This window comes from Zalophus californianus, chromosome 13 (genome assembly GCF_009762305.2).
Source record: "Zalophus californianus isolate mZalCal1 chromosome 13, mZalCal1.pri.v2, whole genome shotgun sequence".
Classification (NCBI taxonomy): domain Eukaryota; kingdom Metazoa; phylum Chordata; class Mammalia; order Carnivora; family Otariidae; genus Zalophus; species Zalophus californianus.
In genome coordinates, this window is record NC_045607.1 from 54,947,713 (window position 1) to 55,091,891 (window position 144,179).

Here is a 144,179-nt window from a genome sequence, read left to right on the forward strand (position 1 = left end):
CTATGGACGAGCCCATGGGATGGTGAGGGTATATGCCAGTGACCAAAAGATGAGCAATGCACCAGTAGGAGGTGCATTTGAAACTCTGAAGGCAAGGAATGACCATAGGAGATGCTGCTACAGGATTCCCTGAGAGCAACGCAGACAGTAAAATCCCAAAAATGGTAGAGACTAGGTAGCAGTGCAATACAGGTGCTGATACAATGACAAAATGGTCACTAGGGAAATGTCAAGTGCCAGAGCTGTATAAAACTATGGAGATGTTTAATAGAACCGACGGGGAAGATAGGTGGGTACTGCCAAGGATATCACTCAATATCTGTGCAAACAATATATCAGAGGCTGTGGGCAACCCCCCAGTGGAAAATGATTATCCCTTGCCCCGCCTCCCGAATCAAGTTAGCTTTCAAACTCAGAACGCACATACTGGAGGAGATGCCAGGTTTCCAAGAAGAAGGACCTTACAACTCCACAAAGTATGTAAAAATTCCCTACTTCTTCCCCCAGAAGGGTCTAAGACACAGGCTTGGAGAATCCATACACTAGGAAAAAGGGAATGCCTAGATATTTCAAGTACTGTGGACACAGGGTCTAAGTTGAAAGTGCCCCTCTCCTCCAGCAAATACAGGAAATAACAAATAGTATTGCCTCCTGGTGGAATGGCAGAAAGCAGTATACCCATAGAAAACTAAAGTATGCAAAATGGTGGTCTACATCACATCCCTGCTTAATTCATCAGTCCTGTCACTGAAAAATTCCTATGTATCCTGGAGAATGACTATGGCATACTGAACACTCGATCAGGTAGGAACCCCAGTTGTAGCTCTCCGTCAGATGAGGTATCTTTGCAAGCACAGAATAACACAGACTTAGGACATGGTCTGTAGCCTCTGAGCAGATGAATACATTTGTTTTGAACCCCATCAGGAAGGAGGGTGAGCAGCAGTGTGCCTTCACATGGAACAGGCAAAAGGATGCATATGCGGTCTTGCCCTAGGGCTGTGTTAATCTCTCCTCACCTTCCATCATAATGAGCCCAAAGGGACATGGACTGCCTGGACATTCTGCAGAACATCACACTGGCCCACTATATCAAAGGCCTAATATTAATTGAATCAGATGAGCAAAAATCAGCAAGTATGATCAACATTTCGGTAAGCCACATTTGCTCCAGGGGTAAGAGACAAACCCTATAAAGATTCTGGAACCAGCCATATCAGTAAAGTTTTAGGCATCAGAGTAGCATGTAGGAGCATTCCCCTGAAAATAAAAGAGGAATTGTTGCCTCTTGCATCTTTCACCGCTTAGAAGGAGACAGTGTCTGGTAAGCCTCTTTGGTTTGGGGAAGCAGTGTATTCCAGGGAAAACTGTTCCAAACCATTTAACAAATGGCATGGGAGGCTGACAGCTTTTAGCCGGAAGCTCTGTCCCAGGTCCAGGACAATGCAGGAAACCCCGTTGCTTGGTCCGTAAGACCTGGCAGATTCGATGGCACTGTATAGAGTATATGGTATAACAATAGGGATATTGTGGTGGAAGCAGATGCTTTATGAAATTTATGGCAAGCCACTGTAGGAGAACCACAGTGGAGACCCATATGTTTCTGGAACAAAGATATACCATCTGCACCAGAAAATTATAGACCATTTGAAACATAGCTCCTGGCATGCTCCTGCTCTGGATATGAAGTGATCTTGTGAGCAGAACTTCCCATCATGGTTTGGGTTCTGTCTGATGTGCCAAATTATAAGGTCAGACACACCAGATAGCAGTCTCCTGTAAGATGGAGGCGGTGTACCTGGGATTGGGCCGGAGTCATCAGGCAATGCGGTACTTGTGCTTTTGGTTCGTGTACAGCACAGACTTAACTAATGCTATAGGCTCTGACTTACTAAAGCTGGTGTAGCTACTGCTGCTGCTGAATATCCAATCTGTTCGTGAAAGAGACCAACACTGAGTCCCCAGTGTGGCAACATCCCTAAGGAGATCACCCAGCCAGTACGTGGCAAGTTGATTCCGCTGGACTCTTTCAACCTTAGAAGAAGGAGCAATTTACCTTGACTCGGATCAACACACGGCGAGCATGATATGATTTTCCTGCTCCACATCTGAGGGGCATTTGAACAACCAACACAGAATCGTGTACAATACAGGATCCTGTATGGACCAAGGGACAGATCACCGTGACCATGGATTTGCTAATCATAACCCTTCCCGCACCATCCAGAAGCTGCTGGCCTGGTAGATCAGAGGAATTGCATTCCCAAAGAGCAGCTGAGGTTCCAGCTTGGAGAGGCTTCGGCAAAGACACTGCTCCATCGTCTAGGATCCAAGAAACACTCTAAATCATGACCCTTATATGCTATTATGTCCCAGTAGACAGAATACCTGGCTCAGGAACTTAAGGTAGTATTAGAATGGGCCTGGATTGTTCCCACGGATCCACTTAGAGATTTTAAGCTTTCTGGCTCTGCAATTGTGAGTGTTGCAGGTCTAGAAGTCTTGAACCCCAGAGAGAGAATGTTTCCACCGCAGGGCACAGCAAAGGTATCATTAAACTTTGTTGTGAGGGCCACCTGCTTACTTTGTCCTCCCTGGATGTGGGCTGTCCCCTAAATGGGGTGCGTCCACCACTGAGGGCAATGCTTGAGAGAAGACTCAGCTCTAGGACTCTAGCCATTACTCCCAGCATCTGAGGGAGTGAGTGACTCCATCCTGAAGAGGGGCCTGAATGACAAATCAGCAGCAGCCCATTCCTTGCACCTCTTGGGTACGTATAGAAATTTTACCCCATCTGGGAACGGCCGCCCTCTGAATTTTGGTTCGTTGGCTGCTTTTCCTGAGAAAAATTATAGGAAATTCATGAAATAATCTATAGTTCCCATCGCATCTGGTCTTAAGCTACAACTGATACTCATCATCTCATTCCTTGTTGCAACCACACTACAGTTCAACAACTCTACCGGGTCCTGCGCCCTACATCTCCTTACAGGTCTCGTTTCTGAGACCAAGCCCCAGTATCCATACACCTCTTTATCACAACGCCTTGTTCCCAGGGAATCTGCTCTTCAACATTTCCATCTCTCCTTTCCTCAGAAGGATGTTAAAGAAGGCGTGGTAGGGACACCTGGGTGGCTTAGTCGGTTGAGCATCTGCCTTTGGATCAGGTCATGATTCCAGAGTCCTGAAATTGAGCCCCGCATGGGGCTCCCTGCTCGACGGGGAGCCTGCTTCCCCCTCTCCCTCTGCCCTTCCCACCCTCCTCGTGCTCTCTCTCTCTCAAATAAATAAATAAAATCTTTAAAAATAAATAAAGAAGGTGCGGTAAATGCAGGGCTTGGGGATAAACCTACAAAAAGTTTATTGGCCTGAAAAAATGTAATATGGTTTCTTCCTCATTCCTGCCATTCATTTCAACTTTTAAGGCAGGTGTCTTTGTCTAAAACTTCCCTGGAAAAATGGCAAAGAGAGTTATACTTTTGAATTTTAATGTTGAGGAGAATTCATATGCAAAATTCATATGCAAAAAAAAAAAAGCAATTGCTGAATTTATTTGTTTACTATGGCTGTCATAACAGAGCACCACAACCTGAATGGCTTAGACAATAGAAATTTCTTGTCTCACCTTCAGGAGGCCAGAAGTCCAAGATCAAGATGTTGGAAGGGTTGGTTCCTTCCAAGGGCTGAGAGAGAGAATCTGCTCCAGGCTCTCCCCTTAGTGTCTGGTGGCTTGCTGACAGTCTTTCGTATTCCTTGGCTTGTGGAGCATCACCTTGATCTCTGCCTTCATCCTCACATGAAGTTCTCCCTGTGTGAGTGTCTCTATGTCCAAAGTTCCCTTTCTTTTTTTTTTATTTTTTATTTTTATTTATTTCTTAAATTTTATTTTATTATGTTATGTTAGTCACCATACAATACATCACTAGTTTTTGATGTGGTGGTCCACACTTCATTGTTTTCGTATAATACCCAGTGCTCCATGAAATACATGCCCTCCTTAATACCCCTCACCAGGCTAACCCATCCACCCACCCCCCTCCCCTCTAAAACCCTCAGTTTGTTTTTCAGAGTTCGTAGTCTCTCATGGTTCAAAGTTCCCCTTTCTATAAGGACATCAAGGCCTATTGGCTTAGGGGCTTCTACTCCGGTGTGACCTCAATTTAAAAACCCTGTTTCCAAATAAAGTCACATGCTGAGTATGGGGGGTTAGGACTTCACCATATGAATCTTGGGTGGACACAACTCAATCCCTAATATTGAACTTTAGGGGGAGGGTTGTATTTCTTGGGGAAGGTAAGTGGTAGAAAATACAAAGTTTAACGTAGTAGGTTAGCTGGGATTTCTTTCTTTCTTCTTTCTTTCTTTCTTTCTTTCTTTCTTTCTTTCTTTTCTTTCTTTCTTTCTTTCTTTCTTTCTTTCTTTCTTTCTTCTTTCTTTCCTTTCCTTTCTTCTTTCTTTCTCTCCTTCCTTTTCCTTCCTTTTCTTTTCTTTCTTCTTTCTTCCTTTTCTCTCTTCTTTCTTTCTTTTCTTTCTTTTTTCTTTCTTTCTTTTCTTTCTTCTCTTTCTTTCTTTCTTTTTCTTTTTCTTCCTTTCTTCTTCTTCTTCTTTCTTTCTTCTTCTTCTTTCTTCTTCCTTCTTCTCTTCTTTCTTTCTTTCTTTCTTTCTTTCTCTTTCTTTCTTTCTTTCTTCTTTCTTTCTTTCTTTTCTTTCTTTCTTCTTTCTTTCTTCTTTCTTTTCTTTCTTTTTCTTTCTTCTTCTTTCTTTCTTTCTTTCTTCCTTTCTTCTTCTTTCTTCTTTTCTTCTTTCTTTCTTCTTTCTTTCTTTCTCCTTTCTTTTTTTCTTTTCTTTCTCTTCTTTTCTTTTTCTTTCTTCCTTTTCTTCTCTTCTTCTTTTTCCTTTTCTTTCTTCTTTTCTCTTTCTTTCTTCTTTCTTTTCTTCTTTCTTCTTTTTCTTTCTTTTTCTTTCCTTTCTTCTTTCTTTCTTCTTCTTTCTTTCTTCTTTCTTTTTTTCTTCTTTCTTTCTTTTCTTTCTTCTTTTCTTCTTTCTTCTTTCTTTCTTTCTTTTTTCTTTTCTTTCTTTTTCTTTCTTTCTTTCTTTTCTCTTTCTTTCTTTTTCTTTCTTTCTTCTCTTCCTCTTCCTTCCTTTCTTCTTTCTTCCTTCCTTTCTTCTTTCTTCCTTCTTTTCTTCCTTCTTCTTTTCTTCTTTCTTTTCTTTCTTCTTTCTTTCTTTTTCTTTCTTTCTTTCTCTCTCTCCTCTCTTTCTTTCTTTCTTTCCTTTTTCTTTCTTTCAAGTGGAGAAACTTAAATCAGTGTCCTTAAGAAAAATGGCTTTCTTTCCACTTGCTGGTTGGGGGATCACCCCAGCAGTCGCATTTCCAATGAATTAGCAAAAAGCACTGGATTCTGTTTGTGTCCTGACATGTACCTGTCTATTAGCTCCATCTCAAAATTGTATGGCCCCAAAAGGAAGAAAAAGAATAATGTGCCCTCTCTGCAGGAGCCCATAGTAACTGGTTACAGCTAATCTTCCAAAGAAAGAAAATTCAATCTAGCAATTAGAATTTATGGGCATAAGTTCTGGAGGATGAAAACCCTCATCATCCTACTTGGTTCACTGACTCTGAAAGACCCGTGTGCCATGTCACATTGCCAAATTGCACATCTGCATTTTGGTTGGTACATGCCTTTGGTGTTGGCATTGGCCCTATGACCACAGATCTTACTATTGTAGCTATTTTAGTGGCTTGGCTCTTTTTTATTCCCTTAGGTCTTATGGTGGAGCAAGAGGACACCCACAGTGGAAGCCAAAAGAGTCATCTTAATGAATGGCATGTTATGAGCCTTGTGATTGTGATTCGCATTGTTTCATAGCATGGCTGGCTAAATTCCTGTTCCTGAAGGATGGAGTTAAATCAGGCAGAAAAGTGATGTGGAATCTTTTTTTGCAGGAAGCTCTTCACAAAAACACTCTTGTCCCCACCAACACTCCCTCTTGTATGAACTGTGAAAGGACAGTGAAATCTAGTGTATGAACACAGAGCACACATACTGTGTCCTGGGCCTCCAGAACTACCGTCAGAGACTTCGGAGGTCAAGGGCCCGTCCACACCTTGACCTGCACCATGTGGTAGGTCTGCGTGTGGGACCCCCGAATAAAAACCCCAGGTTTGGTGCTTCTAGTTGGGGGCTCCGTTCCGGCAACTGTCTCCTTAAACGCAGGATTCAGGAACCTGGTGGAACTCTGCCCCAACTGCAGGAAAACATATTTCAGGCCCAAAGTGTCAGAGTGAAGGGGGGGTTGGGCAGGGAAGGGAACCAAATGCTGAAGCAAATAAAAACATCTTTTAAATCGTCGCCTGCTTGCTGCCAAATGTGGGCTCAGAGGGAGTGCCACCGGGAGCAAGTTCCACATGGCGGGGGCCTTCCGTGGAGAAGCCTGGCTGGCAGGCCAGGAGGATTCAGTAATTAACACTGTCAAAGACTTGCGAGGCCCCATTTCAGCAGCTCGATCTGGAAGTGTTTGCCCATGTCCTGTCACCCCCAGCGGCACAGCTGTGGTGTGGGGTTTGTCAGCGGTTGGCGCATGTGTGGGCCCAAAGTCTTTGTCATGCAGGATAAGCCAGCTTGGGGCTTCCTTTGGGGGACTTAACCCTGTGGGCATTAAGGCTAAGAGTATCTGATTTAAAAAAAAAAAATCAATTAAATGAGGGACTCGAAGAATGCCTAGTAACCAGTTCCTAGAAGTTATAGCATCCAGATAACAAAGTTAGAGGACCATGCACGGTCACCTTGGCCTGGCCTATGGAACAGGCTGTTGTGGGCTGGGAAGGGGGCGATGGAGGCCCTGGGAAAAATGGGTGCTATTATAAGTTATTAAATAAAGACTCTAAAACAGTGTGGTGAGGAAGAACTGCTCTCTGGAGAAGAAGAGAAAATCAATGGGCAGGTAAGCTGTGCTATAGTGGGAAAAAAGCACAAACAGGGCATGAGTTTCTGGGTTCAGTTCCCAAGATTCCCACTTACTAAATCTTTATATAAAATGAGCGTTGTGATATCTCAGGTGAAATGTTTTATTATGAATATATGTAGACGTATATTATTGAGTAAACAAACTATAGATACATACATACACACACACACATTTATCTGTGCACCTGTCATTTAGTGAGAACTGCTATGCAATCAACAAACTTTTATCAGTTCCCTCTTATGAGTGGGCACGTCTTAATACATGGTATCAAACATGACAAGTCAAGTGTCTCTTCTCTTGGAGCTTCTATTCTAGTGAGTTCTAGGAGTTTTTTATTTGGGGGTTCCACATGTGGACCCACTACATGACATTTTCAGGTTGTGGGAAGACGTATGATTAAAAAGGGTGCTTTCATGGGGGAACTGAAAAAGGCCTTTTAGGTAGAATGGTCCCAGAATATTTACAGACTTTTTCTCATACAGTTTTTCTGACACTCCTGCGGTAGGCACTACTGCTTCCGTTTACTGACCGGGAGACCGAAGTCCCATGGGTTAGCTCTGATGGGGCAGGCTGAAAAGTATGGGTATTCAATCAGAATTGTGTGAACCTCGCTGACACTCATCTTCTTCAGTAAGGGGATGTCTGAAATCGAGGGATGTTTCCAGCTCGCTTTGTCCCTCTTTCCTTCACTTTTCTTCTTTAGGTAAAATATTATTTGCTGGATCCTATATGTATTATGGTTTACGAATTGAGACATGTGGTAGTAAACTACACTCACTTACAATTTTGCACTTACATCATGTGATCGCAGAACACTGAGGCGGATACAGATGGACCCATGATAGCCACGGTGCTATGTGACAATTGCACCCCGTGCCATCTGCAGACATTGCTAGCATCTTAGTTGGGCCATCCGCTTCACAAGAAAGCAAGTCTCATTTAAGAGGTTCAGACGGTTGAGGGCAACTACCTCAGACAAACATCTTTGAATTGGGAAACAAGATTGTCTATTCAGATTTGTTATTTTCCTGTTTCTTGTTAATGCCTTTATTACTTGTCCTGTGTCCATGGTTTAAGTCAAGGGGAGAAATTAAACTTGTATTGTGGGAAGAAATATTGCAGAAGGGGGAGAAGGAAATTAAATCATATAAATCTTCGTCAGAATGTATTTGGTTTGAGATAGATTTGAAGCATCTCGGTGTCTCCCTTACATATGGCTGGCTTGAAAATTATGTGAAACATCCTTGGGCCCCGAGGAAAGACACAGCTAAGATGGGGTTAAAATGGTGTGAAAGAGAAATCTAAAATCCTTCAGGTGAAGCCACGGTGCATGCTCACTCTCCAGTTGTTCTTTGGAGTTTACTGCTTTTTTTTTTTTTTAAGATTTTATTTATCTGACAGAGAGATAGAGAGCACAAGTAGGCAGAGTGGCAGGCAGAGAGAGAGAGAGGGAGAAGCAGACTCCCCGCCGAGCAGGGAGCCTGACAACGGGCTTGATCCCAGGACCCCAGGATCATGACCTGAGCCAAAGGCAGCAGCTTAACCGACTGAGACACCCAGGCGCCCTTTTAACCGCCCTGCTTTTTGCATGAAGAATTATGTAGATTGCCAAGCACCGTGTGAGGGCAGCAATGGATGCTTGGTGTCCGAGCCTCGCCAGGGAGATGAGTGCAGGATAGGATGATGGGACAGGTGTCCTCCATGCCTGCTTCTCCGGCACCCTCACGCTGTCACCCTCTCTCCTTCTTACTTTCCCATGAAGCGCCTCTGCTCCTGGCACTTTATTGTTTTCCACCCCTGCCTTATTTTTGTGAGCTTTGACTGTCTGCTCTTTTCCCCATGTTACTTCCTCCAGCTGGAACTCCTTTCTCATCCAGCTCCCCGCCCATCCCGTGGTTGTTAATTTCTGCAGCGGGCCCTTCCCAAAGCTCCACCTCTCAGAGCCCCCACCACCTCGGCAAATAGTCTTGTCGAAGATTTAACCCACGGAGTCCTCAGCGTTGTATTTTCACCACATACTGTTTTACTTAACCTTCGAGAGACCCCTCGATATATGGCATGGTTCCCATTTTACACTGGAGGAAGCCGAAGCCCAGAACATCTCATGACCTCCCCAAGTTTACCCAGCTGGTAAGCGGTGGGGTTCGAGGGGAACCTGCATCCTCGGGCCTGAGCTTGCTAGCTAGCAGCATGATGCTGGGCCATCGCATGTAGCAGGAGGACAAAAATTGCAATAAAATTTCCTTCTGAATCAGCCCCTGCTGGACCAAGTCGTCCAGGACTAGGGAGTGGTAACTGAGTTTGGGAAATGGCATTTTGGGAGAACCTTTCACGGTGACTTTTGTCACTTTTATGCTACTGTGGCACGATCTGCTCTGTCGAGCGGCTAATTAATCCTCTTGAGGCCATTACGCGGCCACCAGCAATGGTCGGAGGCAGAGCCGCGCCTGCGCTAGGGCACACAGCCTGCGCTAAAAAAGCAGCCAGAGAAGCCTGACGTGGCAGGTCTGCAACCACAGGTTCCTGAGGTCAGCACTCCCAGCGTTTGCACGTTCTGGGCCCCGCAGCACAGCATCACACACAGGTGGGTGTTCTGTAAGTGCTTTTTAATGATGGTGGTGGTGACGATGTACGGGGGTCTGTTTATACTTGCAGAGAGGGTTGTGTATTTTAACAAGAAGGACTTTTGATTGGCATTTCAAAGAGGCGAGTGTTGTTGGAAAATGTCAGCGCCCTGCATAGGAGGGCACTTCACAAGTGTTAAGGGATTGGGTCTGCTAAGGGGATTAGGATAATTGTTTTGGAGTGAATGCACAGGCTCAGTGGAGGTGACCTGAAGTCATTTTAATGGCCTAGTGGAGCTCATGGTGACAACTCATGCTAGTGGATTAAGATGCTCTGATGGAAATTCCCAATCATTACTTAGCATTGGTTCCATTGGGATACTGACTACCCTATTATACCACTAGGCCTGGTAGGCTGACTCAATTTCTGGGCTCAAACAAAGAAATGCTGATCAAAGAAACTGCCACCCCCCACCATGTGGCACACAGTTCCTTTGCCTCCAGAGATGAAAGGTGCCTATTTTCATGGCACTTCTCATTTTGGGAGAGGCTTTTAATTCGTGCCAGTTCAAGATCAATCAGGGATGAAGTCAAACACTGTCAGAATAGAAGGTCCTGTGGGTGAAAGTAAAGGAGGGAACTTCTTTCTCCTGAGTAAACACCAGGTTGGGTTGCTGAAAGTTAAAATCACATCAAGTCTGCAAGCTTTAGGAATGAAAGACAAAGTCTGGAATGAACGCATATATAGATCCAAAGATTAGAAAGAATAGAATTTATATTATGTACCAGTTAGTTCTTGTCTATCTGCAACCTTTTCTCACCTGATACAAATGCATATTGGGCGGAAACCTTGAATTTCAAGTATTGGTTGACCCCAGGCCCAAATGACTGAATCAGGCAGCTCTGTTGGCCAAAGGTGGAAATGCTACGTTGCCCAATGGGTTTGGATGCTCTTTGTTTAGCCAGTTTGAATTTCTTTGTGCATGAAGCCATTCAACTGCCTTACACGTCACTCCTACCCTCGAGAACTGAAAGAGGGTGTTCTAGAAGCAAAAAGCTGGCTTTTGCTACAAATTTCTTACATCGTATTTGAGGATATTTAACTTCTAATCCATAATTTTAGGACTTTGCAAGGTTGTCAGGGAGTCTGGGAACTTCAGGTAATACTTTAACGGGTTACCGTTTATCCAAACCAGAAGCTCTTCAGGAAAGTGGCTGGAGTGGAAAAGAGGGTGGTATGGGGCAGGCAGAGCCACATATCGGCTTGGGTGCCATGGAATGGACAAGTTTTGCAGCAATGTGAGACCTGCAGCAAACAAAACTTTAGTTTTCTCTAGAATGCAAATTGAGGAAATGTGCACACACATGGCTCTCAGCCTAGAAATTCCATGCCTTCCCACATTGGTTTTGTAAGCAGAGTCTTCACACCCACATTACATATCTGGCCGAGGCGGCCTATAATCATTTCCAGTTCCTTTGGTGAGTGGACAGTAACTGTTTCAGAGGTTGGAATCTTTTGTTTTGAGTTTGATGTTTAAGTGTGTTTTATTTATGGAGCATCACTGATCCAAGATAGCTTGCCTTTAAATTTAAAAAATCCGCAATAAAATTTATTGTTTCTCTAGGAGCACTTTCTTTCTGTAGACACATTCATCTCTGAAAACTCCTCACTCTGGATTCTCAAAAGGGCCAAGGAGAGTAGTGGAGATTTTGATGAAATAGCCTTCAACTCTGAAATACTCTTTCTCTAGAACAGTGTCAGAGTCGCTATGGGTGGTTGTTAAAAATCGAGATTCCTGGAATTCAGCCAAGGTCTACTGAATCAAAAATCCCTAGTGCTAGTTCTGGACTCTTCAGTACACAACGAGTCTGATAAGTACTTTTTGTAGCCCTCTGCCAGATGCCACCAGCTTGTTTTTAGGACCAAATGGTTGACCTCTTTCAGAGTCTTGGGTTTGTATCATACTTATACAGAAAATTCACCTAATATTTGGCTGCTTACCTTTTGTCTGATTTTAGAGAGATGGGTTATTGTCTAAATGATTCACCAAAAACAGAAAGGAGGATTTTTTTGTTCCCTTTCTGATCCCCTCTTCCTCTTCCCCATGCTCCCCAACTTTTCTCTCTTAAAACTTTCCTGGCCTTAGTTAGAAACTATGTGACATACTGAGACAGATATGGGGGAAAATGCCAGACAACAATAAAATGTCAAGGTGAGCCAACCTCATTTTTGGTATTCACATAGAAAGTCTGAGAGGGAGAAGTTAATTTACAGGTGGGTTCTCCAGGGGAAGGATGGCATACTGCAAGGCTCTTGGGGAGAGCGTCAGAGAGGCGGAAAGCTGAATGTTGAAGAAGGAAACAAGGATTTAATTTGTGAGGGAGGGCGACTGGTAGTGAATTCAAGATGTCTGAGTATGCTAATTCTACACAAAATGCGACCCACTGTAACTACATGGAAGACTGTTGTGCGAGGAAGATGAGTTGAAAGAAATTTCTTTGACTTCTAGCTGAGCCAAAGAAGAGATTATTCACCTGCTTCGATCCAGAAATACGGCATCACAGGAGGCTTTAGCCCATATACCTGCATTCTGACTACCTCCAAATCCTAAAAGTAAAATTCTAAAAGTAGCAGCAAACACACCTGGGAAACGGTCTCTTTCTCACAAAGATCCTTAACATAGTACAGGTCAAAATTAAATGCACTTCCCATAAGTCATTTAAACATGACTCCATGTGCCTGTAAGGCTCCAAATGTTTTACCTGAATTTGCCTTAAGTAGCAGCAAAGCATCACATGATTTGGGGGTGCCATAAACCTCTCCCTGTCTTCTATTATTCCTCTCCAGCCTGCAGGTCTTCTGTTGACTTTCATCAAGACAACAGTTCCTTTGGATTGGGCATTATGCATAAGAGCCCCAAATCAGAGCACAAAAAGCCATTTTACAACAAGCAACTTAATGAAAGCCAGTAACTATCAACCAGAAAACGCCATGGTCCAGGGAGTTTGGACTGGAGAGGAGTGGAGAGGTGTGGGGTATGAGCAGTTGTCTGGGGAGGGCAGGCGCTGACGCCAGGGTCACCCAGTGGGGGTGTGGGGACATCATGAGGTCATAAAAGAAGCTGAAAGGCAGCACTGGGGAAGGAAACACCAAAGACAACATTTTCTTGCTTCATGCTAACCCCCTGGGTGGGACCTGATTATGGGCTTAGTGGAATGAATAAGGTAGGAGCCGAAGCTGAGGCAGGGGGACCCTGGGTACGTTTTCATGTAATGCATGGACATAGTCATCAACAGGAGTCACAGCATACGTCAGCTGGCTGTCTAGCCTTTAGCCAACTGTTATTTTCTCTGCGTTAAACTAACACTGATGGACTACTTTAGAGAAAGGATGGACCAACTTCTCTAATCTGTCTAAGGGCTACAGGAAAAAATAATTGACCTCATTCTCCTAACTGTGAATGGGAGAGAACGATTCATGCGCTCCCTCCGCCCACCCCCCGGCAGGATGAATTCTAATGATTCATGTCCATGGCAATTGAATTTCCTGGAGGAAAATCATCCTGAAAGTTGAAGTTATAGTCCCAGCTTTTAAAACTCTGATCATAAAACCTTTCTCTGAGTGGAAAATAGGCTAAATCACGTTTTCTTGTCTTTTTCGTCTCACCTGTTCTGCTCCTTGAGCTTCTGATTCATGACTGTGCACCAAGGACATTGCGGATGTGGGAGTGACATGACTCTAAAATATTTAGCTCTGTGGAGAGGCAGACTTGGCTCCTGAGATTCTGCTAATTGGGTGGGTGCCTGCCTCTTCTCTCACCGATCCATCCCCACATCCCCAAAGTTTCACCATACATGGAAACATATTCAGGGATTGATTCTAGGGTTATGTAACCAATGTTCACAGACTCATATGAAAATGAGCCTCATTATTTTAAGACTGGGATTGGGTCTTGTCAATGTGGTTGGGTGTGAGATTTAGGGAGTCAGGGGCCTCTGGCAAACATGAGAGAGCATAGCATGTCCATATGGGATAAAATTTATATTAAAAAAAAACACAAGCCTTGTGCAGGCTAACAGACTAAAACAGTAACAACTAGATCCCAAATAGAAATTTACTTGTCAGATTCAACTGCAGGGACTCCATTTTTACGACTCCTGCTTTAAAATCACCTTTCATATTTATAAATGCCACTCCGAACTCAAACTGCAAGGTAGTTTGGGATAATGGGATATTTGGGGTCATCTACCTTTTTGCTATAGTCTATCATGAAAATCATAATTGAAAGATAACCAGGGGCTATGCATTCCTTTTACTTCTGAAATGGCATAAAGATAATGCCCAAATATTGAGATTTATCTAAGTATGTGTGCAATTTTATTGATCTGATTTATATGCTGGTAAGATGTCACTCAATATAACATTCTGAAGTGACACTAGCAAAGAAAAAAGACTTTCAAAATTATTGAGTAGAACAGGAGAGAAAGCAGAGTGATCCCGCACCATTTTGGGGGCAAGTTCTGGGAGACCTAATTATTGTTGTCACTGTTACTATTGTTTCCTCATCCATAGCAGCATTCCTGGTACACGCTGAAGGCTCAAATCATGGTTGTTGAATTAAAAAAAATTTTTCAAAGTTATTCTATTTTGCTCCACCTTCTGCAGTGCTTTGTATTTCAAATGAAGTTCGGGGTAGAAATGTCAGTGTAATCGATAACCCGATCTGCCAGAATAACAGTGTGACAAATATCTGGGTTTTAAATCAAGAGATAAAGGAAAATAATGCTATTCCTGAAGTCCCATATTTAGAAACATCTCGATGATTTTGTCACTTGTTTACGTCTCATTGGAAAAAAAAAAATGCATCTTAGAACTGAAGCATCTACAAAGAGGACAAATGTGCAGTGAATCTGAACCAGTTAAACCTTAATAGTGTAAATGAAACCTTTAAATTGTGTGAACCACTAGCAGTCTTGCAACTCTTACATGTGCAAAGATTGAATGAAGACATATGGTCACCATCAACTTGGTTATTTAATTCCGAGATGACACACGTATTAATCTAACTGAAAGGGGAAGCTACTATATGGCTGGTTGTATTAGCCAACCACAAATTTCTATAACCACTTCAGTCTAAACCAAAAAGCCAAAATGGCATTTCATGATTACATCATCCCACCCAGATTTGCATTTCTTGATGAATTCCAAGGTTAGGATACGAGCCATACCGTAAAACCCACCCTCAATTACACCTTTTTTAGAGGGGAAGATTAGTGGCAGGTGGTGCCTGCTATAAAAGCCTCATTAAAACACCTTCTGGTGGAGTTTCACAAAAGGAAGCCACCAGATGGAGACCCATCTCCACATGGTAGTCTTACCTCAAATGAGAGTTTCACCTGACACTTTGGGGACAGACAATTTTTTTCTCACCTAACAAGCCACTGAGGTTCAAAAGATGATCTATTAGGATTAATCGTACTTGATCACTAATCCATTGTAATGCCATATGCTGAAAGCGTTGTTCACTGTGAAGCCTGGAGCCAGGTTAGAGCCCCTCCGGTAATGTAAACCCTCCCATTTTCCTGCAGCTAATCTAAATTCACCTCCTCCGAAGACCTCAGATGCCAGGAGCAATGCTTAGCTCTTCCTACACTGTCTCTGATGGATTTCTGAGTGGTAGCAAATCTGATCTCAAAGGTAACGATGCTGAAACCTACTGCCTAATTGGAAAATGATTTTTCCTGGTGTTGCTTAGTTAGTGGGGTGAATGGGTGGAAGGTATTTCTTCATTTGCACAGATTTAAAGCCCTAGTCCCAAGCTTCTGATCAGCACAGCTTGGTATTACTCATCTCCTCGTCCCTAAACCGTGTTTGTCAAATCTGCAATTTACTGGATTGGAACAATTGGCCAGCTGGGCAGAGAAAGTGAAGTTTACGTTTCATAGAGGAGATTTTGTCACCTTATTATGCAGTCCTTGCAATGGCAGGATTTTTTCCCCCCCTGTGTTGGACTTTGGATGGATCCAAACTATCAAGTGCCAAACAGAGTCTCTCGTATTTGGTGTGTGTGTGTGTGTGTGTGTGTGTGTGTGTGTGTGTGTGTAGCTCTCTCGTATATTTTGTGTTAAAGTACTTATGAAGCACCACCCACTAAGTTGCTTTCTGTAAGAAAGATGGCCTTTCTTGCTCAAGACCCCATGTCTACAAGTTACACACAGGAAGGTAATCATACTCGTATGGCCACATGAGCCCCACACATTTTGCTCTAGGCCCGGGGTCCCATATGAGGAGTTGATGGGAATAACTTCCAAATTGCTACAATATTTTGCGTCACTTGGTTCCAACTATAGATAGACTGCTAGATGGGGTGGAGTAAATAATCCACCTCTAATAGGTACTAGACGGTATTGTCAAGATAACAGTAGTTTTCCTCAAGTAATATGCGATGCGTTCAGCAAATGGGGCCCGGCTTCCTGATGCATCCAAAGTGTGGGGCTCCACACTTTCCTAACAAACTGCTCCCCAAAATGCGATAGTATTAGAGAGGTTACCATAATTGTAAGACCTAATCAGTGTTTCAAAAATATAACCCTTATATTGCATAGTCACGGAGGGGCCGTTCTTATTAAAATGCAGATTCTTAGGACCTAAACGCAAACTGACAGACTCAGTCTTGAGTTGAAATGTGAGCATTTACTTTTTTTTTTTAACAAGGTTTGTTTTTTTTACAAATTTTTCAGATGATTCCGAGCACACTAAAATGTAAGGTCCAAGTAAGAGAACACAGCTGTGAAACCCCACCAGGGCCCCAGAACCCCTACTCCCTTCTTTCCTCATACCGAAGGAAGAGTGAAACTGTGGTCAGGGGGACGTATGTGACCCCAAGTTGTTTTCTTGAAGGGGGTGGGAAAATACCCCCCCCCCCCAGTTGCTCCCTGGATCAAATTTGTAACTAGGCAAGGTTGCTATGAGTGTTTTTTGTTACCCAAATGATATATCTCATGTGCCCCATACTGTACATGTATACGAATACTTAAAAAATCTTAAATTTCTAATGACACATATAAATCACTCTAGCTTTGTTTTTATAATTTATGTAGTCACCAGACACCACAGATAAAAAATCTAGCCTCCGCATTCTGCAGCTGGAGGACTTTATTTTGTCATGCATAAGAACTGCTAGATTTGGCCAGGCAAAATTACCCTAAGGTTTTTTTTTTTTTTTTTTTACAAAAGATAAAAATTAAAAAGAAAAAGGCAAGAACACTCATTAGCCAATCCATCAGACTGAAGCAGAGCGTCCAGGTTTTCTCTATAATTACACAGAAGGGATATGGTTTCTCTATTCGATGCAATTGCATTTACAGAAAAGCCTGGGCAATACCTAGTTTCATTAGCCTAACCTTCTCACAAGGAAGATTTTTACTTCCATATATATGAAGTCATCCAACGTGCAAATATTTTCTTATAAGTTTTGGCAATCAGACTCCAGAGAGGCAAGTTTCAGTCCATCCTCTGATGTTGGAGACCTGCCTTGCCTCCCTCAACCCCACTCCTATCCCAGCACGTCTATAGGAATGAGGGCTTTGCTAAATCTTTTTTTTTTTTAAGATTTTATTTATTTATTTGAGAGAGAATGAGATAAGAAAGAGCATGAGACGGGGTGGGGGGGGGGGGGTCAGACTCCCTGCTGATCAGGAAACCCGACACGGGCCTCGATCCTGGAACTCCAGGATCATGATCTGAGCGAAGGCATCGCTTAACCAACTGAGCCACCCAGGCGCCCCGGGCTTTGCTAAATCTTAAAGGAAACCCAGACAAGCAAAGAAGAGATCAGCTAGTTCTTGCTCTCCCACTTTGACCTTGGACCTCAATCTGCTCACTAAGGAGAGTAAGATCCTCTCTCTCTGTGTGCAGGACCGGGTGTGCTCCAGTCTGGTGAAGAGTGCAGGGGGCCAGTATGTGGGGAGGATCAGGAAGCAGCTGATTGGCCAGGGCAGCCGTCTGTCTGCATCGTGGTCACCCTGCTCAGTGGGGCGCTGTGGGGCCTGCAGGGGGGTGGGGCATCATCCGCACGTGTGTGGCTCTCCAGAGCCCTCGGAGCCTCCAGTACCCGCCAGGGTAGTGTCCCTCTTTTGAGTATCTGTAGGTCAGGACCTAGAAGTGGGGTCTGAGGTTCTGCACTGACCAATGCAGGCAACAACCTGAACACTGGTGTTGAGTCCTTAGAACCTCGGGAGATCTTGAGATTTAGGTTAATCTTAAAAAAGATAAAACTATCGAAATTTGACCCTTGTTTTTTTCTGGGTGTGTGTGTGTGTGTGTGTTTCTTCTCTTCACCTTTTCCTTTCCTTTCCTTTTCTCCTTCCTTCCTTCCTTCTTGCCTTTCTTTTCTTTTATTTTTGGTGACCTACTCTTTGCCCTTCCTGGCCATCTCTTCTTTTCTCTCTTGTTGGCCTGCCATTAGGAGAGAAAATGAACTCCTGCCATGATGTCCTTTGAGGAATAGAATTCTCAGTGACCCTCAGGAAGTAGTGGTGACGTGGAAGGGGTGCCCAGAATCGAATCTGTGCCGTAACAAATGTAAATAATCCTGAATTTCCTTTTCTTTTACTTTTCATTTGTATCGCTTCTTTGATAGTAATATTAATTGCTGCAAAATACATACTGCCTACAAACATTGGGGCACAGTTCAAAGACAGAAGTATCTCATGTCTCTTTTAGTATAAAATAGAGTATTCAGCTTTGATAAGAAAAGAATTAAATTCTTACAAGACAGCATTTGTGTTTGTTCTTCACTTTATCTAGTATTTATGTAATTTTGAGTCAACTCTCCATTTTCCCTTGCCACATTTCCCTCAAATATTCTTCTTCTTTTCCTTGGTTATTATTTCTTTGTTTTCTTTCGTATCTATTCCTTCCCAGATTCTCCCTGGTTATATCTGGACGGTGCGGGGTATTCTTCTACTCACGACTGAAGGTGTCTGTTTTGTGTCTGAGTGTAGGTCATGCCTTTCCCCAGAAGTATTCATTCTTCCTCCTGACATTCTTCTCCCATTTTTCCCCATCCCCTAATATTTTTCACCATAACATTAAAGTCAGGATTTCCATGTTTTCAAAGAATACAAAATATCTATTTTTATTCACTTGTAGCTGTTTTTTGTGGCATATTCCTGTGGATTAGGGAAAAGGAGTGGCATGTATTTCTCGGCCCTCAGCTTTGCTGGCGCTAATATGTGGAAAAGCTCTTGGTTCAAGAATGAAGAGAAGTGGTCATGTTATTGAAACAGCTATGCCCATTTTTTCCCATACTCCTTAGTCATTTGTTATCAAAATAAAACAATTTTTTTTCTTCTGTAAAGCATTTACTCACAGGGCTTTTATCTTCTCTGGTTACCTCAGCTGGCCCCCAAAGAAGAAACGTGAGCCCCAGTTAGAAGCATAAGGGGTGGGAGGAGCAGAGTTAGGTGCCTGGATCCCAGTGGCTGCTCTCACGAACCAGACAAGATTCTCTCAGCCCACCTAATTCTTCTCATTTAACTAATACAAGGCTGGGAGTGACCTTTGCAGGCCAGCGGGCCGGGAGCTGAGAAGCACTTCCCCCAAATGAGCAAGGATGTATATCTGTTTACTACACAGCATGCTGGCCTGGAGCTAATGACATTAATCCCCCTATTGCATTTCATTAGATGGACAGACAGAGAGCCACACTTTGGAGGAATCAAACTGCTTCTCCCCATCAGCCAGCTGCGGAGAGGAGTCGCTCCAGGATCAGCACCGCTCCCCTCATTTGCTTTTCTTCCTCTATTATCCCTGACATGTTCACTGAACTACAGACTGCATATGTTTAAAAATAATTAAACGCACTCCAAGACAAATAGGCAATGTTTCCACGATCCCTGCAATGAACGTTCTGCGTGTTTTGACAGATTTTTCTGCTCGTTGGATGCATCAAGCAGCCTGGCTTTTTGCTGTCACTCCTGACAACCCCGTAGATAAACCCCCAGGGCAGGCTGGCCTCAGCTCCTTCCCCCTGCTCTGACCTTGAGGCCCAGAGAACTTCCAGGCTGAGGGTCCAGAGACCATTGCGGGGGGATCCACGTCTGGCCTTCCCGGGTGCACCATGGTTCCTATATGGCAGCATTAGATGAAAGACAAAAGAAGGGCAAAATGAATTTGGGGTTTTATTTTGAAGGGCCCTGCTGTATTATACTGAGAAAATAGACACGAAGGTGATTCAGTGAGAAAGCAGAAAGACTGCTCTAAGACAGTAAGACCATCCTCACCCCAATTCCCTGTCAAATCTGGACTTTCATTCCACTGCCTACAAGCCCCATTTTTTAATTTTTTAAAAATTAAAATGCCTCTGTTAAAGGATTGAAGAGGAAAGAGGAGGAAGAGAACGATAAGATACAGCTTATAAATCTCCATAAAATACGGCGTGATCAAACAAATTAAAATGTGTATAAAGAAATTTAACCACAGAGACAATAAAGAGTAAGGGGGTGAGAAAGAGACCTGTGCAAGTTTAGGGCACAAAAGCGTGCTAAAAATAAAAGAAACCTCATTGTTTGCCTTTCTGATACAAAGGTTCTCCTCATACAGAGGATATATTATGACATCAGCAACAACGTCCTCAACAATATTAATTAACAGATTGGATAGATGAGTGGGAGTTTCTTGGTCTCTAATATAGGCTTATGGAATCTTGCAAAGGCATAACTAGTCTGGAGGAATTCTGTGGAATAAGGAGTATGTGGATGTGTACATGAGTTGTCAGAAATGATCAATCCATGTTGGTCCCAAAGAGTTCTAATGGTCTGGCTTAAACTAAGAATAACTTTGAGAGAAAACATACCAATGGATACTCCCTAAATCCTTTAGATAACATGTTCAGCTATGATTTGACTCAATATTGGTAGCAATTAAGTGTGTAGTAACATTAACTTACCATCGGCTGTTCTAATAGTCAGTGATGCCCAAGGTCATCTTCATATCATGTGGAACCTAACTAGGAAGACCCTGAAGGAAAGTACAAGTTTCTCCTCAAGGAAGAATTTCCTAATGGACTGCAAAATGGGTTATCAAGTACTAAATTCTACACCAGAAACTGGGAACCTATTGCCCGTGGATCAGATTCAACCTATTGCCTGTTTTTTATATGGCCTATACAAACTATGGTTTTTGACATTTTTTAATATGGCTGAAAAAAATGTTAAAAACCCAATATTTTGTGACATGTGACAATTATGGAGAATATTCAATTTCAGTATCCACCAGTAAGGTTGTATTGAACCCCAGCCATGTTCACTCATTTACGTATTGTGTATGGCTGCTTTTGTTACCACAAAGACAGAGTTGCAAGACACTGCATGATTCACAAAGTCTAAAATATTTATCATCTGGCCCTTTACCAGAAAGTTTGCCAACCCTTGTCCTGTACCATTAACAATAAAGCATGACTATGACACCATTAACATTTTTTCCGGTTGCCAAAGTAAAACAGAGTCAAAATTGGTCATGTGTTCTATAGGGCAATGTGATAATACATATCAAATAACATAAAGCATACTTGCCTTGTGACTCATAAAGTCCTCTTCTAAAGGATTTATCCAATAGTGGAGGGTGGGAAAAAACATAGATAACATAGAGTGGGAGATTAACATAGATTTAATGGCAGAAAATGATGAGATGAATTATGGTACAGTTAGGCAGCTAAACCCCCATAGCCATTAAAAAGATGATTAGATATATTGGGAGGACACAAATAAATCAATGGACATGTTTTCAGCCTGCCTGCATGCTTGCCCCCTTCTTAGGAAGAAGGATCCTCTGGGGGGAAATTGCCAGGCTTGGGCTTTCGTTGTGCTGCTGGGAAAAGCTATGGGAAGTTCGAGAAGGCAAGAAAGGCTAAACTAATTTACATTTTATGGGCATGGAGCTACCGCTCTGGGAAAGGAGCTGTGAAGCTGGGGAGAGGCAGACTGTGTGCCAGTTTCCTAGGGTTTCTGCACCAACGCACCACAAACTGGGTGGCTTAGAGCAAGAGAAGTCTGTGGTGTCACAGTCGCAAGACCAGAAGTCCCGAAGTCAAGATGTTCACAAGGCTATGCTCCCTCTAAAGGTGAAAGAGAAGGATTTGTTCCAGGTCTCTTCCCTTGGCTTGTGGATGGCTGTTTCCTCCCTGTTTTTCCACATCATCTTCCCTCCACGTCTCTGTGTCCGAATTTCTCCCCATATAAGGACACCCGTCATATAGGAGTAGGGTCCACACCAATGACCTCATTTTAACTCGATAACCTCTGTAAAGCCCCTATTCCCAAATAAGGTCACATTCCATGGATACTGAGGATTGGAAATCAAAAATATCTTTTTGCAGGGGTGCGGGTGTATGATTCAAGCCACAACAAGCAGAGGTAGTGAAAAAATCAAAGCAGGCTAGGGTTTTGGAAGAGCTGAGATTTTCGGGGCGCTACAAAGAGAACCTTAGTGAGAGATTGTGTGCGGTTGTTTTGCTGTGTGCCACACAAAGAATTGTCTCTTTGTATTTATGTTGTGCCTCCCTCTTTTAAATTTCACCTTCCTTTCCTTTCTTTTTCTTTCTTTTGTTCATTAAGAGGGAATGCATGGTTTTGGTATAAAATTCAAAGGCCCAAAAAGTAACCTAATGAAAAGGAAGTATTTCTCCTCCAGAATTCCTAAGCTGCTCACTTTCCCTCTAGAGACGACTACTTGTTACTAGTTTCTTTTGTAACCTTCAAGATATATATATATATATATATATTTAAGATTTATTTATTTGAGGGAGAGAGAGAGCGCAAGTACACATAGGGGAAGGGCAGAGGGAGAGAGAGAATCTCAAGTAGACTGCCTGCTGAGCGCAGAGCCCAACTCGGGGACCTTGATCTCACGATGCTGAGAGTCATGACCTGAGCTGAAATCAAGACTCAGATGCTTAAGTGACTGACTGCACCACCCAGGTGCCTTTCCTTCAAGAGATATTCCGTGCATATACAGGTGTATATTGCATATCTTCTGCATTAGCTACTGCACATACTGTGTGACTTGGCTTTTTCACTTAAAGATACCTGTCTGGAGCATTTCCACATCTTCATTTGACCTGCCTTATTCATTTAAATAATTGCATTGTATGCATGAATGCATTTTGCCAGATCTTTATTGATTAACATATCGGCTATTTCCATTCTTTTTCTATTGTGATGCCGCAGTGGCTATTTTTGTATATGTAATTAATTACTCACAAGATTCTTTACCTGTACTCTATAACTCCTGTATCAGAAAACATATGGATTTAAATTTTCGTAAGTATTGCTGAATGTCCTCCGTCAACTTTGCACTAAGTTGCATTGCAACATATCGTAGTGCCTGATTCCTCATACCTCCTTCAACCCAGTATGTTATGAAACATTTTAATTTTCACCAATCTTAAAGATGAAAATTATTTTATTATAGATTTAACTTGCATTTAAATTATGAATAGGCTTGGTGTATTTTTCCTGTTTAAGAACTATTTGTATATTCTTTTCTGTGTCTGTGTCCTTTGTTTTTCTTTTGGATTGTTGGTCTTTTTCTTATTTATTTGCAGTAGTTTTTATATTTTAAGAAAATTAGCCTTTACTATGATAGGATTGGAAAAATATTCAAAAATATTTGACTTTTATCTCATTTTTGTGGGTTATTTTTTCCATAGAGAAATGTTTTAAATTCCATGTAGTCAGATATCATTCTTTCATGACTTAATGGAAGGTGTATTTCTAAAGAACTTCCCTATTCTGAAATTTGCAATTATATTTATTTAACATTTCTTCAGGTACTTTGTGTTTTCATGATCACAGATAGTATTATCTTATAATATGCATGGATATTTTGGGTGTAAGTTAAGTTGCTAGTTAATGCTTTCAAAAACATATTGGGCTGGACATGTTCCCACACTAAGCTGACTGAGGCCATGCTGCTTACATGTATATTTTTCCACAGGGAAATATGCTCATAATGAGATGGGTAGCAGATATGAATATGCCACTCTATGTATTGAGGCACGTAACATATATAATTTTATTTTTTTATGAACTCACACCCATTGTGAGCCTGATGCCACAGCCCAACTTGGGTAAAGTTGGTCATTTGGGGGTAAATACAGTCAATTCAGGACCTCCTTTTTCTGCTTCTTTCCCTCTATTCAATTTAGGCTGCTTAGGTTCCATGTGGCTTCACGACATGTCTTGGTAGCCATACAGTGAGGTTTAGGCTTGCTCCCTATCCATGGTCCTCCTCATTCCATGAGGTGGGGCACAGTTCTGGATGCTCCTGGAGGATGGTGATGCCAATGGGATGGCATCTTCTAGGACTACTCTGTTCCCCTCTGGTCACAGGGCTGCAAGAGTCAAACAACTCTTTACCATGATGTCTCCTCATTACAGCTGTAATTCCCTTCCAGGTCTGTGACTCCTGGTGTCACATCCACCTGGTACCAGACACCTGCAAAAACATTTGTCTCTTTCCTATTTGATGTCAGGGCCCCTACACTCACTAGGACAGCTTTAGACCTAGGCACACCTTTCAGTCATTTCATCATGACTCTTGTCCCATAGTAGCTTGGGGACCTAGCTTTACTGCTTGTCATCTTCTAGAGCACTCATAAGGACTCTATTCTCAGATCAACCACTACTTGGGGTTTGTGTCACTCTTAATTTGGAACTAATTCTGTGGGGTGATGGGGAGGAGTGGGCTTTTCTTTTCATTTCTCTCCTTTATAACACTTCTTGGTCTACTAACTCAATAATTTTATCTACAAGGGTGGATGGGGTGAAAACATAAGGACAACTAGCTTAGCAAGCCTTTTCTTGAAATTTCAGTGTTAAACCTAGAGGACAGCTTGTTGAGACTTGAAAGTCAAAAATTTGATGTCTCCATGAAAAAGTGCTCAACATCGCTCAGCATCAGGGAAATCCAAATCAAAACCTCAATGAGATACCCCCTCACACCAGTCCAGAATGGCTAAAATTAACAAGTCACGAAACAACAGATGTTGGCGGGGATGCGGAGAAAGGGGAACCCTCCTACACTATTGGTAGGAATGCAAGCTGGTGCAGGCCACTCTGGAAAACAGTATGGAGGTTCCTCAAAAAGTTGAAAATAGAGCTGCCCTACGATCCAGCAATTGCACTACTGGGTATTTACCACAAAGATACAAATGTAGGGATCCAAAGGGTACGTGCACCCCGATGTCTATAGCAGCAATGTCCCACAATAGCCAAACTGTGGAAAGAGCCAAGATGTCCATCGACAGATGAATGGATAAAGAAGATGGTGTGTATATATATATATATATATATATATATATATACACACACAATGGAATATCATGCAACCATCAAAAGGAATGAGATCTTGCCATTTACAACGACGTGGATGGAACTGGAGGGTGTTATGCTGCGCGAAATAAGTCAATCAGAGAAAGACATGTATCATGTGACCTCACTGATATGAGGAATTCTTAATCTCAGGAAACAAACTGAGGGTTGCGGGAGTGGTGGGGGGGGGGGGGGGGATGGGGTTGGCTGGGTGATGGACATTGGGGAGGGTATGTACTATGGTGAGCGCTGTGAATTGTGTAAGACTGTTGAATCACAGACCTGTACCTCTAAAACAAATAATACAATATATGTTAAAAAAAAAAAAAAAGTTAGCAGGAGGGGAAGAATGAAGCAGGGGAATTGGAGGGGGAGATGAACCATGAGAGACAATGAACTCTGAAAAACAAACTGAGGGTTTCTAGAGGGGAGGGGGGTGGGAGGATGGGTTGGCCTGGTGATGGGGTATTAAAGAGGGCACGTTCTGTGTGGAGCACTGGGTGTTATGCACAAACAATGAATCATGGAACACTACATCAAAAACTATATGATGTAATGTATGGTGATTAACATAACAATAAAAAATTAAAAAAAATTGATGTCTCTTTTCTGGGTCTCATTGTTATAAATTACTTTTGAAGCTATAGGGACCATGTGTTTATCTGTCTAGGTTTAGGGGAAGGATTACTGGTTATCTAAAGAAATTGAGTGAAGCATGGATGGCAAAAAAGAATTTGGTTAACATCTCCCGGTTATAAACATAAAAAGTCAAGGAACAAACCGTTTTATACACTAGGTATCATTTTATAAAAAAATGGATAATCCAAAATATAAAACAACAAAATTTTACGAATAATGTGATTATTCAGGGTGAAAAACTTATAGATGAATTTGATTTATTTATTTAATTTATGTATTTTGTAAAGTACTACATTTTTATGCATTTTATAAAATGGAAAAGTGATATATCAATACATAATCGTTTTAAAATTTTTTGAAAATACACAAAAGCACAACACAGTAAATGAGATTATGCAAAACTCCAGACATGAGGTATCGTCCTCTGTCAATGTTTTGGTGTAAGTTTTTATTTTTATATAGATAACATATGTTTTGTGGCACCTGGGGTGGCTCAGTCGGTTAGGTGTCTGCCTTCGGCTCGGGTCATGATCCCAGGGTCCTGGGTTGGAGCCCCGTGTCAGGCTCCCTGCTCAGAGGGGAGCCTGCTTCTCCCTCTCCCTGTGTTGCTCCTCCTGCTTTTGCTCTCTTTCTCTCTCTCAAATAAGTAAATCTTAAACAAAAAACATATGTTTTATACAATTAGGATTATTTTGTATCCCATCCTTCCATAATCTTTTCAGTACTAACAAGCATATTATGAATATTTTCTCATGTCACTACTCTTTACAACATGAGTTTTTGCAGTATTCTATGATACAGATATACTGTAAAAATTTTTAAACAGTCTTTTGTGGTACCTTTAGGTTTTTTTTTAAATTTTTAAATATTATGCAAATAATTCTATAATGAAAACATTATAGCTAAACCTTTATGTCCTTGATCTCCCCCCTTTTATTCCCTCGAAGTGAAGCTGATGTGTTTACAGTGTAAATATATTACACTAATCTGGAAAAACATCTAATCAGTTATAATTAAATGTCCACCTTGGCCATTAAAAAAACTCTCAGTAAGCCACCTAAAGAATGTCTAGTTGCAGCCCATGTGAATTTTCTAGTGTGCCATCTCAAGAACCTAATTTAAAATCACTCCTATACACCTGGATGTGGTAATATGTTGCATAAGAATATTAGCTACAGAATAGTTAAATCTAAGAATTTCTACCAATACGCTTGTTGTATTTTAGAAAAGTTGATATGGAATTTTCTTACTCATAGTAGCCTAGTTCATAAAAATAAAAAGTTAAAAAATACCACAATATACATGAGTGTGGTGGTTTTAAAACATGGCTGCCAACTCTTTAATTTTCCTTCTATTGACAAGAGCAGTCTATCTTTTCTACCCTTCTCCCTGGTAGACATGTCACTGCTTTCACCAATAGCATATGGTCAAAGGGGACACTAGACAACCTCTAAGGGAAAACTAAACAAATACCACCCAGTTTGTATCTTCTCCCTTCTTTGCTGGACACTGGGATGCCATGGAGGAAGTGTTCCCTGAGCCACCGTGCTGGAGAAGGTACCTGTAGGCCCTGGAACCTGCAGTTCTGGCTGAGCTCTGCCATGCGGCTACACTCACTGACATGCCAGACCAGGAGGGTGAAGGAGCCATCTTGGAAGTGAATCCTCTAGCCCCAGTTCTAACAGTCTCTAGGTGTTTAGACTGCCCCCAGCTGAGGCTGAGATGTGGATCAGAGACAAACCATCTCTGCAGTGCCCTGCATTACTGATATGCAGAATTGATTATTGAGATGATTGGTTTTTATGCCACTAAGATTTGGAGGAGATTTTTTATGCAGCCTTAGATGATAGCAACACTGAGGATTTTTTTTTTTTTTTTTTTTGCATTCTTTACATAGATTATGCATTCAACTCATTCAAAATGACTTCAGATAGTTTAGGTACAACTTGAAAAGATATGAAAGCAGAGTATACCCATGTTTATCCCAGCAAGAAATAATGTGCTCCAGTGAGAGACAGTTAGCATGAAGTCATATTTTCATGCCAGTGTTAAAATAGATGCCGTGCAAAGGAATAGAATACATAGCCAAGAATGTAATCCACGTCTCTGCAATCTAGTTCAAATTAATTCCTGTTTGTGGATTCACAGGGCAGGGAAAAGGTCAATAAAACCTGCAAAGAATCTTCATTATTGCTAATAAGTGAACCAGAAGAACACAAAATGCACAATGGTCATCATGAGTAAAACTGTTTCCTGGTTACATGGTCCTTGTGTAAACTATCACCTTGCAACTTTAATACAGGAAAGAATCAAAATGTTTTAGATCTAATTCATCTATGATTTGGGCAGATAAAATATTGCTCCAAACTAGCTCCCAAATCTGCACCAGCAGATTCTATTTATATATAAATTTGTTGAGACCGTTTTTGTTTTTGTTTGTTACTACGGCAGGGTGCAAATAATAATCTATGAGGAAGAAATTGGCCCACTGTTCAGGGTCTAAGTGATGTCCCATCCATCAGATTGGTCTCCAATCTTCTTACTGAGATCCCTGCCGATTTTGAGTGGAAGGAAGCTGTAATAACAGTAACATCAGGACAAGAAATGGAAATCAGGACTTTTGTAGCAAACCAGGGACATTCCCTTTCCAAAATGACTGATTCCAGTGACATACATTTAGAATCAATGAAAATTAAGTTTGTAAGTTAAGAAATAACTTAAAACCTGTAAGTGTTTAAGACATAATTATGTTCACCTTGTCAAAGAGCCAGATTAGAACCAGAAGAAAAGGGCCGGTCCTATTAGTTTGGGAAGTTCACAACAGCCCCTTCATTTATGCAAGTAGCCTGTGGCCACTGACAACTCTACAGTGGGAGGGAAGATCCATGCGAGAGGAAAAGTACTCATGACCTTCCTTTGTCTTCAGTACCAGAGAGCATATTTATGCATGCTTGTCCTTTTTTATTAGATACAAGAATAGGCATGGGTGATGGGGTGAGAGAGCAAAGACTTTGAGTCAAATGATGGGGGATGATGATGATGATACCAACTTCACAGGGGTGTTAGGAAAATAAATGAGGTCAATGGACAGCAAGAGGACTCTCGCATTGGCATGCAGATTACCTCCTCCCAAGTGCTTAATATTCCAGCGCATCCCAGACATATTCATATGTGTATTCAGTAAATATTTATTGAATAGCTGTAATGTGCCAGTCTTTGTCCAAGGATTGATATACATTAATAAGCAAAATAGGTAAATAGCCTTGCCCTCAAGGAGTTTATAATCCAGATTTTGATGAAAATCTAAAATCTGAAAATAATTTGGGTCTAATTACACACAAATCCCAGAGAGAAAGAGAGTCTATCATGTTTTCCTCTAACTGTCCAGATCAGCTTCTTTGGGGAGCCTGGAAGTTAAACACACGCCTTTGTTCCTGGGACTGTTTTTTCTATCTTAATAAAACTGCTTTGGTAGAAAATTCCTTCTATATAAGCTCATTTGGGATATTTTTAATAGATAGTTGGGATGAGTACAATTGTGTATGCCTCTGTTCAAGGTAGCTGAGCTAATAAAATTTATTATTATTATTGAGTGTGAAGCAAATAGTAAGACAAAAAAAGGCAGTTTTATTATGCATTTATCATTTAATAGTGGGCCACTATACCTAAACACATATAGAATCGGTGCTGTACAAAGAATGCGTCCTGTTTGGTGGAGAAGATATATGAGCAAGAAAGACGTACACTGCAACATGTTGTTACAGAGAGAAATATAGGAACCCAGAAGCGTGAGTGTTCCTTTGTCCCCGGAGCAGTGCTGTGGAGGACTTGGGGGGCAGTGCGGGTTGGAAAACTTTGGAGAATAAATGGTGCCTTTCTCTGGGTCTTGATCCATAAGAGATGTTTGTCAGCTTGGCAAAGGGTGGACTGCTGAGAAATTTCCAGGTCGAAGCAGCAGTATGAGCAAAGCACAAAAGTATTAATTTAAACCTCACAACGTCCCTGTGAGGCTGATTTAATGATCTCCATTGTATAAAAGAGAAAACAGAGACTCAGAGAGAGTTCTCCAGTTATACTGCTAAGAGAGGGAGTGCCAGCATTTTAATCCACTTTGGCTGACCCCAAAGCACATTATTTCCCCACCATATTAATCTGGGTCCCTGTTCGTGGAATGAGGACAAAGTAAACCCATATATATATTATAGGTGTATAAAACTATGATTGTGGCTGTTCAAAATCTGAACCCCTTTTATCAGGTACTGATTCATCACTTAGTCTGACATGATAGTAACGTCCGTCCTTAAAGCTTCAGATCCAAATTGAGGTTGCAATCTCAAATGCCTACAGAGTAGAAGATGGGGTGGGGTGGCCCTAGAGTGAATGTGCTCCTTTCTGCCCGTGTGAAGAGACAGCTGTACCCAGCAGATGCCAATTGTTGTCATGAAGAATGGTAGGCCTAGGGTCACCAGATCCCCTGATTTCTTAAGAACCAGAAATATATAAATTTTATTTGACATCTCCCCTTTTAAAATTTTGGAAACTAATTCTTTTTCTTTCTTTCTTTTTTTTTTTTTTTAAAGAAACACTCTAGAAACCAAACCAAACATTTCTGTGGAGATGTGACTATGGGCCACCTGTTTGAATGCCCCAGCTATTTAAATTACGTTAGCAGGTAGTGGCATGTAGGATGAGAAGGCAGGCTTGGAGTGAGCTTGGATTCAGTGTAGGTGTTCAATAAATATTTGTTGACTAGTATTTTATGTTCCTTCCGCGATTCCCAGCAACTTCTGCTCCTCCTTGTTTTATGTTGAATTAAGTCATCTATCTTGGCACTTAAAAAGAGGGTCGGCCCCGAGCTTCCTGACCGGTCTCTTGGGCCCCTTTTGTCTCTCAGGCTTTGTGGTGGATGCTTGGTCCCTGCAATTTGACGTGAACTCAGGTGACAAATCAGAGTTTTCTGGAAAAGTTCTGCTGTGATCCTTGCCAAGTGCCAGAAGCATGGAAGCCACTCTGGAGTGGGTATAGCAGCAACCTGGCCTGTCTCCTGGAGAGGATTTGGTTGCAACTGCCCTTGGATAGGGTCTGTCTCCTGCTGGTTCCAACGCTAACTTCAAAAGAACTATAAATTATAGCAATTATATAAACATGCCATAAATCTTAAGTTTGTGACCTATACCCACAGAGTTGACTCCCAGGAGACAGAGCAGCAAGTTACATTGTGCTGTGAATTTTCAATTAAACAAAAGAAAATGGCCAAGAATCATCAGAAACTACAGAATACATGTAATTTGCTGTTCATGCAAGTTATATAACCTAAAGACTTTGAGAGGGTCAAGTTTCCAAGGCATCTCTCTGAGTGATTTCGGCTTTCCTTGTTGTGGCTGAAACCAGCTGCAATTAGATTTGGTTGTATAAAGTACGTAAATACATAGCTATTACCTAGCACTCTCGATACTCCCAGCACAGAGACTGCTTTACATATTTAATCTTTCTAATAATGAAATAGCGTCGTAGTCTTTTCAGGTTGTTAATAACAAAATACCGCAGATCAAGTGGCATGTAGACAATAAAAATTTATTTCTCACAGTTGTGGAGACTGGGAAGTTCAAGATCAAAGTGCCAACATGGTCAGTTTTCAGGTGAAGGCCCTCTTGTTGGTTGCTTAAGTCCCGCCCCTTCTTGCTGTGTCTTCCATGGAAGGGATTGGGAGCTCTGTGGAATCTCTTGTATGAAAGCACGGATCTCATATATGAGGGCTCCACACTCATGACCGAATCACACCCCCAAGGCTCTGCCTCCATATACCGTCACGTTGGGTGTTAGAATTTCAATCCATGAATTTTGGGGAGACTCAGACATTCATATAATAACAGGTAGCTACTATCAATGTCCTTGCTTTAAGGAGAAGACCTGAAACAAAGAGAAGTTAAATGACTTGTTCAGGGTTGCATAGTTAGTAAATCATAGAACTAGGACTTGAGCATAAGTCATCTGGTTTCCACAGCCATCTCATGCTTATGGGTGAATTTTAGCGTGTTATTTATTATATTCCTTGATAAAACCAAACTCTCATACAGACATGACAATGGGTGACAGTTTTGAATCCTATAAGTTTAAAATAGAAAAAGTACTTAGTGAATAAAGGCAAACTCACACCAGAGAGTCTGAAGCTTTGGCATTCCTTTATTATATGGGAAGGAGCAAAAAAAACAGTGGTCCCTAGAACCAGGGCTACCCTGGTTCAAAACCATCTATGTGGCACACAAGTTACTTAACTCTTGTGCAAAATGACAAATAAATAAGAGTGCCTATTTCAACTTGTACATGTCAACCTAGGGAGTACCTTTAGAACTCTTGGAACAGGGTCAACACATAGTAAATGCTCATAAATATTAGCTATAAGCCATTCAACCACTTATTTATTCATAAAATAAATCATGTATATTCCTCTATTGAACATTACAAGGTCCACAATGTGTCTGGCATTTACCTTGCCCAGTGGAGGATGCAAATATGTGGAAAGCACAGGGTATATATTCTAGCAGAATAGACAGATACATAGAGAAAAGCTCTTTTACTCTGTGATAAATGCTGTTGTAGAGGTATGACCAAAGAAATATGGGACCAGTGTGGAAAAAAATGATTTGTTCCATCTGGAAAGTTGGGGAGAGTTTCACAGTGGAGTGACATATGAACTAGACCTTGAGGGCTGAATAATCGCTCCCCAGAAATAATGGTTCAGAAATAACAATGTGGAAACTGTGTCAGAGGGAATGGTGAATGGTCAGCATGGACCAAACAGTGGTCTTACCTCTGAATGTGCAACAGATTCACCAGCCGTCCCTCCCCAAATTTCCCTGATGGCACCTGGCTACATTTCATACACTTTATTTTTCTGAGCAGTTTTAGGTTTACAATAAAATTGAGCAGGTAGTACAGAGTTTCCATACACTCTCTTCCCGCCGAACATTACACATTTTTAAAACACTCCACAGGTGGCTTTGATACACAGTGTGGATTCAACATTCTTGGCTAAGACATTCAACATTCTTGGGAGCTATGGGGTTTGGGGTGCAGAGAATGGAAGAAAAAGGAGGAGAAAGATGAGCGAGGAGACAGGCGAGGTCAAGGTCAAATAGCAACGTGCCCCATTAGGCCCTGCCAAGGAGGTTGGACTTACCCCTGAAGACTGTAGGCAGCCATTGAAAGGTTTTAGGCAGGAAAGGCAGATATTCTGATTCATGCTTTAGAAAAACAGGCTGGTGGAAGTGTCTATAAATTGGAAGAAGGCAAGAACATAAAAATGAGATTATTAAAAAAGTTCAGGCAAGAGATGATTAGGGTAAAAAGCTGGAGCTGGAGGGGCCATGTTTGGCCCATATGAGAGACTGGCAATCTCTCCAGCAAGAAAGAACCATGGGGTGGGTGCTCTTTGACATGGTTGCTGGCATGAAGAGAGGAGAGAGAGAGGAAGAGAAGAGAAAGAATACTTTATTCCTCACAAAACTGGAAAACTGGAAACTCCCTTGCTCGTTACCCCCCCCCCCCCACTTCTTCCCATGGAGTTCCTACCTCCCTTCATTTTTACCTCAGTCTCCTCTCCTATCTGGCAACTTCCCTCTTTATACAGAATGGCTGTCCTAACCCTAATTCTGTAAGACCAAATGAGCCTCTCCAATAGATGCTGACTGTCACATTTCCCAAGGAGAGCTGACTGATGATTCTGCTTCATCCTTTCACACTAGGCCAGTCCCAGCCAGCCTCTGGTTTGGCTCTCCCTGTGAGATGTTGCCTCTAGCTGATTGGGGGAAGGGAGGTAGTCAGATGGTGCAGAGCATGGTACTATGACAGAAGGACTATAGCAGGGCAGGTACCATAAATATGTCTAGTAAAAATGGACAGTATAAAGTGATTGATTAAGTGGGAGGGAAAAGGACTGCAAAGCAAAATATGTTATGTGCCATGAGAGAGAGATAAATAATCACCATGGAGGTTCAGCGAACAGAGGGGTCAAATCTGTTTGGATTGACCTTCCTTAAAAGTGTTTCAGTGAGCAGCAACTTAGGAGGAGGGCTGCATGAGTGTTCTGTTGCTGCTGTAATGAATTACCACAAACTTTGTAGCTTGAAATAACAGAAATTTATTTTCTAGCAGTTCTGAGTGTCAGAAGTCCCTCAAGAGGCTCACAGGCTACAATCAAGGTGTGAGCAGGACAGCCGTTCCTTTCTGGAGTCTCTAGGAGAACATGGGTTTCCCTGTGCTCTCCAGCTTCTTGAGGCTGCCCATTTCTTGACTTGTTGACTTCTTCTTCCTCCATCCTCAAGGCAACAATAGTGGATGGAGTTCCTATCACATCACTCCGACTTCCTCTGCTGCTTCTCTCTTCCACATTTAAAGGCCCATCCGGATAATCTGGCATAATCTCCCTATTTTAAGGCTCCCCTTCATTCCCTTTTGTCGTATAATGTAACACACAGTTTCAGAAGGTTAGGATGTGGACAACTCGAGGTGACAGGCAGACTGGTTTGCCTCCTACCAGGGCATTTCAGGGGGACACAGGCAATGTAAAGAAGCAGGACGGTAAGGGCTCCTCAGAGCAGTGTGAGGGGTCCAGTTTGGAGCTGAGAATTTATGAAAAGAATTACTAGATGACAGAGAAAGGCAGCCTGTGGGGTCACATTGCTTTTGGCCTTTTTCATTTTAGCCATTCTATTGGTTGCATAGTTGTACCTCACCGTGGTTTTCATTTGCATATCCCATGGCTAAAGATGCTGAACAAGTTTTCATGTGTTTATTAGCTGGCTGTGAATTTTTTGTGTTGAGGTGTTGGGATCAGATTTGGGGGGCTGTATGTGTGGGGGTTTTGCACATTATGCCCGGGGATGGAATTTTCTTTGTAAGTGTTAAGTGATGGGGAGCTGCTGAGGGTTTTACAGAAAGGGAATGAGATCATAATACTTGCTTTAGAAAGGATTAATTTAATATATCATATATATGAAGATATCAGTGTGTAATACATGTAGATATAGATAGGGATTGGGACATGTGAAGTTGGATGAAATCATTTCAGGTAAGAGGTTTATTGAAATAGTACATGCTTATGGTCTTCCAGAATTTGGGTTAGGACAGGAACTAGGCTGTGAACTAGGAGATGTGGCTCTGAAGACTTCCCAAGGAAATGAGGAAATAATCACATCGGATGGCTGTAGATTAGTGCTAAGCTACTTTGTAGTCACCTGCTGGGTTTATGCCATACATTATAAAGAATTTCCTTTAAGAAAGCTTTTAAAGGGGGATAGCCCTGAGCTGTTGAGGTGATTGTGTTGGATGCACACAGCCAGGGATGGCATCTCAGTGGGGAGGTGGAGTGAGTGAGGGTGACCTCACCCCAGTGCCCTTGGGAGATTCAGTGGGTGGAACCCAAGTGAGACTATCAAAATTAGGAAAGGGGTGTCAAGCCATAAAACTGTATAGAAATATTAGAACAAGAGGAGCCAGAGGGGCACTTAAGAAGCCAGGCAAGGAGCCAAGTGGCTATCAGAGAGCAAGGGGAGGGCAAGAAGCAGCAAGCAAAATGAAGGAGATGGTTTGGATAATCCTCCTCAGGAGGATGGAAGAGAAGCACAGAAACATTCTTATTTGGTGCTTTTATTAAGATGGCCTCACCATCTCGGGGAGGTGCAGACTCACCGACTGTTGGGCACTCATGTATCTTGTTTCTTTCCAGAGTCCAGGTGGGACTGTACATCCAACTATACAGCCAGCCTCTTTTCCCGCCAACTTCCACACCCTTGGCTTTGCCCATGGTCCTCCACATACATGATCTCTATTGGGGTCCTATGCCTTTTCTAGTTGTCCTCTTGGCAGGATTTAAAATGTTTCCAGTTTAGCTGAATCCCCCCACGTGTCCCATGGAAAATTATTCATGTACATTTCAGCTTTGACACGCTCTGGGCGTGCAGCTGACCCCAATGTGGCAACAATTCTTTTTGCTTGCTAGCTGAGCAGCTGGATGACTCATCTCTGCCTTTTAGATTTTCCAGGTGGGTGTCAGACTTTGTACACTTCACTCACCAAACTCCTGCATAAACACAGCAAGGCCTGAAGTTTCCTTGAAAACCTTCCTTGCTGACAAATGGTGAGAGGGCCCTCCACCTCCCTTTGTGAAAAACGGGGAGTTCGGGGAGAACAGCCACATAGCCCGCTGCAAATGAGGTCCTCTTTGAGAATCTCTAACTGCGCGTTCTTTGTGGTAAGTCACATAAACAGGTTTCCTCCTTTGTGTTCTCCCTGATTGACGGCCTAGTGGGTGTTGCCTCTTGTCTGTTTTTTCATAATGGACACACACTACATAAATGGGAAGAAAACATACTTATAAGATTCTGTTTCAGTTTTAAAATGTCCTGTTCTCTGAGTCTTTGACCATATATTCCTATATATATATATATAATTTTTTTTCCCTGTGTTCACACCTAGAAAATGGGCTAGAAAACATCACATTGTGGCTCAAGGTATAATCACTATTAGCTTGTTTAGCTTGAAAGTTACACAAGGCCTCCTGAACAGAGGAAGTTTCATTCAGAAACACAGGGCCTGTTATTCTCTATATTTCCTACAGCACAGGATTGATTCTCTCCCCCCACCCCCTCCCTGTGAGCAGAAAGATCAGCGGGGACTGAGAAAACCACATATTCCCTCTAACTTACTGCTTGCTTCAAACTCTAGCTAATTACTCGAACAGCACCTTTCACAAAGAAAAGCTGACACAGAAACTGGACAGAGTCTGTGTCTCAAGTGCTCCGAGGAGAGAGCAGTAAGTAAGGTGCTCTGCACAGCTCAATAATTTGCACCGCAGGAAAGCCGTACTTGCAAGGGCAGGCAATATGTCTGCAGTATCCTCCTGGCGGAAGGAGGGCCAGGAGCTCATCTTTATGGCTTGAGGCTTGAAAGCTGCTTAACTGGGCGGAACGCCACCTCCTTGCCATCAAAGCTGTCCACCTGGCAGTGAATCTCAATGAGACAGCTGACTGGCTCAGCAGACAAGTTGCCTTGCCAAGGGGATGAGAACTTAACCAGAAGGTCTTTCAGGAAATCTGTTTAGGATGTGGGGCATAAAGAGGAAGAGAAGGAGCAATTCATCCCCTGAATGAGGCAAATGAGGAGGAGTAGCTGTTCCTCCATTACACGAACCATGTTGGAGCTTTTCTGGGCCCCTTAACTCATGTTAGCTTTACATTCTCTGAGCCCGAGTCTCGATTCTGATATTAACATCACCAGTTAATCGCGAGCCCTTTGTGAACAGCACACGGAAGTTGATGCAATTCAAAGGATAAAGCTAAGAGAAGGCCTTCACAATTTGTCATTGGAAAATACTACAAACAGGAACATTACAGAGAGGGCACAAAGCTATTAGTTTTTGAAATGGGTAGCTGAAAAGTGTCTTGATTGTGACTTTTCACCAAAGATTAGAACTGTAAACTTAAAATAATTGTAACAACTCTTTATCTTACCCAGTACTCGCCAGGGCCGTACTCGGCACGTCACACAAATGTCCCACCTAACATCCTTCGGAACCTGTGGGTGAGCCTTTTCAGTTTCCCTCTGCGGGCAAGAGAGACAAGACGCAGAGAGGTTTTGTAAATTACCATGGCCATAAAGTGAGTAGGGGACAGGACAAAGATTTAATCTCCTGTTTCTCCCACTCCAAAGCTCAGAATCTCGTCTGTCAGGCCGGTTATACCAGATTTGCTATAAAAGATAGTGCTTTTTATCATATAATGAAAACCAGGGCTGCAGAGAGAGGATTGTGTGAATGCATACGTGGGCTATGGGGATCTTCCACCCATATCACTCCTCCATCCTTTTCCCTCTTCTGGGGTGGGGTGGTGGGGAGGAGACAAGAGTGAATGAACCTGAACACGGTCCTCAGAAAGCCTGGTTTTCTACCTCTGCCTTTGGGTTGTGACAAGACGGCTGTTCCTCTGGTTTTGGTAACGATGAGAAATTATTGATTTTGGGTCAAACTATATGTGTGTGTGTGTGTGTGTGTGTGTGTGTGTGTGTGTGTATGTGTGTGTGTATGTATATATATATAGAGAGAGAGAGAGAGCGAGAGAGAGAGAGAGAGAGAGAGAGCGCTTGCCTTTTAAAATGATGACTCTCATTCTTTTAAAATTGGGTCAGACAAAATTTTAAAAAAAATAATAAAGTAAGGTGGAATCGTGTGAAAGCTTTGGATAGAGTGTCTAAAAACAAAGCCTGCTCAGGCTAAATGGATATTTGGAAGTAGTATTTGGAAACAGCTTAATGAAGCAGAGCACAGGCGAGTTGGACTCCCAGCCTCATTATTTCTGGCTGTGTGTTGGTGGGGCAAGTTATAAAAACTAAGCCCTCAGTTTCCTCATGTATAAATAAAAAGCAATAGAACCTACCTCATAGGTTTCTGTGAAAAAACGCATGAGATATTCCGTGTACGATGCTAACCATAATACCTTGCCCATGGTGAATACTCAGAAACTCATCAGCCATTAACTGGTTTTATTGATGGAGTGTGCCGTTCTCGTCTTGAAAGTGGAAAAGAAATATGCCTTCTGCATAGAATGCTTCTTCTCATTTACTTTTATGGTTTCCGCTTAGAAGCTATCTTCAAGAAAGAATTCACTCCATTCACTTCATCTTTGAGGGATAAATAGGAAAGAATTGGCCCTTTCCCTCCCAGGACTGGGTTAAGTGTCCATTCTGGGCGTCCCCATAACACCTTGGACGCTGTCATTCCCTTGAAAACAGGGGCTCTCTCTTCTCTCTTTATCCCCAGCACCTACCACAGTGTTTGAAACACAGGGTCTCTACAGCAAATATCTACTGGGAGAATAAATTCAAATGATGAGATGATATGTGTAAAATGTTATATTTTTAAATTAGGAAGGTCATTATATTTCTTGGGTGTTATGGTAAAATGCAGTAGTGATTGTGACATACACTCTTTTCGCTAATTCTTTCTTTTCCAATGCTACTAGTAAAGGAAAGGCTATTTAACCCTTTGCTAAGTAAAAGGCTACATCATGTCATCTCATACCAGGACTTCACTCAATGGAGTTTCATCTGAAAAATATCTTTGTCTACCGAACAAAGTAGAAGCTGGTTTTAAAAGAGAAAACTAGGTGTGTAATCACCATTAATACCACATACAGAAGTCATCTCTGGGGACATCCAGGAGGGTCCCCAGAATTTCTACATTGATTTCATCCAGAAAGAGCGGCAATAATGGAAGTGGTGAATACTTTTTTCTTAACAATATTGAACATTCTTTAATTCTCAAATTAATTCTCAAATTCTCAAGCGGAGGACCACTTAACGGTAGATTCTTGTGCAGTGTGCAGCCCAGATCTCTGGGGCTTGGTGGGCCTTACGAAGCCTGCCCTAGGCTGCAGATGGGTGAGAGAAACAGTCCTGTTCTGAAGTGAGGGAGGGCAGCAAAATGAGCCAAGGCTTTGTGTCTGCTCAAGACAGGCGCAACAGTTATGCAAACTAAGAACCCAACATTTTACTAAACTGATGCCAAAAATCTTGTCCCACACTAAAACAAATGTTTGAATCTGCAGAGAGCCTATGCAGAATAAAACCAATATGCTATTGCTGGAATTCAAGTCTTTTGATGAAATTGGTGCTTTAAAAATGCCTTGAACATTTATTCTGAATGAGCCTTATCTAATAGCAAATTAGATATGCATTTTCTCTCTATTAGAGCTAGAATTCTTGAAAATGTCCCTCCCCCTTCAAAAATTATGTTGGGCAGGAACAGGAAGCAAGCAGGAATGAGCAGTTTTGTCCTGAGCACTTTCCTCGCAAGTGAGGTGGTTATTTCATTATACCTGGTTTGAAAGATTAAAAAAAACTAAAACTCTGAGCAATTAATTAATTCCTGCAAAAGGTGAAACAAGTGTTTGGATTCAGGACTGAATGGTATCCAAGTCCACGCTTCATCCACTATATTAAGTTACCTCTCAGGAAAGGTGAATGTAGCCTGGGATCTGATGAAGTCACTCGGATATCTGATTTCCTCATTCTGTTTACGTGAGGTTCTTAACATGTAAGCCATTTCACTGTGGGAAGAGGAAGTGGAAAGTGGTCAAACATTCACTCAGTCTTCTGGTTAAGATTTTTCTCACACCTTGGTGAGTCCCTTTGTTCTAGGAAGCAATAAAGGAACAAAAAAAGCAGCATTCCAGACTCTAGGTTAGTTTCGCACTTCCTAGCCCCAGAGAAGGAAAAGAAGGGGATGGTTCTCAGTTGTATCTAAAATCACCAGAATTTTCCTGCAAGGCCACAGGGTCTTTTGACATTGATCTTGGACATTGATCTTCTTGATTTTTGTTTTTAGAATTAGGTGACAACTCCATTTATCTTATTTTCTGTTCCTTCTTCATGATTAATCAACTACCTCCCTGATCCCTCCAAGCTTACCTTACTGCACTGTTTGCAATATCTTGCAAATGGAAATTTTGTGCTTTTTTGCCTCCTCTAATAATCACTTGCTTGGCACAGATGATTTCAGAACACAGTTATACAATGGAAGCTTAATGTTACAATCCCACTAATTTGTTTGCATTTATTATTCTGTCAAATTTCACTTACCAAATCAGCCCACAAATAATACAGTCATGAAGATACATCTGGAAAGCAAATTCCTTCTAAGAACATTTCATCCCATTGGAGTGAGGATCTGGAGAATATTCACATACACCAGAAAGAGAGCAGGTGTTGGGTGGTGAAGAGAGGGCGAAGTGAGCCAAGTTTACTCTGGACGAGGAAGTCCCACTGGGCCCATGGAAGCTGGAGACTGAGAGGTCCAGGCAGGTGACGGTCAGAGATGTCTAGTGTAAGTAAATATAGTGGATAATGCATGGCTAATACATTTACATTATGTTTTAAATGCCTTATTTATTTTTTATTTTGGCGTGATGTAGGGATCTAACTTTATTTTCTCCTAGAAGGAGAGCCAATATTCTTAAAGCCACTGATGATGTACTGAATCTTTCCTCCACGAATTGAAAAGCCACTTTCTCATGTAATAAAGTATACTTCAATTAGCTTTTGACTCTCTTCCCTCTCATTGATTTACCTGCCTGCTCCTGGGCCAGAATCTCATTTTCTGATCACATTAGCTTACTTCATTTATATATTAAATTGATAATTATTGAGTGTACACAGTGCTCCTGGCATTGTGTGGGTCCTGGGGGCAAAAAACACGGACAGAAAACCTTCCCTCTGGAATCTTACATTCTAAAAAGTTTTAGAGTCCTGTATAGAAAGCTTCCCCTCTCTCATTATTCTTATTTTTCATAAATTTCTTGGCAGGTATACATTTATTTTCCCAACAAATCTTTAAATCACTTTGTCTAGTTCTGAGAAAAATAACCTAATGAATTTTTGATTGGAATTCATTAAATTTCTACATTGGTATGAAAGGAATAGGTTCATTATAAAGTGTTTTTGGGATACTGAGACACAACATGCCCTTCAATTTATTCATTTTTTATCTAATCACATTATCAAATCTCTTCTTGATGTTATTAGCTTTTCTCAGTCTTTTGAGTTACCAGGTATGCAACCATAGCATATGCATATAATACCCTTGTCTCTTTCTTTCCACTACTCATAACACTTATTTTATTATTTTATTATCTTAGAATCCCTCGAAAAACATTATTTCAATTATCATCACTGGTTTCTTTTTTAGTATGATGTTGGCTATGGCGTTGAATGAACCGTCTTTACAGTTCTGTCATGTTCTTTGTTGTTAAGCTGGAATTTCTATTTCTAAATTTAAAATGGCGACTATTTTTGAGAGGTGTGTGTTTCTTAGCATTAATTCATGTATTTATACTTTTAATTTTTTCTGGTACATTTGGTCAGTTATGTTGCCATATTTTTAAATGTTGAACTATCCCTGCATTCCTGCAATATCATCCGCTTGGTCATGAGATGCTATTTTTTAGTACGCACCTAGATTTCATTCGATGATTTGTATGTAAAATTTCGTTACTGCATTGCCTCCATGTTTATGAGTGAAATCTTTTATAGTTTTCTTTTCATTCTCTCTTCATCAGGACTGGGAAGTAAGGTTATGCTTGCTTTGTAAATTGAATTGGGAAGCTTTCCATCTTTTGCTATGGTCAGAAATTTTTTGAATAACATAAGGATTATCTGTTCACTGCAAGTTAGATAGAATTCAGCTGGAAAGCCATCTGGGCCTGGCACATATTTTAGTGAATAGATAATTTTTGAAAAGGGGCTTGTGGTACAGTGGGAAGAGGATTGTATTTGTAATCAGAGACTTATATTTGCATCTCTGCCCAACCTTTTGCTGACTGTGTGAGTTGGATGATGGACTTTTCTTTTCTATGAAATGGTGATCGATCTGTCTGATCAATTGATCTATCTGATCGATCGATCTATCTAAATATCTATCTATCTATCTATCTATCTATCTATCTATCTATCTTGGAGGGAAGACTATTTCCTAGGGACATTTATTAGTGGAGAAAGTTTAAGAAGCTGTAGTATCTGATGAGTAGGTGCTCAATAAATAGCTATTTCTCATTAAGTCATTCTCATTGTACTCTTTGGCTATATGAATTCTTGTCATCTGCCTTGGCACTAAATACAATTTATCTGTAAACCACTAAGTACTAAGCTCTTGGCAGCGTCCTGATGTACTTAGATCGACCCAGTAGGTGCCGTGCCAAGACTGTCAGGTCTGCTGGAAGGCCCTCTGCGAGGGGGCTTTTCCCTACTCTTTCTGATTGTGATCAAAGTTCAGATCTTCCAATGATTTCCAAGCTTTTAATTCACTTTTTTCCCCAAGTGTCCAATGGAGTTTTGAATAGCAGAAACATGCTTTGGGATTTCTGTTCTGTTAAGAGTGGGTCATCTGACAGATAGCCCTTTGGACCAGCCACAAAGCCAAGTTTATTGTTCAAAAGCACTTATTTAGTACGTTAGTAATGTATTTCAGTAGCAGATGACAGCCCCGTTCATTCATAGCTAATATTTAATCCTGAAATATTTCAGTGCAAGAGGGTTTTTTGGTTTTTTTTTTTGTTTGTTCGTTTTCTAGTGCAAAGTACTATACAAAATGTTTAGGTGTCTAAATGAGCACTTTCTCAAGGAATTCAAAGGGAAAGGTGATTGATATTTTTGAAGTTGCAACAGGGAAGAGAAGTCTACGAAAGTTCTGTCTGTATGATGCTTACTGCCTGAACAATTAAAATGAAAAGGACTATATATAGTAGATCCCATTTGGGGAGATGGAAAATATACATAAGCATACACACTAATAGAAGCATTACAGTTTTTCTGAAGAATACATTAGAGACCATTCGCTTTACATTTATGAAGAAGAACTTAGGATTCATGGGGATAACTAAGGAAAGAGAGAGGTTTGCTTTTCATTTTATATCATTTTGACAGAATTTTATCATGAATTTTAAAAAAAAGTTGATTTCTCTTAATACATGTTTTATTAATTAGCAACACTGGCCTTTCCCCACCAACTAAATGGACTATTATTTTTTGGCATTATAGAATCAAAGGCTTAAATCTAGTTTCAGTCCATATTTGCTTGAATTCCCTTGTTCCCTCATTTGAGTACCAAGTCTATCTTAGTTCCATTTGTCCTTCATATGGCATTAGGGCCTCCAAGGAAAATTTACTACAAGTCTGGCCCAGAAAACATTTCTGGAACTTAAGCTTTGTTTGAGGGTGTTTTTGAAAAGGAAATTTGCCATCATCAAATACAGTTTCTTGAGCCCACACAGAGTGTGTGGCATGGGTCCAATCGTTCCTTTCTGGTTCCTTTGAGATTTGTTTATTACTTTGAAAATCAGAATTTCCATAAAACAGCATCAGACTTCCCTGCCTCATAGCTCAATAGAATGGCTGAGCAGAGAGATTTAACTTCATTTTGAGGGTTGGTTTTAACATGTATTAACAACGATAAAAGCAACAAACCAGAGCAAAACAACTGTGACCGAATGAGCACACAGCACAGGAAACAAAGCTTCTTTTTTTATTTCTTCACAACCTTTAGGGTCAGCATGATGTTGTTGGGTTTTGCTGGGCTGACTCAGGCCTGTTCAGATGTTTGGGTGCAGAGTTAACTTTGAAATAATCATCCTTGAGGGGGTGGATTAAGAATGAGTTATAAAGCATGACGTTGTTGACAGCTAAAGCAAATTGTCTTTCAGTTCAAGAACAAAAACCTTTGCTACTGGGACAGGCTTTGAGTTTCAGGGCCCTTCCTGCACACCGTTGCTCCTGGCATCTGGGTTCTCTGGGTTGTTCACCTTTGGCCACAGGAGCCACACTCACTAGCCATTTCTTCATTGTTGGGAATCTAGTAGTAATTTGCACGTACCGCCAAGAAAGTGCTAACTTCCCCAGATAATTTTATTTGGCCTGTAGATGCTTATCTCTCTTTCTCTCCGCTCTCCTCCTCTGCCCTCATTTCTCTTCCCCAACCCCTTCCCTTCTCCCTCCCTCCACCCCCCCATCTGCTGTTCTCAAATGACTTAGATATGGGTAGGAATGTCACCAAGTTTTCACTAGTCCATACTGAAATGAGAAAATAAGATCAATGTCCTATAAAGCTGTTCATGAGTGTTGTTTTTCTATTTTTTTTAAAAAAGATTTTATTTATTTGAGAGAGAGAGAGGGACAGAAATAGTGACAGAGAGCATGAGTGGGGAGGAGAGGGAGAAGCAGGCTTTCCATTGAGCAGGGAGCCTGACATGGGACTGGATCCTAGGACCCTGGGATCATGACCTAAGCCAAAGGCAGATGCCTAACTGACGGAGCCACCCAGGTGTCCCTGTTTTGTCAGTCTTGATCTCTAAGGGATGACCACTCCTGCCGCCCTGTGAAAAATATGTAGCATGTTGTTTCCAGCCCCTGACATTAGGAGGGAGGGGACCTATTTGTTACTACAGCACAATTCAGCCTACCTGTCCCCCCGATACAACAGCTAGTGGGTGTTGCTATAAATGTCAGCTATACTTTCTTAGAAATGACTCTAATTTATTTTGGTATTTTTTTCTACTTGTAAAAATATTTAAATGTCTTTTAATGTCCTTGTTTGAGATGAAAAGTTGGCACTCTTATGGCAGTTCCCTTTCTTTGTCATTGTCATTACTGCTGTATTTTAATTTTACCACCAAATGAAATCCAAAAGTCTGAGAACCACTGCTTGATGCCATCTTCCGTGGCCCAGTAAGATAGTGCAAAGACATTCGAAAGTTTTCTAAGGTGGTCCAAATTCTATAACAGATGTAATTGGTAGGTATGCATGACATCTAGCCTTATCCCACTGTCTGTGGTTATACAAAGGCTCAGGTTTTGATGCCCTATTCTTTTGAGCCTGCCTGCATTTCACTTCTGATCACCTGCAGCAGTTCATTCAATGGGTTTTGCCAGTCATGCTAAACCAGGTGGCGGCTTAATGCATCTTCCCGGGACAGCATGATTTTCAAATCATGGTAGCCATATTGGAGATAGAAAAAGTTTCTTTAGGAATCCAAGATGTAGGGGGTAACTGCCTGTGTGTTTACTCACAGGGGCTTTAGTTTGATGAAGGCAGAGACATTTTTCTCTCCATTGTTTACTGGTAACTTCAGGGCTTCGAGTAGTACCTGGCACATAAGAGGAGCTTAGTAAATATTTGCTGAATAAACTAATAAAATCTATATATTTCATGTGTGAATGATACACTCAATTTTGACAGTGCAAATTCCCCTTACTGCTTTTCCAATTGCTGAGTAATGTGGGAGGTTTAGGCTCTTGAGGGCTTCCAACCAATGACCAAGTGTACAATTATGACAACCCTACATGAACAGGTTAATTTCCTACTTTTGGGACAGGTTTTCCTTTTATCTCATTCACCCAGTCAGACAGGATCGTCCCCTCTGCTGTCTTAAGGATATTTCAAAACCGCAGGTATGTGTGTGGTTTTTAAAGCCTTCAAGCACAAAGCCACATATACTTTTAAAAAATATTACTGTTTTCCTTTCTATTGTTAAAAGTTGAAACTATTCACGTATTTACCCTAGGGACAGTCGTGCATGACGGAGGTATGTGCAGGGGAAATTTTTTCCTCATCCCTGATACTGTCACCCACACTGATTGGGCCCAAGTACAGTTCTTTGTTCCCACAGCGAAGAAGGGCTCACCCTGTCTGAAGACACAAAGGGTTCGAATTTGCCAGGGTTGATAGTTCACTCGTACACACACCTTGTGTGTCCACGACTTCGATGTAGCCGACGCTGCGTTTGAAAATAATTATTTGGAAACTGTCTCTTCGTCTGCGTAAAAGTTCATGCCCCAGATTTGCAAAACGGTGATAATATTTGGGTAGTAGAATTTTAAGGGCTTTTTAACTTTGTCAGCCTGTCCATAATGCCTACTTGGTGTACTATCTTCTCAGCCCTGTGGTTGAGAGGGGCAAAAAGAGAGGGTAAAAAGACACTCGGGATCCTGATGGTTGTGTAACCCTTCTCGAACTGGCAATAAGAATAAACCGAGTTTTATAATGGAGAGGAGAAATTAACTCATTTTTAAAGGGAATCAATATCCTTATCAGTCCCTTATATAGAATCCAGCAGGGTTCTGAAATGCAGACCATGTCTCCAGCGCTCACTTGCCAGGTCTCCACTGCGTCATTAAATAACTAAGTTTAGCAATGCAAAATTTTTTTTTTCCAAAATGAATTATGTTCCCATGTGTAAAAGCATAAAGACTATGCGTCTGACTCGTGGAACGTGCAAACTCACAGCCATAGTCACACACATCCTTGCAGATAGCACCACTGAGGAGGATTTCCTGTTTTTGTATTTTTAGGTGACTCTAAGAAACCTGGGGGTATTTAGACTGATGAATGATGTGCCTGACTCTGGGCTTCTGCCTGCCCGGCTCCAGAGTTTATCTGCTTTCTGTTTGTTTTCTGTGCTCCTATTAGGTTGTTGTTAGTTACATTCTGATGTTTGTAGTTTGGGGAAATCTGTATCTTTGTTATTTATGTTATCAATAATGTGACCTGGGCCTTCTTCAGCAATGTTCCAACTGTTCCCAGGTCCTCAATCACTAATTATGCAGATGAACAGATTGTGGAAAGTCTTTCCTTATGGCTGCATTCTGGAGGAGTTGTTGTTATTAAATTGCCGGTGTCTTGAATTATAATTAGGTACTGGCCCGTATTTATAGCATTTCTCCTCTCCCTCTTCCCCTTAACTTTCCTCTTTCCCTTATCTTCTCCTTTGTTACTTATTATGGGATGAAAACTTTATCACAAGAGAAAGAGCAAGAGAAACCTCTAGTCATTAGCTCAGAAGTCAGCTTGCTTGACAGGAGAGGACAGGGCAGTGTGTCAGTAATCTGGAGGTTCTGTTTCTTGCAGAAAGTCATCAGGATGTGGAGCCGCCTGCCAGACGAAGTAGGAGAAGCTGGAGAGCTTAACAAGTTCAAGGGCAAGGAAGGGACTCATTTACAGCCTTGCAAAGCAGCCTGGCTAGGCTGCTAAGAAAGGAAATGTAACAGTGGTCAGAGAAAACAGAAGAAGAAATATGGGGACCACGGGGACCTCCCGTCTACCTCAGTTAGCCAGATCCTTACATGGTTCATCTACTTGCTCCTTGGGCAAATTATACTGATCTTATTAACTGAAGCTATTAAGCACTCAAGGCGTGTTCTCCACCAGAATGAAGGTATGAAACATGACCTTCCCCACGAGCAGTGTGCCTGAAAGGACTTAGGGCGTTTGCTTGAATGAAGCATAGATAATGCAGGCTAATTATGATTTTGTTTAAAAACATACATACATACACACACACAGAGTTTTTGAGTCATGAGTAAGTAAGTGTAGAGGTTGTGCTGGAGAAGAAAATGTATGCAGTCCCAGATACTTAAAAAAAAGTCCATCTTGGTGTTTTTATAGCCTAGTTTTAGTCTTTTATTTATGGTTCCAAAAAAGATACGTGATTTCCCTTCCACTCTTCTAATTTTGTTTAGAAACTTAAACAAAGGAATGTTATACCAGAGATAAGTGTAGATAAGCACTAGGCCTTATATAATTATGTGGGGGATATTTATATAAGAGCAAACATGTAGGATTCTACCATCATATTGGTGCATCTGCGTATGTCTGGGAAGAATCATGAGAACTTTGTATAAGTCTTAGTATGAATTTGCCAGCACCTGGAAGATAACTAAAGGCTATAAGCAGTCATTATGAAATTATTTGGAAAGAAACTCATGCCAAACAAGCCTGTCTCCTCGTATTATTAGAGAAAGTAAAGCATTTGATAATACCTAAATAGGAATAATGCTTTTTTATACTACTATCAGGCAAACAGAAGATTCAACCCAAGTCTGAGAGAAATTCAGCCTCTGTGAGAATGTTAATAAAAATGGAAATTGGGTTTACCCATAGGTAGCTGATATCCAATGTTATAAATAAATAATAGACTCATAAAACAAGGGAGCCAGAGGGGACCAGAATTTATGGATTCCAATCTACCTATCTACTACACTGTAGTAGACCTCCACAATTCCTAGAGACAAGATGGCTCCACCTGTCTTTAAAGATTTCCAGAGAAGAAGGCCCACAAGGGTCTGTGGTGAGCTGTTCCAAGGATTCGTCCCTCCAGGACCATAATCCCCATGTACTGCTCTGATGTTTCTATCTCCAAAAAGGGGGGCTGCTGTTTTTCTTTTTTCAAGCAAACACTTATTTATTTGATTTATTTTAAAGACTTTATTTATTTGAGAGAGAGTATGTGCACAAGCAGGGAGTGAGTGGTACAGAGGGAGAGGGAGAGAGAATCTCAAGCAGACTCTGATGAGCGCCGAGCCTGAAGCGGGCCTTGATCTCACAACCCTGAGATCATGACCCGAGCTGAAATCAAGAATCGGACGCTTAACTGACTGAGCCACCCAGGTGCCCCAGCAAATATTTATTTCAAAGTAGCTTTAGATTTACATAAACATTTTGAAGATAGTACAGAAAGTCCCCATCCACTCTGTACCCAGTTTCCTGTATTATTAACATCTCACAGTAGTGCGGTATGTTTCCAATTAATGAACCAATATTGATATATTATTTTTAACTAAAGTCCATACTTTATTCACATTTCCTTAGTTTTTATCTAATGTTCTTTTTCTGCCCCAAGACCCCATCCAGGGGACTATGTTGCATTTACCTGTTAGGTCATCTTACACTCTTCCTGTCCGACAGTTTCTAGGGTTTTTTTTTTGGGGGGGGGGTTTGATGATTCTTGAGTTGAGGTTTTTAGGAGTACTTATCAGGTATTTTGCGAAATGTCCCTTAGTTGGAATGTATCTGATGTTTTTCTCATGATTACACTGAGTTATGGGTTTTGGGGAGGCAGACCATTGCAGTAAAGTGCTATTCTCATCACATCCTATCAAGAGTATCTGCTATCAATATGACTTATTACTGTTGAGGCTGACCTTCATCACTCGACTGAGGTAGTGTTGGTCCGGATTCTCCACAGAAAGTTATGCCCCTCCCCCCTGACCCTTATTATACTATTCTCTTTGGAAGGAAATCCCTAAGCCCTGCCCACACTTAGAGTGGGGTGCTGTGTTCCATCTCCCTGACAGTGAATTGTATAGAGAAATTATTTGGCATGCTGTTTTTTAGGACAGTTCTTCTGAAAGTTTCTTATTTTTCTAATGTTCTATTTTGTCACCTAAATTTACTGAACTGGGTTACATATCTTATTTCCTGAAACTATGATTTTTTCGTTTAAAAAATTGGACCTAACTAGGTATTTTTCCTCTTAGAAATTTGAAATACAGTAATTAAAAAAGGCACTAAAGGAAGAAAAAAAAATCCTTAAGTACAATCAGCTAAATAAATTTAATCATTTTAATTCAGTTTTTGTTTTCAAATACTGACTTAATTATTTTCCCTCAACTATGGTTGTCTTAGGTCACTTCCAAGGTATTTAATCTTATCTCTTCCAGTGTATGCTCAGCTGCTGTTTAGAATGCGGATGTTAATAACTTCTTTAACACACCATGGCTGCTTACTCTGATCACTAACAGGTCTGTGCGCAGCTTCCCCTAGTTCTTCCCTACCTATAACACCTCCCTTGTTTTCTATAGCCCCACACCCCTACCACCTGACTCTATTCTTTTCTTCTCTCAAACCTAAAAACATAAAAAGAATAAACATATTCAGTTATGTCATTTTGGGTGCCAAGACTAATTTTATCACTTGGGTTTAGAGTTCCTAGATTAAGAATAGCAAAGAAATTTCATTTCATGTACCTACTTCAGGGAATTATTAGGAACTACTTAAAGAGCTATATGGAGGATTCCAAGGAAATGGACTTATAGGAGAGGAATTATAAGACTGATAACGCTATGCGCACGGGAGAGGGAAAATGTGGAAAGCCACCTCTAGATGATACCTTTATACCATCAGATATTAAGACCTCATTAAATAGATCACAAGCTAACCCATTCTTTTAAAGACTTATTAATGGCTGACTTGATTCCTCTATTCCATCAGTTTATCTTATTTTATCATGGGGAAAAATCTAGTAACCATTTTCCACTGCATAGCTTAGCAACATATTTGTCTGTGGAAGAAACTTGACCTAATTGTCATTATATATGGGAAGATAGTAATTGAAGAAGACAGGAAGACTTCTCCATTAAGAGTGAAGTTCTAGCTTGTGTTAGACTTTCCCATCCAGACCAAAAGTTGGAATGGAACTATGGTAGAGAGGAATCTGATATTCAGAGCAAGGAGTCAACCTTCAGAATGGGGGAAAGACATAGGATCAAAAAATCTGTTTTCTTTTCTGTTCCTCCAGCCACTGACCGCATCCAGCCCTGGCTAAAAGTATTAATAAAAACTTTTCAAATTTAAAATTATTTATCATAAAGATGAAATAATCCTCAATTAAGTTTGTTTTTGTTTTTTTTTTTAAACTGGTACTCAGTGGACTAGCCCAGTTTAGTTATAAATGTCACATGCATGCCAGTATCATGTATTTGAGGTGTCTGGGAAGTTTCTGCTATACCACAATATCTACTTAACTCAAATTATAGTGTCTGAAACTTCTACTGATGTACTCCTGTGGAGAGTTCCTTGTACAGAAGTTTTCTCAAATGTAAATTTAACCAGGAGGGGTAATACATAAAATAAATTCACTATAAAATACTGCAATTACTTTTTTCCTAGAAGAAACAGTCTAAGTTAGCTGAAGAATGCTATAAATATGAGGTGGAATTGGCAAGGTTAAAGCAGAGAACTAAATTTTGAGAGAGTTGTGAAAAAACTCTCTCGCCTCTTAGCAACAATAACAAATTTTAGTACTTCCCACATTCTTCCTAGGGTTGGAGATGAACAGCCTAATATAATGTTATACCAGACTTAAAAATATTTAATGTTCCAAAATGATTTGTCAGAAGAATGAAGAAACTTACTTTAAAATTTGCAGATAATGGAAACTGAAAAGGGTTGCCAGTGCTATGGAGTTCAGAATTGAGATGCAAAACAAAATCATCTTATCACATTGGACACAAAATCCAAACCAAGGGGAAGAAATTTGATAACTACTAATGTGAGCATGTTTTACTGGGGAGAACAGAACAATATAATACACATGTTTATCAAAAGGCACGTATATAAATTGGGCATCAAGTATACTCATAATAATGAAAAATCAACTCAAACATCCATGTTCAATAGAATGCATAAATAAATCATGACATTCATATGGGATACTATACAGAAAATGCTAAATGGAAGTACAGTAATCTATAACAACATGGATGATTCTCAGAAATGTTATGTTTAGTGATTAAAAAACTCTACTCACCAAATAGTTCAGACTGCATGATTCTATATATGTAAAGTTTAAGACAGGCAAGAAGTCACAGGAAAGAGGTTCCCCTGGGGCAGAGTGGAGGTGAGTGAAAAAAATTACATGAAGAGGCTTCTGTGGGTCTGGAGTGGTTTGTTTCTTGATCTAGGTGCTACTTATACAGGGATACTCACTTTGTAAAAATTTATTAAATGATAAATGTATGGCTGTATACTTTTCTGTATGAATGTTATTTTTAATGTTTTTTGAAAAAATATATTAGATAGGTAAATAATCAGCAAGGCTAATGTGGCTCACGTGTAAACAACCAAAAGGTTAGAAAAGTTTAAGTTGCATTTATAATTCAGCTCTCCTAGGACCTTTTTGTCCATTCTGTAGCCGGTCTTCCTTAACATCAGTGAAATTTTTTTGATTTTAGCTTTAGGTTTTTTGAAGTATAAAAGGTTGATCTGCCTCTGTTATCTGCAACACTATCTTCTAAAGTATATCATCTTCTTTGCTTCTAATGGTTTTGCTCTGAAACCTGGAAAATTCAGAGAGAGGGGAATGTGGGGCTTGAGGGTCTCAATCTAGAAAGAAACGAGACCATCCTAATGGCTGAGTGTTTCCTTTAGTTGATGGGGGTGCACTGTGTCATGGATATGAGGAATGAAACAAGCACTTTGCTATTTTAGCTGTCATATGAACATGACAGAAACTTTGTGTTCTCAGCCCGAGACCAACTTGGCTATAAATTGTGTTCATTGGAGGATGAAGAATTACTTATCAAGACATGGTAGGGCTCATGGGAGGAAGAAGAAACACCTTTATATGGTTGGGCTTGGTGCACGATGACAAAATTCCAATTTACAGTGCCAAGGGGTTTAGGGAACTCTGGGTTGATCCAGTTGGCTCCACCTCTGAGGGGACCACGCTTGAGACAGGAACAGGACATGTATGTTCAGATAGATGGTATAAGTCCATGGGTTGGGCTGATTTTTGTAACCCCTTAAGTCTTAAAAGATAGAATGACAAATATACAGACGCTGTTGGAAGGAGACCCAGGTAAGGTTGAGTTTCAAACCCATTGGGGATATTAGTTGAGTTTGTAATTTTATTTTTTTCTCTTTTTTAAAGATTTTATTTATCCATTTGAGAGAGAGAGAGAGAAACAGAGAGAGCACAAGAAGGGGAAGAGGCAGAGGGAGAGGGAGAGGGAGAAGCAGACTCCCTGCCAAGCCAGAAGCCCGACATGGGGCTCGATCCCAGGACCCTGGGATCATGACCTGAGCCAAAGGCAGATGCCCAACCATCTGAGCCACCCAGGTGCCCTGAGTTTATAATTTAAAAAATGTGAGTATGTGCTGGGTGGGAAAACATGTGGAACGGTATGTGGTCCTCTGTGGTGGTGACTAGCATGCCCTTTGTTCCCTAGTTCCATGACTTACTAGTTGAGTGTCCTGGGGCACTTAGCCTCTTGGAACCTGTCCTCTTGGAACCTGTCCTCACTCCCCACAAAAAGAGAGTGCAATACCTATCTTAGAGGGTTGTTTGAGATTTAAAGATGATACTGTATATAAAGTATTTAGAAAGAAAACTGGCAGAAACTCAATGCTGAGTACATTTTAGCCAATTTTATTCCTAGCTTTGGACGACCCCAGGCAGGCATCTCAGATACCCATATTGGCAGCAAGAAAAATTCCAGACACCACTGATTATGGAGGATGGGATCTCTAAAATAATGTTCAGACTTGGACTGAACTCAGGGCAGGGGTGAGTTTAAGTGTTGGACATTTTTAGCATCTGCCCCTGGGTGGGGGCTAGGTCAGAAAGGGCCTGAGTGTATAGACACATCATTTGTCTCCATAGTCTTTCATTGTCTCTTACATATTTGTAGATATGTATGTGTTAAGTTTTCCAAAGAGATTATTCCCTGTTGGATTTTGGCTGATTTTGATTTTTTCCTTAATATTTAAATAATACAGTTATACAAAATTTCTCTCAAGAATCTTATTGAAGTTATTTAATTTCCTTCTACTTCAGCCCATAAAAAGCATTCCAAATTCTCTTATGATTTATTTCTTTCTCTGAAAACTTACAACATTTGCTATTTCCAGAGGGTGCATTATCTCTAACCCACTCTCTCATATTTTGGAACTAATATTTATACACTCATCTGTCTTCCTTCACCCCCATTTCCTTGCCCTGTAAATTATCATCCCTATATTTATTTAGAAAATGAATGTTTTTCCCAGTGCTCTAACCAGCAGGTCAGCAACTGGGGTATTGTAAACTTGTGACTAGATCTGCCTTCATGGATTTGCATGATTATCTTCAAGACCCAAAATATTCTTTTCTTCAGTGTGTAGAGTGTTCTCTTCTCCTATGCTTACTGTCTGGGAAAGTGTGGAGTAGCTTTGCCCTTGACAATTCTCTAAAAGGTTAATCAGCTCTGCTCTTTGCAGTGTCTCTCTGATCAGAACTAGTAGCCTTTGGCTATGAGTCATTATTTCTACCTTATAGAAGAACAGAGTCTTGTAGGAGGTGCATATGATTTCTTTTCCATGTGGGCTTGGGAATTTGTGTTCCTTGGCATATAAAGGGGAAAGAATCTGATTCACTGTTTCCCCAAAGATCAAGATGTTGTTGAGAACCTTGGGATGGGCCAACTTGCTTTTGCTGTGTACAGAGGGAAGTTTACCCCCCGGGTTATTTACAAGGAGTTGTAAAATCCAATCTTCAGAATCTCCCCCCAGTAAATCATCATCATTCTCATATTTGCATGCTATTTCACATACATTTATATGACGAACTATGTTATTTCTACAAAATTATCCAAAATTCCTAACCCCAGGGAGGTCAAACAATTAATGAGACAGTTGTGTTCAATTTCACTGTCTGGTCAGAGCCAAAGAAAGTGTGGCACAACCAAGAGACCTATGCAACACTGTGCCATTTCTCCTGGGCTGGTTTTTCTTACTCTTTCCATGGACACTTATTACAGGTTTGGGTTAAAAAGTCCTAAAGATGAATAATAGTAGCAATAGTTCTGTCTGTTTCTATCCCTTACATGGATGTTTGTATTATCTCATTTATGCAGCAACTCTTCTTTAATTTTTTATTTTATTACCTATAACTTAATTGCATTCATTTCTAATAGTTCTCCCCATGATAAAACTTCAAGTCCCAGCTTTAATATTTCTTAGATATGTGACATTAGCAAATAATTTAAATTCTTTTGCTTCAGTTTCCTAATCTGTAATTTGGGGATAATGCCTTATGGTCTTTTTATGAAGATTAAATAGAAAAAAATATGAGGGAAAGTGTCTGACAAAGGAATAGGCAATTCAAAAATTTCTCATCTTCTCTTACTGTACCCTATTCCACCTTCTGGAGTAAAAGCATCTACTTTTTATCTAAGCCATACCTCAATAATTTCAGAACATCTGGCTAAAAAGTGAAAATGCATGCAATCATCCAGGTGTTTGGCCCGCATGATGACAGATATCAAACACTTAGAGCCATCTGGGTGATTGGCATATTATTTTCCACTTTAATCCAGGTGTATGTGGATACAGCCTTGGCCCAAGGAAAAATAATCATAGGGGTTTTGCTTAAATTCTAAGCTAATAACATTTTTAAGTGCTATTCTTTGGATATGTTTTGTTTCCTTTGAAATATGTCTTGTTCAAGCCACTTTCAAGAAAATAAAAAGCATTATTTAATTTCATCTTCTGGAATCTAGGAATTAAAAAAGAAGAAGCAGAAAGTGACTTCAGACCCCCATGTTTCTATTTAGGAGAATTAAGGGCAAGAAAAGCTAAATAATGCTTCCAGGACATGAAGTTAGACAGTAACAGAGCTAGGACAAGAGTAAAGTCTCTTGACCTTCAACTAAAGAGTCCATTTCACCTGTCATCTGTCTTCTTTCATTCAAGGCATATTTGGTTTCCCTATATGCACACAAACCATATACACCCAGTTTGTATGTGCACAAACACACATAAATAACACCACTTTTCTTCCTAGTAGTCATGTTACTCTGCTGTGATCTTTTCCCAAATATTTTCTCAAACTTTTTCTGGTAACTTAGAATAAACCCACCTTCAGCGCACTTGGTAGCACATGCTTTCAGTAACCATGCTTCAACATCTGCCACCCAGGGCATCGCTTAAATAGATGTTGTATTGAGATCTGGTATCCTGTGCGCAGCTGATACAATTTTCCTCAGTCACAGGGATAAAGCTTGGATAACATTTCTGGCTCTGGGAAATTCCCAAGTCACAAAGAAATGATTCCATTGACCTAGAGGCTTTGCACTCCCAATACAGCATGTTCTTGAGCAGCTTCCCAAGGGAGAGAGTAACGTGAGAGTTTTCAAGAGTGCCGAAAGCCTCCCCTCTAATCATCCTGTGTGGATTCTGCTAGCATTCCAAGTCATCCCAGACAATCCCAAGGAAACTTGGGGGATTCGCTGAGGTTTTCTAAGCATTTTTTCTGCCTGAAGACACTAACAATAACCAGCTTCACATAATAACATTGTTATTTGTACATGAACACAACTTATCAACTGCCATTTCTGCCACAAAACAATTGTACAGCTCAAAGAAGGCCTCCTTGAAAAATTCCCAACAGGGAATGTTTCTCCTTTTTTTGTTTTATTTCTTGTTTGGGGGATCTTTTAAAGGAGGGAAGTCAAAAGACTGGCATCTTTGGGGGCTGTTACTTTAAAATCTTCTGCTAAATTCATGTCTAAAAGCAGAAGTGGGTAGCCGATCTTTGGGGAAGGAAGAACATTCCTGATGAGTGGATTTGTTGGTAATATGGCAAAATAGTCTGGAATACAGGGGTCGCCCACTTTCCAAAGGTTACAGGGGGTGATGATTGTGTTCTAGATACTGGTGGGATCTTTGGCCACCAAGACAGGACTAGTAGCCTGGCTAGCAGCCTTAGCTCAGTCGAAAACACCCTAAGGGATGCCTGGGTGGCTCACTTGGTTGAGCGTCTACCTTCAGCTCAGGTCATGATCCCAGGGTCCTGGGATCAAGCCCTACATCGGGGTCCCTGCTCAGTGGGGAGTCTGCTTCTCCCTCTCCCTCTGCCTGCTGCTCCCCCTGCTTGTGGTCTCTCAAATACATAAATAAAATCTTAAAAAAAAAAACACACAACAACACCCTAAGCTTGTGGTGAAACCAGCACACAGCAGCTTGCAAGAGTCTATTGCTAAATTTCATGAACCTGTTGATGTTACCTTGGTAGATTAAAATTGACCATGGTGGGAGTGTTTACGTGATAGAAATTGGCACATGATCAGGGCTTTTGTTTCCCATATAGCTGGTTGTTAAACCTTTACCTAGACATCACTGAGACAAACCTGAACTGAAATTTCTACTTTTGCCACCTATGACATAGGAATTTCGAAAGCCAACAACACTCTGAGCCTTGGTGTCCTCACATGTGTTTTAAGAATGGTAATACACTTTTCATAATGTTGTGAGGATTAAATTAGGCATTGCGCTTAACGAGGTTTAGTGCTCATCAGATGTATTACTCATTTAATAAATATTAATAGAACACATATTTTATGCTCGGAACCGTGACTAGTGCTAGGGACACAAGGATAAATAGATTGGCAAAGACAGATTAAATACTAACTGCAATAGACTTTGCAAAGTACTACAGGATGAGGTGCAAATGATCAGGATTAGAGCAGAAACAAAGGAGCTATCATTGTTAATATTCCTTTGAAAGATGTACCAGTAGTTCATGATGGACACAGAACAGTTGTCCAGCCATTTCTAGACATGCCAAATCATGGATATTTTCATATTTGGACATGTAGTGGATCAAGACTCCTGGGAATATGTAGAAAAATCAGGGCAACACTTTAGAGTTTATGAAATATTGATTTGTACATTGTGAGTACTACCTCAGAATTCAGTCTTCCCTGGCTGCTAGTCTACCATTGCAGTGGATGCCTTTGGGTCTAAAGGTTGTGGTCCAGTGTAATGGACATGAGTTATGAACTCAAGATGGACCTGAGATCCAAACCTGGGTCTGCTGAGTCATAAATATTAACTTGACCTTAACATTTAATCATTATAACAATCTTGTGAGATCCTATCATGAACCTCATTTTATAAATGAGAAAATTGAGGAGCAGAGAAGTTTAGTGATTTGCCAACTAGTAAGTGGCAGAGTTGGGCTCACATCCATGCTTTTTCTGATCAACACCATACTTCATATTTTAGTTACCACTTTAACGGTGATCAATTAACAACCTGATGAGCACAAGAATGGCCCTGCTGTAGGATGGACTACTCCACAGAAAGGGATTAGGGTGAGGGACTGGGAGAGAAGAGAGGGCCATGGGAAATAGGAAGACATCAAAGGAAGCCTGGTCCTGTCCTAATATTTGCTGAAGGATTAATACTATAGGAAGAAATTGTGATTTTTCTGTGAAATCCACAGTCACTTGAGACCTAAAGAGAGGTGAGAACATCTGGATGTGGCTGTTCCTTGCAGGACTTTCAATATGGGAGAATCACCTACAATGATAGGTAAGAGTGCAGGCTGACTTTGAGTGTGCATTGGTATGACCCATAAGTATTATAGGGTTTTTGTAAAGTATCATTTCTTCACAAAGCATTATAGCATCATCTGAAAACTTATAAGCTACCTTAAGTCATTTGAGGGATAAAATGGAAAATAAAAAAATATATATATAAAGAAGAGGTAAAGATCCACTGTAAAATGTGGTAAAAATTCAATAATTGTACTACTTGTGAAGTGATATAGTATTATTTGAATGTGGTCTTGGATTAGTTGTAAATGCATATGCAAACTCTGGGGCAATCACTAAAAAATGTTAATATATATATTATAATTGCATGTATAAAATAATATAGAATTTCACATATATATATGATTGATATGCTGAGAAAGAGAAAATGGAATCACATAAAATGTTCAGTTAAAACCACAAACGGCAGAGAGAGTATAAAAGACAAAAATAGGAATGAAAACAAGGGCAACAGATAGAAAACAGTAACCAATATGGTTGATAACAATCCAACTGTATCAATACTCCCTTTAAACAGGAGTGTCTAAATATACCTATTAGAAGCCAGAGATTGACAGAGTAGATCAAAAACAAAGACCCAAATATATGTTGTTTATAAGAACCCCTTTAAATATGACACATATATTAACCATAAAGGGATAAAGAGATATATACCATGCTAACACTGATCAAAAGAAAGCAATAGAGCAGACTTCAGAGTAAGCAATTTGTCAGGGATAAAGAGAAATATTACATAATGATAAAGGATCAATACTCCAAGAAGGCATAACAATCCTTAATGTGTATGTGCCTAAAAACAGAGCATCAAAATAAAAAAAATTTTTAAAAACTGATAGAACAAGGAAAATAGATGAATGCACTATTATAGTTAGACTTTAACATGCCCCTCTCAGAGACTGATAAATTCAGCAGGCAGAAAACTAATAAGGACAGATTTGAACTCAACAGTACCATCAATCAACTAGATATAATGAACATCTATAGACTACTTCATCCAAAAACAGCAGATCACACATTTTTTCTCAAGCTTCATGGAACATTCACCAAGATAGACCACATTCTGGGCCATAAAACACATCTTAACAAATTTCAAAGAATGGAAATCATATTATGTCTGCTCTCAGACAACCATGGAATTAAACTAGAAATAAATAACTGAAAGAGAGCTGGAAAACCCCCAAATACTTGGAGATTAAACAATGCACTCCTAAATAACATATGGGTCAAAGAAGAAATCTCAAGAGAGGTTTAAAAATATTTTGAACTAAATGAAAACGAAAACACAACTCATCAACATTTGTGGGATATACAAAAGCAGTGCTTAGAGGGAAATTAATAGCATTTAATGCAAATATTAGAAAAGAAAAAAGTTCTGAAGTTGATAATCTAAGCATCCACTTTAAGGAACTAAAAAAAGAAGCAAATTAAATCCAAAGGAAGCAAAAGAAAATTAATAAACACAAGAGCAAAAATCAATGAAATAAAAAATAAGAAATCAATACAGAAAGTCAATGAGACCAAAAGCTGGTTCTCTGAAGAGATTAATTAAATTGACAAGAGTAGAAAAAAAGAGACCACACAAATTACCAATACCAGAAATGAAAGAGAGGACATTACTACAGATCCCCTGGACATTAAAACATAATTTATGTTCATAAATTTGAAAACATAAATGGACCAATTCTTTGAAAGATGTAATCTACCAAAACTCATAAAAGAAGAAATAGACTACACGAATAGGCCTTCATCTAGTAAAAAAAAAAGAAAGAAAGAAAGAAAGAATCAATAATTACTAACCTACCAAAGCAGAAAACTCCAGGCCCAGATGGTTTCACTGGTGAATTCTACCAAATATTTAAGGGAGAAATTGTACCAAATTTCTCCAATCTCTCCTAGAAGATAGAAGAAGGTGGAATACATCCGAACTCGCTGTATGAGGTCAACATTACCCTAATACCAAAACCAGACAAACACATTACAAGAAAAAAAATAGGCGAATATCTCTCATGAACACAGATGCAAAAAATCCTCAACATGATATTAGCAAGTCAAATTCAACAATATGTAAAATTATACACCATGACCAAGTCAAATTTATCCCATATTCTGAAAGGGGGTTCTGCATTGAAGAATCTATTAATCCAACACATCAATAGGCGCAAAACTACATGATCATAGCAATAGATATAGAAAAATCATTTGACAAAATCCAACACCTTTTCAAGATAAAAATTCTCAGCAAACTAGGAGTAAGAGGGAAATTTCTCAGTTTGACAAAGTATATCTATCAAAAAACCTTACAGCTAACGTCATACTCAGTGGTGGGAAATTCAATGCTTTCCTGCTCAAATCAGAAACAAGGCAAGAATGTCGTCTCTTAACACTGCTTTTCAAGATTGTGCTAAAAGTCCTAGATAATGCACTAAGACAAGACAAGAAAACAAATGGCATACATATTAGAAAGGGAGAGATAAACCTGTTTTTGTTCTCAGATAATATAGTTATCTATGTAGAAAATCTGAGAGGATAGACAAACAAACAGAAACAAAAGCAAAACCTCCTGGAACTAATAAGCAGGTTGCAGGATATAAGGTTAACATGCAAAAGTCATTCACTTTCCTATATGACAGCAATGAACAAGTGGAATTTGAAATTAAAAACACATTACCGTTTGCATTAGCATTCAAAAAATGAAATACTTAGGTAAGCACAACTCTGATGAATGAAATCATAGAAGAACTGAATATATGGAGAGATATTCCATGTTTGTAGATGGGAAGACTTAATATTGTAAAAATATCAGTTCTTCCCAACTTGATCAATATGCAATGCAATCTCAATCAAAATCCCAGCAAGTTATGATGTGAAAATTGACAAATTGATCCTAAAGTTTATATGGAGAGGTAAAAGACCCAGAATAGCCAACTTGATATTGAAGAAGAATAAAGTCAGAAGACTGACACTACCAGACTTCAACACTTACTACAGAGATGCAATAATCAAGACAATGTGAGATTGATGAAAGGATAGACAAATAGATTATGGACCAAAATAGAGAGCCCAGAAATAGATCCACATATATATGATCAACTGGTTCTCTGACAAAGGAGCAAAGGCAAGACAATGGAGAAAAGATAGTCTTTTCAACAAAGGATGCTAGAAAAATTGGGCATACGCATGCAAACAAATGAATCTTGACACAAACCTTATGCCCTTCACAAAATTTACCTCAAAATGGATCATAGAACTAAATGTAAAATGCAAAACTATAAAACCCCTAGAAGGCAATGTAAGAGAAAACTTAGGTGACTTTGGGCAGGGCAATGACTTTAGATATGCCAAGAAAGACACAATCTATAAAAGAAAGAATTGAGTAGCTAAACTTAATTAAAATTGAAAACTTTTGCTCTATGAAAGACACTGTCAAGAGAATGAGAAGACAAGCCACAGACTGTAAGAAAATATTTGCAAAAGACACATCTGTTAAAAGATTGTTGTGCAAAATATATGAAGAATTCTTAAAACTCAACGGGAAGGAAACAAACAACTTGATTAAAAAATGGGCAAAAAAGTCTAACTACAGGACATTACAGAAAAGGTGAAACTACAGAGATAGTGAGATGATCAGTAGTTGTCAGAGGTTGCAGGGAGGGTGGGTGGGATGAATAGATGGACACTGAGGATTTTTAGGGCAGTGAAAATATGGTGTATGATACTATACTGATGGATACATGTCATTATATATTTGTCAAACCAATAGCATGTCCAATACAAAGAGTGAACCATAATGTAAACTATGGACTTTGGATCATTATGATGTGTCAATATGAGCTCATCAAATTATAACAAATGAACTACTGGTAGGAGAATGTCGATAATGAGAGAGACAATATTTATGTGTGGGCAAGTAATGTATGGGAAAGCTCTGTGTCTTCCTCTTAATTTTGCTTTGATCGTAAAACTGCTCTAAAAAAGTTAAAGTTTTGGGCGCCTCGGTGGCTCAGTTGGTTAAGGGACAGCCTTCAGCTCAGGTCATGATCCTGGAGTCCCGGGATCGAGTCCCGCATCGGGCTCCCTGCTCGGCAGGGAGTCTGCTTCTCCCTCTGACCCTCCCCCCTCTCATGTGCTCTCTCTCTCTCAAATAAATAGATAAATAAATAAAATCTTTAAAAAAAAAAAGGTAAAGTTCTAAAAAAAATGGGCAAAAGACCTGAACAAACATCTCACCAGAGAAGATATACAGATGGCAAATAGCATATGACAAGGTCCTCAACATTATATGTCATTAAGCATCACCAATTAGGAGTGCCTAGGTGGCTCAGTTGGCTAAGCATCTGACTTCAACTCAGGTTGTGGTCTCGGGGTCCTAGGATTGAGCCCTACATAGGACTCCATGCTCAGCGGTGAGTCTGCTTGTTCCTGTCCCTTTCCCTATGGCCCCCGCCCCGCTTGTGCGCTCTCTCAAATAAATAAATAAAATTATTTTTAAAAAAAGAATTACAAATTAAAACAAGATTCCACTACACACCTATTAGAATGGCCAAATTCCAGAACACTGACAACACCAGATGCTGATGAGAAGGTGAAGTAACAGCAGTGCTCATTTATTGCTGATGGGAATGCAAAATGATATGGCCAATTAGACAGTTTAGCAGTTTCTAGCAAAACTAAACATGTTTTACTACAGGATCTAGGAATTAATTGTACTCCTTGGTATTTATCAAGAATTTACCAAGAATGACTTGAAAACTTTTGTCCGTGAAAAGCCTGCATATGATGTTTATAAGTAGCTTTATTCATAATTGCCAAAACTTGGAAGCAAACAAGATGTCCTTCAGTATGGTAGTGGATATATAAACTGTGGCACATGCATGCATTGGAATATTATTCAGCATTGAAAGGAAATGATCTATGAGTTCATGCAAAAACAGGGAGGAAACTTACATGCATATTACAAAGTTTAGAAAGCCAATCTTAAAAGGATACATACTGTATCATTCCAGCTATGTGCAATTCTGGGAAAGGAAAAACTATGGACACAGTAAAAAGATCAGGGATTGCCGGGGTGGTGGGGAGGAAGGAATGAAGAGGCAGAGACCAAAGGATTTTTAAGGATCTGAAACTATTCTGTGTGATACTATAATGAGGGAGACATATCATTATATATTTGTCCACCTCCATAGAATGTAAAACACCAAACGTGAACCCCAAGGTAAACTGTGGACTCTGGGTGGTAATGATGTGTCAGTGTAGGCTCCTGGGTAGTAACAAGGGTATGACTGGGGTTGAGGATGCTCATAGTAGAGCAGGTTTTGGGTGTGTGGGGATAGTGGTACAGGGAAACTCTTTTACTTCCTGCTTAATTTTGCTTTGATCCTAAAGATGCTCTAAAAAATACTATTTATTAATCAAAAAATTTAATAATTTACACCTAGCACATTACATTACTGAAACACCAGTATATCACCTATAGCTATATTCTTGCATTTACATTGTTATAAGTATATAATATATATATTATGTTACAAAATTATACTATTATAGTATGTATGTATATATAATATCAAAAAGCTAATTATATTCATGTTAAACCATCCTAAAACTTAGGCTTTAATTCAGGCTTTTTTAAATCAACTGATAATAATTAAAAGCATTTATAAAGAGATACAAATTGGCAAAGCATGTTCTCCACCAGCCAGCACTACCCTAGAGCCCTTTTAAGGTAGGATCATTTTCCATTTCTATTTTTAAATGAGTAAACAAAGTCATGGGAAGGTGAGTAACTATCTCAGAGCTACCCAGAGCCTCATAAGTTCAGCTAAGTTTAGACCTAGCCATCTGTGAGCTCCAGAACTTAGCCCACTGGCTAGCTGTGTAACTTTGAGTAAGACCCTTAGACACGGAGCTGCTCTTCCCTCATCTTTCCTTTGTGAGGGTTGCCTTATGTAATGTCCACGCTACCCTCCAAGCCTCATATCTATGTGGCTGGTAGGATGGAAAAGAGCCAATGCATAAAGGAAGGAGAAAGGAGCCCCTTGCATCATTTACCTTACACAGGATATCGAGTTCAGAGGGAAACCTGCCCGAGGGATGGTTTTATCAGCAAAGTGCCCAGCTCCTTCATCCTACCAGCTCTCACACATGCAGAGACCGAGGGGCACAATAATCTGAGGATTACTGAGGCAGGAGCGATGTCACACTGAGGCTACAATTTTTAAAATCTCCTCTTGTCAACAGAGATCCAGCAACCCCTAGAAATTACCCTAACATGAAAGCTGCCCTCCAGCAAGAGATTTTCTAAAATCTCTTCTCCACAAATCTCCACTGGGCTAAAAACTCTCCAGTTTGTTTGTACAGAACTTTATGGTTACAAAGTCCTTTGTGTCCCTAATGCTCTCCATTCGACGCTCAATGCCAACCTGTAAAACGGAGAGGAAAAGAGCTGTAATTCCTATTTTACAGATGAAAAAAAAACAGAAAAAATCCAAGAAAAGTAAGCATCTGCCCGATGTCATTGTAAAAGCAAGTGGTGGAGTTGAAATTGGGACTCAGGTTTTTTGATTCTCAGTCAAGTGCTCTTTCCATGGCACCAGATGTATTTGACCTACAGCTTCTTTCACTAGATGGAGAACTAGTCAAGTCAAGCCATGGCCATGAGCACTATGGTGTGGCATTGTGCTTCAAAGCCACCAATGACTGAACTTGGGCCAGAAAGAATGGGAGTGGATGTAATTTCCAGTTTGAGATGATGGGTCCCAGCTTTTCAGAAGATTCCTAGGCCAGCAGGTGGAGCCTCTTGTCATGCTCATTTCCAAAGACAGGAGGAGATTTTTTTTTTCCTCTTTAAAAAAAATGTCTGTGTACACACACACACACACACACACACACACACACGCACACACACGCACACACACGCACGCACAATTAGTCAACCAGCTCAGGGCAGAAGCAAGGTTCTTATGCCCTTTGCTTTCATTTAACCTCCTCTCAGGTGCTGAATGGGAGGCTCCTGATCATTGGCCCAGAGGTTCAAGTACACACAGAGACACAAAGGCATTTCAAAAAGGAATCCGAGGGTTTTGTGCAAGGTATAGAACAGTGAATGTGCTCGGTGAGGCATGCCAGCTTTGTAAACACAGTAAAGGAATGAAGGAGCTGCCCATGGGGTGGTATGTGCCTCCAAACTGCTGTCAGCAGGCATTGGATCCAGAAACAGCAGGAGACAGGCTTTCTCTTAAAAGAAAAAGACAGTTGGAGCCCCTGAGTGTTCCCCTGGTAAATAGCAGCCCTAGCAGCTATGTGAGGGAGTGAATCCCCCTTTATAGAGATCTGCATAACATCTTTCCTTTCCAGTGGGGGGAAAGGGAGAAGGAAGGCAGCTCTCCTCTCAGGTTTTAGGCATAAACATTCCTTCCCTGTATGTATTAAGTGCTGTGAGTGGGTCATTTTTCCCACTCCCTTCTAAAATATTTTGTTTTCCATCTCTCTCTTCTTTTCCATGTTGCTTTGAGAAAGATCCAAAACTTCCTCCCTGGTTTCCTTAGCTGCTTTTTGTTGTTGTTTCAAACCACAGCCTAAATTTAAACAGTGGCCCAGGAGAGGGAAGTAACTGGTGGTTATGGGTGTGGCTTCATTGTTGCCTTGGGGACAATGACCTTAAGCCAATCCTTTAACTCTGCGTACAGGTAAAATGAGGTTAAGTCTGTTATATCACAGAGTCATTGTCTAGAGTCCTTGGGGAAGAGCCTTCTGGTTTTTTTTTTTTCTTGCTTTTCTAATTTATCCAGCAAAAGACAGCCAGATTAGTCTTCCTAAATAATAGGGGTTATCATAGCATTCCTCTTTCCAGAAACCTGAAATACTTCAGTGTTCAACCTTTTGTCTCTAAGATAAAGAATTAACCTTTTAGCCTGGCTTCTGGTGCCTCCAATGTCTGGCCTCCACTTACCTTTTCGGCTTTCTTGCTTACTCTTTCATCATAAGGCTGGCTTACTCTTTTCCTTAAATTTTCATGTTACATTTTTCCTTTACCCCTCGGTTTGCAATAGTCCTTGACCGCTAGGAATGACCTCCTCATTCCTGTCAACTTAACTTAAATCTTCTGATCTTTGTTCAAGGCCCAGCTGCATATCCCCTTCTCTGTGAAGCCTTTCTGAATTTCTTCAGACCCCATCACGGCTCCTGGCTTTGAGGCTATGAGAATATCTATTGTACTTGTGTGACACTCCTGAGCCTGGTCTATATCATTTTGACCCTATATAACTGCTTTTATTGAACTGTGCTCTGTTATTATACCATTGGCCCACATAAAGAACTCAGTAAGAAACCACCCAGCACCAAGTGCTATCGAATTTACTATATGGTTGTTGTTGGGGTGATGGTTTGCTACATTTCACAGTATCCTTTCCATGTTGACCCATGGGAAAAATGTTTCTCAGTCCTCAAAACCAAGAATAGCTGGGTTCTCCTGAGCTGCTGTTTTGTTTTTATCTTGTGGTTATCATGAGTCATGTCTCCCTCTTTTCATAGGCTTGGAGCCAAATCGCAGCCCACCACAAGTAGCAAGTAAGAATGGCATGTATTTGGGGGGTAATAGCATTAACTCTGGCTTCTTATTTTTATTTCCTGTCTTTATTTTTCTTTCTTCCAATTTTCTCCCCTATTTATTTTGTAATCTGGTAATTGTGTATATATTTGTAAGAAGGTTCAAATCATTTTTGGAGTTAGATGAGGAGATATATATATATATATATAGAGAGAGAGAGAGAGTGTAAATAATGCCTTGCATTTTTTTATCTTTAGTATACAAATCTTGAGTATATAGTTTAGTGAATTTTTACATATGTATACACTCATGTAGCCCCCATCTAGATCAAGATATGAAACGTACCAGAACCCCAAAAGACACCACTTACTTTCATTATTAATTTATCATTTTATGTCTCTCTGTGTATCCTGGCTCTCCACCTATGCTGAATACTGTTTGGGGATAAAGTGCATGTATTTGTATCCCTATAAAGCCTAACATGGTTCCCTGGGCATAGCAGGTAATCAAGAGGTAGTTATGGATATCAGGAAGGGACTTGTTCTAAAGCACCTCCTGTAGTCCCCAGGTAGAGATCACAAGCTGTGTGTCCCATTTGTCCCTGGCTTTCTTGTCTCTGGCACAGGGCCTGGCACAATGTGGGCCCTAAATGCTTATCTATTAACTGATTCATTGAAGCCTTTTCATACCTGTCACTGCCTCAATTTGAGGGAAAATCAATTTCCTAATTCTAGAAATCAGGCTGTAGAATTTCCCATGATACCACTGGGCATAATTTCCTTGGATGGCACATCACTACTGTTTCCTCTTCTGCTTTCTAAATACATGGAAAGAACAGGGTGCCCCACAAAGTACCTGCCAACGAGGGTTAATAACCTGTCACAGTTCTGTACCCTGCTGCCCCAGAATTCTTTGTGGTTTAATCTTTGATTCTTGGCCTTGTGTAGAAGGATCTCTCTAGATGGTGAACCAGGTGAAGAGTTTCAGTTGACAGCCTCAGGCCTCACCAGTTCATTCTTGTCTGACTTTAGCGCCTTGGCAAAGAGAAATCTGCAGAAGGGGATGAGAACACTCTTTCCCTCTTTATGCCCAAAGGCTGCTTTTTCCTGGACACTGAGAGGAGAATAGCCTTGATTGAGATTTTATTTTGGAGTGAATATTTCTACAGCATATGAGTGAGGGGGGAAAAAAACAAGCACATATTATTAGCAATAATGGAAATAAACAATACAAATTTTTCAAGAATGATTTTAATTTATTTTAGTCTCCAATCTCTGGGCCATCTGGTAAAGAATCTGGTCCCAGAGCAAAAGCTGAATGGTAAGAAGGTTGGGAAGAGTTATTCTAATGAAAAACTAGGGCAAGGGGAAGAAAAGAAATTATGGAAGGAAAAGATAAGTGGACGTGGTGACTTGAATGGTGAGTGTTGCTCACTTCTACCCAGAACTTCATCTAATTTCTTTTTTTTTTTTTAAGATGTTATTTATTTATTTGACAGAGAGAGAGACAGCGAGAGAGGGAACACAAGCAAGGGGAGTGGGAGAAGGAGAAGCAGGCTTCCTGCGGAGCGGGGAGCCCGATGCGGGGCTCCATCCCAGGACCCTGGGATCATGACCTGAGCCGAAGGCAGACGCTTAACGACTGAGCCACCCAGGTGCCCCTTTCATCTAATTTCTTGAGGCCTAGTTTCATCAATTATAAATTGGGGGATTAATAATAATCCCTTCTGTCTCTTTTCACTTTGCAAAAGAAAAAAAATCTCCAACTTTGTATTATTTACTTATTTCTCTGAGGGTGTTGAGACCACACAATTAACAAATGCTGTAGATTATTTTCACTAATTTCTTTGTTCTTAAGAGAAGAGGACTAACTTTTGTTTGTGGAAGGTGACCCGGGGAGCAAGTGCTATGTAGTAGCTAATCCTGCAGTTCTTGTAGCTAATCAAGTAACTGTAGATTTGTCTCTCATTTGAGGATCTTAGTCAGGATTTCTTTTCTTTTGTTGGTGGAGAGTTAGAGCAAAAGAGAACCTTTGGGAGCAAGCTTCCTGAGAGGAGGCAGGAAAGTGGCATTTCCATCTTTTAGCCCTGATGAAATATAGCTCAGTCTTTGCAAAGTGAGTTGTTTGTTTTCATTGGAAAAAAAAAAACCAATAATTAGCTGAGACCAGACATTCAGATGACTCGCTCCAATTCATAGCTTGTCAAATACCGTGGTTAATATTTCTTAGCACAATATGTCTTGTATTTCTAGCTTTCTATTACTAATCTGCTTTAAAAAATAAGAGGGTAGATGGGAAAAGGTAATAATATCAACTTTGGGTAGTAGAGTGTTTTGAGGTATATAGTCATTATTTATTATTTATTTATAGTATGTTATTTATTATATGTTATTATGCTTATAGGTAATATTTCTCATCTTTCGGAAAGTTTCCAAACATCAATGGTAATCTTTTGGCTACAATGTTTAAATCTCATTTCTAGCAATTCAATGCTCTCTAAGTTTAATTCCATGATTGGTGCACTAGGGGGAGGTTATCAGCATTTACTGATGTTCCCCGTGGGCGAAGAATTGAGGAAGACCCTTTGCATATGTTTTATTCCTTTAACTCTCAAGCCTCGGAAGTAAGTTATCCTTCTCGTTTATTCAGCAAATATGAATACCCATGTGTGCCAGACACTGTGCAAGGCAGCAGGTGTGTGAGGTGAACAAGAAAAAGTCTTCATGGATGCTAAGAGGGTAGTGGGGAAGGTAGGCTAGTAAGGAGTCGATCAGCAAAATAAGTATACTACTGTAAATTGTGGTAAGTCTTATAAAGAAAATATAAAAGGGTATTATGACACAGGAAAAGACTGGGAAGATAATCTAAAATCAGTGGTCAGGGAATGCCTCTTTGAAGAGTGAAGACATGAAAGAAAGTAGCCAGCCATGTGACTAGCTACAAAAGAGAATTCTTGGTGGAAAAAACAGCACACGAGAAGGCCACAAAGGGAGAAAGAACACAATGGGTTCAAGTCACTGAAAGGAGGTCTGTGTGGCAAGAACCCTAAGTGAGGAACAGAAAGATGGCACTAGACAGGAAACAGAGGTTCAGAGAGGTCATGTAAAATCTCCGTGGCCATGCAGCTTTTAAGTGGCAGAGCCAAGAAGAAAAGTCACCTGCCTGATTCCATGGTACCATTTCACCTGCCATGGTATAAATATATGGAAACTGGTTTAAACTATTCTTTTCTGTTGTTGTTACTTTTTCTGTTGTTAACATTTTAACCTCTAGAATGATAACCTAGTTCTTCACAAATCTCCGGCTTTTGGAGGTGGAACCATCGGCTGGACACAGTTGACTAAACTAGGAGCTTTAAGACTTGCCTGGATATCTTAGTTGCTCACGACTCAGTGTGCTTCACTATTGTAACAATGGATATTTCTAGCAGTGGATCAGCGTTTGGGTAGCAGAGAAAGCACGGGTCTCTCTCAGAAAAGCCTATGAAGCATTCTTGATGTGTAAAGAAGGGGAAACTTTGTTCAGGTTTCTCTATACAAGGAAATGGCTTGCTTGGCTTCTCTATTTTGGTCACTAGAATCCTGACAGCAGTTGATAAAGCTTAACATTTTTTTTTGAAGTCATCTAGCACGGTCATTTTGGGGGATCTTATAAAAGAGAAGGATTATTTGGCAATGAAAGGGGTTAATTTTGGGGAAAAATCTCAATAAACTTTATTAAGTATTTAAGCATAAACTCATCTGACTAGAGAATGGCTCTCTTATTAACCCCAGGCCTCTTACTTGGGAACTGGTACAGTGCTTAGCCAAGAACAGCAAAGGGAAATGCCTCTTTCCAGGTCCTGGTTCCCTTCTCTTGTCATCCATGGTCTCCCTCAAGCAGAAGCAATGAATTATATTCCCCATGACTGCAGTTGCTTAAAGTTCAGATTTTTCAAGTACAACGTCTGTGTTTATGTAATTTTGGCTATTTCTGTTCCTCATTGCTAGAGTTCAGAGCCATGTGTTCTGGAACTTAAAGAGATATGATTCTTTGCCAGTGACTGACTGCCGCTGCCTGCTAATAGTCTAGAGTGGCTTCCTCTCCCAGTGAAAGCTGCTGTTCATATGGTTTTATATACCACCCTGAGTTTAAGTGAATAGAAAACAACTTCTGGTGTTAGTAAAACACAGCTTCTGGTCTGATAGAACATCAAGAAACACTTCCCTTGACCCCTTCCTTTAATACAGGCCAAACCATTCATGTACCAATAATGCTGTGACCTAATATAAGGGACCTTTGTACCTTTTTTCCTTGTTTATGATTGAAGTCTATGATCGAGTCATTTAATTTCCACCTTTGTGTCTTCTCATTCTGTTTATCTTTTTGCTAACTCTTCATTCTTTAGCTTCAGATCCCCACTCTTTAGACATATTTGGCTTCTGTGGCTTTCAACTTTGACCCCATTTCTTGGCCAAGATCCATCCCCATATCTGTATGTTGCTATTCCAGATTACCAGCCCATGTCGCCTTGACCCCAAGAACTATTAAAGATGGGTTAGTTTAACCAGTATTTTAGCCTACTTTCCCATCAGGAAAAAAATTAGTCAAAAATATTCCCACATTGCTTTTTGGCAGCATCACCGAAGTGTGTTTTCTTGACCATGAATACTACATGAGATACTCCATAGACAACTAATTAATCTTAAAATGTGGTATAGAGACCTGGTGAGTTCTCTTTCCTCTTGGCAATTCACAAGGTACATTTCCAAAATAAAGGCCCTGTGAATTCTTGGAGGAAAAAAAAAAATAGTGTATTTGACCACAGAATTTCCAAATTTATTTGACTGTGGATCCTGTTTTCAAATACAATAATGCTCTCAGATAATTACTCTTCCAAGAATAATGTTTTAGGAAATGTTATTGCTTGGTAAATTCCTTTGTTGTACTGTTAAATATATTAAACGCCCCTTTACACGCAAAAGCCCAAATGATTTGTCTTTATACTATGCCATCCTGGTTGATGTGTTGAGCTACATTCTCCAGCAATCTAAAACTTAAGCAAAAAAAAATTTAGATAAAAGGAAAATCAAAAGGCAAGTTAAAATTTTAAATAGCTATAGAGCTAAATAGCTATAGACTGGTTTGCTCTTCTCAGGATGTCCCCTCTGGGGTTGTTGAGGGCAACAGGATGCCTTCTCTACAACCCAATTTACTCAAAAGAACTTCAAATTCATAACTTTCAAAATTAAATCTTTACATCTGGCATTGGAGAGAAGGTGATCACTCTTATTCCTAATTTCCTCTCTGGTAACAAATAAATGTCCCAGATTGAAGATTGCACAACAGTATTGTTAAGGAGAAGAGTACAGACTTTGGAACTTGATGGAATTGAAGCCTTTTTTGTGCCTCCTATGACTATGGAAATGCAAGAGTAAAATATCCGAGAAGGGACTTATACCAGGGAAAATGTGTATTATTTTTTTTCTAATTAAAACCATTCTGTCATAGGTAAATCAACTCTAAAACAATTTTAGAGGAATAAATGAATGCATGGATGAGAAAATAAATAAATGCATTGATGTTTTTAGGAGCCAGGTTCTCACTAAGGAAGAAGAGACATTAAATTTATGAAATGGGGAAAAGCAATAAAGCACCCTGTGATGATGAATTGGAATTGGAGGTGCTGATGTGAACTCACCGTTTCTAAAATTTGGATATATATATATATATATATATATATATATATATATGTATATATGTATATGTATATGTATATGTATATATATGATATATGCATTTATATGAATACATGCAGATACATAGTGTGTACATATCTATGTATATTTGTATGTTTGTATATGTATACATGCATATATTGGTGTATGCATTTGTCTGTGTACATGCATATATTTCCGATCTCTGTCTTCTGAAAGCACCAAGAAGCAAAGACATTCCAACTGGGCATACTTAATGCCCAGATCTTGGTCTCTAATACTATTCACCACTAAAATGACTCCAACTCAATGGAGAATTGGCTGATTCCCAGGCTAGGATAGATAAAAGATGAACCTAGAACATTTTGTTATTCCAGAATGTAGGGAAGAAGTCAAAACAATAGTAAGGCTATATCAAGAGGACAGAGAACTAGATTAATAGTCTCCGTCTAGCTAAACCTGGGATGACAAATTGATCATCAAAATTATTTAGCACCATAACAAGTTATAAACCATTAAAAAATAAGAAGCTGTGAGTCCATATGTTTGATAGATAGAAAGATAGATAGATAGATAGATAAATAAATAAATATTTTTAGAGTGGGAAAGAATTGGGGAGACCCTACTGACAGTAGGTTGCTGAGAGCCAACTGGTAAAGGTAGAAGGTGTGCTGGAGTTGTAAAATCAGCACTTTGTAAACATTAATGACAGCTAAATTTGGATAAGGAGATGGACATCTGCATCATCTCAGTCATTTCCCCACACACTGCTTATAAGTTTCAAGAGAAATAATAATAATAACATAGTTGAGAAATCAGACAACATTTTGGTGATCAAAATTAATATCACCATGAGAAGCAGAATGCCATCGTGTGTCTCCAAATATGGTATCACCTGTGTTATAGTCTAGCTGAGAGTAGGTAACCTGAATCTAGTCATGAGAAAATATCAGACAAACCCAAAGTTAGAAGAATTGTTTTAATTTAAAAATCAGGGAAGGGATTGTATTCTTTGAAAATAGCAGGGTCATTAAAAACAGAGAAACCAGAAATATTCCAGATTAAGGGAGACTAAAGAGACACAACAACTAAATACAAAATGTGAATTTAGACCAGATCCTAAATCAGAGAAGGTGGTGGGGTGGGGGAAGTGCTAGGATATTGCTGGATTGATTGAAAAACTGAACCCAAAAAACAAATAGTCCAATCAAAAAATGGGCAGAAGACACGAACAGGCACTTCTCTGAAGAAGACATGCAAATGGCTAACAGACACATGAAAAAATGTTCATCATCATTAGCCACCAGGGAAATTCAAATTAAAACCACATTGAGATACCACTTTACACCAGTTAGAATGGCAAAATTGACAGGGCAAGAAACAACAAATGTTGGAACTACCCTAGGACCCAGCAATAGTACTCCTGGGTATTTACCCCAAAGACACAGATGTAGTGAAAAGAAGGGCCATACGCACCCCAATGTTCATAGCAGCAATGTCTGCAATAGCCAAACTGTGGAAAGGACCAAGATGCCCTTCAACAGATGAACGGATAAAGAAGATGTGGTCCATATATACAATGGAATATTACTCAGCCATCAGAAAGGATGAATACCCAACTTTTACATCAACATGGATGGGACTGGAGGAGATGATGCTAAGTGAAATAAGTCAAGCAGTTATCATATGGTTTCACTTATTTGTGGAACGTAAGGAAGAGCATGGAGGACATTAGGAGAAGGAAGGGAAAAATGAAGGGGGGGATATCAGAGGGAGAGATGAACCATGAGAGACTATGGACTCTGAGAAACAGAGGGGAGGGAGGGAATGGGTTAGCCCGGGAATGGGTATTAAGGAGGGCACGTACTGCATGGAGCACTGGACTGTTATACTAAAACAATGAATCGTGGATCATCACATCAAAAACTGATGATGTACTGCATGATGACTAACATTATATAATAAAATTAAATTAAAAAAAAGAAAAATTGAACTACAGAGGACAGATTAGATCTACCTTAGATTTATTAGATATATCATTGTTAAATTAACTGAGGTTGATAACTAACTTATTTGATTATTCTTAGAAAAATTTACACAGAAGTACTTAGGGGCAAAGGGCAAAGGTATATTTAACTTAATCATAAATAGTTCAGGAAAAAAATATTATATACTCTATCTAGCAAGTGATGAAGCAAGTAGAAAGAGGTATTTAGAATAGGTGAATGTTGGTTAGAAGTATAGGGGTGTTCTTTATATTATTCTTATTCTTGCAAATATTCTCTAAGTTTGAAACTATTTTCAGGTAAACTTCCTTTTAATTAAAAAAAGTTGTTATCCTCCCAAAAATTGTTATCACCAATTACTTTACCATATATATATTGCATTTATGCTACATATAAATATTGTATGTATACTTAGGATTTAAGAATGGAGAAAAATAACATAAATGAGAAATTTTAAAGAAAAAATTCAAAGTGATACTCTCAGGACTCCTGATTAAGCCTTTTTTTAAAAATAGAGAATGGCTATTCTCAGAAAGCATAGCAACTGGTTAGAGCTTACTGGGAGGCAGAAAGAACGAGATGTCTGGCTTTAATTCCTGGACATGGGTTGACAGTGAACTGGGACATATGTTTCTACATAAGACACTCTGTAGTCAAATGTCCTCCAATTCAAATGTCCTTTAATCTAATCCTTGGAAAATTTATCTTAGATTCCTAGAGACAGGGACTCTATAAAATGGGGTAATCAAGGGGACTCTTTTTTTAAGTTCAGGAAGAATTAACATAATTTTTGTGGGGAACAAAAGCCTTTCCCTCATTTCATCTAAAGTACTGCTAGCAGCTCAATAAAGCCACTAGATTCGTGTGGGCAGCCATGTGTTTCATCAGCAATTAGAGCGACCACACTGATCCACCCGATCACAGCAGTGGCAATGTGGGTAGAGGGAATGCAGCAAATGGAGGCTGGCAGAAGCAGCAGAGGGGTCACCCACCAAGAAGAAGGTATAAACTATCCGAAGCTTTACCTGGCAAAGGGACCATTTTTGTGATCTGTGGGGTAAAAATCAGAGCCAAAGACTACTGTCAACATCATGGTTGGTGGTTTTTCCTCACACATTCATTGGATGCCATCACAACCTTCCACCAACCCTAAACTCAAGTAGCCGTGGCCTTGGTGGGCAAGGTTGCATTTGCCTTTAACAGGTGGCCTTAAGACCAACTTCTTTCACAAAGTCATTGCAAATTAAGCAAGTGCTCAGATAGGGTTGTTCTGGATTTGGAATCACTTGTTCTTAGCATATACCTCTTGCGAGCATTACTGGGTCATGTTCAGGGAAATGCCAAGAAAAACTTTTGTGAGTGGCAGCATCACTGAAGTTGATAGAAGAGTCTTCTTTTTCTTTCAACACCCTCCTTTATACTGCAGATGCTGCCACAAATAGAATACACCTGTGCTCGTGAAACATCTCCTGACGCTGGTTCCTCAAAATATCCACAGAATGTGGCACAGCAGTGGGCACCTTGCTGGGTGCTGTCTTAGAAAAGAACGAGCTGCAAGGCCTTACACCTTTGCTCAAGGAGTTGCTTCCCCTCTCCAAGTACATAAACTTGTGCATATGCTATGCTGGAAAGAAAGATTCTCCAACCAACTTCACAAGCATTAATAGATCATTGAGCCTTTAAGTTTGACTGAATCTATGTATACAATCTCTATGCTATTGCCTGCTCTGAACTGAATGAAAAGATGTGGAGGTGTGTGCAATGTACAGACAACACCTGTTTTAAATATTGGAGATAGAATTAGGAACTGTAATCCTGGACCGTTCTAACTGAAGATACCTGGAGATTACTGTGGTAATTCAGGAACATGCACTCAGACATCTTTGCACAAGTCTTAGAGGTATTGCTGTGTAGAAACACCATTTTCCATAGGTGGGGAGAGGTTATGATCTCCCTGTGGGAAGTTGTACTTGGGTTCAGGTTGAGTGTGAAGTGATGAGAACAAGGTCCTATGAGAATTGCTATTGAAACTTCTAGAGTTGTTTCCAGCAGGGTGAGCAGGGAGGAGAATTTCTGAGCAGAGAGGACACAGAGTTTAAGTGGTTGTGGGCTAGCCTCAAACTTACAAAGTTTATATCTTAAGCATGTCTTGGGAAGTTCCATTCATCTACATACTCAGCAGAAGCCTGATGAACATCCGCTATGTTGGACGTTGGATATGTACAAAGAAGTTTTGGGAAAGCACTATCAGCTAGATGTTAAAGGACTCATAAGACTTCACCAAAACTAATGTAGACCAAGGCAATAACATCAGCACAGACTAGAGGTAAAAAACAACAAAATAAGGAAAAGAACTGCAAAAAGTGTTAGTGATACTTGGAGTTGATGGCAAACATGGCAGATGATTGGCCTGAACTGGAAACAGAGACCGCAGCATGGCCATCCTCATAGATCACAGTAAGAAGCCTTCTGTGGTCATGCTGCAGAAGGTGTGGATTCAGCAGATGGCATTAAGCCGATGAGAATGAATTTTAGGAGGTCAGGACAGGAGGTTGGAAGGCTGCTGCAGGATTCCCACAGCAAAGTGGCCAAAATCTGAGAAACATAAATAGGAGTGGGAATGGAGGGGAAGGCAGATATGACCAAGAGAAATTAGTGATTCATCAGTGCAGGGGAGGACAACTGGTGAGAGAAAAGTAGATCCAATCGCACTTCTGTCTTTCTTTGTTGTATAAATTACAAACTAGTACCCTGTCTCTCTATTAAATGGGTATGGTAAAGTCAAAACTCTTCATGTGCCCTTCAGGTCTCAAAATAAGCCAAACTCTTTCCCGCCTCAGGACCTTTGCACATACTCTCTCCTCTACCTGAAAGAGGAAAATACGGTTTTCATCTTCTGCTTTTTTTTTTTTTAACCTTTGGGTCTAGGTTAAAAGGTCAATGAGAGAAGCTTTCCATGACTACCCTACTTAGATTACCACTTCATTACTCTCTTTCCTTCCCCGCCCAAAACCCTCAAAACAGATAAACTCATCTCTAATTATACCATTATGTGCTTATTTGCGGGGCTGGCAACGACCATTCCTTTTTTGTTTTCTAATGTGTTAGTGCTGGCAAATGGTGATCATTCAACTAATAGGGTTTGAATGGAGCTGCCACTCCGGCAATATGTTAAACCCTATGGCCCCAAAGCACATGCTGTGAGTTGAATTGTGTCTCCCCAAAAAGATAAGCTGGAGTTCTAGTTCCCAGTACCTCAGAATGTGACCTCATTTGGAAATAGGGTTTCTATAAAGGAGCAAGTTGAATAATGTCATCAGGGTGGGCTCTTTATCCCTGTGTCCTGATACGAAGGGAAAAATCGGACACAGAAGCAGACATGAAGAGACAGAGAAGATGGCCGTCTATAAGTCGAGGGTAGGCCTGGAGAGATCCCTGGGACAGATCCTTCTGTAGTGCATTCAGGAGCATGGCCTTGCTGACACCTTCACTGTAGATTTCTTGCCTCTAGAACTATGAGGCAATAAATACAGTTTTTTGAATCTGCCCCGTTTGTAACACTTTGTTACAGAAACCCTAGGAAACTCATATATCACACTTCAGAGGGTGAACCAGGTCCTGGGATTATAAAGGTAGGTCTAAATGAGCCTGTGATAGTCAATGCTAGAGATCCAGAGGTTAATTTGACTCTATGGGTTTTTTTTGTTTTTGTTTGTTTTTGTTTTTGTTTTTTACCCACAAGCTGAGGCTTGGAGATATTCTTTTAATCTAAACCTTGCTTGTTCTTCAGTCTTGCAGAGTCTATATTCTGAGCAATGGTTGCTGAGGGATTGTCCATGGAAAAATGTCATCAACCGTGTTGCTAATCCGTGGAAATCTGGGCAGAAATGATTAGTTTGTCACTGTTCAGACCAAGAGCAATGAAATTATATGGAGAAGAATGGAATAATTATGCTAAGAATAGTGACTGCTTTTATACTAAATATAGGTAAAAGAGTTATCTACTGAGAACTCTTAATAAGTGTGTTCTCTGAAAACTACTTCAAGATTCAAATACTTAAAGCACACTTTCTGCAACAACAAAAAAGGGAACTAATCAATGATTCTCATTATTTTGTTTTTAAACTTGTCTCCATTTCTTCCCTTATGCTAACAATTAGTCTTTTAACTGGTACACCCACAACATATTAAAATACACTCAGAGTCCAATCATGTACTAAAAGACATTCGCTAACCACCTCCGCTCATGTTCCTTCACACTTTCTTCCAACTGGCTATGTAGCTAGTTCTAAATATACTTTTAATATTTTGTAAAATACAGAAGATTATTTGTAAAATTTAACTTATTGTAAAGACAGTTGCAAATCTGCTAATAATTTTTAAGACATAATATTTGAAAACCCAATTTGTAATACTTACTGCCAACATCTAGATTCAAGATACATTGTTCTAAGTAAAAGCAAAAAAACAAGAGAGGAATAAATTTAATAAAATCAAATGATTTTGAGCCACATTGATATTGACATTTAATATCTACATACTTAGCATATAATTTGGGGGAAGGAAACTTAAAGATCCTTGTGTTGTATATATACTGTAGTTCCAGAAGTTGACGAAGCCTCAGATACTTATCTGATAAATTGACCCTTCTAAGATGTTAACCTGAACTGGATCTTTCATACATAGATTGCTTTAGTGTCTGCTGTGTATTTTTTAGGGAAATCGAATTTAGTCAGTATGGTTGTCGGGCTGCCTGACATTCATTTCCACTTCTTCCTTCCTAACTCTGTCCCAGTTTTGTTCAGATAGTCATCCATTCTCCAGTTTCAGGGGAATCCTGATTGGAGTAAATCAATCGATTTGTATTTCCTTGTGATTCAAGAGTGGACTTGACCTAAAATGGCCCAATCGAAGTGAAGGAAAGATATATTTACATGGTGGGAGGCAAGTCTCTCTCTCTTTCTCCCCACTACAGATCACAAATCTAAGCCTTTCCGCCTGCTTCTTACAGCCATCCTGTGATCATTGGGAGAACCAACATGAGGACAAAGATAAAAGGGTGATGGACAAAACATACCCAAACACAAAGATAGACATGTGTCTTCATTAAATTGCTAAGTAAATCTCAGAAACTGCCCTATCTCATTTCTTTTTATGTGGCTTAATGAATGTCTGCATTTTTAAAGACTATTCTTGTATATGAAAGCCTCCTAAGTGATATGACAACTTTGCTATAGAGTCACACTAGATTGGGCCTTGTATTGATCAGAGCATGAGCCAAAGTCAAATTATTTATAGGAAGAGCATGAGGAGAAACTCATGCTTCCCCATGTTGGCATAGTTGCACGCTGCCCTTCAGCAGTGCCCTTTAGCCTTAAAACAAGTTGATTTAAGCACATTGTACCTTTGGGGAAAGAGAAATATGCGTATCATTTGTTGAGTGCTTATTATGGGCCATACACTTCTTGAATATATTTATAAGGAATAATCTCATTAAATCTGTCCAAAGTCTCCCATGAAATATGGAAAATTAACTCTATTTTACATATGAGGAAATTGAGGCAAAGAGAGACTAAGAAAAATCACTCGGGCCATACACTTGGTAGGTGATGGAGCAGCAAGTTCTGAGTCCCAAAGTTATTTGTGAATTCAAACACCATGTTTTAAAAATGAGTGTTTCCATGGGAAAAGGAAAAACTGGGAATCAATAGTCATACTCACTGATATTACTGGCATACTCACATTAATAATGATATTTTTCCGGGGCGCCTGGGTGGCTCACTCGTTACGTGTCCGGCTTCAGCTCAGGTCATGACCCCAGGGTCCCGGGATCGAGGCCCGCATCGGGCTCCTTGCTCGGTGGGGAGTCTGCTTCTCCCTCTGCCTCTTCTCCCACTTGTGCTCTCTCTCTCTCTCAAATAAAAAAATAATAATGATGATATTTTTCCTACAAATATGTAATAATAAAATTATTTGTAGGGTTTTATGTGAACATGTGTGTAACCTAAGATCTCTGAGAAAAAAAATCTGTGCTTCTGGATTATATCAAGCTTTGACTCAGTACACTTATTTTTCTATTAACCTGGGCACAATCATATGCATAGAAGTTCTTATATATTCTTTTTTTTTATTGTGTTAACAAACACGTAACATGAGATCTTCCTTCTTAATTATCAAGTATAGAGTACAGTGTTGTTAACTATAAGCATAATGTCGTACAGCAGTTCTCTAGAACTTTCTCATCTTGAATGACTGCACCTTTATACCCAGTGAATAGCAGTCCCTAGTCTTCCCTCCCCTCCAACTCCTGACAACCAACATTCCATTTTCTGCTCAATGACTTTGGCTACTTTAGATTCTATAATAAGTACAACCATGCAGTATTTGTCCTTCTGTGACTGGCTTGTTTCACTTAGCACAGTGTCCTCAGGGTTTGTTCATATTAAGCCATAAGACAGGATTTATTTCCTTTTTATGGCTGAATAATATTCTATCCAATGTGCATGCCACATTTTCTTTATCCATTCATCTATCAACGGATAGTGAAAGTGTTTCTACCTTTTGGCTATTGTGAACAATGCACCCTTTAACGTGGGAGTGCAGATACCTTCTTGAGATCCTGACTTCAATTGTTTTGGATAAATACTCAGAGGTGGGATCTTTGGAGCATACAGTAGTTCTGTTTTTAATTTGTTCTGAGGAATCTCCATGTTCCATTTCCCCCAACAGTGCACAGGGTTCCAATTTGTCCACATCCTTGCCAACACATTATTTTTGTTTTTTAAAAATACATGTGAAGTGATGTTTCATTGTGATTTTAATTTGTATTTCCCTGGTGATTAATGATGCTAAGTAACTTTTCATATAGCTGTTGTCCATTTGTATGTCTCCATTGGAGAAATATCTATTCAGCTCTTGCCCATTTTTTTAATTGTTGTTGTTTATTTGTTTTTTGTTACAGAGTTGTGGGAGTTTCTTTTATATTTTGGATATTAAACCAGTGTCAGATATATGGTTTGTAAATATTTTCTCTCATTCTGTAAGTTGCCTTTCACTCTGCTAATGTCATTCTGCTGCTCTCTGATTCCTTTGTTGTGCATAAGCTTTTAAGGTTTTTTTCAATTTTTATTATTTGACATACATTTTCAATACAATAAATATCACTCCAGAGATTTGATTATACACAAACTTTTTGATATATCTGATTATATGTATATAAATTTTGAATTAACTTTGAATATATTAATTCATCTGGAATTGTGGAACTAAAAGTTAACTTTTTATTTATTGCTAATTTCATCTTGGGTACCTGTTTTATTTTTTATGTTTTTATTTAAATTCCAGTTAACATACAGTGTAATATTAGTTTCAGGCATATAATATAATGATTCAGCAATTCCATATAATAAACGGATACAACAAACTAAACTTTTTAATTTTATATAGTCCCACTTGTTTATTTTTGCTTTGATTATTTATGCTTTTAATGTCATATCCAAGAAATCATTACCAAGACCAATACCATGAAGATTTTCCCTTATGTTTTCTTCTAAGAGGTTTATAGTTTCAGGTCTTAATGTTGAAGTCTTTAATTCATTTTGAGTTGATTTTTGTGTGTGTAATAGTCCAATTTCTTTTTTGTTGTTGTTTGCTTTTTTTGTACATGGGTATCCAGTTTTCTCAGCACCATTATCAAAGAAATTATCCTTTCCCCATTGTGTATTCTTGGAACCCTTGTCAAATATCAGTTGACTTTAAGTATAAATGTGTTTTTTGTTTTTTCTGGACTCTTTATACAGTTCTATTGGTCTGTGTCTCTCTTTGTGCTAGTACTGTACTATTTTGGTTACTGCAGCTTTGTAATATGTTTTAAAATCGGCAGTATGAGGCATTCAGCTTTGTTCTTCTTTCTCTAGATTATTATGGCTATGTAGGATCATTTGTGGTTCCACATGAATATGAGAAATTTTTTTCCTCTTTCTGTAAACAATATCATTAGGATTTTGATAGGGATTGCATTGCATTTGTAGATTGTTTTGGGTAGTATGAACATTCTAACAGTATTAAATCTTTCAATCCATGAACACAGGATATATTTCCATCTGTCTGTGTCTTCTTTAACTTCTTTCAACAATGTTTGTAGTTCTGTGTCAAAGTCTTTGCCTCCTTGGTTAAGTTTATTCTTAAGTATTTTATTATTTTGTACGTTATTGTGAATGAGATTGGTTTCTTAATTTTATTTTCACGGTTCCTGTGTAAAAATGCAACAGATTTTTGTATGTTGATTTTGTATCCTACCATTTTACTGGATTAGTTTATTAATTCTAACATTTTTGTTGCATCTTTAGAGTTTTCTACATATAAGATCATGTCATCTGTAAACAAAAATAATTTTATTTCTTCTTTTCTGACTTGAATGACTTTATTACTTTTTCTTGCCTAATTGCTCTGGTTAGGGCTTCCAGAACGTTGTTGAATGGAAATGATGAGAGGGAGGATCCTCGAGTTGTTCTAGATCTTGGAGGAAAAGATCTCAGTTTTTCACTAAGTATAATATTAGCTGTGAGCTTTTGATGTGATAATCTCTTTTACGTTGAGATAGTGTCCTTCTATTCTTAGCTTTTTTGAGTGATTTTTTTTTTATCATGAAAAGTTGTTGAATTTTGTCAAATGTTTCTTCTGCATCTTTTGAAATTATCGTGATTTTATTCTTCATTTTGTTGATGTGATATAACATGTTGGTTTGTTTTTATACGTTGAAACATCTTTGCATTCCAGGGGTGTACCCATTCGGGGTAATGTGCTGTTGAATCCAGTTTGCTAATCTTTTTTTTTTTAGGATCTTTGCATCTATAGTCATCAGAGATATTGGCCTATAGTTTTTTCCTTACAGTGCCTTTTTCTGGCTTTGGTATCAAGGTAATGCTGGTCTCATAAAACTGGATGTATTCCATCCTCTTCAAATTTTTTGGAGAGTTTGAGAAGGACTGGCATGAATTCTTCTGTAAATGTTTGGTAGAATTCACCAGAGAAGCCACTGGGTCCTGGGGTTTTCTTTGTTAGGAGATTATTGACTACTGATTTAATGTCTTATTAGTTATTATCTGTTTACATTTTCTATTTCTTTATGATTCAATTGGTAGGTTGTATGAGCCTGGAAATGTATCCATTTCTTCTGGATTATACAATTTGTTGACACATAATTGCTCATAGTCTTTTCATAATCCTTTACATTTCTCTTTCATCGATTGTAATGTGTCCTATTTCATTTCTGATTTTGCTTATTTGAACTTTCTCTTTTTCCTTAGTCTACCTAAAGATTTATTAAATTTGTTGATCTTTTAAAAAAACTCCTAATTTCATTGATTTCTTTTCTAGTGTTCTCCTGTTCTCTTTTTTAAAATTTCTCCTCTATCTTTATTATTTTTTCCTCTTTGACCCATTGGTTGTTCAAGAGTGTTTAATTTCCACATATTTGTGAGTTTTCTAATTTTTCTTCTATTGATTTCTGGTTTCATTGTATTTTGGTAGGAAAAAATACTTGATTTTAAGCTTCTTAAATTTGTTAAGACTTGTTATGTGACCCAATGTGATCTATTCTGGAGAATATTCCATGTGTACTTGAGAAAAATATGAATTATGCTGTTGTTGGGTGGAATGTTCTATATATGTCTGTTAGGTCCATTTAGTATACATTGTCATTCAGGTATTCTGTTTCCTTGTCAATCTTCTGTGTGGATATTCTGTCCATTATTAAAATGGAGTAGTGAGATCTACTATTATTAGGTTGCTGTCTTTTTTACTTCTGTCAGTGTTTGCTTCATATATTTAGGTGTTCTCATTTTGGGTACATATATATTTATCATTGTTTTATCTTCCTGACTTTTTAATCATGATATAGTGTCCTTCTTAGTCTCTTTTGACCGTTTTTAACTTAAAATCAATTTGTCTAATACAATAACAGCCACCTCTGTTCTCTTTAGTTACCATTTTCATGGACTATCTTTTTTCCATCTTTTCACTTATAGTCTATGTGTGTCCTTAAAATCTAAAGTGAGTCTCTTACAGATAGCAAATGGTTGCATTTTATTTTTGTTTTTGTTTTTAATCCACTTAGTTACTCTAAGTCTTTTGAATGGGGAGTTCAAACTGTTTATATTTAAAGTAATTATTGATAGAGGAAATATTAGTATTGGCATTTTGTTAGTTGTTTTAGTCTTATAGCTCTTTTGTTCTTATTTTTCTCTCTTGCTGTCTTTCTTTGTGTTTTGTTGATTTTTTTGTAGTGGCATGTTTGATTCATTTCTCATTTTCTTTTGTGTATCTTCCATAAGTATTTTCTTTGTGGTTACCATGGGGCTTATATAAAACATCTTACAACAGTCTATTTTGAGCTGATAACATCTTCAATTCAATTGCAGACAAAAAAATCACACTTGTACTTGTCCTACCCCTATACTTTAGGTTATTGGTGTCACAAACTACATCTTTTTATATTATATATCAATTAACAAATTTTTATAGTTACAGGTATTTTTACACTTTTATCTTTTAACTTCCATATCAGAATTAAAAGTGATTTATGTACCACCATTACAGTTTTATGTATTTGTCTATATATTCATTTTTGTCAGTAAGCTTTATATTTTCCTGTGCTTTTGTACTGCTGTCTAGCATCTTCTCATTTCAACTTGAAGGATTCCCTTTAGCATTTCTTATAAGACAGGCCTAGTAGTGATGACCTCCTCAGCTTTTACCTATCTGGAAAAGTCTTTATCTCTCCTTCATTTTTTTTTTTAATGCAGCAGAAGGTTTACAGAAAAATTGAGGGGAAGGTGCAGAGATTTCCCTTATAACCCTGCCCCCACACATGGATAGTTTCCCCATTATTAACATCCCCACCAGAGTGGCACATTTGTTACAATTGATGAAACTACATAATCACCTAAAGTCTGTAGTTTACATTACAGCTCACTCTTGGTGTTATACATTCTATGGGTTTTGACAAATGTGTAATGACATGTAACCATCATTATAATATCATATATCATATCATATCATATCATCATATCATATCATATCATCCCACATCATATCTTTGCCTTAAAACTCCTCTGTGCTTTGCCTACTCATCCCTCCCTCCCACCTAACTTTTGGCAACCACTGATCATCTTTATTTCCTCTGAAGTAAAAGAGCACACTGTTCAGCTCTTTTTTGTTCTCAATAGCCCCCAGGTATCTGGTGTATGCTGGGCCCTATCCAGCACTCTTGGATAGCTGAGACAGAACCTCGTCCCTCATTCCAATAGTCAGAATGTTTTATGTATAGCCTAGTATTCTCTTTCTCTTCCCAGAAAGAAGCCAGGAATGGGCAGTTTCTTCCAGATCATGTGGCACTGCCCAGGGGAAGGGACTATGGTGAGAGCGTCTCATGAATTTTCCTACTGGATTTGATACAGTTGTTTTTGCACTCACCTGGAGGACAAGAGCCTCTTAATTGGTTTCTGCATTTCTCGAAAAGGGAATTGGTCCATGCAGTATTGTTGTATCAGTGTCTTCATGGTAAGAATATCTGGGGCTTCCTATTCCACTAACTGCTGACATCACTACCTTCTTATACATTCTTATCATACTTGTAACTTATTCTTGTGGTAAAGCATATTGTCATCCAAAGCACTTGTGTTACCTTTGAAATGCCTTTTCTTTGCCTTTTCCCTTTCCCAAGTTGTAAGTACTGGAGTATGGGTATTATAATCGATTATAGTGTGTATAAGAGATCCTAAAAGTTGGACATAAAGATGTAACTAATAAAAATTTGATATGGCATTTGTAGTATAATCAAAAGGTAGAAGAGAATTCACCATAAAGAAATTACCCAAATAGCTCAAAATACAGATTACAGATCAATGGAAGAAATGAAGAGTGGGCTTGCAGAGCTCAGAGAAAGCATAAAAAGCAAAATTGATTATTACAAAGATGGAAACCACATTTGAAACCACAAGCGTAGGATAAAATATGACTTTTAAAAGAACACAATGGAGAAACTTCCTCTGGGAAGATGGAGTAGACTAGCTTTTACCTATCCCTATCACTGAGTACAACTAAAAACCTTGGATATTATATATAAAACAAAAACTTTAAACATGTAAAAAGTGAAGAGAATGACCTCATCCCAAGGCAAATCCTTACCCAAGTGATATTAGAGAAGACTGAATATGGAGCTGGGCTTTCATTCTTACTGGGCAGAAACAAGTCCCCGCCCTCCTCCCTGAAGTATTGGTAGAGATAACATGGGAACCTGGACTTCCATCCCCACTCACAGGAACAAGGAGACTCTCTTTTGTGTTGATAGAAGCTAAGTGAAGAAACTAGACTTCCAACTCTCAATTATAAGGCAGCACCCCACCCCCCTCCACTTCCCTTGATGGAGCAATGTCATAGAAAAACAGATAAAACATGTTTAAATAAGATTTAGAGTCTCATAGTATAATATTAAAATGTCTGTTTCAATTCAAAACCGCTCATCGTCCTGAGTACCAAGAAGTTCTAAACTGGCCGAAAAAAGGCAATCAATGCATGCAAACCTTGTGATGACAGAATGCTAGAAGTATCTAAAACAAATTTTAAAGCAGTTATGATAAGAAAGCTTCAAAGAGCAATTACAAATACACTTGAAATAAATGAAAATAGAAAGCTCCAGCAAAGAAATAGAATATATACAAGTATAAAGAAGAACCAAAGGGAAATTTTGAACTAAGAAATACAATAACTGAAATTAATAACAAAAATAAAAACAAAACCTAGTGAATGGGCTCAAAAGAATGAATGGCACAATGGAGGGCACAAAAGAAAGAAATTATACTGCCCAAACAAAAGAGGAAAAAATATATTAAAAATAAAAATAGACTCAGGGTTCTGTAAAATTATAACAAAGATCTAACATTTGTTTCATCAGAGTCCTGCATGGAGAAAATAAAGAGAGCAGGCCTGAAATCGCCCTTGAAGAATAATTGATTAAAACTTTTGAATTTAGCAAATGACACAAACCTATGAATTCAAAAGCCTACATAAACCCCCAAAATGATAAAGCCAGAAAATTCCACACACAGAAACAGTAGAATCAAACATATGAAAACTAAGAGCAAAGAATAAAATCTTGAAAGCAGCGAGAGAGAAATGACACTTTATCTATAGAAGAAAAACTACTTGATGACAGTGGACTTCCATCAGAACTCATAGAAGCCAGAAGTGATGCAAAATTCTTCAACTCAGAATTTTATATACAATGAAATTATTCTTAAGCAAAATGAGTAAATACAATAGACTTCCTTTTCCTATTGAGTTTTCTAAATTATGTTTGGTAGTCAAAGCAAAAAATATAACATCATCATGTGGTTCAAAATGTATGTAAAGGAAATAGTTAAGATAATTATATTAAAACCACTAGAGGGTAAAGAGAGGTCAGGTTTTTATATTTCAGTTGAACTGGTAAAATGACAATACTAGTAGACTGTGTAAGTTGTGTATGTATTATTTAATACATCAAGCAACCACCAAAAAAAGAGAAGATATAAAAAGAGATATACTCAAAACACTACAAATGTATCAAAACTGGGATGCTAAAAAAAATATTCAAACCAAAGAAAGCCCAGAAGAAAATACCAGAGGAAATAATAAATAGCGAGTATAGTAAAAGTGAATAAATAAATAAATAAAATGCAGAATTGAACCCTAATATATACTGATAGAACTGAAAAGAAATAATAACAATAAAAATAGAAAAATTCACATAAAACAAACCTCAACAAATTTTGAAAAATTTGTCTTATAACATGTATTCCCTAACTACAATGGAATTAAACTGAAAACCAATAATAAAAGATAAAAGATAATCTCAAAACACTTAGAAACTGAATGACACACATCTAAATAATCCACACATCAAAGAGAAGTCTCAAAGAAAGTTTTGAAAAATACATTTAACTAAATGAAAATGAAAATACAGCATATTGAAATTTGTGAAACATAGCTAAAGCAATGATGAAAAGGAAACTTATAGCATTAAATACATACATTAGAGAAAGAGAAAGTCTCAAATCAATGATGTAAGCTTTCATCTGAAGAACCCAAAAAGAAAAAAAGGAAAAACAAAATAACTCCAAAGGAAGCAGGGGAATAATAAAGATAATACCAGAAATCAGTGAAATTGAAAAGAGAAACAACAGAGAAAAATCAATGAAACAAAGAGCTGATTCTTTGAAAAGATTGATAAAATTGGCAAGCCTCTAGCAAGATTAACAAAGGAAGAAAAAGAGAGGACACAAATTACCAATATCAGGAATGAAACAGAGATAAGACTACAGACCCTGCCGACATCAAAGGGATACAAAGGGAATACTACAAACAAATCTACACGTATAAATTTGACAACTTGGATAAAATGTACCAATTCCTTGGAAAATACAAGTTACCAAAACTCACCTAACATGAAATAGATAATTTGAATAATCCTTCAACTATTATGAAAATTGAACCTATTATCTAAAAATTCCCCCAAACAGAAATCTCTAAGCCCAAGTGCTTTCACTGGGGAATTCTACCAAACTTTAAGAGGAATTAACACCAATTCTACACAGTCTCTTTGCTACAGTCAGCATGTTTGTGTTCCCCATCCCAAAAATTCACTTTAAACTTCTAATACCCAATATGATGAAGTTAGGAGGTTGGACTTTTGGAAGGTAATTAAATCATGAGAGTTGAGCCCTCGAATGGAATTAGTTTTTTTTTTTTTAAGATTTGTTTATTTATTTGAGAGAGGGAGAGAGCAAGCGTGCATGCTGTGGAGTAAGCTTCCAGGGGCAGAGGAAGAGGAAAAGAGAGAATCCTCAAGAAGACTCCCCGATGAGCGTGAAGCCCAATGCAGGGCTGGGTCTCAGGACCCTGAGATCATGATCTGAGCTGAAACCAAGAGTTGGCCACTTAACCAACTGAGCCACCCAGTTTCCCTGGAATTAATGTTCTTAAAAAAGAGATCCCACGGATCTTCCTATCCCTTTTTGCCATGTGAGATACGTGGAGAAATCTGCAACCAAAGGAGGACAATTACCCAACCATCCTGGCACTCTGATCTCAGACTTCCAACCTCCAGAACTGTGAGAAATAAACTTCTGTTGCTTATAACCTGCAGAGTCTGTAGTACTTTGTTATAGCAGCCCAGATGGACTAGGATATTCCTCCAGAAAAATATGAGTATACATTCCAATTCATTTCATAAAGCTAGTATTACCCTGATACTCAGACAACAACAAAAAAAGACAACTACAGACCAGTATCCCTCCTGACTATAGACATAAAATCCTTAACAAAATATTGCCAGTAGAATTTAACAACATATGAAAAAATGTATATGCTCCATGACCAAGTGTGTTCATTTCAAGGATGTAAGACTGGTTCAATATTTGAAAATCACTGTGTCATCCAGTATATTACAAACCTAGGGAAGAAATATGACACGATCATATCAACTGGTAGAGGAAAAGCATTTGACAAAATTCAACATCCATTCATGATAAAAACTCTGAAAAAATAGAAATAGAGGGGAAGTTATTCAATTGGATAAAGTGCATCTGCAAAAATCCTACAGCTAATATTATACTTAATAGTGAAGGACTGAATTCTTTCCCCATAAGATCAGGAACAAGGCAAGAATGTCTGCTCTTACTATTCTTATTCAACAAAATATATTCAGGACTTATATGTTAAAATTGACAAAATTCTGATGAAAGAAATCAAGAATCTAAATCAATTAAGAGACATACCATGTTCATGAATTATAAGACTAGTCAAGATGTACATAGTAAAGATATACATTCTCCCCAGATTGATATATAGGTTTAAGGGACCTAATGTGCCCAACAGTAGAAGGCTGGCGAGCTGCTCAGACATAAACTGCAAGGGACAATATTTTGTTGAGATCATTTTAATTTTGAGTGTGAAGTTCAGCTTTGCAAGATCAGAACTTTCAAATCTAGGGTATTAAAGATGCAGTAAAAGATTATTCTATTTTATAATGGCCAAGGAGTGGGAAGGTTTTTTGGACTACTTTATAAATCACATGGCATTAATAATCAAGATGGCATGTTGGCAAGAAATCTGATCTGTAGGCTTATTTTGTTTGAGGATTAGAGGGCCTTCCATGGAGACCTGTATTCTCCTATTCACCACTGTCCGTATTACCCTGTATTGTTTGACACTTGCTTCTGCCTCAGTTACTTATGTAACCTACCTGTTCTCCTGTAGATTATTACAATTTGTGACTCTTGACTTACCATATCATTGCAACAAAAGCAAATCAATCTCAAGTTCAAATAAATGACCTTAGAAACAAACTTTTATAGTCCATAAGTTGATTAGACAAGGATTTTTAAGATATGCCAATAAAACACACAAGAAAATGGGTATTTAGGTCCATGAGAGTGGGTTTTAGGATTTGGAGAACTAGCTAGTGATGGCTTCTTCTTCCAAGGTAACTTGAAAACCAAAATATACATTTTCTTAGAAAAGCTCAGCAAGTATGCTAAGGAAGACTATTGGGTTGTAAAAGGAAATTTATGAATTTAAAAAATGTTTATTTTTTCCATGTAAAACTTTGATCAACACTGTGCACACCAGTAGCCAGAAAACTTAAATTCATTAGGCTTGGTGATTTTTAAACTGATCATTCTTTGGCAGATTCTTATTCTTCAACTCTCTCTCTCTCTTTTTAAACCTCTACACCAACATTCCTTCTATGTTTACATCAGTTGCTCTGCTAGTCTGGGTGATGCACAATTGATAAAGTATACATTGAATCAGTTAAAAGATAACTGTGATCCTCCAATTCCATTTGAGACAGCACTACATCTTCTAGTAGAGACTTGGGAGGCAAAATGGCCATTTCAGTGGCATCTCTGAAACTGTGATATTTGCATATGGCGGATATCTTTAGTGTTAGCCTGTGAGTTTCATTTCATTTCAGATACTGCATGTAACATTGCTTTACTTGTTTAGCAGGGCAGAGTGGAATAGTGGGAAGAGCAAGACCCTTGAAGTCAGATGGGTACTCATCACTATCATTTCCTGCATTGTAATCTTAGGCAATTTACATATCATCATTTGTTCTTAATTTTCTCAACTATTAAAAGGGATGTACTAATGCTGTCTTCAGTGTCTTCAGCTTCATATAAAAATTAAATAGATACATCCAAAAGTGCTTAGCATATAATATGTACAATACAATTTTTCTTGTTTTTTAATTTTTTTTAAGATTTTATTTATTTGAGAGAGAGAGAATGAGAGACAGAGAGCATGAGAGAGAGGAGGGTCAGGGGGAGAAGCAGACTCCCCGCTGAGCAGGGAACCTGACGCAGGACTCGATCCCGGGACTCCAGGATCATGACCTGAGCCGAAGGCAGTCGCTTAACAACTGAGCCACCCAGGCGCCCCAATACATTTTTTCTACCTTCAGAGTAATTCATTTTATGATTTTATCCCCGAATTAGAGAGTGGGAAGGAAGCTGGTGAGAAACTTACTGGTGTTTTCAAATGTTTAAATATAAACCTTTCACAAAGGTAAATATTTCCTAAAATATTTATGGTCTTATTGGGCATTACATTATATACCATAAATTATGGCTTAAAAATTGCTTTGTCTGTATTTCAAATCACCATTTATATTTCTAAGGGAAAAATACATTCCAGATTTTAAATAATCATCTTGGAAAAATAAATTTTATATCATAGTCTACTCATAAATCAAGGCTGTTAATAGTGTTTAATTTTCTTATATCCTTTCTTAATCCTTCTTATATCCTACCTAAGATTTTAAATTTCTTTGGAATGGGATTCTATCAGTGACTAATGAGGTGTTTTGCTCATAGTAAGTAGTCAGCAAATATTTTTCAGTTTACTTTGATGTTTAGAAATAAGAATTAAAGGAAACCAAGAATGGCAGGCAGATTGAGTATAAAAATGACCTTAATTGGTCCCCTCTCTGTGTCTACACCTCTTATAACATGACTTTGTAGCTTTTCCTCCAAGAATTAGTCTATTTCCCTACCCATGGAATCTGGGCTGACCTTGTGATTTGCTTTTACCAATATAGAATGTGGCTAAAGTGACAATTGCCAGTTCTGAATCTAGGCTTTAAGATGCAATTCCTTCTTCCATACTTTCTTGGAACTCTCCCACTATCATTTAAATAAGCTAGGACTTGCCTATTGGAGAATGAGAGGGCATGTAAGGAAAGTCCAGTTGTTTCAGCCAAGGTCATCCCACCCCAGCTTATGGCCAGCTGATCTCCCAATATGTGAAAGCCCTGCCTAGAGCTGCCTACTCAACATACAGCTGATCACAGATATGTGAGTAAGCCCAGCCAAGACCAGAATAACTGCTCACCTGACCTTTAGACTCATGAACATTCTGAAATGCTGGTTGTTTGAAGCCACAAGTTTGGGGCTGGTTTGTAGCACAGCAATAACGAATGAGTGCATCAGCTACGTTCAATTCTGAGTGAGGAATAGGAACTACTTCAGGAAGTACTGTGGTATATTTTCAGTGGCGATCGTGAAAGAAATGAATTCAACATTTCAGAAAGAAAGAAAAGAAAAAAATCAGTAGATGACTCAATTTTAGAAAAGGAAACTATAACAAAAACTTTAGGCATTAGTTTGGAAAAAAATAAAAGGAAGAAACACAGATACATACATGTACGCACACATACACACCTATATACATATATATTTTTGTCCAAATACCTACAGAGAGCCTGCTGACCTTTAAAAGTACCAATTGCTTATTGGAAGTTAGAAGGCCCAGACGGATATATGCCATGTAATCTAAAGCTCAGACATTCAAACAAAATGCTGCCTGCTTTATTGGCAATAACTATCCAAGAGACTATTCTGGAGGAAAGCATCTTTTAAAAAGTAAGAGGACTGCCCTAGAGAAGCAATAGGGAGCCCAGGAAACATGGGAAGTCAAATGCAAACTTAAAAGTAAACAGATCCCTCCAAAAAAAAAAAAATTTAAAGAGCTTTCTGCAAGCAACAGTAAATCCCATAATATGCGTTCTTTAAATAGATTAGAGGGAGCAAGCCAGCCAAAAACAGTGAGATGGACACAGGGCAAAAGGTCCATCGAAAAAATGAGATAGTAGAAACACTCAATTAATTCTTGGCTTCAATCATTCCTAAGGAAAGCTTTAGGGAGTTTCCTACCCTGAAATTGTCTTTTGACAGAGCCAGGTCAGGGGCAAGAGAAGAAAATGATGCTAAAAGCGTAAGGTGCTAAAATGAATTGGCAAACTAAAGGTATATCTTTTGTATGTTGGTATCCTGGCAGCCAACCAAATATTTTGAAGAAATTGGAGAGGCAATGATCTTTCCCCCACCAAAATGTGCAACTGTAACAGAGGACTCTTCTCAAAAAGGCATTTGATTTTATATCTGGACAGTTGGCAGAAACTATATAAAAGAGTGGGATCATGTGATATTTATGCAAAATACAATAGAATTATCTATTGAGACTTTTGTTCAGGCTGCTGTATAAGCTGATATAAGTGATACTGTGTCTTTGAGATTTCACAAGACAAAAACAGAAAGCCACATTTTCTGCTCTGAATTCTGAGCTTTTTGCCCCCAAGGAGTTATTAACAACTTTTGCAAGTTAGAAATAAAAATGAAAGTTGAACTCAAACCATGATCCCGACCCAAATTTCTCTTTGGGGAGAGTCTAGGCATATTTGGTGTGAGTTAAACTGAATGGCTCCAATGAGGAAGAAAAAGAAAGCTGAAGGTAAAAGAAAGGGGAAAAATGTGGTCTGCCTGAAGTTAGTGAAAAGCCCCCTAGACTGAGAGAAGCAAGAGGGCTTGGATGGTTTCCATAATTGGCGGACAGGAACTGGAGTAAGAAGAGAGGGAAATGGCTGCAAGGTACTGACATAGGTTAACTGTTGAACCAAGAGGTGTTGAGAATAGTAGTGAAGATTTTAGTGATTAGATCTGGGGTTGGCAAACAGGACTGTTGGGGCAGACAATGCTGAGTCCTCACATAGTGTCATGCCTGAGTGGTGGCAAGGGCAGGCTTGGCAGAAACATCAACTAATGGGAGGAGGGATAGTACTAATCGTAACTGCCACGGACTAAGAGCTTGGCTCATACCTCTGTTTTTAGTTGTCCAATAATCATTAAGATCGAAGGCCTCAACTCTCTTGAGTGGGATTCAAAATTTAGTCTGTGACATTTACTGGATCTGAGTATTCTCAGAAAATGCTTAACCTACTCCTACAGCTTATCAAAGTGAAATCAGGGGGTAATATCTTTTTAAAAATAGAAATCATCATTGATTAATCCATTTGAATTATTTGGAAAAACAGCCTTAGAAAAATCAGCAGATTTAATTTATGTAGCTGTTTAAAAGACCTTTGCCAAAATTCTATAACAAGAGCTATGTAAAATATTTCCTCTCTATTTTGAATTATGAAACATTTCATATGTCCTACCAGAACATGAAATAAAAGACACTGAAATACTGACCACCCAGATTTCATAGATGTTAACATTCTATTGAATTTGCTTTGTATCCTTTTTTTTAAAAATAAAATATTATACATGGAGCTGAAGTCCCAACTCCATCTTTTCCTCTCTCATTCCCTAGAGGGAATCCCTATTTTGAAGCTGCATATAATATTGTTTTATTTTTGATTATGTCTAAATGCCTCCATAAAAAAACACAGTATTATTTTGTGTTATAAATTTTTTACCTAACTGGTATCATTATAATAGATTTTTATATAGCATTCATTTATAATTTTTCATTTCTTCCATACCTGTGGATCTGCTATTGAATGTTGTGCAGTATCCTTGGCTTCTACCTGGGAGATGCCAGTAGCAACCCCCTCCACCCTAAGTTGTAACAGCTAAAAATGTCTCCAGACTTTGCCAAATGTCCTCTGGGGGACAAAACTGCCCCTGATTGAAAACCACAGATCTAGCTCATTGCACTCTGTCCACTGTGTTACCAGCTCTACGGTGCATTTTCCAGAATGTTGGAAGTGACTGTCTTCTTTGGGTCAGACTAACATTTTATTCTTTTAATTTAAAAGTGAGGCCAATATTGAAATCTTTCAAGAAAGTCAAGGACTAGTCAAAGTGGTTTTCCTATTGTCCTTTCAATTGTGTACTCAAAACAACATTATACATTACACCATTCAGATTTTATTACATGGAGGTTTCTTTACTTTCTTTTTTTTTAAATTTTTACTTTAATTCCAGAATAGCTAACATACACTGTTATATTAGTTTCAGGTGTACAATATAGCGATTCAGCAATTCCATACATCACCCTGTGCTCATTGCAGGTGCCCTCCTTAATCCCCATCACCTGTTTAACCCATCCCCCCACCTACCTCCTCTCTGGTAACCATCAGTTTTGTTCTCTATAAGTTAAGCGTCTGTTTCTTGATTTCTCTCTCTCTCTCTCTTTTTTTCTTTGCTTGTTTGTTTTGTTTCTTAAGTTCCACATATGAGTGAAATCATATGGTATTTTTCTTTCTCTGAACTAATTTTGCTTAGCATTATACTCTCTAGCTCTACCCATGTTGTTACAAATGGCAAGATTTCATTCTTTTATATGGTGGAATAATATTCCATTATATATAATATTCATATATATAATATGCATATATTCATATGTATATTCATACAGACCCCCCCCCACACATCTTCTTTATCCATTCATCTATCAGTGGATACTTAGGCTGTTTCTATAATTTGGCTATTGTGAATGATGCTGCTATAAACATAGGGATGCATGTATCCCTTTGAATGACTGTTTTTGTATTTTTGGATAAATGCCTAGTAGTGCAATTACTGGATCATAGTGTAGTTCCATTTTTAACTTTTTGAGGAAACTCCATACTGTTTTCCACAGTGGCTGCACCAGTTTGCATGAGGGTTCCTTTCTCTCCATCCTCATCAACACTTGTTTCTTGTGTTTTTGATTTTAGCCATTCTGACAGGTTTGAGGTGATATCTCATTGTGGTTTTGATTTACATTTCCCTGATGACGAGTGGTATTGAGAGTCTTTTCATGTTGACCATCTGAATGTCTTCTTTGGAGAAATGTCTGTTCATGTCTTCTGCCCATTTTTAAATTGGATTGTTTTCTGGCTGTTGAATTCTATCAGTTTTTTATACATATTGGATACTAACCCCTTATTGGATATGTCATTTGCAAATATCTTCTCCAATTCAGTAGGTTGCCTTTTAATTTTGTTGATTGTTTCCTTCACTGGGCAGAAGCTTTTTATTTTGATGTAGACCCAATAGTTACTTTTGTTTTTATTTCCCTTGCCTCAGGAGACTTATCTAGAAAAATGTTGCTATGACCTATTACATGGATTTTCATGTGCAGCTTAAGTGATGATTATTTTTCACAAGTCTACATATCAAGACGTGCTCCGTTTTGATGACAGTAACAAAAGTAACCCGAAAGCTAGATTTCTGCCATATATGAAGGAGGTGATCTGCATAGTATAAACTATCTTCTCTCATAAAAGTAATTTGCCATGATGTTTCAGTTTCACATTTCCATTACTTCATTTGAGGTGATTTTAATAGATAGGTTCCATGGCTTTTGATGGCATCATTATGACAGGTTGGTAAAAATTGTTGGACAAAGGTTTCCTCTAATTTTGCTACCCCTGAATGTTTTCCACTCAGGGAAGTGTTTTCTTTTAATATGAAAACATGTTTCCAGACCTTTACCACTTTTTGTTGTTTCTCCAGAAATACTATTTTTAAGTTGGAACTTAGCTCTTAATCATTCACTTGCTACATTATCTGTCATTAATTCTGTTCACTTTCCTTTTTCTCTGTATTCTTTGTGAACTAGAAACTTTATTTGTATCTATCAGCTGATTTTCTGTTATGTTCATTCTATTTTTTTACTCCTGACATGTTTGGGCAATGTTAATGATGTTCTAATGTTTCATTTCTTTTCAGTATTTTAAGTAATTTTTAATTATATAAGTAGTATCTTAGTCTATTTTTAGTTTATATATATTTAGGGATTTTTCAGATATCTTTCTGTTCTGATTTCTAATTTGATTCCATTGTGTTTAGTGAACTATTTTGTGTAACTGGAATCATTTTAAATTTACTGACACAAAATATGGTTTATATAGGTAAATATTTATGTGTATTTTAAAAGGATGATTATTCTGCTATTTTTGGGTGAAATTTACCATAAATTTCAAGAAGTGACTTGATTGATAGTATTGCTATAGATTCAGCATCTTTCTAAATTTCTATCTACTTGTTCTTTTGATTATGGAAAGAGGAATATTGAAATCTTTGACTATAATTGTAGAGGTACCTGTTTCTCTTGAAGTCCTATGACTTTTGGCTTATATTTTTTGAAGCTCTGTTATTAGGTCAATAAACTTCAATAATTATTATGTCTTCTTGATGAATTGTGCCTTTTATCATTATAAAATTGCCTTCTTTATCCCTGGTAATATTTTTTTTGTTTTGAAATCTGCTTTGTCTGATATTAACATACCTACTCCACCTTTGATTTAATTAATATTAACACGATATATATGCGTATATATATATATATTTCCATCATTTTACTTTTATCTATTTTTGTCTTTATTTTAAAGTACATTTATTGTACATGAAATACAACTGGATCTTGCTATTTTTGTCCAGCCTGGAAACTTCTGCCTTTTAATGGAGGTATTTAAACCATTTACATTTAATGTGACCATTAACATGTTTAGAATTAACTATCTTACCTTGTTATTTGTCCCATTTTTTCTTTCTTCAAGTATTCTTCATTTTCTGCCTTTTGAAAATCTATTCATATTTTGTTATCATTTTTTCATATCTACTTTGTAGCTTATTAGCTATAACTCTGTCATTTTATGATTATAATATACATCTTTAATTTATTACAGTATCCTTTAAGTGATGTGGTACCACTTCTCATGTTGTATAAAAGACTTATATTAGTAAATTCCATTTCTCCCTTCCTACCTTCCTGTATTAATGTCATATATCTACTTTTACATGTTGTTACACACTAAATAGTATGAATCCTTACTCAATTTTTGTTTAAATGGTCAATTATCTTATAAAGAGATTGAAATAACAGGAAAAAAAATATAGATTTACCCATGCAGTTAACAGTTCCAGTGCTCTTATTTCCTTTGTGTAGACCCTAGTTTCCCTGGTATCATTTTCCTTCTGCCTAAAGGACTTCCTTTATTTTTTATTTAAAAAAAATTTTTTTTTTTTGTAGCATGAATCTTCTGGTCATCAAGTCTGAAAAAACATCTTTGTCTGATATTTTTGAAAGATTTTCTTGCTAAATATGGAATTCTAGGTTGACATTGGGTGGGTTTTTTTTCATTACTTAATAAATGTTGCTGCACTATCATCTAATTTCAAAGTTTCTGAAAAGAAACCTCATATCATTCTTGTCTATGTTCCCTGATATTTAACTTAAAAAAAATTTCCTCTGGTTGCTTTTAAGATTTTTCTCTTTACCACAGGCTTTGAACAATGTGATATGTAGTTCCTCAATATAGTTTATGTTTCGGATTTGTAGATCTTCTTAGATCCATGAATTTATCATTCTTATCATATTTGGAAAATCTTGGCCATTATTTATTCAAATATTTTTTCTGACACTAAACTTCTCTTCTCCTAGGACAACAATATGTTAAACTGTGAAGTTTTCCCACAGCTCACAGATGTACCATTCTTTCTCTCTTTCTCTCTCCTTTCTCTTTTTCTTTCCCTCTGTGATACTTTTTTGAGAGTTTCTATTGTATGTCTCCAAGTTCACTGATCTTTTCTGGTATATTTTAAAAAATCACAAATTGTAGTTTTCATCTCTAAAACTTGCTTCTCTTTGGGTATTTTAAAAATATTTTAAAAATATTTCATGTTTCTACTTAATATATGGATATATTCCATATATGAATATATGGAATACAGTTATAATTACTGTTTTAATTTCTTTGTTAATTCTAATGTCTGTGTTGGATTTGAGTAATTGATACTCCTCTTCACCATAGGTTATATTTTCCTGCTTCTTTGAATGTCTGGTAATATTTTATTAAATGCCAGATCTTGTGAATTTTACCATTTGAGGTGTGGGATATTTTTGTATTCTCATAAATATTTCTGAGTTTTGTTCTGGAGTGTGGTTAAGTTCCTTGAAACAGTTTTATCCTTTTGAGTCTTACTTTTAAGATTTGTTAGGGGAAAGGGGTGGTCAAAGTAGTGGTCAATCTGGGGCTGATTATTCCCAACTATTGAGGCAAGACGCTCACGTGTACCTTATCCAATGCCCCATGAATCTTGAGGTTTTCCACTCTGGTTGGTGAGAAAAGGCATTATTTCAGTCCTATATGAATGCTGGGCACAGTTACTATCAATTTTTTGTGTGGGAGTTTTCTCAAGTGCTTGCACTTCCCAGTGCTCAGCTGAGGACTAGAGGGGGACTATCTTCAGATGTCTAGAGCTGTCTTTGTGCAGCTATCTCCTCTCCAGTACTCTGTCCTGCAAACTCTAACCACAAAGTCTCCCTAGACTCTTGGCTCTATCTCCTGAGTGCACTCCACCTGCCTTCTTCTGTTGTGTCCTGGAAATTTTCCAAGGCAGAGACATGAGACAAGGATAGTGTTCATCTCACTTGTTCCCTATTTCTCAGGGATTAGTATCATTCATTGCCTGATGTTCAGTGTCTTGGAACTTCTGTTTCATATATTTTGGTCATTTTTTTGGTTTTTAGGCTGCAATGTAAATCCATTTGCTGAAATTCCATCTTGGACAGAACTAGAGGTGCCATCAATTCATTTTTAATTTCATTATAAAACATTCATAGTATACACAGTAACATTAAAAAGATCTCCTTAATCATTCTCACCTTCTCATTCCAATTACTCTTCCCACGGTATCATCTGTCAGGAATTCAGAATGTGTCCTTCTACTTCCATTTCTATGTGTTTATACACATATACAGATTTTTAAAAATTAAGTTTTCAATCTGGATGCATCTTTTCAGTGTCACTTTGTTTTTGAAAAGTCTGTGAATATTCTTATGTTTATGTCTTCCATCTGAACATTATACAAAGCTTTTCAGTGCCATAATAAAGCACAGTAAATATTTTATAGTATATTTTATTTCTTAAAAACTGTGAAGAGAAGTGACATATTTATAATATTCAGTAATGCTATGTAAAAATCTGAATTTAAAATGGAGATATCATCACTTTTATTTATTTAGATCTTTCTCTAAAGCCTTAAACCCTCTTTCTAATTATCTATATACATATCTATATCTATAGATATCATTTATTCATGTATATCTATATAAAGATTAGACATATATCTCTATATATTTATACTATCTATAGATAGATACAACAAATGTGCAGGGTCTATCCTTCTATATTTGTAGAGATAGACATCTCTATCAGTATCTCTAGACATCTCTAGATAGATAGATACATAATGTACATATATACATAGATTCTGAACATTTATTCCTTGGTTATTCCTAATTACCTTATTATTTGTAGCTAATTGCAAGTAAGATCCTTTGGTCCCACAAAAATCTACATCCAGGAAGCAGCCTGAGAAGGTTAATCGGTCTCAAAGGTAGAGCTTTGTTAATGTCTCCACATGTGGCCAAAGATGATAATGTAAAAAGAAGGACATCACTGAGGGGCCTCAAAAGTCAAGAACATGGAAACTATTTCAGGGAATGGAATCAAGTGCTAATAAAAGAGCATTTTCCACCTTCAGAATACAGTATCCTTGTAATAACTTAGAAGGATTTCAGAATTGCTTTGGACCAGGACCTACAGAATCTCTCCCCGTCTTTTCTAAATGTTTATTTGGATAACCTGATCCTTTTGGCAGTTTCATATTAGGAGCCATGAAGGATAGATAATTGCCATTTTGGTTCACGGATTTTCATATCAAGAGGTGATACATATAGAATTTTATCCCAAGGTAGTGATTGGATAGGTCTTGGGAAGGAGGCAAATATAATGTAGTAATTGGAGAGGACTTGGGATGGGGACAAGTATAATTTGCTGATAGAAAGAAAAGTCAACCATATATTTGTGAGTCGAAGGGTTGATTGTGACAGTTGTTAGAGAAATTTTTAATGAATATCAGTTTTCTCATTTTGAGCACAGAGTAGGATTGTTCTAAACCAACTTGCTCTGAGACCTTAGGCTCTACGACTTGCTTTAGCAAATGCAATGTGAGTGAAAGTAATGCATGTCACTTTTGGGTACAAGTTTTAAGAGTCAATGTTTAGTTTTCCATGCTCCCTTTTCCTGGTTTTGCAGTCAAGGAAGCCAAAGGAGAAAAGGAAGTTCTATCAGCCTGAGCCACACAAGGCATAAAGATAAGCAGAACTTTCCAAGCTGACCTGTGATAAACAAGTAGTATGAACAAGAACTACACTTATTAGTTGGTAGCCACTGATATTTGATCATTGTTTTTTGCCTCACATAAGCTAGCTTATAAATCTGATAAATAGGTTTTTCTTGTATCTTAATGTTTGTCATTAACAATTTTCAGAAATATCCTTATCTGTGTCTTCAGGGATCTCTTTTCTATGCATGGTTCAAATTCCCCATGTCTTAGAGTTCTTGTTTTTTTCTTATTCTTTAACTGAATAAAGGTCTATAGATCTGGGCTTTGCCCATAGACATTATTTATGGATTGCCCCAGTACCCTCCATTTTCTACGCACAGGGAAGTAGAATCAGTTTGTCATGAGATCAAGAAATGTGGCCACTGTTTGTATTAAACAGGCATCTTCTTGGTATGTGTGTCTTTACTTCTGAGGTGGGAGTTTATTTCTACTTCCCAATTTTCTCACTATCATGCTAAAACACTTATGCTTTTTAAAGTCTGAAGCCCATGCATGGTTCTTTTATTGACTCCAAACAAACAGCCCTCTATACATGAAATATTGCTCCCAGATATTTTGCTCTCATGCCTACCTACATGATTTGTAGGTCAGTTGCCTAGTATATATATTAAGACAACACAGACCTTGCAGATTGGAAAGACTGAATAAAAGAACAAAGGTCTATAACGTACATGACACAGTGCCCTCTACCAACTACATATCAGTGACAGTCCTTCTCCCTCCCCAGTCTTGACAACACTTCACTGGTTCAATTTATTATTTTTTCAAGGTCTATTACATTCGAAATTTCTACAATTCTGTTTATTTTTCCTGTTTACTATTGGTAAAGTTATTTTACTAAACTTCCTTGGAGTCTTTTCCTTTTTGTTGCAAGAGTAACCTGGATTATTCTGGGAGTAAAATTATTAAAGAGTTAAATGCTATATAGTTCAGTCATTTTCAATCAATCCTCTTGTTGCCTAACTGAATATAATAACTCTCAGGATATTATTCTAGAAAAATGCCCGCATATATGAATGCGCCAGATTTTTACACCAAGATTCTGGGGTCCAGGATGAATAGAGCAGGTAGCTGCCTCCGTTGAGAATTGAGCCTTAACAAGATTTATTCCTGTCTGGGTTCGTTACACATTGTACAAGGACGTCCAAGGAAATGTCAAATGAGATCTTCTCGCTTTCATTGGGATAAAATTAGACTGGGTCTGATGAGCCAGAAGAGTGCGATTGAGGGCCGTGGGCACAAGCTTCATAATGTGGCTGTGCCCACAGACTGATCGGCAGAGTATTTCTCCTGGGATTCTGAAACCCGCTGCCAAATTTACCACTCAGTTCCTGTGCTGTGTTCCATGTGACTTTCTGCTTATCCTGGCTTTGCTTCCAGTTCTTTTGCGCTCAGCTGGTTATCTTGGCGCCCCTGCCCCCAACTTCCCCAATAATCTGATTCTCTGGCTCCCACTCATAGCCCCTCTATTGGAATACAACCTTAATTTGACACTATCCTGAACTTGGTCACTGGTTTCCTCCCTAAGAGAAAGGCCTTTTTCCCAGGCAACGGCAGCCAGAATCTTAACCCAGCTAACTCCAGTTGGCTAGATATTATTAATTGCCCGAGACTCATTCTCTTCCTTTCTCTCTCCCTCTCCCTCCCTTGCCTTCAATAGTTATTATACTCATTCACATTCCTATTCAAATTAACTCTTTGAAGTCTGGTAACCCCTTAGGAGGGAAGAGTTTTACCATTTGACCTACTATTTTTTTTAAAGTTTAGTTTGAGTTTGGATAACATCCTTTCCATAGGACTTTTCTTGGTAAAGCCTTGAAAAATATGATAGTTCTTTTATCATTCACTTATAGCCATTCTCACCCACTTCACACACTTAACCCAGACCAGCTTTGACACTGTCATCATTAAGTTACTACCATTCACATGTTAGCTCAGGGTTTCTCAACCTTGGCACTCATGACATTTTGGCCTGGATAATTCTTTGCCGTAAGGGACTACCCTGTGCACTATAGAATATTTAGCAGTATTCTTGCCCTCTACCAACTACATATCAGTGACAATCCTTCTCCCTCCCCAGTCTTGACAATTAAAAATGTCTCCAGATGTTGCCAAGTTTCCCAGAAGAGGTGTGCAGAGGGCAAACTTACTTCCAGTTAAAAAGTATCGTAGCTGATGAACTCTATTTGATATACCTAGAGAAAATGTTTTAGATGGCCAAGGATCAACTGCAAGAGGCTTCTCCAAGCCTTAATGTTTTGTTTTTGTTTTTTTTTTTTTTTTCATTTTCTGAGGACTGTATATGAAGCTTTTGACTGCCAAGTTGGATACAGGATTTCTCTACATATGCCTACAAATAGACAGGTGGAGATTTAAATGCTTTTACACACATCTGCAAGGACCAACCCCCTAAGTTAACATCTATTCTTCAGCAGATCTATCTAATATCTATTCTTGACCTAACAGTTCATCCCCTCCTGCTTCTCCAAGTGCTCTCTGCCACATTTCAAATTAGAGAGTTGCATTTGACTATAAGAAAGCGGTTGCAGTCATGAAGTAAATTCTACCATATGTTTTCTTTATAATAAGAAATAGATACTTGTCTACTTTTAAAGCAACTTTTCAGACAAATTGATTGTGAGCACATGTCAAAATTTTATTTCAAACTTGCCTGCAAGGGAGAAGACTTAAATTTCTCTTTGGGTGGATTTTATAGGAAACTAAAAGTAGACAGAAAATATTGTTAGCTAGGTATAACAAAGAAATATCTAGTTAAAAGTCATTTGGCTTGCTAAGAGAATGATGATTAGCTGGGTGAGGAAAATGTAACTTCCCAGAAAAAAACTTAAAATTATCAAAATCAGAAATGCTAAATATTTTCCAGAAGAGTCTACTGATAATATTGTAAAACAAAGTTCTTCTTTTAACACCATTTTCTAAGGTTTGAATGTTTTTTTTTCACACTTACCAACTTTTAAGAAATGAGTATATACGGGGGTAAGGAAGAGGTGGGAAGGAAATATTAACACATAGGATTGTGTCCTTTTGCTGGAAGTATACTTCTAGAAGATAAAATTCCTAAACTTCCTTACTTATCCATAGATCTACCTCTTTGCCTGCGAGAGCGTCTTCTTTAGACTTTCACTATGTGATTTTCCACTCACTTTTTTAAACATCTCCACCTACAGAATTTAATTTTGCTTCAGGATTTCTCCTTCCCCTTCATCAAAATGCTCTTTAAGCCTGAGTATTTGACAAGAAGGCTCCAGGTCCTAGAGCAGGAGTTTCCATTTGGGGCTTTGATGCACACAGTGCAGTTTCTCATGAGGCATTCCCACTGGTATGGAAGTAGATAACCCACTGAGTCTACTCGGTGTGGACCTTTTTTTCTTAGGAACACACAAATATACACACACATGTGTACATGCTCCTAGAAGAACAAACATCAATTCTTAGATAGTATACCATTTTTTCCTCACTGCTCTAATATCAACAATGTAAGTACAGTCTGCATTACAGTGCCTTTTCATTTCCACCTCCTTTCATTCAAATTTTACTCTCTCAAACCTACTAGAAATAAGAATTAGACATATTACTGAGTGATATCCTCCTCTAATAACTACCCAAAGACAGCTAACGCTTGGGTATTATCACTCCCATGACTTAGTTGAGTTCTTAGGCAAGGCAATGATTGTGATATAGGGTTGAACATTAAGGCCCAATGTTATGTGTTGCCTCAACACCTGGGAGAAACCAGACAGCCTTAAATAGCCTAGCTGCAAGTTCTCCTCCCCAATCTGCTCCCATAGCTGAGGTCCTCTTGCCAAGAAACACTCTTTATTAAAAGGACCAGGTGCAATTCCTGCTTATTCCTGAGATGTGAGTTTTAGGTCCTTGCTAGTCCACAGGATTATCCAAACAAGTCAGTCATACCCTCCCATGGGAACGAGAGGGCACCCCAAACTCATGATCCTGCTAACAAAGCCTGCCTACCAAAGCCCTCTTTCTCATGCCAGTGTGCAACTCCTGTACGGTCCTGCAGCCCTGTCCTCCCTCCCTGTGTGATGGGTCTATGTAACTAATAAATGGCTGTTTATCTCATCTGTTCAGTGTCAGCTCTTGTGTGTTCAGCCATTCCCATAACCCTAGGGTGGAAATCCATCCCTCACCAAAAGGGTGAATAGGAGGCCATCAAACAATGGTGATTCTTATCTTTGCATTAATGATGGTGGGAGGAGAGGGCTTTTATTCTAGGAGCGTTTTACAACTTCTGTGTAGTATACACAGTGAAATGTACAAACATTAAGTATATGGCTCAATGAATTTGTATATGAGCTCTCTGGTATTCAAGCTTATTTTTCAAACACTTCTAAATTAATCATTTTATTATGGTTACTTTTTTATAGTAAATGCTTAATTATATTTATCCCCATATGTATCTATCTCCTAGTTCTATATTGATTCTTTAATTCTATTTTTTTCTTTTTCTTTAAGTAAGCTCTATGCCCAACATAGGACTTAAACTCATAACCCTGAGATCAAGACTCTCACACTCTACTGACTGAGTCAGCCAGGCGCCCCACCATTTCTTTAAGTTCTATTGCCTTCTTCCTGAAGCACACTCTTTAGTAGTTCTTTCACTGATGGCCTATATATCCAAGCTTTCTTATTATGCTTCCTGAAGAAGGCTTTATTTTGTTTATATTTTTGAATGACACTGTAGCAAGTTACAGAATTTTAGGCTTTAATTTAGGCTTTCAGTATTTAAAAGACATTCCATTGAATGCTGGCCTCTATTGCTGTTGTTGATAAATCTCTTGTCAATCTAAATGGGGTTACTTTGTAGGTAATGGTTCTTTTTTTGGATAATATTAAATTTTTCTCTTTTTCTTTTGTTTTATGTTCTATACTACAAAATGCAAGTGCGTAAATCATGAATGTATGTATGTTTTTATTTAGGGATTTATTTGTTTATTGAGCTATAGCACATTCAGTCAATTGTACATTTTGACTGGAAAGCTCAGTGAAATTTTAAGTCTGTATATATCCTTTTGTAACCACTACCCCAGTTAAGATATAAAACATTTCCCTTACCTTAAGAAGTTCACTCATGCAACTTTCTTGTCAATATCATCCAGAGGTCACCAGGAATCTGATTTCTATAGCATCATAGCTTTAGTGTTGCTTGGTTTTAAACTTCACACAGATGGAATCATACAGTGTGCACACTCGTAATATACTATTGTTAACTTTTGAAAACTTATTCTTCGTTCCTTTTTTAGTTTTGTGATTCATATATTTACAATTACAGAATATAGGTGAGAAATAATTTAAAAGTGTACGGTAAGATATCCTTTAATTTAGAACAGGTGTTGACAAATTTTGTCTGTAAAGGATAAATAATATTTTAGGCTTTGTGGGCACATTGTCTCTGTTTCATATTCTCTCTCTTTTTTACAACCATTTAAAAAATGTAAATACTACTCTCAGCTCAAGAGCTGCGTGCTATAGGCTCTTCCTGTGTTTTTGCCAATCCCTGCTTTGAAGTGCTATTTATTTATCTTTTTTCACAAAGGATTATCATCTGCTTTCTCTTTCTCTAATCTGGTTAAAATTTGTTCCATTATCATCCCAAATACAAGTTTATGAAGAGTAAATAAAATGTACACTCCTGCTTCCCAAAGTTAACTCATCGAAAATTTTATAAGCTAATCCAGCAGGAAAAAGGTCCCTGACTTCTAAAAAATTAAAGTCTTTTCTAATAAGATTTGTGAAATAGCATGTGGTCAGAAAACAGAAAAGAATAGATTCAAATTCCCATCAATCGTTGGAATTGATTTAAAAGGAATTAGGGTGTTTAATACATTCACTTTGTCAAGTAGTCCCTCCCCTTCTTATTTTATCAGTCTTTTGGAATGATCCTCTATATTGCCTTGGCCTCTGATCTTTACGATGCCTTCCAGTAGTCATACTGGCAGGGAGCCTTGTCCAAAACTTGAGCAAGGAGCATATTTCCAAGTAGAGTTATGTCTGCGAAAAGCACTGGTCAGCACAGGTACCCAGGTAATGCGTTCCCACCACAGCTAGGAATGCCTAGACTGGGGAATAACTTGCCCTATCAGTGCATACCATCTATCTTGCTCTACTGGGTGTTTGATCTTATCTCTCAGAGATTAGGGCCAGCCAATGTGCTCATTGTGACCTTATGTAACAACTTTAGTAACCCAGGAAAATATAAAGTTTCCTAATAAAAGATGGTTCAGTCTTCCTCAGCCAGGCCAAGGGGTTTTATTATTTTGTAATAATCTCTATCTTTGGAAAACCCTAAATCATATTTAAGAGACTCATTTATGTTCAGAGTAAGCATTGCTGGAACCCTTGGCAATAAGCTAATAGAACTGAAGCACAGTAATAATCCAGTTTTTCAGGGCACTTTTTTCTTCTCTTCTCTCTCTCTCTCTCTCTCTCTTTTTTTTTTCCAGCTCTGTTTCATAATTAAAAGATCCTTGGGTTTGATTGCCAGTGGGAGGTTGTGCCAGCCACTCTTTTAGTGAGGCCTGATTTTCCAAAAACGCACATGTCTTGTTTTGCATGCACTGGTTCAGGAATCAGATAATCATGTGCTGAAGAGTGATGCCTGTCATTTAAACTACAAGTACAAGATCCAGCTTGCCAAAGGACCATTAAAATGAACATATGAGAGAGCGAGAATTTTGGGAATTCTATGGAGAGTCCTGATCAACAGCAAAATTTTAATGAACTGAACTCAAGTTATAGTTTGATAGTATCACATCTGGAAATCTGCTTATAAACTTTAAGATCTACCAAATAGCCGGAACCCACTGAACTTGAACTGAGCTCGACTCGAACACAAGAGCTTCTCTCCCGGCTGGAACTTATCTTTTAGGTGTGATTATGCTTTTGAAACATAAAGACTTCTGTATTTTATTGTACTGTTTGACGTTAGATATTTTTTCATCTCTGCTATTTATTGGTCCACAGGGAGAGAGAGAGAAGGAGAATGTTAGATATGAAACAAGGATAACAAATCTTTAAGCTTCTTTTTGAATACCATCTTGCAACATGGCTGATTACATAAATTTGAAACAAATACCATCCTAGAGCATTTTGTAGAGCAGATCCTGTTTGTACATTTAGAAACAAATATGTAAAAATATGTGCCTATGCAAGCTACATGGTTTCTTCTCACTCTGTGCATGTTTTGTCCTTTTCATAATGTGTATGTTTTGTTTTACAAATAAAACATATGAAGATGCTATCCAACAATTGAAATAAAAAGCATATTTTCTTTCCCTTTTGAGATGACTAGGTGTCCAGGTGGGAAAATAGTGAAATGTTAGCCGTGGCTTTCAAAGGATCTACTGTAGGTTCTAAAGGCATCAAGTTTGATAATCCATATTGAAAGAGTCACAAAATCATAATTTAATTACCCTGAAGACATTGTAGCTTCTCAGCCTTAGGAAAATTAAACACTTTTCTATCTGCATCCTCTCCTTTCATGTGCAAAACACATCTGATAAAAGGAAAAAGAAAAAAAATGAACTAACTAAAAAATAAAATACTTAAGGCGAAGAAATGGGAGGGGTGGGGGAGAAAATCCAAAAACTATCTCTTCCACTGACTAACGTACACAGGGGTCGTCTATGTTTAACTTAAAACCAAAACTTCCACATCTTGAGTATACCCCCTTAAAGAGCATGTTCTCTCTAATACTGGATTTTCTCTCTAACTTACAACAGGAAAAGTGAAAAAGACTCTACATAGGCCCAGTGCATCATTTAATTAGTCCTGGTTGTAACAAATTTCCTGGTTCTGTGCTATTCCTAGAGCCTATGCTGAAAAGAAAGTACAACAGAGATACCACAGTCACTGAGTATACATGTTTTATGTTTCTCTGTCCGAACTTCACTCTAGCAGCTTTGCTTCAAGAAAGAAAAGTCTGCTACCGTAGAAAGTAAGATTAGGCAGCCCCACACTGAAGTAACATCTTCATGTAAGTGTTTCTGGGACCTTCAAAATACTTTAATGCAAATATGAAACAACTATAAACACATGCACCCCATTAAAATAAAACTTAATTGCACTATATATCCTTATGATTAATCACCTTCATGATGGTAGCTATTCTGTTTCAGGTTTTTCTGAGAGATCCTTTATGTATATTTTTTCATTTAATCCTCACACAACTCCAGAAGGTGAGTATTATGATTTCCACTTTGTAAATGTGAGCAGAAGCTCAGGCAGGTCAAGTGACTTGTCCAAAGCCCTATAGCTGATCATTGGCAGAGCTCCCGATACTGTTGGAATTCTATAAGCAAGAAATTAAATCTCACAAGGTTGCCTGAGCAGCCTCTGCTAACATGATTAGTTAGCAGAAGAACTGAAAATAGCATCCTGGCTCTTTGAGGTTCTGCCCAGCGTCCCTTCTAATATTTCATACCTTTTCTATCCACCTTTCTACTGCAGCCTACAAAATATGCAGTCCCTTCAGTGCACTGGATGCAAAAGGTAAAATTTCTGAAGTCCGAAGTCTCAACTCATCAATCTTTCAGTAACCCAGAAATTATTAGTTATGAACTATAATGTAGTTTCCTAAATTTCATCAGAGGTATGCTTCACCTGAATAATCTTTTATCCAGTGGCTAATCTATAGGAGTCTGTACATTTTTTTTTCTAATTTAATGAATAACATTGATTTTTAAATGGAAAAAGTATTTTTTTTCTTCCTCCATTTGGACAATGACATCCTGTAGTTAAACATAAGCAAAGAAACTATTTGTACTGCTGCAACCTCTATACAATATGTAGCCTAATTAAATCCACACAGTCAAATGGCTCAAAGCTGAGCTCCCTCCACCATTTCCAAACCCACCTCCGGAACACAGAACACATACCATAGCCAGACATCAACCGGGAAAAAAAAAGACATGCTTCCCATCCTCCAAACAGGAAGACTAAACCCCCTGCCCTTTGGAAAGCCTACTGGTCATCCACGCTAAAGAAATCACAGGCTTTCCATGGCAAACTCATACTCTGAGGACTGATTTGCTTGATTTTCAGTTTTAGTTATACTTCATTTTATTTAATTAATTAATTAATTAATTAATTTATTTATTTATTTATGTTCGTTTTAGTCATACTTGAGTATTCTCTTGCTAAATATTAATGTCATATTAAAGATGATCACTTTTTTTAAAGATTTTATTTATTTATTCATGAGAGACAGAGCGAGAGAGAGAGAGAGGCAGAGGGAGAAGCAGATTCCCAAGGAGCAGGGAGCCCGATGTGGGACTTGATCCCAGGACTCTGGGATCATGACCTGAGCCAAAGGCAGACACTTAACCATCTGAGCCACCCAGGCGCCCGATGATCACTTTTTTATATACCCACTGCTGGTGAAATTGTGGGAAACATGGCTGTGTATTTTAACATCTGTTCCTCTGACACAGATTCCGGATTCCCAACAAGCCTGAGAGGACATCTTGGTTTTTGAAAAGTACAGTGTAGCAAACTTCAGACAACCGACCCAGGAATTCAGGGTTTGGGATTTAGTTTCTCTTAAAGGTTCCATTTCAAGTAATTCGTTCCAAAATTAGCAATGCTAAGCACTCCCATGCAGCAGACCCCAAATTAAGAACAGACCAAGTCTTCGCCAATGAGTGGAGAAAGAATAGGACTAATAATTAGGGCAGATGGAAGAGCAGTATTTTGTGAGAAAAGCCAGGACACCAATTACCTCTGTCACCAGAAGCAACCATCGAGGGCCCGTTATTGGGATGCACTGGGCTTATTTTAAACACTAATCAGAGGAGAGGGTTACTGGCCCACCTCTCTTCCTCTTCCTCTTCTTGACAGAGCTAGGATTTTTTTTTTTTTTTTTACACCTGCACTTTCTAGGGTTTTCACTGAAACTTTGGAATGTCTCTGAAAACTTTGAGGGGTTTGGTGACAAAATGTAAGCTAATCACCAAACTGGCAAAAAAAAAAAAAAAAAAAAGAACACCACGAATCATACTTTTTCTTATATTATTTGACCACTGTGTTTTTATATTTAGTTAATTGTCTCCTGAAAAATAAACTTTGGAGTGATTTATCCCATTTGTGCCAAATTTGTAGTGTCCCTGGAAGGAACTTAGATCTTCACCCTTATTGGTGACTTAGTCGAAATTTCCTTACAGTGGTGACTATGCTGAATGAAGTTATACTTCCCTGTTTGTTCTAATTATATTGACACGCTTGTAGAAAGCCTTCATAAACCATGTGGGTTTATATCTTTCACTTCATTATCACCATTTTCCAGGTGAAAAAACTTAAGGTCAGAGAAGCACAGATTTGCCAAAAACTATATAACTAAGAAGTAGTAAAACTTGAAAGCAGATTTTATCTGATTTTAAGTCCATTGCTCCTTCTATGTACATGGCTTTAGGATACAGTGTGAAAATTGATTATATTAATTCCATCATGCTTGTAAAAATTCAAAATTCAAACTTGTTCTTATTTACTCAGTCCATGGTCAGGGCTTAGTCTCCTACATAAAGAAGCGATTAGCCTGAGAGTAAATTTCTAAACAGAAACTTAATCAATTTGCTGTACTTCCTTATTACTGACATTGCCTGACTTCTTAAACCTATTGCTCTGCCAGGATGTAATCAATCACAAACGGAATATTCTTAAGTTACCCTAGCAAAAGGTGGAAAGACAAGATACTTGGGGGAGTGAATTAAATGTTAACTGTGTCAGATCCACTTCCTAAAGTGAGTGAACAGAGAAGACTTTAGTATCATCAAAATAGAACATGGACAACTGTGTTATCTGCGTTTGAGAAAACCGCAGAAACATGATTCAAAAAATAAATTGAATATATTTAGTAAATGAGAGACATTTATTATCTAGTATAGTCAGAGACCTCTATTAAGCACTATAGAAACAAAATCAACAATAAAATATGGCCTGGAAATCAAAAAGCTAGTGATAAAGTTGATGAAGTGTGTGTGTGTGTGTGTGTGTGTGTGTGTGTGTGTGTGTGTGTAAAATATAAGGAATATATAAATCATGTACCCACATAAAATTATAAGCAGTAATTTCAGGTATTATAAAAGTACAGTAATATATCACATAAGATTTCTGACAGAATTTGAATAATCTGTACAATCTACTTGGTTTCTCTCATTTTAGTTTACTTAATTAAATTATCATCTATAATTAGTAATGTCCCATTTATTCTTCTTGCTGTCCAATCTATATGGCCAGCTGCCTACTGAACTGATCTATTTTGCCACCACATAGGAGACTCAGACTCAATGAGTACAAAACTGAGCTGGTAGACTTACCCCCAAAGCTACCCCTTCCTGTCTTCTGTTTCCTTTATCACAGAATGACACCACAATCTATTTAATTGCTCAAGGTATTGCCCTAGTTATTAGCCTGATGTATTGAAGATTTTAACACCTGAATGATATTTTTATTTTCCATCCAAGCTCCTGACATTATCAGAATCAACTAAACACCCTCCTATTTCCATGGTCATATTCCAGACATTGTCATCACCTGAAATTGCTCCACCCTAAAAATCATGATTCCAACAAGCAGCTGCCCCATCCTTGTATCTTTTTACTGCAAAATTTTATTTCTTGATGCCTCCAATTCATCAACTCAACCATTTCCCTTCTGTCTATCTGCCCCCTCCTCTCCTCACTTGCCATATTATTGAGCTCACTTCACATGAAATGTCAGCAAAATCACTCATACATATATTCTTTACTCTCTTGTCCTTTCTTTTTGTTGTACTCCTTGGGGGAAACTTAGTGCTGGTTGAACCAAGCTGTTAGATATCCCTACATCTCCACCCTAAGACTGAGTGTTGATAGAAAAAAAAATCATATAACATGCCAGATAGATATCATTCATAAATTCATGGCCACCAGCCTGAATTTAATACTCAACATCACTAGGCGAGGTTGCAACTTTCCTTTGATGTGATCTTGTTTCCTTTCTCATAGCTTTTCACTTTCCTCAAACCTCCCTTATACTCTTCAGTCGTCCAGATCGTAGCTCCCCTAAAACTGCCCATTAGTCCTTCTGCCTTGTTCTCTGAAGTCGCCCAGGTTTCTGTTCTTTTGTAGACTTGATTCTTTATTTTTTTTCCAGGTTGAATAGGTTATTTTATTAAGAAATCATCAACTTCTGTTTAATCAGTGGACTCCCATATGGCAAGTTATAACTACGAGTAGGTATGTTGCAAGTGATGTGTCGAATTGATTGAAACAGAGTTAGAAGACAGTGAAGACTCTAGTGTGCTAAGACTGGAGATTTGGTGGTTCTTGTAACATAGTAGAGAAACATCTGGTTCACTTGTCACTTAGTTTTTGCTCACTGACACTAGGACCTTAGGAAACTTGAAAAACATTTTCAGAAAATTGGAATTTATTTATTTTTGTGCCATTTAACAAAGTCCTTTAATCTGCTATCTTCACTAAATGTGTTCACATCTATTAACTATGTATATCTTGAAATCTGTGCATTAAAAAAGTACCTAAATGATAATATACTTTGGTAGATTAAATAACGGAACACAAAACTATCCTGGCCCTAATCCCTAGAATTTGTGAATGTTGCCTTATATGACAAAAGGGACTTTGCAAGTGTGATCATGTTAAGAATCCTGAGGTGGGAGATGGTCTGGAATATCCACCTGGAATATCCAGGTGAACGCTAAATGTAATCCCAAGTGTCTTTATAAGAGGAAAGCAGGGAAGCAGTTGACTACATACAAAGGCAGAGTGGCAATGGAAGAAGAGGGAGATAAGGTAATGTAATGGCACTGAGTGGGTCATGAACGGAGGAATACAGGTGGCTTCCACAGCTCGAAAAGGCAAGGAAATGGATTCCACCCTAGAGATCCCAGAAGGAACCAAAGCTACCAACACCTTGATTTTCGCCACATAAGACTCATTTTCAGCTTCTGACCTCCAGAAGTATAAGAAAATAAATTTGTGTTGTTTTAAGCCAATAAATTTGTAGTAAATTGTTACAGCAGCCACAAGAAACGAATACATGTATTGACTTTGTCTTCTGGACTTGCTTTTTCACTCATGAATATACTTTAAAAATATCTCCATGTTGAATACACACACACACACACACGCACACACACATATATAATTTATTCATTTTTAACTGTCACCCAATGTTGTAAAATATAAATAAATTGCAATCTATTTGTTTCCCTAATGAGAGATAGTTTGGTTTCAAGTTTTTACTATTACCGTATTTCCAGGAACATTCTTTTTTTTTTATTTTTTATTGTTATGTTAATCACCATACATTACATCATTAGTTTTTGATGTAGTGTTCCATGATTCATTGTTTGGGCATAACACACAGTGCTCCATGCAGAACGTACCCTCTTTTTTTTTTTTAAGATTTTATTTATTTATTTGAGAGAGAGAAAGAGAGATAGAGAGCATGAGAGGGAAGAGGGTCAGAGGTAGAAACAGACTCCCCGCTGAGCGGGGAGCCCAATGTGGGACTCGATCCCAGGACTTCGGGATCATGACCTGAGCTGAAGGCAGTTGCTTAACCATCTGAGCCTCCCAGGCGCCCCTGAACGTGCCCTCTTTAATACCTATCACCAGGCTAACCCATTTCCCCACCCCCTCCCCTCTAGAACCCTCAGTTTGTTTTTCAGAGTCCATCGTCTCTCATGGTTCGTCTCCCCCTCCAATTTCCCCCCCTTCATTCTTCCCCTCCTGCTATCTTCTTCTTCTTCTTCTTTTTTTTTTCTTAACATATATTGCATTATTTGTTTCAGAGGTACAGATTTGTGATTCAACAGTCTTGCACAATTCACAGCACTCGCCATAGCACATACCCTCCCCAATGTCTATCACCCAGCCACCCCATCCCTCCCACCCCCCCACCACTTCAGCAATTCTCAGTTTGTTTCCTGAGATTAAGAATTCCTCATATCAGTGAGGTAATATGATACATGTCTTTCTCTGATTGACTTATTTGACTTAGCATAACACCCTCCAGTTCCATCCACGTCGTCGCAAATGGCAAGATCTCATTCCTTTTGATGGCTGCATAATATTCCATTGTGTATATATACCAGTGCTTCTTTATCCATTCATCTGTCGATGGACATCTTGGCTCTTTCCACAGTTTGGCTATTGTGGACATTGCTGCTATAAACATTGGGGTGCACGTACCCCTTCGGATCCCTACATTTGTATCTTTGGGGTAAATACCCAGGAGTGCAATTGCTGGATCGTATGGTAGCTCTATTTTCAACTGTTTGAGGAACCTCCATACTATTTTCCAGAGTGGTTGCACCAACTTGCATTCCCACCAACAGTGTAGGAGGGTACCCCTTTCTCTACATCCCCACCAACATCTGTCGTTTCCTGCCCTGTTAATTTTAGCCATTCTGACGGGTGTGAGGGGGTATCTCATTGAGGGTTTGATTTGGATTTCCCTGATGCCGAGCGATGTTGAGCACTTTTTCATGTGTCTGTTGGCCATTTGGATGTCTTTGGAAAAATATCTGTTCATGTCTTCTGCCCATTTCTTGATTGGATTATTTGTTCTTTGGGTGTTGAGTTTGATAAGTTCTTTATAGATTTTGGATACTAGCCCTTTATCTGATATGTCATTTGCAACTATTTTCTCCCATTCTGTCGGTTGTCTTTTGGTTTTGTGGACTGTTTCTTTTGCTGTGCAAAAGCTTTTAATCTTGATGAAATCCCAATAGTTCATTTTTGCCCTTGCTTCCTTTGCCTTTGGCGATGTTTCTAGGAAGAAATTGCTGCGGCTGAGGTCGAAGAGGTTACTGCCTGTGTTCTCCTTTAGGATTTTGATCGACTCCTGTCTCATGTTTAGGTCTTTCAACCATTTGGAGTCTATTTTTGTGTGTGGTGTAAGGAAATGGTCCAGGTTCATTCTTCTGCATGTGGCTGTCCAATTTTCCCAACACCATTTGTTGAAGAGACGATCTTTTGTCTATTGGACATTCTTTCCTGCTTTGTCGAAGATTAGTTGACCATAGAGTTGAGGGTCCATTTCTGGGCTCTCTATTCTGTTCCATGGATCTATGTGTCTGTTTCTGTGCCAGTACCATACTGTCTTGATGATGACAGCTTTGTAATAGAGCTGGAAGTCTGGAATTGTGATGCCGCCAGCTTTGCTTTTCTCTTTCAATATTCCTCTGGCTATTCGGGGTCTTTTCTGGTTCCATACAAATTTGAGGATTATTTGTTCCATTTCTTTGAAAAAAGCTGATGGTATTTTGATGGGGATTGCACTGAATGTGTAGATTGCTCTAGGTAGCATTGACATCTTCACAATGTTTGTTCTTCTAATCCATGAGCATGAAACGTTTTTCCATTTTTGTGTCTTCCTCAATTTCTTTCATGAGTATTTTATAGTTTTCTGAGTCCAGATCCTTTGCCTCTTTGGTTAAATTTATTCCTAGGTATCTTATGATTTTGGGTGCAATTGTAAATGGGATCGACTCCTTCATTTCTCTCTCTTCTGTCTTGTTGTTGGTGTATAGGAATGCCACTGATTTCTGTGCCTTGATTTTATATCATGCCACTTTACTGAATTCCTGTATGAGTTCTAGCAGTTTTGGGTTGGAGTCTTTTGGGTTTCCACATAAAGTATCATATCATCTGCAAAGAGTGAGAGTTTGACTTCTTCTTTGCCGATTTGGATGCCTTTGATTTCTTTTTGTTGTCTGATTGCTGTGGCTAGGACTTCTAATACTATGTTGAATAGCAGTGGTGATAGTGGACATCCCTGCCATGTTCCTGATCTTAGGGGGAAAGCTCTCAGCTTTTCCCCATTTGAATGATATTTGCTGTAGGTTTTTCATAGATGGCTTTTATGATATTGAGGTATGTACCCTCTATCCCTATACTCTGAAGAGTTTTGATCAAGAAAGGATGCTGTACTTTGTCAAATGCTTTTTCTGCATCTATTGACAGGATCGTATGATTCTTGTTCTTTCTTTTGTTAATATATTGTATCACGTTGATTGATTTGTGGATGTTGAACCAACCTTGCACCCAAGGGATAAATCCCACTTGGTCATGGTGAATAATCCTTTTAACGTACTGTTGGATCCTATTGGCTAGTATTTTGGTGAGAATTTTTGCATCCATGTTCATCAAGGATATTGGTCTGTAATTCTCCTTTTTGATGGGGTCTTTCTCTGCTTTTGGGATCAAGGTAATGCTCGCCTCATAAAATGAGTTTGGAAGATTTCCTTCCATTTCTATTTTTTGGAACAGTTTCAGGAGAATAGGTATTAATTCTTCTTTAAATGTTTGGTAGAATTCCCCTGGGAAGCCATCTGGCCCTGGGCTTTTGTGTGTTGGGAGATTTTTGATGACTGCTTCAATTTCCTTAGTGGTTATAGGTCTGTTCAGGTTTTCTATTTCTTCCTGGTTCAGTTTTGGTAGTTGATACATCTCTAGGAATGCACCTATTTCTTCCAGGTTATCTAATTTGCTGGCATACAGTTGCTCATAATATGTTCTTATAATTGTTTGTATGTCTTGGTGTTGGTTGTGATCTCTCCTCTTTCATTCATGATTTTTTGATTTGGGTCATATCTATTTTCCTTTTGATATCTCTGGCCAGGAATTTATCAATCTTGTTAATTCTTTCAAAGTACCAGCTCCTAGTTTTGTTGATCTGTTCTACTGTTCTTTTGGTTTCTATTTCATTGATTTCTGCCTGATCTTTATTATTTCTCTTCTTCTGCTGGGTTTAGGCTTTATTTGCTCTTTTTTCTCTAGCTCCTTTAGGTGTAGGGTTAGGTTGTGTATTTGAGACCTTTCTTGTTTCTTGAGAAAGGCTTGTATTGCTATATACTTTCCTCTCAGGACTGCCTTTGCTGCATCCCAAAGATTTTGAATAGTTGTGTTTTCATTTTCATTGGTTTCCATGAATATTTTTAATTCTTCTTTAATTTCCTGGTTGACCCATTCATTCTTTAGTAGGACGCTCTTTAGCCTCCATGTATTTGAGTTCTTTCCAACTTTCCTCTTGTGATTGAGTTCTAGTTTCAAAGCACTGTGGTCTGAAAATATGCAGGGAATAATCCTAATCTTTTGTACCGGTTGAGACCTGATTTGTGACCTAGGATGTGATCTATTCTGGAGAATGTTCCATGGGCACTAGGGAAGAATGTGTATTCCGTTGCTTTGGGATGGAATGTTCTGAGTACGTCTGTGAAGTCCATTTGGGCCAGTGTGTCGTTTAAAGTCTTTATTTCCTTGTTGATCTTTTGCTTAGATGATCTGTCCATTTCAGTCAGGGGGTGTTAAAGTCCCCCACTATTATTGTATTGTTTTCAATGTGTTTCTTTGCTTTTGTTATTAATTGGCTTATATAATTGGCTGCTCCCATGTTAGGGGCATAGATATTTACATTTGTTAGATCTTCCTGTTGGATAGACCCTTTAAGTAGGATATAATGTCCTTCCTCATCTCTTATTACAGTCTTTGATTTAAAATCTAATTTGTCTGATATAAATATTGCCACCCCAGCTTTCTTTTGGTGTCCATTAGCATGGTAAATTGTTTTCCACCCCCTCACTTTCAATCTGGGGGAGTCTTTTGGTCTAAAATGGGTCTCTTGCTGACAGCATATTGATAGGTCTTGTTTTTTAATCCATTCTGATAGCCTGTGTCTTTTGTTTGGCGCATTTAGCCCATTTACATTCAGGGTAACTATTGAAAGATATGAATTTAGTACCATTGTGTTGTCTGTAAGGTGACTGTTACTGTATATTGTCTGTGTTCCTTTCTGGTCTATGCTCCTTTTGGGTTTTTTTTGCTTAGAGGACCCCTTTCAATATTTCTTGGAGGGCTGGTTTCGTGTTTGCAAATTCCTTCAGTTTTTGTTTGTCCTGGAAGCTTTTTATCTCTCCTTCTATTTTCAGTGACAGCCTAGCTGGATATAGTATTCTTGGCTGCATATTTTTCTCGTTTAGTGCTCTGAAGATATCATGCCAGTCCTTTCTGGCCTGCCAGGTCTCTGTGGATAGGTCTGTTGCCAATCTAATGTTTCTACCATTGTAGGTTACATATCTCTTCTCCTGAGCTGCTTTCAAGATTTTCTCTTTGTCTCTGAGACTCATAAGTTTTACTATTAGATGTCGGGGTGTTGACCTATTTTTATTGATTTTGAGAGGGTTTCTCTGTGCCTCCTGGATTTTGATGCCTGTTTCCTTCCCCACTTTAGGGAAGTTCTCTGCTATAATTTGCTCCAATATACCTACTGCCCCTCTCTCTCTTTCCTCTTCTTCTGGGATCCCAATTATTCTAATGTTGTTTCATCTTATCGTATCGCTTATCTCTCGAATTCTGCCCTCGTGATCCAGTAGTTGTTTATCTCTCTTTTTCTCAGCTTCTTTATTTTCCATCATTTGGTCTTTTATATCGCTGATTCTCTCTTCTGCCTCATTTATCCTAGCAGTTAGTGCCCCCATTTTTGATTGCACTTCATTAATAGCCTTTTTGATTTTGATTTGCATAGATTTTAGTTCTTTTATTTCTCCAGAAAGGGTTTCTCTAATAACTTCCACGCTTTTTTCAAGCCCAGCTAGTATCTTTAAAGTCATGATTCTGAACTCTAGGTCCGAGATCATACTAATGTCCGTATTGAGTAGGTCCCCGGCAGACGGTACTACCTCTTGTTCTTTTTGCTGAGGTGATTTTTTTCGTCTTGTCATTTTGTCCAGAGGAGAATAGATGAATGAGAGAACAAAATGCTAACAGGTTAACAACGTCCCCAGCGAATATACTCTAAACAAATCAGAAAAGACCTGAAACTAGTTGAAAAGAAAGGGAAAGAAGGAAAAAAGAAAGAGGAAAAAAAAGGAACAAGAAAAAGATAAAAACAAACAAAAACAGGACAAAACAAAAAAAAAAACATAAATGATCAAATATGATCAGGCTAGTGCATAGATCAGTGCCACACACTAGATTTTGGGTGTATTTTGGTCTGTTAGAAGAAAGTGCCTCCTAAAATTTTAAAGATTGAAAGACTTATATATGTACAAAATGAGGGTTGATACAATGAAGGGATGGAAGATGATTGTAAAGATGAAAGTTATAAAAGATTTTATAAAAGGAATTGATAAGAAGTTGTTTGAAAAAAGAAACAAAAAGATTTTTAAAGAAAAATAAAAAGGGAGAGAATGTGATCAGGCAGGAGACTAAAACAAAGCCATACACTCGTGATTTAGGGTATATTTTGATCTGTTAGAAGAAACTGTATCTCAAAATTTTAAAGAGAGAACAACTTATATATATATGCCCAAAATAAGGGTATCTACTATGAAGGGATAGAATATGACTCTAAAAAGGAAAAATGAAAATGTTTTTTTTTTTCAAAAAGGGATTGATAAGATGTTGGTTGAAAAAGGGAAAGAGAAAAATTAAAAAAAAAACAGTTAAAAAAATTAACTTTTAATAACTAATGAATCATGGTAAAAAAAACCCATGAATTCTATGTGCAGTATTCCCCTAGCGCTGGAGTTCTCCCGTTCTCCTTGATCAGTAAACTTGGTCTTGGCTTGCTGTTCATGCTGATCTTCTGGGGGAGGGGCCTGTTGCCGTGGTTCCCAAATGTCCTTGCCGGAGGCGGAATTGCCCCACCCTTGTCGGTCCGGGCTAAGCAATCTGCTCGGGTTTGCTCTCAGGAGATTTTGTTCCCTGCAAGCTTTCCGTAGAGCTTTGGAGGACAAGAGTGAAAATGGCAGCCTCCCAATCTCCGCCTGGAGGAGCTGAGAACTCGGGGCCCCGCTCCTCAGTGCGCCCCCAGAGAAAAGCAGTTGGTCACTCCCGTGTCCCCAGTCTCTGACCGCACTCCGTGCTCACCCGGCCTGTGACTGAGCATTTCTATCTCTGGCACCCAACCCTGTGTGGATTCTCCAAACCCAGCAGATCCCTGTGGTGTGCTCCCACGCCGCTCCCCCCGGGGAGGAAGGGGAGTCTCCCTGGATCTGCCGCTTGTTGGGTTCCCTGCTAGAGGAGCAATGGCCCGACTGTGCCGCGGATCACAGTTTATGGCAACCCCGAGCTGAGAGCCCGTGCCTCGGCTCTGTCTCTGCAGCCGGCTTCCCCGCTCCGATACCTGGGAGCTCTGCTGCATTCAGGTACCCCCGGTCTTTCTGTGACTCCGAGGGTCCTGAGACCACACTGTCCTGTGAGGGTCCCCCCCCCCCCCACTTAGCCACTGGAGCGACGTCCCTTATCGAAGCCGACTTCCAGAAGTTCCGATTTTGTGCTCCGCGGCTCTATCACTTGCCGGAAGCGGCCAATGGAGCCCCCCTCCCCCGCCATCTATCCTCCCGAATATCGCCTCGGATTCACTTCTCTGCACGTCCTACCTTCCAGTAAGTGGTCGCTTCTCTGTTCAGAGTTGTTGCTACTCTCTTCTTCGATCTCCTGTTGAGTTCGTAGGTGTTCAGAATGGTTTGATCCCTATCCAGCTGAATTCCTGAGACCAGACAAAATCTAGGTCTCCTACTCCTCCACCATCTTGCTCCACCAGCTCCAGGAACATTCTTGTATATGTCTTCAGATACTTGAAGAAATGGAAATGGTTATATTTAGAAATAGAAATGCTAGGTTGTCTTAGTTTTCCAAAGTACCACACATGTAGTGGCTCAAAACAGCACAGGGTTCTAGAGGTGAGAAGTCTGAAATGAAATGCACTAAAATCAAGGTGTTGGTAGGGCTGCATTCCTTTTGGAGGCAAGCTTCCAAGGAAGACCTTTTTCCTACCTTTTCCAGCTTTATTTTTTTTTAAAGATTTATTTATTTATTTTAGAGAGAACAAGCAGGGAGAGGGGCAGAGGGAGGAGAGAGAATCTGAAGCAGACTCCATGCTGAGTGTGGAGCCTAACGTGGGGCTCAATCCCAGGACCCTGAGATCATGAGCTGAGCTGAAATTAAGAACCCACCACTTAACTGACTGAGCCACCCAGGCGCCCGTCTTCCAGCTTAAAAAAAAAAAAAAAGTGGTGTGTGGCAGGGTAATAGTTAACACACAATGTCACATTAGTTTCAGGTCTACAACATGGTGATTCAACAAGTCTATACATGATGCTCTGCTCACCACCAGTGTAGCTCCCATCTGTCACTATACAATGCTATTACAGTACCATTGACTATATTGTCCGTGACTTATTCATTCTGTAACTGGAAGCCTATATCTCCTACTCCCCTTCACCCATTCTGCCCATCCTCCACCCATCCCCTCTCCCTCTGGCAAACATCAGTTTGTCCTCTGTTATTTATAGGTCTGAATCTCTTTTTTGTTAGTTTATTCATCTATTTGGGGACTTTATTTGGTTTTTCTTGTTGTTGGGTTTTGTTGTTGTTTTTTTTTTTTTCGATTCCACATATGAATGAAATCATATGATATTTGTTCTTCTCAGTCTGACTTATTTCACTTAGCCTAATACCCTCTGGGACCATTTCCAGCTTTTGGAGGCAGCCCACATTTCTTGGCTTGTAACCCCCCTGCCATCTTTAAGGCCAGCAAGTGAATCAGTCTGACCTCTGTGTCCATCAGCACATCTCCTGACTCTTCTGCCTCCCTCTTTCAACGTCAAAAGCCCTTGGGATTACACTGGGTCCACCTGGATAATCCAGGATACTCTCCTCATATCAAGATTCTTAATCACATCTGCAGTGTCTCTTTTGCCATGTAATGTAACATATTTACAGATTTTAGGGATTAGGATGTGGACATCTTTGGGGTATCATTATTATGCCTCCCTTATAGGTCATAAACATATGTAGATGTTCAACTTTATTAGCTATTGCTAACTCTTTACAAATAAGTATTCTCATATTAAAAACAGACGAGTTTCACTCTTTGCAAGCACTTTGTGTTAACAAATTTATAATTTTGCCCAGCTGACATATACATGAATTATTATTTTTATTTGCATTTTTTTCTGACTACTAGTGAGGTTTGTCATCTTTTCATATTTTGATTACACATACCAATTTAACTTTCTTTTATTTCCTCTAATATTCTCTGCTTTACCCTTTTGGTCTAAGTAGTCTGTCCTTTTGATATTGATTTTAGGATCTCTTAAAACTATAATTTATAAATGAATCTTTTGTCAGTTATAACACTTGAAAATATTTCTTCCCCATTGCAGCTGATATTTTCACTTTTATTGTGCATTTAATCCTATTGCTTTTCCTAAGGCACTCATTCATAATTTTTTTTCTTGAGGCTTTATTTTGTTTAATAAATGTCCAAGATATTTTTCTACATATTATTCTAATATGTCTACAGTTCTGCCTTTCAAATTTTGGTGCTTTACCTACCTAAAATATTTTTATGTGATATGAACTAGAAATAGCATGTTTATTTTTCTTCAACATTAGACGTTTTACATACAGGATACTTTCCCTTTTGGTCATATAGCAAGCCCTCATATTTTTACTGATGTATTTTGTTCACGTACATTTATTGTGATAATTGAGATCTAGCATGTAATTTTAAGTATAAAATTCGATGATTTTTAAATATGCATCTATGAGTTGTAGTTACTCATAAGAGTTGGGACATTTCCAGAATCCCAGAAGACTCCCTCTTGCCTTCTCTAAATCTATACTTCCCTTTAGTGCTAACCACAAATATGATTTCTATAATCATCAATTAGTTTAACCTGCTCTTGTTTCATATAAATAGAACCATACAATATATACTCTTAAGTATCTGGCTCTTTTTGTTCAACATAATGCATGTCAGATTTATCCATGTTGTGGCATGTACTAATAGTTTTCCTTTAATTCTGTGTAGTATTTCGTTATATGACTATATCACAATTTTTCTGCCCTCTTTTTTTTAATTATTTTTTTAAATAATCTCTCCTCCCAACATGGGGCTTGAACTCGCAACCCCAAGATCAAGAATTGCATACTCTACCGACTGAGCCCACCAGGCACCCCTATTGGTTCTCTTTCTGTTGAGAATTTTGGCTCTTTCCAGTTTGGGGCCATTTTGAATCAAACTTCTATGAACAACCAGTTTCATATACTTAGTGGACTTTTTAAAATTTCTTCTTTCTGTTGGGAATGTATGTAAGAGTGGAGTTGCTGAGTCATTTAGAAAATATATTATTACATTCAGTAGGAACTTCCAACTTTCCAGAGTTTTTGTATCATTTTATATTACCAACAATGATATAGGAGAGTTCCAGTTAATTCACATCTTACCAATACTATCACATCTTAACTATTCTGGCTTTAAAAAATGACATAAAGTACATTTTTTAATCCTTCTTAGCCATTTGGATACATCTTTTGTGAAGTGCCTGTTCAAGTCCTTTTCCTTTTAAAAATTTAGTTATTTTTGCTTTTCTTAGGGATTTATGGAAGTTATATAGTCTGGAGACAAGTCCTTTACTTACCTCTTCCAGTCTGGATTCCCTTTCACTTTCTCATTGGAATCTTTTGATGACAGAAGTTTTAAATATTTATAAAATTTAATTTATCATTTTTAAAAATAATTAGTGGTTTTCTGTGTGGCATTTCAAAATATTGGTTACCCGAGTTTATGAAAATATTTTCTGATGCTTTCTTGGAGAAGTTTTTGCTTGTACACTTATGTCTGTGGCATCTTGAAATGACTTTTGTGAAGAGTTGTGAAGAAGAAATTAAGATTTTTTTTCCCTATATAGGTTCCTATACTTCTACATCATTTGTTGAAAAGACCATTATTTCTTTAATAAATTCCATTACTTCCTTTCTCGTATATCAAGTGGCCATTTAATTGTGGGCCTATTTATGGACTCTCTGTTCTGTTCCATTGAAATATTTGTCCATTTTATGACACTACTATTTTGTCATGATAATTTAGTAAATCTTTGTAGTAAATCTTGAAATACTGTAGTGTAAGATCAAAAACTTCACTTTTTTATGCCAAGGTTGTTTTGGCCGTTATTCTAAGTTCTCTTCATCTTCACATAAATTTTAGAATCAACTCGTCAATTTACATACACACACTTACTGGCATTCCGATTTGATTGTATTAAAGCTATAATTCAATTTGAGGAGCACTGACATCTTAATAATATTGAATCTACCAATCCATGAACATAGCATATTATTCTATTTATTGACATCTTTTATTATTTTTTCCAATTATGATTTGTTGTCTTCATTGTAGAAGTTTTTATTTTTAAATTTTTAAATTTAAGTAGGTTGCTAAACTTATTCCTAGTATATAAACCTTTTTAATGCTGTTATAGTCTTATTTAAAATTTTTGCCACTATTTTTGTTACTAGTATATAGAAATATATTTAGATTTTTTGTAATTTAATTTTTAAAATGACATTGTACCTAGCAACATTGCTAAATTCATTTATTCTAATAGTTTATAGATTGTTTTGTATTTTTGTTAAAATATAGCTTTATGTCTTTCTTTCCAATTTTTATGCCCTTTTTTATGCCATATTATAATGACTAAAACCTTTATTACAACACTGAATAGAAGCAGTAAAAAATGGAAATCTTTGTGTTCTTCCCAATGTTAGGGTGAAAACATTCAATATTTTACTATTAAGTACAGGGCTAGCTGTGATTTTTCAAATAGAAGCCCTTTATCAGATTAAAAAACAAGTCACTCCTAAATCTGTTGATCAGTTTGTTATGAAGAGGTATTAAATTTTATCATTTTCCTGCATCTACAAAAATGAGCATTTCTAGATATAAAATTTTTTCTCCTTTATTAGTTTAATGTGATAAAATACATGATTGATTTTTAAAGGTTAAATGAACCTTTCATATCTGGGACAAATCCTACTTGATCATGATGTATAATGCTTTTTATATATCACTGTGGTCAATTCTCCATTATTTTATCCAGGAGTTTTTGCATATATCTTCATAAGAAATATTGACCTATAATTTTCTTTTTTTATTAATGTCCAAGTTTCAGTCATCACTGGCCTTTATAAAAGGAATTGGGAATTGTTCCTCCTTTTTTTCTTTTCTGAAGGAGTTTCAAAGTAACATTGATATTAATTCTTGCTTAAATGATTAAAAGAGTTCATTAATAAAAACATCTTGACCTAGACTGTTTTGTGTGTGGAAAGATTTTTTATTATAAATTTAATTTAAGAGATATAGCACTCAAATTTTTAAATTTTCACTTGTGTTAGTTTGGGTATTTGGGCTTTTATCATAACCTGTTTATTTCATTACATTGTTGAATTTATTGATATACATTAGTTTATAATAACACCTTTTCCTTTTTTAAATATCTACAGGATTTGCAGTGATATCTCCTATTTCATTTCTGATACTGATAATTGTATATCTTCTCTATTTCTTTTAGTAAGATATATCCTACTAACTATTTATTATTAATTGTTAATTAATTTATATTACACTTTTCAACAAACCAACCTTTGACTTTGTTGATTTTCTCTGATAACTCTTCTCTAAAGTCAGTTACTTTTTTTCTGTTCATTCAACCAACTTTTATTGAACTTCTGCTACCATGCCAGGCACTACCCAAATTATTAACACATACAAAGTAGAAAAGCCATGGTCCCTATCCTGGATTTTACAGTTTAGTGGGGAATAGTCATGCCAGTAATCACAATCCAGTATGATAAGCGCAGTAATGGAGGTACATACATAGATCAGTGGAAACATAGGGAAGCCAGGAAAGCTTTAACAAAAGAGGACATAAATGAGCTGAGACATGGAGGATAAGAAAGAGTTTTCTAAGCAGACAAATGGAAAGAGAACCTTCCAGGAAAAGGGAATACATTTCCCAAGATACAAACATTAGAGCATAGTGTGTTTTTGAAAATACAAATTTTCTCAGAATTGCTTTAGCTTACAGTTCAAATTAGAGAATTGCAGAACATAAAGCTTGACTGGTTAGATAAGGATTGAATCATTAAATTTCTGGTAGGCCATGCCAAGAAATCTACCTTTTATCCTGTTACCAAAAGGCAACTATTGAAGAATATTGGCGGGGGCATAATATGATCAGAATTTGTCTTTTCTGGAAAAGGAATAGAGAATTAGAGGTGAAGAGACTGGAGGCAATAAGACAATAAATAGAACATTTACTGAACACTTATAATCAACAGTTACTACGCTAAGCCATATCACCTCATTTAACCTTCCCAACAATTTCACGAGGTCAAATTTTCAAATACGAGATTTTTTCATGAGGTCTATTTTCATCTACCACATTACATATAAGTAAACTAAGTCTCAGAGTGGTAAATGATCTTGCCCAAGGTTTCACATAGGATGTGGCAAAGAAAAGCCAAGGTTTTCACCCAGGTCTGTCTTAACCAGTTCTGACTATATTAACATGCTGCCTCTTACTACAATCATCAAGACTAGAAATGAGTCCTGAACAAAGTCAGTGGCACTGAGAATGAAGAGCTGAGCCCAGGTTTGACTCAGACTAAGAGGTCGAATGGATGAAATTTAAAGTCGATTAGTTTTACTCTTATATCTATTATTTCCTTCCTTCTGGTTTCTTTTGAGTCGGATTAATGATTTTTAACATTTCTGAAATAATACAAGAGTCACACAAGAACCATCTGTGCTTTTTGTGTTGTATGTTTAACATCTCTGTACGTATAAACACCTCAACATATTTCTAATTGTTTTAAACGCTAGAATTTGCTTATATTTTTATATTTACCCACATATTTGCCACTTGGTTGCTCTGCATTACTTCCTACAGCTTTGTTTCCATCTTGGGACACTTTCCTTCAGCCTGAAAAACTTGCTTATCCTTGCTCTGTGTACCTACTAGCAATACATTCTATTAGATTTTATTTGTAGGAAAACATTTTAAGTCGGTTTCAGTTTATGGATATGGAGGGGGGTGGTGGTTAAGTCTAGAATTATAGATTGGTAGTTTTTATATTTTCTTTCAGCACCTTAAGAATGTCATTCATTTCGTTGAGTTATGGGTTCTATAGTTGCTGTTGTGAAACTGACCATTAGAATTATTATTGTTTATTTAAGGGTAATATATCTTTTTTTGGATGATGTTATGTTTTTCGTGTCTTATTTGATTCTCAGCTATTTGTCTATGATGTTCCTAAGTGTGATTTTTCTTTCCATTTATCCTTAGTTTTCTCTGACTTTTTTGAATCCATGGGCTGATTTCTGTCATCTGTTTTGGAAAATTCTCAACCACTATTGTTTCAAATACTATTTTTGTTCCACTTCCTATCTTCTCTTTCTGCAATTCCAGGTACCAAAGTGCTAAGTCATTTGTCCTTAATCTACATATCTGTCTCTGTTCTTCTTTTAAAGACTTTTAGTTTCTCAATTGGATATTTTTTCTTTACCTATATTCAGGTGAGCTTGAGACATCTTATGTGCCAGAAAGTATGAAATGCTAAAAAACATTGCTGCCAATGGTCAAATACGACATAATTTGACTGACAAAATAAATAATGATAGTGTTGGATTATGTACCATAAAATAAAATACATATCCGTGAGTTCATGGTGATATAAATAGATAGCTGGATCAATCAATAAATGATGAGATGGATAACTATTCAATACAGTAAAATCCCAGCTAATTAATGCAGAAAGAACCATAGCAATAGAAAATCCCCACTTGGCAAACAACCCATTAATAACTGTTGGAGATAAAACATCAATGGCTGCTGAACTTAGTAGGTGAAATTATGATGAGAATCAGGATGTTTGCATGGTCCCAAAATATTTCCCCATATGATATTTATTAATTACAAAGGGAAAAATAATAACTTTATAGTGGAGAAACCTGGCGGACACACCTCTAATCAAGCAATCAAAGTTAACATCACCAGTAATAAGGCATCATGTACCCAATGATATGATGCACTGCAAAGGGTCCAAAATTATTTCTGTGATATTTTTGCCAAAAATGTGTAATTTCAATCCAATCATGAGAAAACATCAGATGAACACAAATTGAGGAACATTTTACAAAATAACTAGTCAGTGTACTTCAAAAGTATCAAGGTCATAAAAGACAAAAATACTGAGAAACTTTTCCTGACTAGATGAAATTGAGGAAATGTGAAAAGTAAATGCATTGTGGGATCCTGGATTGGATCCTGAATCAGAAAAAAAAAAACAAATTAATGGGACAGTTAGTGAAATTCAAATAAGGTCTGGGGTTAAGAATATTGTTTCAATGTTTATTTTCTGACTTAGAAAATTATACTATGATTATTATAAGATGAGATGGTAAAACCGAGGAAAGAGAAGTGAAGGCTAAAGAGAACTTTGTTGTACTATTTTTGCAATGTTTTCTAAGTCTATAATATTCTCAAGTAAAATGGCTAAAAAAATTAAGTGCCTGTCTTCTACTTAAGAGATCTAAATCACAACAGAAACAAAATCTGCTTCTCTTATTGTTTTTCTTGGTTTCCAGTCAATTTGTACTATTTTAGCATGCCTCATGATTTTGGATGTAATGTCAACATGGATGAAAAATTGAGATGCTTGAAGATGTTCTTTTCTCCCAGTGGAGGTTAATTTTATTTTTCAGGCAAATGCAGCACAAGGGCATCCCTTAGTTCCTGTACAGAAGTGGTCAATAAACAGGTCAAATAATAAACCGTCTGGGCTTTTTTTTTTCTTTCCCAGAGAGTGGGAAGATGTGGCATGTAAGTACTCAACTGTTGCTGTAGTATTAAAACAGCTTTAGACAATATCTAAACAGTGGATGTGGTAACTGTGGTCCAATAAAACTTTATTTACAAAAATGGGCAAAGTTTGCAGACCTTGCTATAGAGGATTTATAATGGCTGGTGTGTTGTAATTTGCCCTTACTTCTAGTGGATGGCCTTCTGGAATCCCAGTAAAATGCTGGAAATTGTTCCCATGCTCTTTAACTTTATTGCGACTTGAACTCAAAACTCTGTCTCCCCAGCCCTTGAAATCTCTATTCTGCCCTTCTACCTTCCAGTTAATGCTTTCCACTCAGTTCGTCAAAGTCTGACCCTGAGACAGTCCAGGAGTCAGCCAGTGATTTGAGGACATTTGTATACAGCTTTCTCCTCTTGACTCTGCTTTTCAGGTTTTGTCCCCACTTATTTCAAGTCTCTCTGGCAGCCCCAAATCCCTAGTCTTTCCAGTGCAGTAAGATGCCTCAGAAGTGGGAAGTGCCCTTGGAGGAGAGGACAGGTACATGTGTGGGGGGCTTACTTGGAAAACAGCCCTCCTTTCAAGAACTATGCTACCTATGATTTCTGGCTCCTTTGGATCCTCTAATGCCTTCAGAGGATCAAGGGTTGTGTTGTGTTGTGTTTCCTTTGGGTTTTATTTTTGGGGTCCAACTTTTATAAATTTATCGATGAAGAGTAAATCTAATATAAGCTACCTCACTATGACCAGCACTGGAATTCTTGCTTAATCATTTTTCACAATGTTACTTTGGGTTTTCAGTTTACTATGTGTTTTCCTGTCCATTTGATTGGATTTTTCCTGTTGAATCTATTTTATTTTCCTCTCTTCGTTGCAAATTGATTGTTTGCTTTCCATTCTTTTTGTGACTACTATTAACTTTCTATTTTTTAACTTTAAGAAGAATAAATTTAAGCAATACGTTTTCCTTCTGTATCAGTCAAGGGTCAAAAGGAAAGCAATGGTATTCTCAAATTAAGATAATGTGAAGAGGGTAGACTCATCCAGGGCCTATTTTACAAAGATGAGGTGGGTGAGGGGATTCACACGGGAGGGTACAGGGACTTGGGTCAAGCAGCAATGGGTATCACTATTTCTAGTCTCAAGGCAAAGAGTGAGAAGTGACAGGAGCCTGGAAGGAGTTGTGCCTCTTTTTCCTTGATTCCAGGAGTAACCTTATTAAAGGATATGGTAATCTAGGCGAACCCACAAGAGAGCAAGAATACATGTACTTGACCTCCCTTCCCACCCTCCCTCTGATCTTCTGCCAGGATTCCCAACTGACAGAACTCAACCAGAAGCCAGAGGGCTGAGAATCAGGATGATGTAATATATTCAGGTCAGCCTTCCTGGGCAGAGGGTAGATATAGAGTGAAGATTGTATCAGGTGGGGTGAACAGAAAATACAGCATGACCCCTTCTCAGCACAGTGGTATCTTAAATGCTTCAAGACCAATTACTCCCTCTTGACGGAGCACTGATGGTATATGGGTTAGCATAGTTGCCTTCCAATTACCTCCTTCCTGACCTTTTTTTTTAGAGAGAGAGGGAGCATATACACACATGCACGTGTGAGCCTGGGGGTGGCAGGAGAGGCAGACGAAGAGGAAGAGAGAGAATTTTAAGCGGGCTGCCCATCCAGTGCAGAGCTGAGGAGGTGGGGGCTCCATCTCATTCCTCTGAGATCATGACCTGAGCCGAAATCAAGAGTTGGATACCTAACTGACCGAGCCATCCGGACATCCCCCTCCTTCCTGATATTTAATTTATTGTTCTTCACTATTTTAGTTTCACCTTTGTTTTATTTCCCCAAACTATTTATTATTTATTATTACTTTATAGAGTCACTGCTTATTTAAGTTTACCCGTATGTTTATCATTTTTTGTTGTATTACTATTGGTTCTTGTGTGACACACCTTGCTGAGTTTATATTTCTTCTTTCTGAATTAGATAGTAGAGTAGTTCCTTTAGCAAGGGTTTGAGTACAATCCTCTAAATCTGTAAACAAAAATATCTTTATTTCACCCTGTCTCTTGGCCAGGAATTCCAGGCTGACAATTATTTGTTCTCAGCTCACTCAAGAAATGACTCTGTTATTTGGCTTCTATAGGTGGTGTTGGGAAATCTGTTTCTATAATTTACATTCCTTTGAAAATTATCTTTTTACTCTCCTTGCCTTTAAAATTTCCTCTTTGTCACTTATGTTCAGAAATTTTCATAAAATGGTTTTGGGTATGGATTTGTTTTTATTCTGTGTAACATGCTGTACTTCCTAAATATGAGAATTCTTCCTTTTTGTTAATTCTTGAAAACTCTCAGTGACTTTCACTGTTGTTCCACTCACAGACCCCTTTTCCCTCACAGCCATTTCTTGCTTGTCTGGTTTTACTCCCTATCTTAGAATGGTCAATTCCTGCAGGCTACTTTTTTCAACTCCTTAATTTATGTCTTTAATAATTTTAATAGTTGCACTGTAATCTTTAAAAGCAATTTCCATTAGCTGCACTTCTTGGGCATCTGAACGTTATTTCTTTGAATCTGTCAGTTCATGTTCAAGTTGATTGGGATTGTATGTATCTTGTAATTTAAGAGTAGGGCTCATACCTGGACAACCCGGGCCCAGAGAGTGTCCCTCTGGAGAGGTTTTGTGTTTTGTGTTGTGTAGTGTAAATAGATAAAACAAAATCAGTTGGAAGATAATGGCTTCTGAAGGTAGATGGTGGGTACTTAGAGGTTATTATACAATCCCTCTACTTTTATATATATTTAAATGATACTAAGATAAATAATTTAGCCAGTTCACTTCCTCCTATGGTCATTGAAATTAATTTGATCTCCTAGGTAGTTTCAGTCCCTGTGTATACATAGGGATGGGTTGCATTCTTAGGCAAATATACAGCATGATGATAATGAGTATTCCTTATGCCTTTCTTTATTTGCTTATTCAACAAGTACTCATTCACTGCACCATGCTAAGTGTGAACGACACTGACATAGTCCCTACCCTTGTAAGGTTCATCATCTAGCAAGGCCATCAGATTATTATCATTAAAGAATATATGCCAAGAACAGAGGAAGAAAGCTGGGATGTAATGTAGCAAGTCAGGCAAGCACAGATATCCATTAAAAGGGAATTATGAATTGGAAGACTAGTATGTGTTAAATACTGTGTGAGGTACTGTCACTAAAACATGTTATTTAGAAGGATGAATATCCTGCTGAAATGACTAAACAAAGTCAATTCAAGCAATGGGGTAAAATAATTCCGTTTTAATGAACCAGAAACACCCGTATTAGTGTTATTCTTGATGGTCACCCTCCTCTGTAGGGATGCTGCTGTGTAGTTTCTGTCACCATGTCCAATCCTCACAAGACACTGCAAAGTAGGTGTTTTTTAAATGAGAAAACTGAGAGAAGTGACGGCCCAAGTTTATGGAGCTGTTAAGTGTGTGAGCGAGGATGTGAATTCAGGTCTATGAGCCTCTAAATCATGTCCTTTCCACTACATCACGCTCCCTCCCAAGTAGACAAGTGCCTTCTCCATGGCAATTGGGATCCTGAACTGCCTGGATATTTTAATATTGTGAATTAAAGGCCTGCCTGGTGTAGGTACTGGGAAGCATTTAATTCATTATAATAATGTCTTTTTTTTTTTTTCGTTCAAATATTTTTCTATTTTTTGATTACTTGCCTTGGTCACATGTGAAGGAACTTTTGGAAGTGTCCTGCTGGAGTGTCAACATCATAGCTAAATGTTAGGCTCTGAATTTTATGATGTCAATATTTATAATGCATGTGCCAGATCACCGGGGTAACCAGCCAGTTCTTGTCCTGGTTTTGAAATATTGGGGTCTGAAGACAGAGGAAGAAGGTAGAACAAACTTCCAGTGTTTGATGAAAGCATAGTGTGGCTCAGAAGCTTGGCTGCTTTTATTTTTCATGGGTTTACTTTCTTGACCTTATTATCATTGGTAATAACATTGTGATGCCCAACACCAGCCTCTCAGAACCTGCAGCTGTAATTTATGACTTTCTTCCTGTCAGAGGACCAGCTTTGACCTTGCCATGCTTTAATCCTACTGACCACCTTTGGAGACTCAGGAATAGCCCATCGGTTTTTCCTCAGCAGAAAATAAGAAAAATAATCACATGTTGGAATGAAAAATCAAAACCTCTACCAGTTCAGATCTTTCTCCAAGCAAGAGATTCTGGGAAAGGAATAATCCACCAGACATTTTTCCAGAAACTCTCACTTCATTATCCCTCTGAAAGAGTTTAAATTGCTGAACTACCTCCTTCTGTGGCATGTCCGTTTAATTCTGTCAGTAATGTTATATAGAAATGCCCAGCATCCCAAACTTGGAATTTTTTAAAAAGTAGCTGAAAATAGTGCAGACCCTTGCCAGTTACCAAAACTAGAGATTTTTTTTTTTCAAATTCTTATTTTGACCTATCTCAACCCTATAATTTAAACCATTTCTAAACTCTCAAAGAGATTTAATTTTAATAACAGCATAGTCTCTTATGCAGATTCACTCAATTTTTCTTATCTGATACATAGTATTTTAGAGAATAACATATTTTCTTAGACTGTCAAATACATAGAGAGGACATGACTTCATTTGGGTAATTTTTCGTTATTTCAATTAGAAAATTTTTCAGTTGTTTTGATGGATATAATTCCTTTATTATACCTATATAATAAAATATATTTATATTATATATAAATCCTTTATTGGGATTGTTTTAAAAGTCATTATGTAAGAAAGATCCATATAGGCGATGATGTACTGAATCTATACATTCTCAGAAATTTTCACATAAGATTCCAGAATAGGAAAGCCTGTAGCTGAAAAGCCCTCATGTTAAAAAACAAAAACAAAAACACGGTACAATTGTTTTAAATTTGAGAATGTGCACATTTCTTGATTTTGTTCCACTTTCTCACATTTCAAGGGAAATTCTCTCTTGGTTTCGGTACTTCGTTGAGGTGATTTTTAAAATATTCTATTAAGCTGATTAAGATAATTCACTGCTGCAGGTGTTACCCTTATACAGTGAACTGTTAATAACATAATCATTCACACTTGCAAAGTGATTCAGCATCTGGTTCAAAGCTCGCTCTTCTGGCCTGATAAGTACTAGGGAATTATTCTGGGGGGAAAATAAGCAATATCCCTCATGGTATGCACAGTTGTCACAGAATGTTTATTGTTGCCATCCCAACTTCACTTTGTTTAACTGCAGAAGCCCCTTGCGAAATGTCAGTGGAGAAGCTGATGAGAAGACATTGCACTTCCGTGGGCCCCTTCAGATCACGTAGTGTTATTTTGAGCATTATCACAAGATCACAAGAATAGTCAGGAAGAAGGGAGTGGGCATGGAGTTGAAACACACTTCAGCGCGAGACTCAAGGCAGCAGTTTACAAGAGGAAGCAAAGAAGATTGTGTCTAATTAGAACTTCAGGGGTAATTTCAAAAGGCCTGGTATAATTACCTGAGCAGGCAGTTAGCCAGATGGAGGGTAGCACCTCTAGTTAGGAGAAAAAGTTCTATTTATATTCACGAACTCATTCAACTATAATTTCTAAGTACCCATGAAGGAAAATAAGACTTCTACCTTTCAAAATGTTGTGTTAAGTAGATTTCGAGGTTCCAGGAGCCATGTTTTTACTAAAACTTGACATCATTAAACAACAAATGATCTGCTAATCCAATATCAAATCCTGCCCCATTTTGAGATCAAGGTACAAACTCTGGAATCTCTGTTCTAAAGGGGTCTTGCCTTAAAACCTAATGAAAAATATCTAAGAAGTCATCACTTTTTTTTAATGTTTTAATCATTGCATATGTTAAAAATGGTTTTCAAATTCAATTCTTTTCTAAACAAACTTTCAAAATTTAGATGGTAGAATATCATATTATAAATTATTTGGTAGATTTAATTTCAAATTTAAAAATATGCTAATTTCCATTAGTTCACGACAAAAAGAAAATATTATGCTTGAAGAGACAATTAATGTGGGATAAGTAATTAGCTTCAATGTTGAATAGCAGTGTGGTCAAGATAACTTAAAAATACAATTTTTTTTTCTGATAGACACACATGTAGCATCTTCCATGTGTGTGCTTCCAGAAAAGGAAAGCTTGCTTTGAAATTTAATAGAGCCATGTTGACATGGGAATAAAATGTTAGATTTCTTTATATTCAGCATATATAGCACATTTAAATTATTCTAGGCAATTTATTTCATATGCTAAGCCTAAGGACAGCAAATAATCGATATTTTAATATGCTATGCAGTATAGCTGCTTGCTGCTTTTATATTCCAGGAGGGAATTATAGAGTCCTCCACTTTTACTCTTGAGCTCCCTAATATGGTGTGGCCGACCACGATGTGAGCTGAACTACTTTCTCTTGTCAGTGATTTTAACCTGACACCACTAGGTCAAGGCCATGGAACCACACCATTCTCTTTGGAGCAGAGAGACATTTGCTTTTTCTGCTAGGTCATGTTTATTATGTGAAGCAGCTCTACAACACGAATTACTGTCATCTGCTAGTCACTGGAAAGTCTGTCCTAATCAGCAATGTTAAACATAGTTGTCCCTGGGGATGAAGAACAGAGCGGAGGATGAGCCCAGTGGCCACGTGTGCATCCTGCTGACCGGTAGCAGACATTTGGGCCGTGCAACCAGGACAAGTGTCGTGGTTGGGAACTTAGAGCAGAAGAATAATAATAGAAACTAGGTTAGTTATGGTAAGAGAATGAGAAGGTAAGAAATGAGACAGTCAGAGGTAGGCTTTCTCCAACCATATCTTACGGTTTTAAAACTCACAAAAGTGACATTTCCAGGATGGACCTTTGTCTTCAAGACCCTTTCTCTTGGCTGCAGTCTCTTTCTCTACCGTAAAGGAGGCTCACTGCGTGGAGAGGGGTGGAAAGGGGCAAAGTTGCAGAGTCCCAAGCACCACCCAAATTCCCAAATTGAAGTCATTTGAATAGCAAAAGAAGTAGATCTGTGATTCTGTGAGTTCCCGTGTAATAATCGGTTCCCTGGGCTTCTGCTCAGGTGCAAACAGCACTTTCAATCACCTGCCAGCAAACTCTGGCACTTGCCTTCTCTGTTGCCATAGGAAAGGGCGTGTGGTGGGCAGTGACGGGAAGGAACCCAAGAAGAAATTGTCAAAACATTGGCTTAGTGGTCATCTTATGGTTTCATGAAACCAACTCTCGCATCTGTAGTCAGGCAAAATTTAAGTGGCTATTACTCTGGGGCTTAGAATCAATGAAAATAAGGTAGCAATTCTCTTTTTTCCCATGCTGAGTCTCTTCTTTAAACTGAGTCCTTTGGCTTACGGATTTCTGATTCTAATTATCCTTTCTCTTAACTATTACTAAAGCTTATATTGATCAGCCATTGAGTATGTAATAGCATTTCACTAAAATCAGAGGATTTGGGAAAGATTAGAAGTATTTACTGGAAATCTAATTTGGCTAAAAGCAAAGCATCTGGCGAGTTCCTGACTTCCTTAGCTTAAGATTTCTACACCCAAAAGGTAGAGAGAATAGAATGATCGGAATGTTTAGATCCTCTTGTTGGCAGATTGGGATAATGTGACCGTGTAGCCTTTAGTTAACTTGATAATTCGGGGAGGGGAAGGCTAAGCATAATGAAATAGACACACTAGATAGGAGGAAGGTAGGAATGAAAGAGGCAAAACAAACACACAAGTAAACACAAAAAAAGGGCTACTTCCAGGGCCTAAAAATATCTCGATAATAAAAGTGGCAGATAGTGGTACAAAGATGTCAAAATTTAAATCCTAATTATCTTTTCATACCTGATCACAATAAGGAAGGAAAGTAGAAGCTTATGAAGCAGGAGGATTTCTTGGAAGAGTATGTGTAAAAGGTGACCAGGAAGGCTTCTGACGGGGGAGACTTTAGAAATGGCACAAACCTTTACGAGAGTGTGAGAGACATTGGATTGTAGGACATGCAGAAGCTTTGGAAAATTAGGGGGAAAACGTAAAAGAATGCTCTTAAACCAATAAAATTACTTTTAGATTTGAAACAAGCTTTATAAGGCAAAGCTGTTTTATTCTCAATCGTAGGAATACAGCACACTTTTTTTAAAGATGTGGAAATGGAGCCCCAGAAGGCAAAGATATAACCAAGAGCATGCGGCTGATGAATGGAAGAACCCACACCACATTGTGGTTCTTCTGAGTGTGGACCCTGTGTTTTCCTCACTGCTGAAACGATGACCATCTTACCAGGTGACTTGTAATATGTAAGGTGCTGCTCTTTGGATTAAACCCCAACTAAACAAGTACTGCAACTGGGTGATGGACATTAAGGAGGGCACTGTAATGAGCCCTGGGTATCATCTAAGACTGATGAATCCCTGACCTCTACCTCTGAAACCAATAACACATTATATGTTAATTAATTGAATTTAAATTTAAGAAATAAAAATAAAATAAACAAGTACTACATAAGGGAGGCCTGGTTTAAGATGAGCTTTTGGGGTGCCTGGGTGGCTCAGTTGGTTAAGCATCTGTCTTCGGCTCAGGCCATGATCCCAGGGTCCTGGGATTGACCTCTGTGTTGGGCTCCCCACTCGGTGGGAGTCTGTTTCTCCCTCTCCCTCTACCCCTACCCCTGCTCATGCTCTCTTTCTTTCTCTCTCTCAAATAAATAAATAAAATCTAAAAAAAAAAGAAAAGAAAAAGAAAAAATCTAGCTTTTTCCACAGAGTTATTCTATTGCTTAAGTATAAACAATCTTTGATGATCCTTGTTCTACTATATTTTGGCTAGACAACTTCAAGAACACTATATCATTTCTGGGTCACATTTAAAGCACAGAGAGGCTATAAACCTCATTCAGAAGGGTCTAGAATTAAGATCTGAAACGATGTCATCTGTGCAAGTTTTAAAGCATGAGTTTCTCATCCAAGCACTTACAGTACCCGGGCTACTTACTGATACAAATAACTGAAATGGAATAGGAGCAGAGAAATATTTCTCTACTACTAGGGAAAAAATCAGTGTAAGCCTGATGAGAAACAAAAACTGGCAGTCTGCCTTGGGTCATGTGCCCCCAGAGAGAATGACCAGGTGTGGCACGCTGCAAAAAGTAGGCCCATTTGAACAAAGGCAAACAAACCACCTCTAGCCAATTACCACAGTGTAGGAATGCTTACCCAGTGCTACCAGAACTCCTTATTTTTTCAAGGGAAAACTGAACTTTGGGTATTTATGCAAAGTCACCCAATTTTTATGCATTGGCCCAATTAATAAACAAGCCAAAAACCACCACCACAACAAAAATCAGTGTGTGCAATGAGTACACTATTTCCAAACTTGATCAGGCCCATAAGCCAACAATCTACTACCTCTGAAGTGAAGGACTTAGGGACATTTATTCTGAACAAGAGAGAATGCTAATGGTAACTTCCATTTTTAAAAAGGGATATTGGGTGAAAGAAGGAATCAGTTATTTGTTCTAGATGCAGAATGCCAACTGACACTTACAGAAGGTAGAATCTAAGGAAGAACCTTCTAAGAGAGGTGTCCGAAGGTGTTCTCCAGAAGCCTTGCCTCAATGAACTGCTGATTCTGCTGCCACCTGAAAGATATAATACAATTTAGATGATAATCAGGAGAGATACACAAAACCACAGGAACATTGCCCTGTGTGTATCCAAACCATGACGTATCTTTTTCTCACATATATGTAGAGCTTCGACCACTGGGTTTCAAGAAATGTGTAATTTATCTGAAGGAGGTAAAGAAAAGAAAAAGTAAAATGATGAAGGAAATGGTGCTATTCCTTTCTAGGAACAAATATAAAAGATTAATAATCTTTAATGGGTAAATATGATGGAGAGGTGGTGACATAATTATAGATCAGCACTTAATATGCTCAAGTGTAATCTACATTTCTTAAGGGTTATGCTGCTCTGACTTTCCCTGACTTAGTTGTCCTGGCCCATTGGAACTTCTTGGATTCCTATGATGTCTAGGGACATTTGTGGGGTCCACAATTCCATGGAAAATACTTAGGAAGCTTTGCCGTGGCTCATAATTTTGGAATATTTGAATGGTAGGAACTCAGAGATAACCTAGTCCAGTTTCTCATCTTCTGACAAAGTAACTAAGGCTCTGAAGATTTCAGTGATTTTTATCAGTTTCCCAGGTACAGGCAATGAGACTGGAACTCATAAGTTCAACCCTACACCATTTCTTTAGGCCACATTTCCTCAGTCTTTAATCGTGAACAAGAGTGTCAGTTGAATGTCAATTTCAAACCAACGTGGAAGTAGGAGAACACTCCTTGAGATTAAGAGAGAGAGAAGTAAAAAATGGCAAAAGCACCAAAAACACTGAGAAATAAATAAACAAGTATTATAAATAAAATAAATATTACTCATACCAGCTCCCCATGCCTGCCCACCTTCTCGGTATACCTCACTGCAGATCTATTCTAGAGCTAGCTTCTTGTCCAGCCTCATGGTATTAGGTTTAATTAAATAATAGGACCCCTGAGCTCAGGCAGATGTAAAAGTGTTGAACAGAAAGCATTCTAGTGTTCATCTTTCTGCTCAGTGGGAGATCAATTTACAGATTAGATGTTAAGCAGGAAATGACTCTTCTCATTAAATGGTGTCTAAGTGCTCCTCCTTTCAGCATTGCCTGTGACTAAAACCTCTGATCCCACAGAAAAAAATATGCGGTCCAGGAGGAAGGCAGACATAGAATGTGGACTTAGAGACAGCTATGGCTGGGCGATCACACAGATGTTTTCATTAGCAAATGAAGCAGCCTTGGTCGAAGGAAGTTGGGTGTAGGAACATTTCTTGTATTCATTCATCAAGTATTTATTGAGTTTCTATGATACACTCTGGGCAAGTTAGGGCTATTGTAGTGGATAAAGTAGCGGGTTAAGTTCCTGCCCTCACGAAGTTTTCATTCTTGTTGGGAAAAGGGAAAGAACGGTACACCAATATAAATAAAAATAAATGATATAAAGTCAAATAATAATAGTTGCTAGGAAAACGTAAGTCATGGGAAAAGAGAGGAGAGCAGGAAGTATGCACTTTCAGAGGTGATATTTGAACAGAGATCTAAATACAATAAGAGAGTGAACGAATAAATAAATGGAGGAAGAATTTCTAGCAAAAGAAAACCAAAGTGCGTTCTAGAACAACAGGAAGGCCAGGGAAGTGAGCACAGGAGATACCAGCTATTCGGAACTGATAGCTAATCATAAGAAAGACTGTATTTTCAGCAAGTTTATGAATAAAAATGAAAGGTTAGTAATGATAGCCTCAAAGCAGGAATGTGAAACTCCAATTTAGAGCAGATTATGGAGAAAAGAGTTTCATGGAGCCAAGATAAGAAATGTCAGAATTAAAACTAGCTACTCATCTTTATTACTTGCAGATTACTAGCAGCTTATGGGGCAGAACCGTAAGTTTTTATATATGATAAAAATGATTAGAATTTTAATACACCATTTGTGTATAATAATTGTGGATAAACTGTTTTATCTTCATAAAATCCAGGGTAAAGAATTCCTTTAGATACTTTTATTCAGAGAAAGCTGAAATGACCATAGTCATTATTCCACGGTCCATTTTCATGAGCTATTGGAGTGTAGATTGATAAAAATATTCTGGCAAGCTATTAGGCTTTAGTGTATAAAGAACCTTGAAAAAAATCCATGCCATTAGACACAATAATTCCACTTCTAGGAACCCATCCTAAGGAAATAAACAAATACAGATGAAGATTTATATGCAGGGATATTCACAATAGCCCTATTTATAATAGGGAAAAATTAGAAATAGCCTAAATGTCCAACAACAGAAATTATGGCACATCCATATGATGGAATATTTTGCAACCATTATAAACTGTGATTTCAAAGATTTTAATAAGAAGGGGGAATTCTAATGAGCTCAAATAAAATGGGAAAACCCTTGAAAAGTTATATATATATAATATACAAAAGATGTATGTGTCCAGATCTATCAAGGAAAAAAAAAATGAGAGGGAATAGCACCAAAGAGCTGAGTAGTAGAGGGACAGAGACTTTTTATTTTCTTCATGCTATTTTTTTTTTTTTTTAGATTTTCCACATTGAGAACCTATCAGTTCTATATAAGTAAAGAATGTAAACATTTGACTCTCCTCAGATGGCTCCCCTTCATGGGGGTGGAAACTCACTCTTTCTTTTAAGTCTTCAAGTTGGCTCTAGCAGAGAGCATCTCGGTATATTTGTCCGGCTGATGTCTAGGTCCAGAAGTTATATTTGTCTTGAGCCTAAGAATTTAGACTTTTTTAAAAAGATGCCTAGGTCCCTCCCAGAGTTTTCCACAGTTTGTCTCATTGTGTTTCCAGGAGATGGTCTTTGAAACAGATATTTCCTTGGTAAAATAAATTTGGGAAAAGCTACATAGTGTATCCTTCTCTTAAAAGCCACATGGCATACTAAGATGTTCAAGTTTCCAAGATGTACTATAGTATAGAAAACAAAGTGAACTTGTTTACACAACATATACCAAACTTGATGAGAAAAAGCTTTTTTGTTTGTTTTTTTCTTCACATACTTTCTTGTAACATTTCTTCAGCACTAGAGTTCCACGGGAAACCCTTTATAAAATATAGGATTAGATGATTTTGAAAAAACAAATTGGTAAAGGACTATCAAAAATGGAGTGCTTGGAGGAAATGTTTTCAGAATTATTAAGACTAAAACCTTTTAAGTTGATAGTAAAAGTACAACCATGACTTAACTTAATGTTTCCATTTCAGTTCTATTAGAAACCTGACTCTCAACAGGGATCAAATCATGTTGCCTGTTTACTCATAGGCCTGAATATAGACTCAGAATGATTCAGTTTAGTTCATTGAATTTGATCACTATGTTTTGGAGGAAGAAAACTCATGATTTGGTTACAGCCCCACTTTCTCTTTGTGCCTAAATACAGGGATAGAACAGCATAGTAACACTTTAACCTATGGCTCGAATGAGTGAGTTGAAAAATGTGTTATTCCCATCCAGTACCTTGAATACAGCAAGAAGGACACAAACATCACTAGATTTTTGTAATGATTTTATCACTGAAAAAGAACTTTAAGTGGTCTTCTGTTTCATTGCTTGCGTCTTCAGAGAGCTGAGCATTCTTTAAAAAAAAAAAAAGATTTATTTATTTGAGAGGGAGAGATCGCGAGTCGGGGTAGAGGGAGAGAAATCCTCAAGCCGACTCCATGCTGAGCATGGAGCCCAACTTGGGGCTCCATTTCAGGACCCGGAGACAGTGACCTGAGACAAAATCAAGAGCCAGACACTTAACCGACTGAAAAATGAGCATTCTTAACCACATTTCCAAGGAGAAAAGCAAGGATGTTAAGTGACATGCTCAGGGCCACACAGCTATGCTTTGTCTTCATCCAAGATTTCTTGGCTCTTTGCTTCTGGAAAGGAAGAAATGGAGGCCACTATCTGACCTGCCATGACTGGGAGAATGGCCAGCGACCAGCCCCTGCAGAACATCTCATTTTCGGTCACTGTGCCCCTGTGTCCACCTGTAGGAGCCCAAAGTCACCAAGTGATGCAGAACTCAAGCCCAGTTCTTCAACATCCCCTTCTGCT